The 144,179-nt window shown below is 42.5% G+C and overlaps 1 protein-coding gene across 1 annotated transcript; it reads left to right on the top strand.

Moving 5' to 3' along the window:
• The first annotated feature begins 36,088 nt into the window (after window positions 1-36,088).
• On the top strand, window positions 36,089-137,387 carry CD44 (CD44 molecule (Indian blood group)). Its single transcript, XM_056851018.1, has 20 exons — window positions 36,089-36,224; window positions 83,144-83,309; window positions 92,035-92,171; window positions 95,370-95,441; window positions 96,300-96,503; window positions 97,273-97,360; window positions 104,132-104,295; window positions 110,303-110,311; window positions 114,225-114,305; window positions 116,077-116,301; window positions 118,609-118,788; window positions 120,319-120,483; window positions 122,460-122,627; window positions 123,784-123,963; window positions 124,983-125,162; window positions 126,770-126,940; window positions 127,899-128,060; window positions 131,545-131,631; window positions 133,957-134,035; window positions 136,956-137,387. Exons 1-20 carry the CDS (start codon window positions 36,158-36,160, stop codon window positions 137,170-137,172), a joined length of 2,802 nt encoding a protein of 933 aa, XP_056706996.1. The 5' UTR covers window positions 36,089-36,157; the 3' UTR covers window positions 137,173-137,387.
• Window positions 137,388-144,179: the final 6,792 nt, after the last annotated feature.

The following is a 144,179-nucleotide window of genomic DNA, read 5'->3' as shown; positions in this document are numbered from 1 at the left end:
CTGCACTGAGCAAATAAACTCCCTGTTGAACACTAAGTTTGCAGCTGCTTGTTGGTCAGAAGCTGCTTCTTATTCACACTGCCCTTCTCAGCAAAATACTTACCCAGTGATGTTGCAAAAGGGAGCTCTTTTCATGCCTCCAAGCTGGAGAGCTTATTTCTCTCTTTTTCTCTACAGTCCAAGCCAACTGCTTGGGGTGAGGAGAAGGGAACATAAGAAAGGCCCTGCTGGATCAGACCAAGGCCCATCAAGTCCAGCAGCCTGTTCACACAATGGCCAACCAGATGCCTCTAGGAAGCCACTAAGAAGACGAGTGCAGCAGCACCATCCTGCCTGTGTTCCACCGCACCCAAAATAATAGGCATGCTCCTCTGATACTAGAGAGAATAGGTATGCAGCATGACTAGTATCCATTCTAACTAACAGCCATGAATACCCCTCTCCTCCATGAATATGTCCACTCCCCTCTTAAAGCCCTCCAAGCTGGCAGCCATCACCACATCCTGGGGCAGGGAGTTCAGCTCTCTCACCCCTTACCCCAAATGTATTGCGCCTCAGCAAATCTAGGAGACAGAAAAGTTTCTTGGACAGGAGATCAGAAGAACCTGACTTCCAGCTGATGCCCCCCCCCACAAACCCTTTGCTGGTTACCAATCACAATTTTCCCAGAAGGAGATGAGAAGTTGACTCCCAGCTGATCCCTCATCAGCTGGGGATAAGCTTTTAATGGCTGCAGGTACCCTGTTTTTGCAAATACACATAAACAGGTTGCAAACAGCTGAACAGCCCATTGAGTAATGAGCTGCCTGATCACCATTGATGAATGGGAAGGGAGCCTAACTGCAGGTTATTTGAGCATTCCTAGCAGAAAGTGAGGTAAGAAAGGAGGCCCTCTTTTGTTCCCCAGAATTCCAGCTGTAGAGTATCTGTCTTTCAGTCTATATACGTGACAGGTTTTGGCTCACTGTTTCCATGATATTGGCCACAGGGATTCATGCTCTGATGACATCCAGGTAGATTACTGCAATGCACTTTACATGGGGCTGCCTTGGAAAATGGTCTGGAAACTTCAGCTCATCCAAAATGCAGCAGTCAAGCTTTTGTCAGGGGGGGAATACAGGGATGGCTGAAGTGGGTCGTGCTGTTAAAGGGACAGGTTGTAAGAATGGACCACTTCCTGAGAAGTGATATGTTATCTCATTCAGCCAGTCACCTACTAAGCAGGACTCAACGACTGTACCTACTTTTAAAAAGCAAGTCTTTTTATTGATGTACTTACAGTAAAAATGTGTATATATGTGTAAATGCAAGTTTCAAAGTCTTTACATTCACTTACAATGTATTCAGTGACAATGTATGTTACAATGTATGCAATAAAGCAAGCAAGTCTTACATACTATTCAGTTTAAAAATCCAACTTCAAATTATAACAGTCAAATAAGTCTGATTTAGTATAAAGTATCTAATTCACATTCTAGAATAATATATTTTTAAAGCCATACATACCGACACCTTTTCTTTTGAGACACTCTGAATGAGGTCTGAAATTCTAGCCTTACTGTGCCTGTATTTATACTGTTTCAAACCCCTCAATAATGCTGATTCAGAGCAAAGGTTGGGCTGAAGAGTCCTCCTCCATTGGACTGAGGAGTCCTTCTCCGTTGCCTAATATGGGCTTCCTTTCCTTTTAGTCTACCTTACTAAACTATAAACAATCAGTTTTTGAGCTCTGTGATAACTTTATAGGCTTAACATTCTCATCTCCAGCACAATATGCATTCATTACATTCATTTATGAATCAATAGTATCATGGTTACATGTTTAAATAAAAAAACACAATTTCATTGCTTATATTGCATTAGTTAGCATTGAATAACCTTGGAGGGTGGAGAGCATCTCCATTCATGATGTCATTGGAAGGGTAGGAAGACCTTCTATAGTTAAAAACATATGAAAAGGGCTCTGCTCTCCTCCACTAAAAGGGTGGAGGAGCCTCTGACCCTACTTTATTTGTCAGTAGTTTTCAGAAACATAAGCCTTTGGTTTAATATTTCCAGGCTTTCTTTTCTTCTTAAAAGTAACTAAACCTTTAGTTATATAGTAGTTTAGTTGTTTGTATGTATAGTTTTAGTTTTATAGTGAATAATTTTGCATATGTACAACTCAATATCCTAGATCATGTGCTGTAAGATGTCAGAGACTGTGACATGGCCACTGGCTGCCCATTTGTTTCCAGTCACAATTCAAAGTGCTGGTTTTTACTTTTAAAATCCTAAATGGTTTGGGGTCAGGGCACTGGAAGGATCATCTCCTCCCCTATTGTTAAGCTCGCCAGTTAAGATCTGTCTTATGTGGCCAGTTCTCTATGCTTCTGCCTTCAAAGATAAGGCAGGTGGCAACCAGATACAGGGCTTCTTCAGTAGTGGCACCTTGCTTATGGAATGCTCTTCCTCTTGAGACTCACCTGGCACCTACACTGCTATATTTCAGGCACCAGGTCCAAACAGTTTTGTTCACCCAGGCATTTAATTAAGGGATTGATCTTTTAATACTTTTTTTGTCTGGAAACTATTATTTAAAGCTGTCAGTGATCTGTTTTTGTGGTCTACATTTTTATCCAGGGCTGGATTTTTAATGCTGAATTTTAATTAAAACCTTTTTATTTATTTTTTATTTTATTTTTTTTGTAACTCACCTCAGGCAGGTTCCTGGAGAAGCAGCATAAAATTTCAGAATAAATGAAATCAATATGAGTTGTCTGTGACGAGCTGGTCATTTGTTTGTCTCCATGCATCTCCAGATCATGATTCAGCATGCCTTTGCTCAACCAACTTTTAAGTGTTTGGAGTGGACATAGTGACTCATGATTTGGAAACTACCTTCTCCACTCCCTTTTCCCAGGGATGGCAAATTCCTAATAAGCATGGACTGTTTAATCCTGGAAAAAAATACACCAGGAATCATTGTTGCCAAATTTGATTACACCCCTCCCCAGCTGATACCTGGACATGAGTCCAGGAAGGTTTTCCTGCAGAGGCTACAGGACAAGAACCTGGGTTCAGAGTCAGAGCTAGGAGGGGATCAAGGAGTAACCAGAGCAAAATCTAATTGAGTGCATCCATGCAAAACTACCTGTTTAGACACCAGTATTTATTTGGCAACCCTAGATTCAGAGAGTAGTGTATGGGCGCTTTCACACATGCTCAAAAATGCACTCTCAGTTGACTTCCAATGCATTTTAGCAATCGTTTGCAAGTGGATTTTGCATTTTCACTCAGTAAAATCCAGTTGCAAAGTGTATTGAAAGTAGACTGAAAGTGCATTTTTCAGTGTGTATGAAAGTGCCTGTGTGTGTGTGGGGAGGGGAACCCTAGTTGGTTGTTATTTGCAGAGACAAGATCAAGAGATATCTCAAGCAAGGTAAAAGAAAGGTGCTGTGCTGCTGTTATTCTCAAGAAATTAGCAGACCAAGTTTCCCCAGGGTTCATTTGAGTCTTATGAAGAATATTTTTGTAACCACAGATCAAGCACCAATATGATATGACTTCTTGGTAATGAGGTATCGAAAGAACGATTCATCCATGCTCCAGGGGCTTCAAAGACTCCTTAAAGCATTCCAGACAGAATTGGTGGTTTTGACCTACAAAGCCCTGGCCGAATGGTTTTTAGACAACTTTATCCTTGGTCAGCCATTGTTACAAAGAATACCTTCCTGATTATACCATTTGGGTACTGAATCTGCACAATGACAACACTCTCCAAGGTTTATTGTTGGCTGCCCCACACTTTTGGTATCAATTTCTACAAACCAAAATAATAGCCTGATGATCTTCCAGGACCGCTGGTTTTAGCCAGTAGTGAAATTCAGGGTTACTATTTTATTATTCTAAATATTCATTGGATTCTTACCTGTTGTTTTATCTAGTGTTTTTAGAAGTCTTTTTTTTTTTTTAACATCCTGGACTATAGTACCACAGTGCCAAAAACAAAACTAAATAGATCTAGATCTCAGTTTAATTGTCTACCTTACTGACTAAAGTTGTTTAAACATAGAATAGTTATCTTAATTTGGTGAAAGTCGTGGGGAAAATGTGTTTCCTTTCCTCCAGTGGGCACTAAAATGGGGATAGTGGCTTGATGAATTACCTAGATAACATCCAATAATCCCTCGAGTGATCTTTACTGCTTGGCTTATTGAGTATTCCTCTTCCACAGTGCTGTGTAAATCGTCCATCAAAATTAATATAGATGATATCTCCAGTGTGCATTCAAATTATTACACACAAGCCAAGCTGTCTGCATATCAGTGATGGATACTGGTCTGAGTAAAAAAAAAAAAAGTTTCCAGAATTTATTTTCACATAAATATGCTTAGTTATTGTGTTTGAGACACTGCAAAGATTCTCCATCTAAGCATTGTATAACCCCAGTACCATGGGAGCAGAATAGATTAACTAGCAGAGGGTGATTTCAGGTAAACATAGCCATTAGTGATTCTGCCACAGATACTGTAATCTGCCCATGCTAGAACACTAGTGCCATGTAAAATAGTTATTGCTATCTATATAGGGTGGTGAAGATGAATTATGCCAGTTAAGCAGTTGGAACTTTACTCATTAAGATTCAGCCCAGACTTTGCCCATTTCTATGTATCAAAAGTAGACACCCTCTCTTTGCCAGTCCCTTTCCCCCCTACCAGGACCAAAAGCAGCCTGGGTTGGGGAAGGGTTATTTGATAAAAATTCGGGGGTGGGGGAGAGATAACTCTCCTTTCCTGGTGCTGCAGTTCTGGCCCATGTTATCCCAGTGGCCATCCTTATGGCTAAACTACCCAGTTATGGGCCCAAAACATCATGTGTTGTTTGGCCTGCAGACATAATACAAAGGTGCCTGGATGATACATCCCATCCCACTGATGGTTTCAGGGATGGTATATGAGTGCCAGAGGGAGGAGATTTTCAACAGCTTTCTGTGACTGGATTGCTAATCTAAATGCAAGTGACTATCATGATAACATCAGAAAATATATTGTGCAATAACAATTTCTGTATGAATTTCTTAAGTGTTAATCCGACCACATCATTTTCCTTCTGTTACACCATCCCCACTATTTATCACTCCTGATCTCTCCATGCATCCTTTGCCTTGTCTGTTTGCAGAGTTTGTAAACTTCTAGCATGGACTGTGTTGCTGTGTATGGTTCTTGACCTGTCGTCAACACTTTTATGCATGGCTGTATCACTCACCATCACCCTCTGACGACTTCAGTTCTTTGCTTTGATTATGCATGCTGTTTCTCACTGCCAGAGGTCACCTTGCTCTCCCCTTGCATTTTCCCGCATTTTGCCCATGTTTTCAAATTTGAGATAAAACAGGCCCCTGAAAACGCAAGCAAAACATGTGGAAACGCAGGGGGAGAGTGAGGCGACCTCTGACGGTCAGAAACGGCATGCATAATCAAAACAAAGACCTGAAGTCATTGGAAGGGTGACAGTGAGGGAAACAGCCATGCATAAAAGACCTCTATGTTGTAGAAGCTGTAGTGGTAACCTTAGGTTTAGAGTTTGCCTTAGGTTTAGAGTCTTTCAAAACCACAGAACTGAACTATTTTATAGCCTTTTAATTTTCTGTGTCTCTCTTTTTGATGCTGAAGATGGATGTACAGTACTTGTTTTAAAAAAGAAGATGGCTGCAACTTTTGGTAAAGATGAGTTATGTATTGATTCGGAAGCAGATGTTGAAATCTGAGAGCTACTTTAAAGTTTGAGTGCACTCCAAAGGAAAAAGCTATTCAGCTATAATGGGCTCTGAAATTCACCGTGGCTTTTCTGTGATTAAATGGAGCCATAAAAGTTAAACGTTGATCTGCTGACCTTCCAAGACTCTTTTTGTCTCTAAAACTTTAGTGAGTCAAAATTTTGCAGTTGACCCACTTAACCCAACCTCATGCTCCCTAACACACAATAACCCAGTGTTTTGTGGTGAAATTAAGAGGTAGTTCTCTCCTCAGAAAGCCCAAGTCTGAATATCTCCTGGAAGCAGAGATAAATGTTTAACTTTCAGTTATTTAGGCTTAATCTAACCATGCAGGGGAATAAAGTGGTGGAATGTACTCTACTATTTTTGCAAGTGGAGGGATATTATTTTACTGCCCTCCACAGACAACGATAATGCAACCTGCCATTGAAAACATAGCATAAGAAGGACATCTAGCCCGAGAGGACACTTTCCAGGACACTGCAGAACTCCTGCAATGCAAGGCACACAGAACAAAGACAAACGTGACACCAGTTGCTTTTGGGGGTCCAAGAATCAAACTGAAAGGTGCTATCATGGCTCACTGCAGGAGAGTGATCTTACCACACAAAATCTCGCATTCCATATTACAGACAAGGATCCACCATTATTAGGCAGGTCAGCCTGCACAGCTCTTGACTTGGTGAGGCGCATTCATAATTTAGCACTGCATTTCCTGACCACAATGGAGGGCCTTTTCAAATATTACCCCCAAGTTTTTGAAGGTCTTAGGTACTTTCCAGGAGCCCCGTGGCGCAGAGTGTTAAGCTGCAGTACTGCAGTCAAAAGCTCTGCTCACGACCTGAGTTCGATCCTGACAGAAGTCAGTTTCAGGTAGCCGGCTCAAGGTTGACTCAGCCTTCCATCCTTCCGAGGTCGGTCAAATGAGTACCCAGCTTGCTGGGGGTAAAGGGAAGATGACTGGGGAAGGCACTGGCAAACCACCCCGCAAAACAAAGTCTGCCTAGAAAACGTCGAGATGTGACGTCTCCCCATGGGTCAGGAATGACCCGGTGCTTGCACCGGGTAAAGGGGACCTTTACCTTTACCTTTTTAGGCACTTTCCAGGTGTGCATCATATTTATGTAGAGCCCGCAGTACCACCGGTGGTGCACAGATACAAAAAGATCCCATATGCTCTCCTTGCCCCCATCAAATCAGTCCTGGAAGATCGTGAGGTAAAAGGGGTCATTACAAGGGTGACCGAGCATGGGTAAACAGCCTGGTGATAACTCAAAAATAGAATGGATCACTCAGGTTATGCCTAGATCCCAGGGATCTCAACAAGGCAGTTCAGCAACAACATTTCTCAATTCCTATAGTAGAAGATATGCAGAGGAACCTGGCTGACAAAAAGCTATTCACCATCCGGGATGAAAAGGATGGGCTGGAGATGTGTCTGTTCCAGAAAAGGAGACCAACAGCATATGAACCTGGGTCCCTATCCAAAACAGAACAAAACTACACACAAATAGAAAAGGAGCTTCTGGCAGTTGTCTTTGCAATGTCCAAGTCCCACCAGTATGTATTCTACACCCAAGCGACAGTCTAATATGACCATAAGCCATCAGAAGCTATTTTTGCTAGGCCAACTGGGGCAGCCTCAGCAAGACTGTAGAGAATGTTATTACAGCTGCATAAGTATGACCTTCAGAACTAATACAAAAAAAAAAAGACAAAGGCATGTTTATAGTTGACATGCTTAGTCTGCAGTGGAGCTTGGACCCAGATTCTGTTTCCAGTGCACAGTGAACTAGCCCTATTCCTTCATCCTTCTGTATTGCCCAGGAGTCTTATGTGACCTCCTTTTTTGGGGGGTGGGGAACCTCAGCCTTAATGCATCTACTAATATCCAGATGGTATAAGCCTGGCTTGTACTGGCCAGCTATGTTAGGATCTGGACTGCACACTGTACTGTATTACTCAGTGTGTGAGTAATATTACTTGCTGCAATCAATTAACTAATGTGGGTCATGCTTCTATGGAAAGAAAATTACAGGAGAAAGACAGAAGCCTATATAGAGCAAATATTTGGGCTTGATTATCCCTCCCCCCTCCCCCTTAGCAATGCCTGTTTGTGAAGATATTGGTATTCAAGCAAACAAAAGGGACAAGGAGAGATTAGGGTTGCACATGGCCAGAGACACTAAGAGCAAGCAGAACTTCAGCAGTGTTGTGAGGACTTGAGAGGTTCACCTTTGACCTGACTTGCAAGTGTGAGGGTACTCTGAACACTAGTGCTAGGAAGCAGCATCAGGGGATGAATAGGGTTGCCAGGTCCCTCTTTGCCACCTGCGGGAGGTTTTCGGGGTGGAGCCTGAGGAGGGTGGGGTTTAGGGAAGGGAGGGGCTTCAGTGCCATAGAGTCCAATTGCCAAAGCGGCCATTTTCTCCAGGTGAACTGATCTCTATCGGCTGGAGCTCGGTTGTAATAGCAGGAGATCTCCAGCTAGTACCTGGAGGTTGGCAACCCTATGTATGAAACCATATGCTGAACTTCGAGGGATGACTGGTCTGATCCAGCCGGATTCTTTTTGTGTTCTTATGGGAGATGGTGATGGCACATGCCCACTTTCTCCCACACTGCCAGTTCCATGGCATTGATAGAACCTTGGAGGCTTGTTTTGGTAGTAAAATGGCCCTACATGCCAAGAAAAATGGTTCAGTGTGCCATTTTTTAAAACATCTTCTTGGGGGTTCCCTACCTGTATTCTAGAGAATCCGTTATTCTTATTTGGCAGAGACTGTGGTGCTTTCATTGTCACATAAGCTTAGAGTACCAGTTGGCTCCTTTTAATTTTAGTGCATTCATCAGTTGAAATTTTGACAAAAAAGCTGTTTATGATGATCAATAAAATATAAAACAATATCCATATAACATAATTGAAATGTATGTGACACTGTGCGCTTTTTGTTTTTACACAATACTTATCACCATGGTGATTTCTTTGGGTAATAAATGCAATATATTATTCATTACACTAAACCCCATCATTAGGAATCCCTTTGTGGCTTCCCGAAATAGCTGGGAGTTTAAATTGCACAATAGGGACTTGACTGAACAGAGATAGGAGCAAAGAACTGAATTAATTTTTAAAACTGAGCTAAGAGTCCTTTAAAGAAGCGATGAGTGATCCGTTTGGAACCTGGTGTGGTCCTAGTTGCCTGTTGGCCTGTTTGTTGCTTTTGTAATTCTATAGTAATTATACAATCCAAATGCAGATTTTGATACGGAATTCAGCATAATCATCTGCCTAGTGAAATCTCAGAAGCTGGGTGGGAAAGGGGAGAGGTGGCCTTTGCAAAGGGGCAGTTCGTGGTTAGGAGGAGCTTCAGCATTGCCCTGGTTTCTATTACTTTTTTTTTAAGATGATAAATCAGAGTAGGTTTTATTTCAAAGAAAAATGGCGTTTGCCATAATATAAAGTTAATATTCTTGTCCAACTGACTGATGATATTTCACCTTCTTTTGCTTGGAGCCTTTGCCCAGTACCAAATAATACCACACACAATAAACACTTACTACTACTACAAAATAATACAGTTATGTAAAACTCAGTAACATTTCCTCCAACATGATTAAACAATCTTAATAAAAGCATTTTTTAAAAAAACAAGTTCAATTTTATCACTTAAGCATGGAAAACAGACATACCAGCAACAGAAGCTAACAAATGATGAATTACCACTACTGAGCAGTGCTAATATTTCCCCCTGTTTAGACTCAAAGGCCAAGGGCTGAATATTCATTTGAGGCCCCATTCCTCTTCACCACATCCTGGGTATTTCTTTGTTGCATCTTGCAGAAACTAGCCCCTGAGGTAGGAAAAGAAGAAGAGTTGGTTTTTATATGCCAACTTTCTCTATCACCAGTACAATTAACTTTGCTACATTGTCAGGCCTATTCAGGATTTTACTGCTGTGTATTACTATGTGTTACCATTACGTAGCAGGATTTTACTGTTATGTTTTACTGTGTTACTACGTGTTACCGTTACTGCCATGCGTCACCAACTGAGGCTGAATGCAGACCTCAGTGGCTTGCCTTCAGCTACTCTGGTTAACTTACTGATTCACCACTAATTTAAGTGGGTTTTAAGTGCATTCAGTAAGGTAATTTCCTGCCTAATAGTCAGTCAGAAATACAAAGGTTTTTGTTAAAAGAGTGGTCAGAGGGATTTCTGAATTGAGTTGGCGACTAGGAGTACAATGTTTGTTCAGATGCCAAAGTCACAGCTGTTGGACATAAGAGTCCAAGCAGTACCTGAGCCAGTCAAAGTTAATGGATGCCTAGCATTCTAGCTTGTTTATTTTAGTACACTGATATCCCACAGATTCTTAGCCAGATGGCTTGTGAGGAGGCTTCTGGGTTAATTAGACAAACTAATCAGTAGTATCAAGTCAGGCATCATCGCACTGCATAAAAACTAGCACAAAAATCAAATACAGCCATCAGAAAGGGAGAAAATCAAGCAATGGAGCCTACTGCAAACAAGAACAAAATTGCAGAAAACAAATGCTGGCAAATTGAGCCAACCAGAATGAACAGAACAATTAGATAAGCTAAGAACATAAGAAAGGCCCTGCTGGATCAGACCAAGGCCCATCAACTCCAGCAGTCTGTTCACACAGTGGCCAACCAGGTGCCTCTAGAAGCCACAAACAGGACGACTGCAGCAGCATCATCCTGCCTGTGTTCCACAGCTCCTAGATGCAACAGCTGTGGGGCAGCTGTGGAATTCCAGGGCTGGGGTGTGTGCCAGAAAGGATCTGTACTGATTGTCTATCTAATTTTTGGAGGACACACAGAGCAGGGTCTCAGTGTTAACTGGTAGGCAAATTCATAAGGGACGAAGTGTTCCTTCAGGTAGCCTGCAACCAGTCTATTTTGCTTGCAAGTGCAAGATGGTTGTGGAATGACATTTCAGCCTGGCTAAAAAACCATATGGGGAAAGAGAGGGCCAAATACGATTTTTCTAGCTAAGGTGTAGGACTACCTGATTCTGCTTCCAAAACATGAAGCCTCCATTCACCAGCTATAATTGGTGTTTCTAAGGTAGTCCTGACCTCACCCTGACCTGGATGGCCCAGGCTAGCCCAATGTCAAACTAAGCAGGGTTGGCCCTGGTTAGTACCTTGGATGGGAGACCACCAAGGAAGTCCAGGGTTGTTACGCAGAGACAAGCAAAGGCAAACTATCTCAGAATGTCTGTTGGCTTGAAAACCTCATGAGGGATCGCCAAAGTCAACTGTGACTTGACATCACTTTACTCGCACACACAAAATGTGTTTAAATTAGTTACTTCAAAAGGACATTGCTTTCCTCAGAAGTATTTAGTGATCTCCCCTATTGTCTTAGTGGTTGTTGGGCTTATTTATTAATTTAAAACATTTTTGTGCCATATCGAAGAAGTAGCAAATTAGTGGGATCTTGAAAAAAATATTCCCTATATTGCCTGTCAGGAACTTATGATGGGTTTGTAAGTACTCCTCACTGCTATTGGAGGAATAATGGCTTCAACAACTTATATTCTGTGCGACATATCTGCAAAGAAATTGGTATGCCTGGAACGAAAAGGATTTAATAGGGTATATGTTGTTTAAACTTTTTGGGTCAAACAACAGGACAATAAGAACAGATTCCTCCAATGTAAAGGGTGGCTCAGCAAATGTAGTATGAGGGAAATCAAAGGTATTGAAATTACTCCAGCTCTTGGTCTTGATCAATGTTACTTCTTTGAAAAGAAAAGAATCTGATTATTTCAAACATAGCACTGTTGATCAACTTTATCAGGCCACTGTTTTGCTTATCCCTTAGTAACATCCAGATTAGTCTACTGTAATGTACTGTAATGTACTTTGGTTCTATTGGTTCAAAAAGCTGCTGCCAGAATATTAACTGGAGATCCCTGTATGGGGCAGATAACTCTGGTACTATTCTGCCTTCATTTGTTAATGGTTGCCAGCCTCTTTCAAAGCCCAATGCAAGGGCCCGAGAGGTCTGAAGGTGTGCCTCCTTCACCTACTCAAACTCTGAACAGATTTACACCCTTCATGGAAGTCAGTGGTCTTAAGGTGTAACTGTGCTTAGGACTGCCCCGTAAATCCCTGTTAGCACATACATACATATTTATCACTTGATTGCAAAATGCGGTGACTTGCATGTGTGAATGAGTCCACAGGATCAAATACCAGTCACAGACTTTTCCTTGCATTCTGTCACATCTCAAAAACAGCACTTTTCAATGGAGTCAATCTATATATTTAGCTTTGAGACATAAAGTGCAGGGTAATCAAGGAAAGAGGAAACAAGCACTGCACCTCCCAGTGTGAATTGGCCCTAAGGTTTGCTTCATCTATTGCGTGGGGACAAGAGTTGCCGCTGCTGAAAAATGCTTTCCTACCATGGAGGTTCTATGCTACATAGGTGGCTCTTCCTGTGAATCAGTAAATCTCTGTGCCAACATGGCATTAAACCTTTCTTCCTGAAAGGGGCCTATAATGTTTGGCTTGGATGAGAAACCCATTGGTTCAAAACTCCTGCTCAGCTGTGGAGTTCACTATCTCTCAGCCTAAGCATGGGGTAGCATCAAGTGAAACACTGCATGGAGCTGTTCCTAGGAAAGATGCGATACAAATGTAGCATAAACATATTGAGGTGGATGGTGTAATCTAGATGTGTGCAATTTGCCTAAGTGACTCTTCTAATTACGCTGAACATTCACTTCCGTAGCACTTTGCATGTTCCTCCTTATTTAAATTCTTAGTCAAGGTTCCAGCCTCATGCCTAAATACTGATGTGCCGTTTGTATGTCTGTGAACAAATATGATGAAGAATACCTTTGTAAATTAATTTTAAAGACAAAATCAGTTTCCCACTTCCCTTTCAAAGTAAAGAACCTGCACCCACATGTTACTAGTTGGACTGCACGTTCTGGTAACTTCTCTTCTAAACAAATGGTAGTTTATTTTGTCAGCCGACGATAGACATTCCTCTCAGTCTAGAAAGCTTTTATCTGAAGGATGGCTATCCGAAGTGTATGAAAGATGTATCTTATCACTGAACATACAGATGATGTGCATATATAATCTCATGTTTCTCTGTAATCTAACTTTATATAGATGCACACAGGAAAAGAAACCTAAGATAACTCACATTGTTGGCTTGAGAGTTTTCAAGCACTATCTAGAGGTGTTTTTTTTTTAAGTAGACCTGATTTTAGTCATTATTTAAAAAGAATTATTCTGAATATCATTTACTGCTTGTAGAAAACAGCAATGACCAACCAAAGTGTCTTAATTGTTTTCTCAAATGGCCAACAGTTCCCTAAGGGATGATTCATTGCAACCCAGCCTTATGGATGTTTACTTGAAAGTAAATCCCACTAATTTCAACTGGATTTATTTACAATAAATAGGATTGCAGCCTTAGGCTATTTCTGCAAGTAATTAAACTGGATTTTGGATATCCCACTTGCTCTATTTCAACCAAAAGGCAGCATTAGTTAAAGTATACATTTGACTTACAGCTCCTCTCCTTGTTTTCGTTCCTTCACTTACCATTCCAGATTAAAGAGAGACTCCACTTGTGAAAATACTGTTATCGAAGAAAAGAAAACCTTTTCTGAATAAGAAACCTAAAGCACGTACAAGACAAATTGTGTAGCCTCACACTCCTTTTGTTTCCATATAATTAAAGCTGTGCTGTTCTCATCTGCAATATGTTGACTACAATAGAACAGTCTGACTTCTAAACGTTTGGCAATGTTATTTATTTCCTTCCCTGACTTGTCATGTAATTACATGTATATAAAAGACAGGATTGGACTAGGAGATGTGAAAAGTGTGCTGTTCAGCTGAAAATGAGATTGCTTGTTATAAGCCCTGAAGCTAACTTTGTTTCAATTTAAATGCATATTATATGTAAATAGCTACTTCATACATAAGGCAAGTGAAGGCATGTAACATTTCACAAGAGTAGGGGCAGTTCCCAACTACTAGAAAGTTCAATTAGTGGTTCACTGTGGAGAAGGTTCAGGAATAATCTGGCCTTGACTATGTTCTGTCCAGGGATGCCCCATTACCACTTTGTTTGGATTGAAGTTCATTCCATTCACAAATGATGTGCAGGTCCCCTGGACCGAAAAAAAAAAGTTTATTTTTTGAATGTCTGAAGTTGGATCAAAAATTGTTCTGTGAATATTCCTTCTCACACTGTTATCCCCACCCCTCATCGGGAAACACTGAACATTTGAAAGATGTGATTTTATTGTTCACACGGAAGGCAATATTTTAGGAAATATGAATCAGGGAGAAGATTTTGTATTTTTTTTAAAGGGGGGGCACTTCCCCCCAAAAGTTTTTAAGCATTAAAAACTATTCCTATCCAAGCAAGGAAATCAAGACTGGTAGGCCATTTATGCACAGGTATTTAGCCTTGCTATCTTCGCCGGACTACTTCAGGGCTTCCAAAGTCACTTCGCTGCCACCTCATACTTTCCCCATGGTTCCAGGATGATGTTTTGCCATGAATTTAAAGTCAGCTTTGAGCCAAAGTCGAGGCAAATTGGTATATAGGCTTTACTTTTGGTTTCTCTCTTCATGCCCTTATTCTCACTTTCCCCTCCCACTCCTCCTCCAGCCAAGCCTTCAGCCAACCCCTCCCCCCGAAGCCCCTGGAACCGATCTCAGTGGAGACTGAAGAAATAAAAAGCCATGCTGCTGCTTATTCCTCCAGCAGCTTGACAATTACCATTCCCCAGCTGCTCACCCTGCCATTTTGTTTTGTTTTGTTTGCAAGGTATATTTTAGTGATAAAAGGCTATACATAGAAATTAAGACAAAAGCAGCTGAGGAGTAGTGTTCCCTTCCCCCCACCCCACCATTTGAGCAATTTATCACTGAGATACCGAAATGTGGGGTGGGGGTGAGGGGGCACTGGGGTTTCCCCATAGCTGCTCTTGTCTTCATATCTACTTAAATATTTAGCATTTTATCACTAAAACATACCTTGCACAAAAGAAGGCTTATGTCCTGAGTTTGGATGTGATTCTCTGCTTTGGTTGTTAAATGGCTACTTGGCTCAGTGAAAAAAAGAATCTCTCCTTTGGTCAATTTCACAGCAAGGGTTTACAGACATCAGGAATATTATTATGCCAATAAAGGTGTCCGAATCTGACATCAGGAATAAACACATCCTGGCTGATTGCCCACCCCCCTTTGATCAATTTCACAGTGAGGCTTTACAAATATTGGAAATGAACACATCAGGGCTGATCCCTCCCTTTGGTCAATTTTACAGCAAGGATTTTCAGACAGAAACAAATTGGTTGGGGAGGGGTGTTTTTCCATAGCCTTCTCTGATTTGACTGTAAAATGGCCACTCGGTTAATTACAAATGAAAGAATCCCACTGTGGGTCTGGTGATGTATTTAAAAAAATACACTACAGCCAATTACAAAGCAGTGTTGTCAGGGGTGTGGGACCCAGAAGCTCTGAATTTCTCTGGGTATGCATAATTTATCACAAGGTACTCCTGGAATTTCTTCAGGGCAAAAAGCCACCATACAGAGTTTTGAGAATTTGGATCAGAAAACTGTGCATCCGCAGAGTGGCAAACCCAACACAAACTTCCCATGCATAACTGGCCGTAATGCTTTTTTAAAAAAAGCAGCCACCCTATGAAAGCCTGCGTAGTGTAGTGGTTCAAGCTTCAGAATCAGGTCTGGGTGACCCAGGTTTGAATCCCCATCTTGCTGTGGAAGCTCACTGGGTGATTTTAGGTTAGCCGTATACTTTCGGCCTAGCCTACCTCACAGGGTCCTTGTGAGGATAAAAAGGAGAAGAGGGCATTGTAAGCTGCTTTGGTCCCCACTAGTGAGAAAGGTGGGGCATGAATGAAGTAAATAAATAATAAATATAGCTGAAGATGGGAGTGAGATAAAAGATAGGTTGGTGAATAGCTGAGAAGCAAAGAGAAAGGGGAGAGGATATGAGGGTTGTCAGTGGGAGGGAAAGAGGAAATAGTGTGGGGAGGGGAAAGACAGTGAGGCAGATAAACATAGGCTGGTTTGGCAGGAAGGAGAGAAGGAATAGGATAAGGCAGGGAGGCTGCATACGGCCCCCGAGAACATTTTCAGTGGCCCTCGGGAGCTCCAGGGCCCAGCCGCGGAGGCACAGCACAGCGCGGCCCTGCCCAAGAGTGTTCCTGGGGTGGCGGTGCCCTTTGGGACGCTTCCCCCAAGGCTGCCCCCTACAGTCGTGGCATGCAGGAACACCGTGGCACACTGTAAGCCCCTCTTGCTGCCTGTCAAGTGGCAAGGGGGGGGGAGAGGCCAGTGGCTCCCTGCGGTGGAACATGCGTCTGGGAGCTGATCGGGCTTGGAGGGTCTTTTGTGGACTCGGGGTGTGGGGGGTAAGAAGGCGTGGAGGCTGGGGCCCGGTCATGCGGGGCTGTGTGTGCTGCCATGTGTGTGTGTGTTGGGGGAGGCGGGGAGCCTGGGGCCCAGTTGTGTGGGGCCTGCGTGTGCGGGTGTGTGTGTGTGTGGGGGAAGGCTTTTCTTTCTTCCTCTTTTTCTGTCCCTCTTTCTCCTTTCTCCCCCTCTGTCCCTCATCTCTTTCTTTGTCTTTCTCCTTCCATCCTTTTCTCCCCCTCCATTTCTCTGTTTTCCTTCCTTCCTCCCTCCTTCCCTGAGGATCGGCTCTGTATGCGCTCCCCTGGCGCCTCGTTTGCTTGGGGCCCACTGCTGGCTGCCCTCCTGCCTGAGAGGGAGGGGGAGCAGGGGTGCCCTCCAGACCTTCTCTGCGTGGCCTCCCCTGTGGTTGCCAACCTCCAGGTGGTGGCTGGAGGCCTGGCAATCCTAGCCTCTCCCCCCTCCGCACCGGGAGATCTACGCCTGGTTATGGCCCCCGAATGATGTTATAAATGAGCAAATGGCCCTTGGCAGGAAAAAGGTTTCCCACCCCTGGGATAAGGGGAGAGGCTATGAGGGCTTTCAGGGAAGAGAATGAGGAATCAGTGGGGGAGGGAATCATCTGGTTCCTACTTGTTTAATCCTAATTCACATCATTCAAATTGAGGGACAATATTTTCCAGTTATTTATACTTTGTTACAATCATCTTGAGATTTATTGTTAAATATCAGAAACGGGTATTGTGCAAGGCTTTTTGGGGATACTTAGTAGCTGTCATGATAACTATTATTCATGCACGATAATTTGAGAAAATAAAGATGAAATTTGGTCACTAGCTAAAAAATGTTCAGCTGGCATGTAGATCCACCAGTGGCCTCCTTCCTTATTATCAATGAGAGGAGGAGAGTGGTGATTAACATGTACAACCACAGATTATGTAGTGCTGAACTAGTGAAGCTTATTTATTATGACAGTTTATGAAGATGCAAGCCAATGTAGCTCTAGTACAGGGGTGGGGAATGTCAGGCCCGGGGGCCGTATAAGGCCCGAAAAATCATTTGGTCTGGCCCTCCATGGGTCCTGGCTTATCTCTAGCTCAGAAGGATGCTGCCCTGCCTGAATCTCTTGGGTCCAGCTGGGGACAGCAGAGCTCAAAAGCAAGTCACTCTACGTGGCAGACACTTCGAGCCATCTCCGGTCGTGCCTCTTGGCTAAATGTTTGACCAAATATAGCAGGCTAATTTTTAAGTTGATAATTTTGTATGGCCCGTGAATGATGTCATAAATATCCAAATGGCCCTTGGCAGAAAAAAGGTTCCCCACCCCTGCTCTAGTAGACCAACAGGGCTCCTCTGCCGGCTAAAGGAAAGGATTTAGAGATATTCACAGTTCTCATAGTGCTTCGAGGTTCCACTCATATAATACCCTGTGTTTATCCCTTAGGTGAAAAGAGTCTCCACCCTCCTGAGTCATTTTCTTCTCCTCCAGCAGCAGCTATTATCCAATCATATTTCAAAGAAAGCACTCATCAGCTTTTTACAGTTTGGGGATAGTTTTGCAATTTCTGGAAGATTTTGGAATAATCTCTTTCGTCATTATGGCCTTGATCCTTAACAGTCACCTGCAGCTAGCCTGCTACTCTAGACGTCATCTCAGAAAGTATGTCAAGCAATTGGTTGCAACACTTCCAGAAAGCTGTCCCATCATGAGAAAAATAGGTTCTTTCATGAGATGGATCCTTTTGTTTAAATATGCCTAAGGGCTGGTGTAAGTTCCTGCAAACACAATAACAATTGATAACAGCCTAAAATGTTAATTTAAGTAATATGTTTCATATCCTGTGAAGTTGCCATATTCTCGTTCTTATTATCTATCTCTTCCTTGACCCAGTCTTTCCCCTTTCTTATCTTCCTAGCAGTCTTTCACTAACATCTTTGTGTGTTCTCTCATGGTTTACATTCTGAAGAACACTGATTTCAGCCTGGAGAGATCATATACCAGCTATTGAAATATAGTCTTTTTCTAAAGAAGAGTTTGGCAGCTTCTTGACATGATTCACTTTTACAACAAAAAGTTTCTAATTTCAAGCACAGAGTAAATGTTTGTTTAGCTAAAATTCAATTACCTGAATTGGAAGAGGGCCAGGATTGTAGCGTTAATAGTAACACCTACCTCATTCCTTCTAAATGTACCTATTTAAGAAGCAAAGTATTTATTCGATAGATGTGGCGCCAATTTTTAATGACATATACCTGCTGCTGGTGTTTACTCAGTTCGTGTACCAATAGAAAAGCAGATCTCGATTAGACAGCTAGGGAAAAAAGTGTTTTATCTCTTTAAGATACATTTCCTGATCCAACTGTGAAGTGTTTTGCAGCAACTAGGAATAAAAATGTGACTTCTATACTGCATGAAAGTCTATGCTGTTTATTTTGAAGATAACATTCCCAAAGTTTTTACAGTGTGAAAAGCATGCTGCTATTACTGTTTCCTGAAGTCTCCTAAGAGAATGGATGTGGTGAATCTATAGCTTAGTGGTACAACATCTGGTTTGCACAATCAATGTCCCAGGGCCCATTCCTGTTAAAAAGGATCCAGTTATGAGGCTCAGTTAGCAACACTAGGTAAATCCCCAGCTGAGAATGAGAGAATATGAATGAGAGTAGGTATAATAGATTCGATGGGCTAGAGGTCTGACAGAAAAATGATCAGTCTTAGCTGTACAAATATCAGCGCTTAGCTTCAAAAACTGGGAATTGAGGCTTGCTAAATGGACACTCTTTGCTTGAACATCCATTCTAAGTTACTGACCTCTCAAAATCTTTCTCAGATACTGAAACTGTCATGTGATCAGATGCAAAGGTGCTATTTCACCAGCATAATGACACTTACACTATGGCCTTTTATGCACTGGTTGTTTCCGTTGAATATGCTGCTGTCTTGATGCACAGTATTTGCAGTCGAATTCTGAAATCACTCTGCACAGGGGTCTGAAACTGACCAACTTACTGTGAAACTGGCCAAATAATCAGCTGCATGGGTTGTTTGTGATTTGTTCAGCGTACTGGCTAGTTGGAAGAAAAAAAAGCTGTTTGATCTGGCTGAGATCTGAAACTGACCAACACTTGCTGTGAAACTGACCAAATCAGCAGCCTCATAGTATTCCAGCTTTGAGGGGAGGTGTTGGATGAGGGGGAAAGACAAATTGGAGGGAGAAGTGGGAATAGGCATGGGGAGAAAAACTTGAATTGACAAGTATGCAGAGGACCAGCTTTCAATTTGGAATCGAGACAGACTTTAAAACAGCATCCAGAAAATGCAGGGCAAACACAAGGGGAGAGTGAGGTGACTTCTAAAGGTTGGAGAAAACGTGCATAATGAAAACAAAGTCCCCAAGTAGTCGGGGAGGGGGTGACCGTGATGGAAGCAGCCTGTGCATAAAAGGCCTATCAGAATGTCACTTCCATTGGGAGAAGAAGGAATGGAAGAAGAAGGATTTCCCCTCAGACCCTCAATATAGATCTTCCCTTTACCCTCCCCATGAAGTTCTTGAGAGTCCTCGATATCCAGGAGCAGAATTTTAAGGGGGGCATTGAGCTGAGTGAAGGCAGGGAAGTCCTGTTCCAGTTCAGTGGTTTTCAAACATCCTTCTAAGACCTTCAGGTTACTTGGAAGCTTAGGAGAAGTTCTTCACTAAGATCAGTAATAGCAGACAAAACTCCCTCCCGGGAACATGATGAAGCCTAACAGGCCAAGTAGTCTGGATTCCACACTGTGTGTATGTCCTAAAATTCTCTGCAAATGCACTGCAATCTGCTATAATTCATGTCGGACAAGTTGATGTTGCAAAGGTTCACTGAAAGAAGTTTGGAACCCACTAGAATGAACAATGTAGCTGTGTCATTTCTTCTACAGATCCTTACATACATTCTATTCTGTGCTTAGATTTGCATAAATGCTAGTCTAGACAAAGGGAGAGAATTCCGCTTCTGTTACCTTTCCGCATAGAGATAATGATGAAACACAGAATAATGTTGAAATAATGATGTAACACAGATAATGATGAAACACGGAATAGAGGGCATTCTTCACTTAATATACATCTTAGGCATTAAGGTAGAACCTATATACCATACTTTGTGTTCACTGTTTGTTATGGTTTCTGCCCGATTCTTGACATACTGCAATCCTGTGCCACTTGCCCTGGGACCAAGTGGGGCTTATTTTGGGATCATTATGCATAAGAGTCGCTTGCTCAGTTTGTTTTCTCTTTAACTGGACCCTGATCCTGCATGACTTCTTGACCCTGAATTATAGTTCTTGGTCTTAAGTTTAGCTTTGATTTATTTGCATAGATGCCTGCTCTGTTTTTCAGACACCTGGCATCGGCTCAGCATGACCTTTTAACCAGTCCTGTCTACACCATTTATACTGACATTATACATCCTGTTCCAGATGCAAAGGTTCAGAGTTTTGAGCAATATAACACAAACCTACATTTTCATGTATGTTTGCCAGTATCAGCCAAGCAACATTCACAAGAGTTTTGTCATGTTTCTGGGTATTCATGAGCATTTTATTGTGGTGAATAACAGACAAAAATTGGGCAGATCTTAGTTTGAGCTTCAATTCTGGTTTGTATTTATTTGTGTGTGTGTGTGTTAAGTGCCATCAAGTTGCTTCCAACTCATGGCGACCCTATGAATCAATGCCCTTCAAAACGTCCTATCCTTAACAGCCTTGATCAGATCTTGCATACTGAGGGCAGTGGCTTCCTTTACCGAGTCAATCCATCTCTTGTTGGATCTTCCTCTTTTCCTGCTGCCTTCAACTTTTCCTAGCATGATTGTCTTTTCCAGTGTTTATTTGTTTATGTTATTGTGACCGTTATTTGTTTATGTTTATTTGTTCATGTTTATTTGTTTATGTTATTGGAATGGTTATATAGCCTCCCTACCAATACCTACGTAGAAGAGATGCTTAGCACAAGCCTATGTTAATGATCTGGTCACAGCTTTTGGAAAAGCAGATCAGATGAGATGGAAATGTGAATATTAAACTCAAGATGCTAGGGACAAGATGAACTATATAGCAGACCAAGGGTGGACTGGCCATTTATGCCACCAGGAGTTTCTCCAGTGGGCTGGTGGCCTCCATCCTGACCTGAAATGGCCCAACCCAGTAGCAGAAGAGTGGTGGGTAGCCTGCCTGAGCCTCACACAGCACAGGGAAGGCCACATGCAGCCCTTCCAAGCCTTCTATAGCTTGTCTGAGCCTTGAGTGGCCCTTCTGCCTCTGGGCTGGCCAAACCTTGCACAGTGAGGGGGAGCTTGTGGGCAGTCCATTGGGGAAACAGGCTACCTCTTCTTCGTTTGGGTGGGCATGGCTGCTATGAGACCAGGAGTGGGGCAGGTAGTTACTCCCTCACTCCTTTTGGGTGGGGCCTCGGGTGGCCTGGGTTTTTTCCTCCTAGTCAACCTCTGTTGCAATCTAGGAAGGAAGAGTGGTGGTTTGGAGTGGTAGAGTCTAATCTGGAGAACCGGGTTTGATTCCCAGTTCCTCCACATGAGCAGCAGATGCTAATCTGGTGGACCAGGTTGGTTTCCTGACTTCTCCACATGAAGCCAGCTGGGTGACCTTGGGCAAGTCACCCTCTCTCAGCCCCACCTACCTCACAGGGTGTCTGTTGTGGGGAGGGGAAGGGAAGGTGATTGTAAGCTGGTTTAATTCTTCCTTAAGCAGTAGAGAAAGTTGGCATATAAAAATCAACTCTTTTTCATTTGGGAAAAAAACAACCTGGAAAAAATCCCAAATGTGTGCCTTTGGAGGGGGGCTTAAACAGTGGTTAAGAAACCGAGCAATTTCTCCTTGCTGATACGGAAAATCCACTCTCACCTCTTTGTACAGACCTCGTACACCAATTCATTAAAATAAAACAAAGGGAATCATTAAAAAGGATGATCAACTGACTGAAGAGTGTACTGCAGAAGAAAACCCTGTACCTTTTGAGTCCATCCAGTCTTTGAGGAGAAATTGCCAGGGAATTCTGGTGAATCTGATGTGACACAACTGGCAAAAGACAATATGCCCATAGCAGAGACTTTGGACCGAGCAAGAGGCCCTGGACCCCAAAGCCTCCATTATCAATTAGTTGTTTTGTGAATACAGAACTTAAGCAGAAAGATACACACAGAATCCTTTTTGGTTGACAAATTATGTGCTCTCCTAAACGTTATAGGTTTAATTTAGTGGGGGAGTTGTAATGGTTATATGAAGGAGGAGGAGGAAGTGGTTTTTATATGCCAATTTCTCTAAATTTGAAGGAGAATCAAACCAGCTTACCGTCTCTTTCCCTTCCTCTCCCCACAACAGACAGTTAGGTGGGGCTGAGAGATCTCCAAGAGCTGTGACTAGCCCAAGGTCACCCAACAAGCTTCATGTGGAGGAGCGAGAAAACCAACCCAGTTCACCAGATTAGCATCTGCCACTCATGTGGAGGAATGGGGAATCAAACCCAGTTCTCCAGATTAGGGTCCACCGTTCTTAATCACTACACCATACTCAGTGGGTGGTGATGTTAGACATCTGAGTGTTTGGGTTGGCTCTGTATTGGTTCTTCTTGTTCTGTGTTGTGAGGGAATCGGCTGCTAAGACTGTTTTAAGATCTGTGCTGGAGGCTGTGCCAGAGAACACTTGAAAACCTTTATTAAAAGTGGTTCCTTAAACAAGTGTATAACAATATATTTCATGGGGTCTTTTGCGTAGTGAAGGTGCAGCGTGCTCTCTCTTTTCTACTGGTTGCTCAGAAAACAGCATTCTTAGTTCTAAGCATGTTTCTAAAGAGTTATTTCTAAAGAGTTCATCCATGTTATATTGCTATTTCAGCACATGCCTTAACATTCAGGAGATTTCCCTTTCTATAAATTAGGATGTGATCCTGAATTTCTAGGTTTATTTATGGGGGGCTGTCAAACTTAAGGTGACAAATGATAAGAAATTTATTCCAGAAAGGTATGATCACAAGACAAGGCAAGTCCTGCTTGGCAAACAGCATCTTAAAGGATGTTTGTGAAGTAACATTTTTGTTTCAACTGTAAGCCCCCTTTCCAAGAAGTTTATAATATAAATTTCAACAGAAGAGGAGAGAAGGAAAGACAGAAACAAAAGTGACAACAGAGGAAAGTGTAAAAAAGCAGCTACATGTAATTATGCTTAGATTTAGTTTGTGGTGAGGATTATAGAGTTAAACCCAAGGCTTTATATAACAGGTGTGTTTTGAAGGAAGAGAGAGTTATTCTGGGAGGAAGTTTCTTCCATGTACATCATATTCAACTTTCACCTTTTCTCCAGGGAATTCATTGCAGTGTAGACAGAAATAAACCCCTTTCCCCTTAAAACAGCATCCCTGTAAGGTAGGTTAGGTGAAGAGATGGTGACTGGCATACAACTGCACAATGGCTAAGGGAGAGAACCATTCTCCCTATTCCAAGTCTTCAAGTCTCCAAGTTCGTCATCAAACATTCAATTGAGAAAAGGGACCAGTTGTTTTTCTTCAACGGACATTCTTTGTCTAAAATTAAATCCTGGAATTCTCTTTTTAACTCTTATTACGTCCATCAAATGAGTCATTTGTGTGTTTTTTGCCCAACACTGCACATAACTAGTTATTACCTGAGACACTGGAAACAGATGGATGCTTATTATTTGCTCTAAATATCATGCTTTTCATTCCCTCTCCTCCTACATTCAGGTCACATACTGAAGAACAGATATAGACACAGAGTCTGTTTATACTCAAACTATGTATGGCTTAGTGTGAAGTGTGATAATATAAACAAAAGACCCGAGTGTTCATTCTATCATTTTTATGACGTCAATAAATCTAAACATTGGCTTCAGTAAATTAAAAAAAAAATTCAGTTGGCAACTGTCTATTATTTGAACCACTGTTGTTTCTACCTTACTCTTAATTTACCATCTTAACTCACTCTCAACCCATCCTCACTCAGTTTTTGTTTGTCCAACTTAACTAAGCCATCCATTATCATATGTGATGTCTCTAACTCACATGGGACTGCCACTGTCAAGACAGACCTACCATATAATTTCTTTTCCATCTTTTCATTTTGCTCCGATCAGTCTCCTCTGAACAAACTTATTGGCAACTAGAAGTAAGGTAAACTTTGCAGAAGAAGAAGAGTTGGCTTTTATATGCCGACTTTCTCTACTGCTTAAGGGAGACTCAAACCGGCTTACAGTCACCCGCCCTTCCCCTCCCCACAACAGACACCCTGTGAGGTAGGTGTGGCTGAGAGAGCTCTAACAGAGCTGTAACTTGCCCAAGGTCACCCAGCTGGCTTTGTGTGTAGGAGAGGGGGAAACAAATCCAGTCCACCAGATTAGCCTCCGCTGCTCATGTGGAGGAGTGGGGAATCCAACCCGGTTCTCCAGATCAGAATCTACCACTCCAAACCACCGCTTTTAACCACTACACCATGCTGGCTCTCACTGTATTTTCCAAAAGCTCAGCTCTTCATAAGAGTAGATCAAAAAGAGTCTGTTGTATTAATTCTTTAGACTTTATTTAGTGTTTTTAAAATGCTCTTAAAGAGGTATTCTAAATTATTGTGATTAGTAAATTAGTGACTGGGTGATACCAAGGCCCTATTTGAATGAGGTGCTGGCGAGGCAAAAGAACTTCCCTGCACAACTTTGCAATGTCTTGTTTAAAATGGGCTGCTACTCATGCAGAGTAGCTATTTATGTGTTAAGAGCCATCAAGTTGCTTCCTACTCATGGTGACCCTATGAATCACTGTCCTCCAAAACTTCCTAGTAGCTACACATGGTTAATTGGCACGACACAGCAACTCCCATCCAGGCAATGGACTTTTGGTGTGTTAAGCACATGGAGCTGCATTGTCCCACAGGTAAGTGTTTTGCCTTCCCAACATCACATTTAAATTAGATCTGAGTAACAGAAGAAGAAGAATCTAGGTCACACTAAGCCATTTCCAAATCTACCTCTCTTGGATTTTGGCAAGTTGAGGCTCAAATGAGTTTTCAATATTAGTTGGTGCATGGTTATTATCCACACCCAGCATGGACCTGGCAATGGAGAAATGTTAGTGGAAATCTTTGGCCAGATGAAAATACTAGAAATGTTTTTCTCTAATTCTTTGCAAGTCCTTTTCTCTTGGTCACTGTAAATTTTGTTCAGTCCTCCAAATATATATCCTCAAAGAAAGAACAGCAGGTAATAAGTGAGGCAATCTAAAGTTTTTTTTTTAAAACACAACAACAAGGAAAGAAACTAGGAATAAAATTGAATAGGTAAGGAACGATGTAGAACAAAAATGAAGAATGTAAAGAAGGATTGATAATGTTAATTGAATGAGAGCGTTAATTTGGATGAAAGCTAAGGAAGTAAAGAGAAAGATGTAGGTGGAAAGAAGTATTATCTTTTTCCATGTATAAATTTAAGGTGTCAAATCTTTGGGGGCAAGGACTTGTATTTAGTTTATTTAAAAAAATTTTTTAAAAGTAAATGTATATTGGTGGAGTTGCACAAATATCAAACAAGTACTAAAGTGAAGTAACACAACAACTTCAGGTAATTATTGAATTTCCTAAAAAGTTAAACCAGATGTTGTTTCAAACTATCTATGGGACAAGCATGTTCTTTGTCCTCAAAAGGAGAGATATTTGGTTTAAACAACTACTACTACATGGAAGCCCAGGCATCTAGGCGCTGTGTGCTGTATATAGACTTGTTACTTTACATATTAAAAATTTGTAGCTGGGTTTTGTATCTGTATGCCAAAATACAGCTATAGTGTCATGTAGGAATGGTGTGGGATGTGGAATGGTATAGTGTAGCCCCTCATCAGATCTTGGAAGCTAAACTGGGTCAATACTTGGAAGAGACACCTCCAATGAAGTCTCTGCAGAGGAAGGCAATGGCAAACCACCTCTGCTTAATCATTTGTCTTGAAAACTGCACTAGGGGTATGTTGGCTGTGACTTGACTACACTTTACACACACACAGGAATGGTGACTATTTATCCATTGTATTTATCCATTTATCAAGGGCTCTCAGGAGGGGTTCTTAGGGAGGCTTGTTGTCTAGGTACTGTCCAGAGTAAGATGACATCAGCAAGTTTGTCTTGCCTTACAATACTGCCTTCCAACCATATTCCACTTTTTGTTTATAAAATGGCTGCAATGACATGTGGAAAGAATAAGGCCCTCTTACAGGAAAAGGCATCATTTTCTGCACATGGATACTTACAATATTTTGTACTTTGAAATAGTTTTGAGTATATGAAACCAATATGACCACTTTACACTTTCACTTACATAATGATTACCTTCCCATAAATTAGGGTTGCCAGTTCCAGGTTGGGAAATACCTAGGGTTGCCAGGTCCCTCTTTGCCACCAGTGGGAGGTTTTTGGGGCAGAGCCTGGGGAGGGTGTGGTTTGGTGAGGGGAGGGACTTCAGTGCCATAGAGTCCAATTGCCAAAGCAGCCATTTTCTCCAGGTAAACTGATCTCTGTCGGCTGGAGATCAGTTGTAATAGCAGGAGATCTCCAGCTAGTACCTGGAGTAGGGTTGCCAACTGCCAGGTAGTAGCAGGAGATCTCCTGCTAATTCAACTGATCTCCAGCCGATAGAAATCAGATCATGTGGAGAAAAATGGCCGCTTTGGCAATTAAACCCAATGGCATTGAAGTCCCTCCCCTCCCCAAACCCTGCCCTCTTCAGGCTCCGCCCCCAAAATCTCCTGCCAGTTGAGAAGAGGGACCTGGCTACCCTAACCTGGAGGTTGGCAACCCTAGAAATACCTGGAGATTTTGCGGGTGGAGACTGAGGAGGGGATGGTTTGGAGAGGGGAGGGACTTCAATGCCACAGAGTCCAATTGCCATAGCGATCATTTTCTCCAGGGGAACTGATCTCTGTTGCCTGGAGATCAGTTGTAATAGCAGGAGATCTCCAGCCACCACCTGGAGGTTGGCAACCATCCCATAAGTACTGGTTTCCTATGAATCATATGTGGAGATTTTCCCTCTCTTCTTTCCCTTTTGGTTGTATTGTTCTGAGCTCTTCTCATCTCCTGGCAGTGATAATTTGTTCCCACTTCTGTTTTGAAAGTTGAACTCTTTCCTTAATTCTCATCAACTTCTTTATACCCTCCTCTGATTTAAGGAGGTTTATACTACCTTTAAAGCAGAAAACAGGCTACTCACCCGGTAGATAAAGAATATTCCGTTTTAAACCCACATAGATCCAAAGCTTCCTATGCATCCTGTTCCAGAGAGGGTACACTAAGAGGGAATTAAATATCTGTGGATATTTTAACCACAGTTTAAACAATGACGCATCATGAAATAACATTTGTCCAAACAAGTGTGAAAATTAGCAGAAACTCAGATTAAAGTGAATGTGACTTGAAGTGGCTCTATGCAGAGATGTGACTTCAGGTTCAGTTGGTTAGGAGAGTAGCAATATGATTTTGCCTCTGTGCAGGCTAGTATCTGAACCTCTAGTACTGAAATAGTTTCCTGTTATCATTTGGGATTTTGGGATTCTAGAGAAAATCAGGTGGGAAGATAAGATTGTGTGACATTATTGATTGTTTCCTATTGTCAACAAAAAAACAACAGGGATTCTTTGTTCTCTACAAGACACAACCCATAAATTACACATGGGAAAAAAGGCTGGCAGTGCTAGAGATGGGTGCCTAGCTTCCCAACAGAGTTTTGCCCTCATGGCAACAGTACAGAATATCTGGCTCAAACCAGCACAGACCATCACTTTCCGTAAAACTTGGCGCCACAGAAAAACAGCATTTGTACAGCTTTGACAAAAAGGACATAAAGCTCTGCTCCTGGACAACATGAAACCTAGACTGAACTGTACCGATGAGACATCAGTCTGAGGGAACTTTCGGATGTAATTTTCAGGAAGCCTGCCAAACCCACATGCCCTGGACAAGGTTCGTCCACTGACATAATGAGCACAGGGAAGTGGGTTGCACAAAAATAACTTATCATGACAGTCTTGACTCTCTGAGAACCAAATTTAAACTGGCATAATGATCAGTCTAGGGTTGCCAGCTCCTGGTTGGGAAATTCATGGAGATTTTGGGGTGGAGTCTGAGAAGGGCAGGGTTTGGGGAGGGACCCCAATGGGGTATAATATCATTGAGACTGGCCTCCAACCAGCCATTTCCTTCAGAGGAGTTCATCTCTAAGAACATAAGAAAGGCCCTGCTGGATCAGACCAAGGCCCATCAAGTCCAGCAGTCTGCTCACACAGTGGCCAACCAGGTGTCTCCAGGGAGCCCACAAACAAGACGGCTGCAGCAGCACCATCCTGCCTGTGTTCCACCGCACCCAAAACAATAGGCATGCTCCTCTGATACTAAAGAGAATAGGTATGCAGCATGACCAGTATCCATTCTAACTAATAACCATCCCAATACCGCCCCCATCAAGTACTCCCAGCCACTGCTCAGCTGGCCAGTGGGGAAAGAAATGGCACCAAAATGAAGGGGGACATCAGCAGTGTCCCAACACACTGATGTCACTCCCTTTGTGGACATTGGCATATCTCCAGTGAGACCCCCCAGTAAGCCCCCTCACCCCCCCTCCCACACACACAACAGGTGTCAGGGGGACCTGGTCACCCTAGAGCTCTAGGATTTTCAAACACTCTATGGTTCAACTATAGAGTTTTTGGTAAACCCTAGAGCAGTTACATCAGCACACTAGTGTAATGCCAGCATGCACCCCCATTTCCCTCCCTTTGACATTGCATGCACACTAGGTAACAATTGGGTTTGCCAGGAGGTCTCCCACCATAGCAGAAAACCTGGCAACCCTACTTACAGATCAGCTCTTCCCTCACCCCATGCCCCATCACCAGCTTATGAGTCTACTGAAAGCCCTCTGTAGTCTGGAGGTCAGTTGTAATTCCAGGACTGGCCCCAGCTGGAGGTTGTCACCCTAGGTCAGTGGTGGCGAACCTACGGCACACGTGCCAGAGGGGGCACTCAGAGCCCTCTCTGTGGGCACGCGTGCCGTCACCCCAGCACAGAGTTCGCCTGAGTTTGTTACTAGAAAGTCAGAGGGATGCGGGGCCTGGCTGCTCCCCTCTCCCTCTCCACGTGCGCCTGAGGGCATTTCTCACATCACCCACCCCTCTGCCCAGCAGCCCAATGGGAACGCTTCCTCCCTCCCGTCACATGCGGCAGGGCGACTCACATGCCAAGCGGCTCACATGCGGCGTGAGGGTGCGGCGTGGATGGCAGCCTGTTGAGTCTGTGGCGAAGGTGATTCCCGTGGTGGGGTTGGAGAGGAGCTAGGTTGGAGGGGAGCATAGCTCACAGCGTGGCATAGCTGGAGGGGAGCAGAGCGCTCAGGCCACAGCGCTGGCTTTGCGGAGCCTCCCACCTTTCAGTGAAATCCCCTACTAAAAGAGGAACACCCTCTTACCCAGCATGTAATTAACCTGTGGAACTCCTTGCCATCTAATGCTTGTGAGCAGCTGTTTTCAGCTTTGAATTATATCAAATCTGACACCAGAAACAGACTAACAGATGACCTGAGTGCTGCATGTGTTGCTCTCAAACTTACAAAGTATGAGCCAAGGTTAGACAAATTATCAGCATGCATACAACAGCAAAAATCACATTAATTGTTCAAAAGCATGCCAAATGCAAACTTTTACCTTTCAATAAAAAGTTATTTGTATCATTGAAAGCTCTGTTATTGTGTTTTTCTTTTAAGACAAAAGATGTTAATGTATGAGTTGATTTTTCCTAAACTAAAACCTCAGTATTCAGGTTAAATTGCTGTGTTGGCACTTTGCGATAAATAAATGGGTTTGGGGTTGCTGTTTGGGCACTGGGTCTCTAAAAGGTTCGCCATCACTGCCCTAGGTCATTCCTTCTCACTGGGAAATATGGGAATAGCAGTTCTGTGAGTGGATCTAGTTATCTCAACAGGGAATTCTCAGTATCCCCTTCTACTTACAATACCTAGAATTCACTGGAGGAAGTAATGACAGTTGAACTGACATAAACCCGACCTAGGTGGTGGTTGTGTGTGTTTTGCTGTCAAGTCACCACTGACTTATGGTGACCCTGTAAGGGTTTTCAAGGCAAGAGGCATTCAGAGGAGGCTTGCCATTGCCTGCCTCCATGTAACACCCCTCCCATCCCAATACTTGTGAGGGCCGAGGCTGAGAGTATGTAACTGGCCCAGGGTCACCCAGAAAGTTTCCATGGCAGAGTGGGGATTTGAACTTGGGTTTTCCAGGTCCGACACCTTAACCACTACCCCATGTTGGCGCTCAAAACATAGATCAGTAGCGTAATGGTAATAGTTAAGGTTGCCAGGTCCCGCTTCACCACTGGCAGGAGGTTTTTGTGGTGGAGCCTGAGGAGGGTGGGGTTTGGGGAGGGGAGGGACTCCAATGCCATAGAGTCCCATTGCCAAAGCGGCCATTTTCTCCAGGGGAACTGATCCCTATCGGCTGGATAGCAGGAGATCTCAGTTACTACCTGGAAGTTGGCAACCCTAGTAATAATGAGAATAGAACTACATTTCCCAGCAGTGCCTGCTGCTTCACTGTGAACAGTTTGCCCTTTTCCCAGGGAAGGAGCGGCTGAAAAAAGGAGGGAAATACATCAAGAACTGCAGAAGCAGGCCTTGGAAAGCTGGTGAAACACTAGTGGGGATACCGAAGACTGGCGTGGAGGAACATTTTCAGCTGATTGCAATCAAAGGTAGATACAAACGGACGGGATTAGGAAAATTGTAGGGCGGAAGATTGCTTAGGAAGAATTTAAAAGAATTTAAAAATACGTGGATAAAGGCCACCACATATTGGGATAAACTGGCAAAAATGGATTTTACTAAGTTAATTAGTGAGTTATAGTAATTAGTTTTTTCTTAACATTTTTATATCTTACCGGAAATTTTCAAAACTGTCAGACACTTCTGCGGAAGTCGGGTGATGGGTCACAGTTGTGGGTGGGTGGAGGGTTTAAGGGGTATCATATTAGATTATATAATTGTATAATCAAGAATGCATTAATGAGTTTATCTAGATACTCATCAGGTTTTTTTCCTTTTTAGATATGTTTATTATTTTCTTTTTTTTACTTTTTATTATTGTTGTATTTGTTTAATTTGTTTTATGTTTTGCTCCAGCTGGGGTTGCCAGCTCTGGGTTGGGAAGTTCTTGGAGTCTTGGGAGGGCAGGGTTTGTGGAGGAGATGGGACTCTGTGAGATATAGTGCCACACAGCCCACCCTCCAAAGCAGCCATTTTCTTCAGGTGAACTGATCTCTGTAATCTGGAGATCAGTTATGATTCCAGCAGTTAATCAGAAGCATTGGGAACCTGAGGTGTGAAATCAGTGAGATCTAGTTACATCACCTGTATCTTTCTTTACCACAGAACCTACTTGCTGCTTCTAGCTTTTGAATCAGAAGCTGTTAGGAAAGATTTGTGTGGGCTAACTAATTCTTTAGCAATCCAAATCTTTGGACCTGCTGATCTGTGCAGCAGGTATTCTCAGTTTATTGTGAACAAATGTATATAAAACACTAGGAGAAAATATCCTTTATATTTTTCCCATGTAAGGATGTTTTTATACATGTTAAACGATTATTCACAACACATTTAAACCTAAACAAAAACGAAATGTTCAATTTGAAATGTACAAAAGGTGGATATTAGTTGTATATTGGTGGTCAAATTTTGAGCTGAAATGCTGGCAATTATACTAACACTTCAATAGCTACAGCCCATACTTTTATAATCAGATCAACAACAAGTTAATCAGTGGGAAGGTTTACCTCTCCACTGCGATCTGTTAGCTGAGCTTTTAGAGAATTGTAAAATGTTTCATTATTAAATGCTCTGGCAAAAACAAGTATAAACCTTATGGTTATTTTTTATTATTATTATTCGTTTTTGAAGGGTTCAGAAAGGAAAAGGAAGGAAAAGCATATAGGGAAAAATAACATTCCATTCCGTGTCCATGCCCATAATAGCGCACTTTTGCATTGTTACCCCCAAATATCATCGCCCTCGGAAGTACAAAGCAAGAGTAAAAGGGGAGAAGACTTAACTCACAATACTTCATTGCTATTCCATACATATCACAGATCGGCCTACTTTACTTAAGGACTAATATATACTTAATAACTATTATATGTTTAATATATTTAAACTTTAGCTGAAATCTGTGTTCTAAAATCACCCCCAATACTGGACATAAATCTTATGGTTATTAATGTCCTTTTTTGGTTGTGGCGAAACTGTTTTACTCATACCTAAAAGTTGCCCTGTAAACTAGCTTGCATGTAAGCAACCCAAGGGGACAACAATATATTTGTTATACTAAAGAGTGCAGTCCTGAAGGGGGGGTAGATCCACAGTGGCCGGGAGTGGCAGAGACACCCCACCTCCTCAGAGCTTTCCTGGCCACTACGGAGACAAAAAAAGCATTTTTTTAAATAAAAAAGGGAATAATGCCCCATAGCACAAAGCAAGGCTACACCACCAAAAAAGGTGGTGCAGTCCTGCCACCACTCAAGGGGGCGTTGCCAGGGCAAAAGGGCTGTGGAAGCTGCCTAAAGGCAGCTCCACCCCCAGGAACGCCCCCCCCCCAAGCCGGTGTGGGCTTTCCTTTCTGGGAAAGCCCTGCCGGCATGGCTGCACTGGTGATGGGAGCTGACGGCACCTGGACACCAGCGTGTTTGCCCCGGCACCTACGTAGATTCCACCTTAAGGTGGCACCTATGCCGGCACATGATCACGCCGGCTCCTAACAAGCTTTGTCCCCCCCTTCAGGAATGGGCTGCCCTTTGCCCTTAACAACCCACAAGTATCGTTAAAAGGGGTGTTTTACTCAATGCTTTCAAGCTAGGTACAAATTAGATTTTGACCTTTCAAATTCTTATTTTCCTGTGTCCTCATGGGCATGGGTCATTGGAATGTATGTCCTAAAATTAGATGCCAGGATTGGCTCTTCTGCCTTCTGATGTCATGGTGATTCAAACATTTCTGATTAGCCAGTCACAGGGAGTAGGAGGACATTCTTTCCACAAGCCTTACGTATGCTCCTTTGTAAAATTTCAGCAACTCTCTTTTATATTTGCTTTGAATGTCCATAGGGCAATACTGATGAAACTGATGTATTTTCATTATTTCTTATTTTATTTATAAAATGTATATACCATCTCTCCAAACACCTGCTTGATGCAGATCACAAAGTAAAAGTACAATTAAATATATATATATACAAACACAGATCACAAAGTCAAAGTACAATTTTATACATACAGCACCCTAAAATAGTATTCATAAAACAGTTATTTGATTAGAAGCAGGCCATAAAAACAGCTATAGTGAAAGATGGAACCCTTCAGCTAAAAGCCTAGGTTTAAAAAATTGTTTCAGCTGGCACCTAAAGTAAAGGTGAGCATAAAGAAGGAGGGCAGTCCAAAGGTGAGGTGCCATCACACCACTGGAAAAGCCCGGTCTCTGGTTACCACCTGCCTCACCTCCACAGGTAGGGCACAAAAAGCTTGAGAAGAGAATCCAGTTGTGAGCTGGAAAATACAGGAGAACACACACATGAAGCTGCCTTATACTGATTCAGACCCTTGGTCCATCAAGGTCAGTATTGTCTACTCAAATTGGCAGCTGCTTTCCAGGGTCTCAGGCAGAGGTCTTTCACATCACCTACTACTTGGTCCTTTTAAATGGAGGTGCTGGGAACTGAACCTAGAACCTGCTGCATGCAATGCAGAGCCACAGCCCCTCTGAGCCACAGCCCCTCCCCCTTAAGCAACTTGTGGGTGTTTAAGGTAGTCCTTCAAGCACCTCAACTTCAAGTGGCATAGGGCCTTAAAAGCAAGAAGCAGCACTGTGTTGTTCCTGGAAAGAATAACTTATTGACTATTGTTGCCATTATTTTTTAAACAATAACTAGGGATGTAGGTGAGAAACACAATCCCACCACTCAGGTAAATAGTCTAGTACTAGGAGGAAGTGGAAGTATGGAAAAAGGAAAGGAGGTGGATTACTTCAAGATAGTACAGGTATATTTTAAATTTCACTACAGTAAATAAAAGGACCAGATGGATATCAACGTCTTAACTGCACAATCCTATGCAAAGTTACATCCTTCTGAGATAATTTATTTCAGTGGACTTAGAAGGGTGTAAATATGTTTAGAGTTGCACTGAAAAAGTTCCAGTGATAGAGAACAACAAAGGACAAAAGATGCAGGCCAAGAATGGAAAATATAAATTTTGGTTTGTGAAGGGGGAGCATGTCAGAGGAAGAAGGACCTGGAGAGAGGGAGGAAAGGAGAAGAAAGCAAGAACGACGAAGCAAGGAAGTGAAGACATCTGATAATCAGTACTTTAAATGGAATAAGAGATCAAGACATAACCATAGGATTGCCAGCTCCCTCTTTGCCACCGGCGGGAGATTTTGGAGGCGGATCCTGAGGAGGGTGGGGTTTGGGGAGGGAAGGGACTTCAATGCCATAGAGCCCAATTGCCAAAGCAGCCATTTTCTCCAGGGGAACTGATCTCTATCAGCTGGAGTTGAAATAGGAGATTTCCAGCTATTAGCTGGAGGTTAGCCACCCTGCATAACCAACACAATGAGCAGAAGAGAGAACAAATAGGGTTGAAGATCTGCTATTACAACTGGTCTCCAGTCAATACAGATCAGCTGCTTTGGGAATTGGAATTGATGGCATTGAAGTCCCTCCCCAAACCCTGCCTTCCTCAGGCTCTGCCCCCAAAATCTTCAGGTATTTCCCAACCCGGAGCTGGCAACCCTACCTCTCTATCTCGGATGTCCGAGTTTCCATTTAAAGTTGGGACTGAAAACATCAAATGACAAATATAAATTGGTAGCATTTCCACTCTCTCTTCCTGCTTCTGTGGTCTGTGCAAAGCAGCCCTTGGCGGACATAATACCAAATAGAAATGGAAGCTGGTTTATTTATTAAAATGCTTACACCCTGCTTTTCAGTCATGAAGACCTAAAGTGGCTGACATTAATAAAACCAATTTAAACACAGAAACAAATAATAGCTGCCTGGAAAATCACAAATATTAAAACTAGCAAAATGGAAACCAGCAAGCTTAGTCCATAAAACTAACACACAGATCAGCAGGATTAAAAACATGAGGTCAGATATTAACTGAAAGCCGATTAAAGACCCACTTAGACTGAACAGTCTTAACCACTTACAGAAAACAACAAGCACTGTGCTAAACAAGTCTTAGGCAAGATGCTCTTATATCTACTTCTGATCCAGTCAGTTCGTAACAGGTTGACTGGAAGACACACAGAAATGTAGCTCTGGGTACTCTCTTTCACCTACGCTCATACAGTGAGATCCCAAGAAGAATGAATATTGGAAAAGAGTAAACTTGTATAATCCTATTGGAAACCTAATGCCTTTTTACAGCTGTGCTATTCTCGATGTCTGAGCATATCTCACAGACACATTTTTCTTAGCTAAGCACGAGAAGTTGCAAAGAGTGATCGGCTCAAATGCCCCACTAAGACTTCTGACTTTCCTGGGATGAGTAAAAAATGTTTGGAGGCTCGGAGAATGACTGCTGAACTGCTTACTCATAAGTAGTAGCCTTCTCTCCTCCCCTTTTGCTCAGTCACTTTTGTTTCAACATGGGTGTGACTTTTGATTCCGCTCCCCTCCCCGGTGTGTCACTGCTTCAGTCTCTTTGAATTGGAATAAAAACTGCAGCAAACTTCAGAGGCTCCTTTTCAGTGCAGATTTAACAAGACCTGGGATCTTTTTTTCCCCCTCCAGCCTTTCCTTTGTGCAGCCTGAGAGAGGAACTCCTTGCCTTGTGCTCATTTTCTCCAAGAGGAAACAATGGCCAAGTTCTGGTTGTGTGCAGCTGTTGGATTGTACTTGTTGCAGCTTTGTCTAGCCCAGATAAGTAAGTGCCTTATGAATGAAATCTCTGATGCTTGACTGATTAGCTTAATGTCTCAAGTAGCAAAATGTGCCCAGTTTGCCAGGTATCACCTTGAATTACTATAATGTTTCATTTCACTGTTCATTGTTACTTTTCTTGAGTGATGCTACTGAAAGAGAACCTGTGCATGTTGTACAAATTCTGCGTGTGTGTGTGTGTGCTGCAAAGGTGAGAGGAGTACAGAAGCTAGTCAAACAAAGTGGATGGTTTGAGTTTAAAGTTGTACTTTTCTGGAGTGTGACATAGAAGTGAGATTCAGCACATCTGGTCTATATTCAGTAGTTGAAACGGCAGTTACTTATTTTTTTGTACTTCGTTTTGTGGACCAGACAGTTCGGGGCGGGCGGGCAGGCGGGGAGGGGGGAAATGTGCCTTTGCTTACAGTAGCTGTATTCTTGAGTTCACGCGTGCTGCAGGAGAAGCTCTTGTATTCTTTCACACAGAGCAGTGATGCAGGATCCAGCCCGCACAACTTTCCTCCTCCCAGCTAGAAACAAAGTCTGGAGAGTTTAAGGACAAAAAGTAAATGGTGCTAGCTGGTGCTAAAAGCTTTACTTGAGCATAACTGACCAGCTTTAGAGGCAAACTTTAACCCCGGTGTGCCTGGAACTAGCAACTCGTTTTCCTTTTGTTCCCATGATTCCCCCCCCCCCCGCCAGATTTCTGAAGTCTGTCTGCAAATACAATTCTTGTTTGGGAACAAAAGTGGTTCATGAGTTTAAGAAAATCACATGCTCAAAATGACAAAAGACTCTTAAGGTTTGCTGTGATACAGAATGAGCAGTACTTGCAAGGAAATAGTAGAAAAGGGCAAGAGTCCAGGAGCACCTTAAAGACTAACAAAAATATTTTCTGGTAGGGAAATGACTGCCTTCAACAGAGACCCATTGTAGTAGAAATTGCCTTGAGCTGCTTTGAAGGGAATCTATTATCCTTTCACCCTTATTTTTTCCGCCATAAACCAGTTCCTGGGAGGCTAACAAAACACTTTTTCATAAACATTGTCTCCTCTGTGCTTTTATATTTATGTGAATATCAAGAAATACTTGAAGTTACCCAGTTCTGTTAATGGGTGTGTCAGAGTGCACAACTCCAAACATGTTTAGGAATCCTCAGAAACCTTTCCTAGCATTTGGAATATTTCTCCAGTCATTTCTTAATGATTCTGTGTTCGTTGAAGAAAACCAAGTACCTGGGCATACATTTATTCAAACATACAGAGTTGTTCTTCCTCTGTGTGAGATGTTTGAGGTGTGACTAAAATTTTGTCCCAGACTTAAAGCATGTATGTACATACGTATATTGTAGGATAATAATGCTGCTTATTAGTTACCCTTGCTCAGCTAATATCTCCTTTTATGAACTGCCAAATATTCTATAAATAAGCACAGCCCGCAATTACTCTAGGCATAATGTTTTCCTCGTGTGAAAGGAAAGGAAAACCCCCATAATCTAGTCTTCTGTGTGGTGAGGGAAAACATGTCAGACTTCACGTCTGCCTCACAGAAAAGTTTCATTAGGAGCTTAGTAGGGAATTAGACGATGGCTACAGTATATTTCAGTGGGTATGCAGCACATTCCTGTCAGGCTTTGGAGCCACAGATGGCTTTGCAACTGCACTTCATTTCCGCCTCCCTAACAGCCTCTTTAATTCAGACTGCAAACAATTAATAGTTTTTCCAGAGAGAATCTTGCACAGGGGTTGTTACTTGTGGTAGGCACACATCTCACTTCAATTTCTAGTAAAGAGGTTTTGCAGGTTTTTAGGTGTTTCAGAAACCTGCAGATCTCTGACCAAAAGTGACAGTGGGGCGGCAAATGAAGGTTCTTTGTACACCATCCGTCTTAGATAGGGCTGCCAGATCTGGCTTGGGAAATACCTGTAGATTTTGGGGGTGGAGCATGGTGTTTGGGGAGGGGACCTCAGTAGGGTATAATGTCGTGCCATACAGCCCACCTTCCAAAGCAGCCATTTTCTCCAGGGGAACTGGTCTCTGTCCTCTAGAGACCAGTTCTAATTCTGGGAGATCTCCAGCCAGCACCTGGAGTTTGGCAACTCTCTCTGATCACTTTCACCTCTCTTCAAGCTCATCTACTTCCAGCTCTGTATATACAGGCAACCAGGAATTTCTACAAACAGTAGATATGATTATACTTGACCAATTATATAACCTGTAGTCTACCCAGCATGCTGGGATATAGAATTCTAGTTAATAGAATGTTGGACTTGGATCTGGTACAAATGCCTCCTCGGTTTACAGGGCGGCCATGGGGACAGTCACTTTTGGTCTTCATAACTTGTTTCCGAGGATGTGGCCAGGATAAAATGGAGAAGGAGAAAAGCCACGTTTGCCATCCCAAGGTCTAGGAAGGAAGGAAAAAATCTGACATAAAATGGGATCATTCCATGAGCTCCATAGTAGAGCCAGTGTGGTGTAGTGGTTAAGAGCGGCGGACTCTGATCTGGAGAACAGGGTTTGATTCCCCACTCCTACACATGAAGCCAGCTGGGTGACCTAGGGGTAGTCACAGTTCTCTCAGAACTCTCTCAGCCCCACCTACTTCACAAGGTGTCTGTGTGGGGAGAGGAAGGGAAGGTGATTGTAAGCCAGTTTGATTCTGCTTAAAAGGTAAAGTCAGCATGTAAAAACCAACTCTTCTTCTTCAGTGTGATTCAAATAGAACAAATAAATAAGGAACAAAATACTTTATTCTTCCGGTAGCCAAGTGATGTAGGGCACTATACTTCCCATTTTGCAAATGGTAACATATTGTTAGAGGTAACAGTTTAGAGGCAACCGATTGTACAAAGCCATGCAGAAAGCAATGGCCAGGCAATGGTTTTACCATCTGTCTCTCAAATGCCTACTATTCCATCATATCTTTTTGAGATGCAGCAGATAAATCCAGACCTGGGCAGATAACTGAGTTGTCAATAAAAAAGCATCCTGTCTAATAAATATTGTTTCTTAGAAGCCATTCATATGTTACTGGAAGTGGTATGGGAGGGGCTATAGCATGGCTACTCCCGTGATGCTCCTAGTAATGTTTGTAGGAACCCAATTATGTAGGCATGGCTGGCAATATCATTACTTCCCAAAACATTATTACTTTGCCTTGGGGACCAGTGACATCTTTGGGAGTAGCAACCACGTCATTTGGCCTGTCTCATTGATCCCCTTCCTTCAGATAGTTTTGGAGTTCTGCCTTGGGGCTACTACACTGCTGCCAGTAATATATGGACTGAATTTTATTTTATATCTCCTGCAAATGTCTTGCCACATTGAGTACTGGGAAGTAATATCCTAATTTATGTGTGTAACTCCAAGTATGTCTAAGGGATATATTACTGGGAGAGATGAGAATGCCAAAGAAACAGAAAGAGATGGAGCCAAAGCCTCTAATGCTAAAGAAGTAGTTAATATTTGAATAATTTATGTTTGAAGATTTATGTTTGAGCCAGAGTTTAACAAAAATCCACATTTCTTTGGGGACTCTCATGTGTCATGTTAGGAGGGTGGGCAGTGGGAAATTTGACCTAGCTTGTGTTGGAATCATTTGGTGGGCTGTTCACTTCCACTCAGTTCAAGAGGTCAATGGAGGGGGATGAGTGGTATAATCACTAATTGTTTTTTTGCAAGGTTAGAGGGTATCACCTTAACTATTCAATTGACCTCCTTTCCAGTATGCAAAGCTCTGTGTGTGTGTGTGTGTGTGGGAGGGAGGACATTTTCCTAAATTATAATATGAATATTATAGAACATCACAGTTGTAGCAAAGGAAGGACTGAAGAGCAGATCTTTTATTATATCAGCATTTTAATTAGTATTATCTGTTATAGAGAGGGGTAGAACTATCGGCTAAATAATTGTGAATGAAAAAACACAGAAGTTCAGAGGTTATTGTGGGGAATAAAATAAAGGCAGGTGATATTCAGCGGGTCCTTTGCTAGCAGATATAGAATAAGTAGAGCCAGCGCTGTTAGCTGGGAAGGCCAGCTCTATGGGTCAAAGATAATGGCATCTCTGACCCTGTTCCATGAAGGGGGTCCTGACCCTGTTCCATGAAGCCCCAGAGGGGCCAGGCCTTTGGTCTGAGGCTTTCACCCTACTGATGCCTAAGGTTGCCAACCTCCAGGTGGTGGCTGGAGATCTGCTATTACAACATCTCCAGCCGCTAGAGATCACTTCACCTGGAGAAAATGGCTGCTTTGGCAATTGGACTCTATGGCATTGAAGTCACTCCCCTCTCCAAACCTCGCCCTCCTCAGGCTCCGCCCCCCAAATCTGCAGGTATTTCCCAACCCAGAGCTGGCAAACCTACTGATGCCTCAGGCTGCTCACCAAAGTTTTACTGCACATCAGTACCGCTCAATCAAGATTCCTGCACTGCCACCGTCACAAGGAGGTACAAGACCTCAACCCTGGCACTCCTGAGACTTTCCTGGGGGTTTTTCAGAGTACAGCAAGCAAAACAAAACAAAACCCCTCAGCTTAGGCCCATTGAGTCAAAGTGGGTGGGGGATTCCCACTCAGCACCAAACTGGCAACCTGCTTGCACCTACTCTGAAATCAGGGAAGGGTGGGGGGTGGGGGCCAGCTTCATCTGCTGAACAAAGGGGTGAGGTGGAGGCAGACCGTGGATCCTTAAGTGTGCTTCCTCCACCCCACCCCCAGTGCTGCATGCCAAGGACCGCCAGGTTGGCTGGCTTTCCCTTTCCACAGGCCGCAGCAGACCCTACCACTTCCCCATCACCACTACGAGGGATTGGGTCCAGCACAGCCTTGCTGGCAGATGTGGAATAAAAAGAGCTGCAACTTTTAGCTTGGATAATAAAAGGGCCAACTGTATTTAATTTGACAACAAGGGATCTGCAACAGTGTGCCAAGCCCTTCTGTACCTAGTTGATGGGATGTAGAAGAGTCAGGCCTCCTGTGTCTGTGCCTTCCAAACTTTACAGATGAGGTCACTCTGGCTCCAAGCTCTGAGCTTTCAACTGTGTATGGCTCCGTCTCCTTGCACAGCATTTTATCGCTCCAGGGAGATGTGCCATGTCTTTTCCCCTCAGCTGTGAGAGCTATGAGTCAAGGATAATGGCATCCCTCAAGGGGTCCCTGTCCCAGTTCCATGATGGCCAAGAGTGAACAAAGAGGCGGGTGGAGGAGGACAGAGCACCCTTAAGTGTGCCTCTTCTGCCCCGCCCCGACACTGCATGCCAAGGACTTAGGGTTGTCAACCTCCAGGTAGTGGCTGGAGATCTCCCGCTATTACAACTGATCTCCAGCCGATAAAGATCAGTTCACCTGGAGAAAATGGCCGCTTTGGCAATTGGACTCTATGACATTGAAGCCCTTCCCTCCCCAAACCCCACCCTCCTCAGGCTCTGCCCCAAAAACCTCCTACCGGTGGCAAAGATGGACCTGGCAACCCTACAAGGACTGCCCCATCAGGTTGGCTGATTCTCCCTTTCTGCAGGCCGCTCTGCCCCATCACCTCTGCGAGGGAGTGGGTCTGGAACAGCCTTTTAGGAAAAAGGCATTTAAAGCAGTGGCAATGTGTAGATGTTATAGCTATTGAAAATGGGGTTACCGGTAAGAAGAAAAGTTAGCGATGGAGAACAGGAACAAGGAATATTGTTTTTTTAACAACTTGCAGGGACATTGTAGAAATGTGATTTTTTTTTTTTAACGGCCTAAATGCAATTGGCTCAAATTCAAGATGTTCAGTATTGCAATTGAATGAAGAAAATGGAAAATTACTTATTTGGTTGAGTAACAGTACATTTCAGATTAGACCTGACAAATGTTAGAGACATTAGGAAAAGAAAATAAGGATCAGGAAGGGGTGGAACTTAATATGAGTTTTGCTTTCAAAGTCCTTTTCAGTTCCAGTGAACTAAAAAGCCACTTTGGCTTTTTAGACATTTTGATGGTCCACCATAGGATGCTTCCTGGACTGATAAGACATCAAAAGTTTTCAAAGTAGCAGCCTGATCACATAATATGGGTATGCCATGGTACCAAGACATCAACCCTGATTGCTTTATTTATAATTGAATTTGCATAATTTTTTATTCCAAAATGAAATTTTATTATTAGGGTTGGCAGGTCACCTCTCTCCTCTTCCGCAGGAGATTTTTGAGGCAGGGATCGCATACGCGTGGCTGAGAGTGACACGATCCTGTCACTTCCGGTTTACTTCTGGACCCACCACAGTGCAACGGAATGATTTACCACTCAAAACCCCATTTGAGTGGTAAATCGTCCCTTTGCGCTGTGGCACTTATGGAAATAAACCTGAAGTGATGGGATCACGTTGCTTGTGGTAGTGTGTGCGCAATCCTTGCTGTAAGCCGGCCGATGGATTGGCGGGCAATTGCCCACCATTTCAAGCCACATGGCAACCCTATTTATGATGGATTATCATGAATTGAGTCAGTTTCCTGCTACACCCCTTTTCTTCATAAATGTCTGAAAAAGACTTTGGAGGTGGTCAAAGTTCAAAGTAGCTCATTGTGACGCAGCTGTATCTGACATACAGTTTTTTACTGAAAAATGGAAGCACAGACAACTTGCAAAAGCAAGTGCTGAACATCAGAAATTAAAATAAAGTTGTTTGGGACTTTTAGAAACATAAAGATCATGTGACTCTTCAACCCATTAAGAAACAAAACTGACATTGGTACTGTGAGCAAAAGAGGGTCACATTTTATTGTGAAAGAAGGGAAATTAAAATCTGGGGTTTGAAAAATAAGCAGTTCTGCTAGACAGGTCCAGCAGTTTCAAATGATTTCCATGGAAGTTGTTAAGAACTTAAAAAAAATTAAAGCAGGTATCTGCCTTAAAGCTATTTTGTTTTCTTACTACACAGTGATTATTTTAATTAGCTCCTGCATTTTTGATGTTCACATTCTAGATACATAAGGGGCTTCAGTGTGTACTAGTCCCCTACCCTGCATATATACACACATTTGGCCACATGGCTAAAGTAGGACAGAATGGGAACAGTGTAGAATATGCTACATCCTAGGTTGGTTTCACTAGTGAATGCAGGGATCAGGTAGGGAAAGCACAGTTTGGCTTTTTCTGAGATTTATACACTCCGGGTCTAGTGCAATAGTGCTTCATTCCTAATATAGTATGACTTTGATCATCTGGATTGATCAGAAGATGTTATGCTCTCAGAGTGGATTTGGCACAACATTTTCCCATGCCTTTAAGTTTTTTTCTTTCTACCCAGCAGCACACTGCAGGATCTAAGCCATTCAGTAGCTGTGACTTCCATTGTGCATTATGGAAGAAGCTCACAGTGCAATTAACTGCACAACTGGACGTTTTTAGTTTGTCTCCCTATTTTCCTTGGTAGCAGTATCCAAGAAGGAAAAGTGGGTATTTTACAGGATTTGCATTTAATAATTGAGCTGACATATCCCGCCCTTGCCCCCATTGGTATAGTTGACATTTTTAGCCTGGAGAAGAGAAGACTAAGAGGAAACAAGGTCTTGTTGTCTGCTGCCCTAGGGGTCAGGCCTACATGTATAATGGGCTTAAGTTACAGAAAAGTAGATTTCAGTTGAATATTAAGAGAAACTTCCTAATGCTAAGAGTGGTCAGACAATGAAACCAATTACCTAAGGATGGAGGTTGGGCGGGGGTGGGGGGAAGAGTTGGCTCTATTTCTGTGGAGATTTTCAAGCTCAGACTGGACAGCCAAGGGTCAGATATGGACCCTAGCTTTGGATTTCCTGCAATGACCAGGAGAATGGACTAGATGGCTTATAATAACAACTCATTCTTAAAAATGTTACAGAAGCAAAAATATTAAGAAACATTGTCGTATTTGTGAACTGCAAAGTTTACTATGCTTTGCTTATATTAACCTGAATAGCAGTTGCGCTTTGCTCTACTTTGGGTAGGCTCCTAAAGGAGCACAGAACAGATTACAGTAATGGCGCTGTATGCTTTTGAATGCTTGGGAATTGCTGTACAGGGTGGAGCCAAGGGGAAATGAATACTTGATGCTGATGTCTCCCTTTCAGAATTTTTTTGTTTGTTTGCTACTGGGTGGGTGCCCTTTAAGCAAAAGGGTGTGGCATGCATGGGTAGATATGCTAAGCACGGCAACTTCATCTTTCATGCTTCATCTTCCCATGCGAAAATGATGCTTTACTTTCAGGAGCCTGGAGGTTCTTTGTGTGTGCTCAACAAGAAGGGCTGCTGTGGTTGGGCAAGGCAATCTTTCCCTGGGACAGTCAGCCTCTAATGTTGCCGTTCAGGTTTATTCTTCAGTCTCTGCATCTGCAGACATACATATGCATTCTGGTGATTGGTTCTGTATGTGGAATCTCCATGGGTCCTGAAAGAATAATTATGGTAATCGCAAATGAAGCTGAAAAGTGTTATGTACATAGTGTAAGTATCTGAAAGTGTCTTCCAACTGTCAGTGACCATATATTTTAATAGGATTTAGGAGGGTGGGGGGAGACTATATGGTTCCTCTGATCCAGCAGTAAGTACAATATTCTGTTCCCATAGCATGGCTTGGTATTGGAGTAAGCTTGACACAGGAGGCAGAGTCTTATTTAAAGGGAAAAGCTTGTTTACTGTTGCTGATTTTATAAGCAGAAAGAAATTGTAAGTGATAAGCTTTTCCGCAGGGGAAGGAATAATCACAGCTTTTTAAAAAAACTGTGACTGGGTTTTTTTTTAAAGAAAATGCGTACATTAGCATTTCCTGCTTCAGTGGAATAATGGGAAAGAACTCATCCCGTATAGAAGAAACAGATGGAATGAACGAAACTTTTAATAGAACACAGTGTGGCTCAAGCAGGTGTGGAACTTGTATTACTCATCAGTCATGACATTACAGCTATCATCCAGTCAATGCCGGTGATGCTCATGCAGCCATATTTCTCAAAGCATTTCAAAGAGCAATGGATAATCTAGACAGAATTCATGTGTGCCTCTGCCACTTAAGGCTCTTTTCTCCTCCTCTTTTCCTGTCGGTGCCCATGCATGTGAAACAGAAAGCAGGTCTAAATGCACAAGGGTGAAGTTTCGGATGCATGAAAAAACCAGATGGTTAGAGAGACAGGATTTTTTCAGTTGTGGCCCCTGGCCTGTGGGATACCCTTCCCTTTGAAGCTAGTGTGGCACCTGCTCCAAGCTCTTTTAGGAGCCAGGCCAGACCTTTTTTTTAAATCAGGTTTTTAACTTAAGGGTAGCTTTAAATTGTTTCACAGCCTGCTTCTAGCCTGAGGACAGTTTGTGGGAACCATTTTAGGCTGCTAAATGTTTTATGCTGTTCCAGCTGGATTTTTAATAGTCATAATTTTAATAATTTTTATGCTATTTTATGATGTGGCCGTGTTTTACTTTGTATGCTGCTACAAGCAGGTTAATTTTCTAAATGTACAAACACAATTTTAAATGTACTTGAATCTGGTTTCTACATTGATTGGCAGCCTTACAAGCAGGTTGATTTACATTTCAACCTTCCTGCACTTTATGATGCATGTACTTTATTTGATCATAGCTTGGAGGGGAAACTATATTTTCCTAGTCACGAAATAGTGACTAGCAATATCCGTTACCTCAGCAACAAAAACACTTTCTTGAGAGAAGCGGTGTGGACTTGTCCACGACAAATAGGTACCATCAAGCATGTTTTACAATCAATAGACTAACAGAATAGCATAAATGGAAGTGAGGAGAACAATGTAAGCCACTTTGGGTCCCCCACTGGGAAGAAAGCGGGGTATAAATGAAATAATAACAATAGCTCCTGTGGCTGAAGAAAGGTAGCATACATTGTAAAAAAAATAAAATAAGTAAAAAGCAAATATCACTTTTTCTGCGCTAGAAGAATCTGCTGTGTAAAGGATGTATATTCATTTCCAAACTAAACTTGTAATTCTTCTTAGGATTGCACTGTTTGACTCCTCCCTTTATTTTTCTGTGCGGTCATAGCTGTTTTCCAAATCTCCATTTGCTATAGGGTTCCCAGGTCCCTCTTCACCACCGGTGGGAGGTGGAGCCTGAGGAGGGCGGGGTTTGGAGAGGGGAGGGACTTCAAGGCCATAGAGTCCAATGGCCAGAGCGGCCATTTTTGCCAGGTAAACTGATCTGTATCGGCTGGAGATCAGTTGTAATAGCAGGAGATCTCCATCTAGTACCTGGGGGTTGGCAACCCTAATTTGCTATCTTAATGTAACAAAAACAAATAGGATTAGTAGTGATTGAATTAATGTTATTTATTTAAGTCATTTCCCTGTGCTTTACATTAAATCGTCTATAAAACTAGGACCATCATTCTTATCTGTATGCCATTTGGCATGAAGGATCTCTGTGACGAGATATGGAGTTCCTTAAATTTCCATACAAACTATGTGGAAATAACTTACAACCAAAATTATTTCCCTCTGAACTAGGATTGCCAGCTCTGGGTTGGGTAATACCTGGAGATTTTAGGGGGGAAGCCTGAGGATGGTGTGGTTTGGGGAAGGGTGGGGTTTTAATGGGATATAATGCCACGGAGGACACTTTCCAGAGCTGGTATTTTCTCCCAAGTGAACAGATCTCTGTTGCCTGGAAAGCAGTTGTAATAGCAGGAGATCTCCAGCTACCACCTGGAGGTTGGCAACCCTACTCTGAATCCAAGAGAAACAAAATAAAATGAATATTTGTCACAGAAAATACAATAAACATTTTTCAAAGGTTTGTCTACCCTGCTGTGCAGAGTATAGTGGTCCTTCTGGTTCCACCATCTGGGATGAACAGGGATAGACGAGGAGCAGCATGTTTCCATGGGATTGCCAATAGTCACGTGTGCAATGCATGCACACTTATATCTTTACTAATTCACTGTGCCAGAAGCATTCTCATACATAATTCCAGGGAGTGCGATTTTTTTTTTTTGTTATGACCCAGGAAGGATTTCCATGACGTTATCGGTGACACTTTGAACTTCAGATGGAGACACAGAGAACGGGAAGAGTGAAAGAGTCAAATGTTACTTTGAAAGTTTTGACAGCCACTAGAGAAAAACCTGTGGTTGCTTTACTTTAAACTCTTTCTTCATCTTTATCTCTGAAACTTCCTCAGCAGCTTTATAGTAACCATTCTGTACTTGACCTTCCCCTGGCCTTTCAATTACAGCAACTTTGTCCAATTGTCATGGCAATACTGAGGCTTTGACTGAGTAGGAATAACCAAATATAGACCTGTTGGGTATGTTCTCCCTTTCAGAGCTTCTGAGGTCAGTAGCTTGACCCAGAGGACTTAAAAAGGCAGAATACAAAACTACAGAGATCAGTTCCCCTGGAGACAATGGCAGTTTCAGAGGGTGGAGTCAATGGCATCACATCCCTCCTGTCCCCCAGCTCCCAGGCTGTGCCCCCAAATTTCAAGGAGCCCAAATACCACCTTGGAGTTGGCAATACTAGTCTTAGTAGACATAGGCCATGGTAGTATATAGTGTTGCCAGGTCCCCCTTCACCACCGGTGGGAGGTTTTTGGGGTGGAGTCTGAGGAGGGCAGAGTTTGGGAAGGGGAGGGACTTCAATGCCATAGAGTCCAATTGGCAAAGCAGCCATTTTCTCCAGGTGAACTGATCTCTATCAGCTGCAAGTCAGTTGTAATAGCAGGAGATTTCCTGCTGGTACCTGAAGGTTGGCAGCCCTAGTAGTATAACAGATTAAGCATAAAACTAAAACTCATATTTGAAACCTGAGGGATGGGGGGAACTGATTTGAGGGAACTGATTTTGGGGGAAAGGAAGCCTCTCAAGAGGGCATCTGCAGCATCAAGACCATCTTGGGGTGGTGAGAAGAGTACTGTTACACATATTGTCATGTAATCTGTAGTTAGCTCCTCCATTTCCGGTTTACTTTTAGGCCTACTTTTGATTTTAGGCCTATTTTGATTTCATTGTTGTGACAGCTTCTATGGAAGTTTAGTGAAATGTCCAAGGATATGATATGTATGTATTGGTGTTCTAGAGTTGACATCTATATAACTTAAAATCTCAGTAGAGGTTAAATTTCTATGAACATCATATTTTTGTCTTATGCTTTTCATTTTGTGCTCTCAGCCTCATAAATCATTCCAGAATCTTCAAGTTAAAATCATATTTCCTTTACCCTCATGATCTTGATACTTTCCCATTCTGTTCCTGACTGCAGTTCCATCCTTTTATGACCTCTACTTCTAGTTATGTTTTGCCTTGGCATTTTTAAATATCCCCTCCCCTTATTATCTTTTTGCCTCCAGATGAGAAAATTTGCTATCAGTCCTGTCCTGTTCTCTTTACCAACTCTTTATCAAAGCCTTTTCGTATTAACAGCCCATTCCTGAGGGGAGGGGCTGCGCTGGTGGCTGGAGGCAGCACAGCAGCGCTGCCTCCAAAGGAGGATTCAGCCCCCCCCCCCTTGAAGGCAGAAAGCTGCCCTTACTTGCAAGTCCTGTGGAAACGCTTCATAGCGTTCCATGGGGCTATGCCACCTAAAAAGGTGGCGTAAGTGCAAGTAAGAGCAAGGGGGACATTCCCTGCCTGAAAGGAGGCCTGCTAAAGGTGACGCCATCCCTGGAACATCCCAGGAATGCCCCCGGGACAACCGCATGGATGTGCACTGTCAGGACGCTAGCAGGAGGCTGAGCCAGTGTCCCAGGGCTGGGCTGCCTTGGCAGCACTGGAAAGCTGGAGTCTGCACCCCAACACCAGCGTCTGTGCCGGTCGCAGTGGCACAAGTGGCCTGGGTGCCGGCACAAGTGGTGTGGACGCCGGCGGTGGCCCTTGTGCACCTCCAAACGACTTTTGCCCACTCAGCTCAGGAATGGGCTGTTAGCTAGTTATGGGAATTAGGGTTGCTAATCTCTAGGGATGGAAACCTCCCAGAATTACAGTTTTTCTCCAAAATTCAGAGATCAGCTCTCCTGGAGAAAATGCTTGCCTTGCAGAGTGGACTCTATGTTGGGTTCACAGCTGGAGATGGAGGAGTTGGGGCATCAGAAGGTCTGTCAGAGGCATAGTGGTTGTCACTTTCAGGGAAAACGTGGAAGTGACGCTGGTCCTTTGTAGAAACCACTGGCAACCATGGAGTTTTTGTTGATTCTTAGAGAGGACTGATGTCACATCCAGGATTTCTATGGAAGTGACATCACTCTGTTGATTTGGCAGCAATTTAAAAAACAATTTCTACTGCCACTGCTCAGAGCAACAGTGGGAAACAGAAGCTGGGATGGGGAAACCTCCCACCCCCACCTGGGGCATGGCAGTTCTGTCACTTTATCCTCCACTGAGGTTCCTTCCCTCCCCAAACTCTGCCTTCCCAAGGCTCCACCCCCAATTTCCCAACCCAGAGCTGCCAACCCTGCTTGGAGTAGGCTTTGCCCCCTTTATCACCATGCTGTCTTCCTTTTCTCTTTGATCCCTCTCTAAAAAAATTGTCTTGGATTATCACAGCCTTGTATTAGACTTTCCCCTGCCTTTTTAAACAGCTTTTTGTTTTATGTTAATTTACAGTATCTTCATTATTTTTTTCTGTTCTTATGGAGAGGTATTTTTAAAAGATATTTTGTACTCAGGTGGTTCATATAAATAGCACAGGAAATGTTATCAGTTATGAAAGGCCTACACATATCAGTTGAAGCTTCCCTCTTCATATGTGTCTGAAGAAGGACTCACTTCCTTCTCATTTGCCACTTAATAATTGTAGCAAAGTGCATTTATTTTGTTTGTTGATATTACAATTCAAGCACAAAATGTCTGCAAACTCTCTGGAACAGAACAATGTCATCTTTGTATTTGATACAGCACTATGTTGTATTTGACATTTTAAAACCAACTTGCCAAACCACTTGAAAGGGGATTACAAGAATTTAAAAACAACAGAAATGTAAGTTACTATAATATGTAATGTAAAAACCCACAAAAATCCAAAGAAAAACAGTAAGACCATATCTGTCAAGGTAAACATACTAAAATCCCTGGCAGATTTTTTTAAAAGCTGGCATCTAGAGGTATAAACTAATATCGTCTGGAGCTTCTGAGTCTGGGAAAGGGATCCAGAACCATAGAATATGTCCTGTTTCACAATCTCACAGGTTTAATTTTTCACAGAGTAGGATCCAGATGGGGTAGATTAATTTGCATTGGGGCCAGGACATTTGGGGATTTAAAGATAATGATGGACACCTTGAATTGAATCCAGAAGGAAACTGGCAGCCGGTGAGATGACACATATGAACCTGTCCAATTAACTTCCACCTGATGAATAGTTTGTTCATCATCCAAAAAGAGAAGAAGAAAAAAAACACAATATCATTAGCTTCACCAGGGCTTACAAAAGGCTGGCGCTGCAGTTTTGTAACATTGTCCAACACTATAGTCAGCATTGGGGTGTTTCCTTCAGTTAATGCAATTTGGTTGGTTTGGTCTGTGACAGGTCTGCATCATTTTAGCTTTAATGGAAGTTGTGACTCAATAGATATATTGGAGACATCTAGTAGGTAGGTGTATTCTTCTAGCATGTAGACATCTGGGAATTCAGAATTTCATAATCTTCCAAGTGTAGGAGTATTATTATGTAACTCAAGTGGTGTGTGTTTCGCTAATAGTAAGGCAGTTCTCTGACACTAATGGATAGAACACATCTCTATTCCTTAGACAGGCAATATTAATATATTTACATTCTAGGTGTTACAGTGTAAAACAATAGGGTGACATCACAATTTTGTTCTAGAAATTTATAGTATCATACCCACTGAGCATTGCTTGGAAAGAGGATCTTGCAAAACTGAAAAACTAACAGCGAATTTGGGAAAGCAATTCAAGTATGATAAATGGATTACGCATTAGATAATGAGTCTAATATGATGCAACAATTTACTTCAGTCAGAGATATTCCTAATATTGCCAGTATGAGGCTTTGCTCATTTCTGCTGCATGAAGTAGTGTTGTTGGGACAGCTGGAGGAGGAAAGATGTGATATGGTTAATTTTAACAGAGTCACACCGGGATTAGTGGAAGAAAAAAAACTACTTACCTGTTTTTGTTTCCTTGCTTGGTAAGGACCTTAAAATGCTTAGACGTGGATTTTTAAAGAACAGGCTGCTTGATATTTCATTAACAACCATCCAGCCTAGTTTCTTAGCAATGTCCAGCAATTGAATTGTTATCTGCCTTTAGGGCTGCCTTTATTAATATTTCTATGGATTCCATCTGGCTATTCATTGAAGGCTGGTTTTTGCAAAGATTTTCGTGAGATACTGTAGCCAGGAGGCATTCAGGTACTTGTCAGATTTCTAAAAGTTAAATAGACATATGTCAGAATTCACTAGATACCAAGATGCTTATCATCTGGCATCCTCCCAACACAAACTCACCTGTGCCAGTTCCTGTTTGACAGTGAAATGTCTCCTTAGTTGGTGAAATCTGTTAGCGATTTGATAGGACTTGTCCCAGTTTGAATCCATTATTTCTAAGGTTGCTAAAGAGATGTTACCCAGTTTTACTAAAGAACTAGTTGTTGTAAAAAGCGCCATCTTTCTCATTCAAAAGCATCGTTGAGGTTTTTACCCTTTCATCATCCGCCTTTAATTTTTATTTCTTGCAGTGTTTCTGCCTAAAATCTTCTCACCTGTTGAAATCCCTTTAGATCAGGAATACCTTAAACTGACTTCCTTTTTGTTTTGGTATACAATTCTGCGTTAAACTCCATATTTTGAGAATGTTTCCATCTTCCTGGGACATTTTGTCATCATCCCTGTCTCACCTAAAAGCACAGATTGTTTAGCAGAGTTTAAAACTATAAAAGTCTTAAGCTATACAATTGTAACTTAACAGGTTTCTTTTCTCAATTTTTTTTAAACTTTCCTCCAAAAGCTGTTTTAACATCAATACCAAATTAATTTTGTTTCTCATTGATTGTTATAGCATATTATATCGATGACATCCATTGAAAAGCTTTGTGAACTACCTAGGATTTTGCACTTTGTTTTATTTTAAATTTTCTTCATTCATACCTTGACATTCTTCCCAATAGGGTCCTAAAGCTGCCTACGTCGTTCTCCTCTCCTCCATTTTATCCTCACAACAACCCTGTGATGTAGTGTAGGCTGAGAGTAAGTGACTTGAGTGCCCAAGTTCACTCAGCAAGCTTCCACGACAGAGTGGAGGTTCAAGCCTGGGTGTCCCAGATCCTATTCTGACACTCTAACCACTACACAACACCGGCTGTTGTGGATCACACATCATGTAGTAGGACAGTACAGGGGGAACACGCAGCCTATTTTCTTGCACTGTTCTTTCCTTCTCTAATACTAATAGACAGTGTGCATGGGTGCTCACCTACCTCTAAAAATACGTGTTAGCAGATGAGTGTGCTGTGTATGCCAGAACTGTGAGGGACCTTGGAATATGGACATATATTGAAATCTTGGATACTGCATAGGGGTTTGTGTTCTTCAGCCATGTGCATACACTTTCCAGTGGGAAAAGTGAAGAGTGGCTTCTTTTTGTCACCCTTATGGCATGCTTGCGCACTGTTTCTTTTGGCGTTAAGTCATAGATCCCAATTTGCATTAACACTTCCCTTAATGAAGGCTTGTTATTCCTGATTTAGCTGGTTCTGGGTGTGAACTTGGCTTGAATTCATCTTGCTCGGGGCACTGAACTATAAACGACTGTCACTTCATATACGTATGCTGTTCAAACGTTAACTGTTATAGTACTGCTGTCAGTTTTTCAGCAGACATTTGTCAGCTTAATAAAGGGTAAAGTCAGCAACCACCACACACACACACACACACACACACACACACACACACACACACACAAAACCCTTTAGTTTAAAGGATACTAGGAAATCCTCCAACGACATCTTTGTTTCCTCACTAGTGCATATGGACTGTAAATGTAATGGCTGCAGTGTTTCTTGTCTCAGAGGGTAATGAAGAGGTATGCTTCCCTTGGGCTCTGGGTTGTATCTATATGTTTAATGTATTTTCACAAATGATGGAATGGAATACACAGGTTCTTTTGTGGTATACCTCTTTAAAGGCCTATTCCCACATTATAGAAAAGACAGGCTGGGTGCCGGGGTCCTGCATAACAGTCACATGTAGGGTTGCCAGGTCCCTCTCCGCCACTGGCGGGAGGTTTTTGGGGCGGAGCCTGAGGAAGGGGGGTTTGGGGAGGGGAGGGACTTCAATGCCATAGAGTCCAATTGCCAAAGTGGCCATTTTCTCCAGCTGAACAGATCTCTATCGACTGGAGATCAGTTGTAAAAGCAGGAGATCTCCAGCTACGGCCTGGAGGTTGGCAACCCTAGTCACATGAGTTGAACATTTTCTTCAGTCCTTAAGGGTGTAGCTCCTGATTCAGTTTGTGACTGTGGCACAAATAGAGAAAGGAGCTTGGCCTTCTCCCCTTCACAGTTTTCTCAAACGGAAACTGTCTGGAGGGGGGAGTGCTATTTGGCTGCCTGGGGAAACTCACTTGTATCGGTTTTGTGTATAAACCAAATAGCTTATCTCTGGGACTGTTTCAGGTCAGAAAAATGTTGGGGGGGGGGAAGACTGAGGCCCCTTCTCCGCACATGCCAAAGTTGCGATTTGAATCAGGTATTGCACATGTAGGGACAAAGCAGAACCCAAAACACATGTGTGACTGTTACCAAAACACATAGTAGAGACCCTGGACCCAACCTGTGTTCTCCATAATGTATGAATTGGCTTTTATTGATTCAGCAGAGCAGTTTAGAATAATTAAAACTAATAACACCTTCTGGTCCTATGGGGTTCAGCTCTGAACAGCCTTTTTTATTATAATTATTGATGGGTAACCTTGTGAGTCTGTTGCGGCAAAGTAAAATAAGTCCAGTGGCATTTCAGAGACTAAAAACATTTATTCTAGCATAAGCTTTTGTGGTCAGAGTTTATTTAATCTTATACATGAAGTGTCCATTCCTAAAGTTGATATATTTATATAAAAGTCTGCAAACAACAGAAGGGCATGGGGAGATGTTACAGAGAGGCCAGTTTAAAACAAGATCCGATCAAAGGCTTAATCAATTCATTCAGAGTGGGTGAGGACCATTCCTAAGTGTAGATAGATAGGCAAAGTAGGATTACCGTAAAATCTGATCTAAGTAAGTACAGAATGAAGCGCGAAAAGCCAATCTCATTATAAAGTTATAGAGTCATAGCTAAACTAGTTAACATCGGTAAGCTGTCAGATATTCAAGATATTAGAACCTGTCGTGAGAAATCCCAAGTGTTTGCTAAGACCAGATGGGAAGATAGTGTTAAAGTTCATCACTGAATTCTGTCTTCACATAATGTTGGAACTGTACAAGTGAGGACTTTTAGGGGAAGGGACATCTCATTTGCCTGTCCTCTCTTGGCCTCTGTAGTTCCTACCGTGAAAAGCAGCAGGATTGTTTTTCTGTGTGTGAAAGGATGCATGCTGTGTTTTCTGCTCCATGCTTCCTCTGCCTGCTGGGGAGGTGATGGGGGGCGGGGGCTGGGCTTGAAGCTGAAAGTATGGATTATGTGGTTTCTGCTTCAGGCTCCCAGCCACTGCTGGCCAGCTGCTGGGGGTCTGGGTCTGGAGCAGGAAGAAGTGTGTCACATGTGCTTTCTGTCCCCCCAAATCAGCCTTCCACATCAGCTGGCAGGCAATGGTTCAGGGCATGCTTTCCAGTACAAGGAAAGGACAGCCAGCATGGTGTAGTGGTTAAGAGCGGCGGACTCTAATCTGGAGAACCGCGTTTGATTCCCCTCTCCTCCACATGAGCGGCGGACTGTAATCTGGTGAACTGGGTTGGTCTCCCCACTCCTACACACAAAGCCTGCTGAGCAACCCTGGGCTAGTCACAGTTTTCTTAGAGCTCTCCGCCTCACCTACTTTACAAGGTGTCTGTTGTGGGGAGAGGAAGGGGAGGAGATTGTAAGCCAGTTTGATTCTCCTTAAAAGGTAGAGAAAATAGGCGTATAAAAATCAACTCTTCTTCTACAAGGCACGACTGGCCAGCTGATCAGGGATTTGGGCATGGAGCTGAAAGCAGGTCTTGTGTGTACCACTGACCAGCTAATGACAGATGGGGTGAGGAATTGGAACAGAATGTTCTTTTATCTCTTTCAGCCAGGTTGTTGCTGACCTGTTGTGATACTTGTGAGATATCATTTCTCATTTTTTTGGTTTGAGTTGCTTTATGGTTAGAGCAAATAGGCTTAACCCTCTTGGTTTTTAAAAAAGTTTCAGGATTTTCTGCACACCTGTGGTTTTTTCCAGATTTGGAGAAACATCTCCCTTTTTGCACCTAGGTCCATTGTGTTCATTTTTTTGATTCAGACTTAGATACAATAAAAGCTTTGTTATCTGGCTCTCTTGGGAAATGGCAGTTGCCAGATTATCAAATGTGCTGTGTACACAAGCTTATTGATCTACCCTGCCCCCTATGCAGAAAAACCTGCAGCAACCAAACTCCACCCCTTTGGGAATGCCATGGTGTTAGCCATCATGTCTGGCAGGACCTTAGCCCTTCCCCTGAAGCCATGGCGCTGTCCTATATAACAGGTAGACAAGTAGGCCAGCTGCCTGGGAGACCTTTGGCAGAGCTGGCTCCCTAAACTCAAGGCATGCTGAGGGGAAAGGAGGCGCCCAAGGATTATGTCAGCTGGCATTGCTGGCTGTCAGAACCCCAGCAAATGGTCTGAGGTCAGCTGGAGAAGTGGGAACGGGACACATGCATGACCTCAGCAGGGGCCGAGGGGGAGGAGATCCCAGAACTGAACATTCTGGATAATCTTGTGCCAGATATCAAAGCTTTTATTGTACACAGATATGAAGAACAACTTGCACTGAACTAGAATCTAAGTCATTGGCACGCATTATGGGTGAATCCAGTCATTATGAACAAACTACAGTTTATGACTTGAATGAGACAGGAAATCCTCTTTCCTTCTTTCTCTTCACACTCAGCTAGAAAACTGAGCACTTCCTGGTTTCGTTGAAACTAGTTTGTCATAATGTGGTAACTGGGTACAAATGATAAAGTGCAGTCTTTTCTTTTGCCAACACACTAGGTTCTGAACTCAGGATTAAACCATGTGTGGAAAGTGTACCATATTGCTTCCCCCACTCCCAGAAAGTGATGTGCTATTCAAGAGAGCAGAATGCTGTCTAACTGTGAGATAGTCTGTAATTGTGTTTATGTATATATTTATTAGCCAGTAAGGACCCTAAAAATTTGTGCAACTTTAAAGCTTTTTGGCAGCAGTTATTATTATATCAACACGAGTTGGCTGTTAAAATCATATTTAACTTTTAATTTCTGGTCACTCTTCCTGCTTTTCCTCTCAGAGCACTGAGCCACCCCCCACACCCCCAGATAATCATAAAAACTATATAATGGATTGTGCCTCATAAGCGGTGAAATAGTCCTTTAAGAGCACACGTGTGTGGATTGGATTACCTGTGGGGATATAACCTAGTAATGTATTGAAGTACGAGTTCCGCAAAGACGAACAGGACCCCCCAATACCTTTTCAGTCTTTTTTTTTTAAGACTGGAGGATATCCCTTCTCCCCCTCCCCTTTCCCTCTCTCTCCCCCTCCTATTTATTTTATTACATTTCTACCCCACTCTCCCAACCCAAAGGTCGGGCTCTCCTTCCTTCTCCCCCTCACCTGCTGACTGGCCAGGTCAACATGGAACTCCACTGTCGCTACCTCTGGGCTCCACATGGGGCACCAACACTGGACTCAAGGTAAGCTGGTTCCCAGGAGACGGGGAAGGGGGCAAAATTCAGATTTGGTAATTTTTTGGGGAATCCAGATATTCCCAATATGGGGATTTGGGAATATTCGGGTTTCCTGAAACGTTTCAGGATCATTAGACCCGAATCTGAATTTTACCATTATTTTTTGCACACCCCTAGTAACATAGCCTTGATTAGAAGTAGTTTTTCACTTACAGTGTAAACCAAAAAGGTGGAAGCCCTGTATGATGCAGTCTGTTGCTGGGCTGTTTCATGTTAGACTTCAGGTGTGGGGACTAGGAATAAAATTCATAAACACATAAAATACTCTTTACATGTGAAAAACTGATGTGCACAAGAAAGGCTAGTTTTTTGAATGCGTAGGAAGCATTCTGTGTAGGAGAGCATTCAAATTTTTGATTCCTTACCCGTGATGTGAAAGAGTACACCCTAGAAACTGGTACTTGAGATGGGACTTTTGCTCATCTGTTTTAGTTTTTACTGTTCTTTCTCCACTTTGACTAATATAATTACTGTTGTGTTTTGCTTTGTCTGTTTTCCTATTTATAAGAGTAATGAGAGAGCCATGTGTTACTGCCGATTGAGAAATGCAGCCTTACAGACTGTTATTACATTAGTTTTGCAGTGTTTTTACTGCCTTGTTGGTGGTGATGTATACAATCCAAAGCCCATAAATTGCTCTAGAGTATCCACAATCTCACCAGTATAGCTTCTGTTCAAGCCTTTCTTCTTTATTATGGACAGCACTGGACTCAACCAGGTTGCTGACAGCTCTCAGTATCTGTGTGTCCAAAATGTGTGCCTCAAAACCTTGCTTCCTGTATGGGCAACTTCAGTCTTATCTCCATTTGGTTTGTGTGCCTTGCTTTGTGTGACAGATGACACAGCTGTCAAATAGGACCAACAGGTTCAGTGGTACAGGTTGGTCGCTTTCGTGAAAGCTCTGATGAAACAGAGTAATTGTGGACCATGTCTTTGATATGGAAGTGAATGGATCTGACGAAGTATACTTCCTTTTCATTTGTGAAGGCTCAAAGCTTATGGAAATGAATATAGCCCCTTCTGTTGAAATCAGCTGGCTGTAATTTGTTTGCCTTGATTTTTTCTTGTATCTTTAGCTGAGATTATTTTCTCTGCCATTTTTGGTATCTCCCTCCAAGTGAAATTAATCCTTACTATGGACGTCAATAAAGTTTTGTAACAATCCTAAATGCTTCTGTAGGCATCCTTATCCTTAATTCTAAATGCTTCTGTAGGCATGATTGCCTTCCCCAGGAGAAGAGCCCCGTGGCGCAGAGTGGTAAGCTGCAGTACTGCAGTCAAAAGCTCTTCTCACGACCTGAGTTCAATCCCAACAGAAGTTGGTTTCAGGTAGCTGGCTCAAGGTTGACTCAGCCTTCCATCCTTCCGAGGTCAGTAAAATGAGTACCCAGCTTGCTGGGGGTAAAGGGAAGATGACTGGGGAAGGCACTGACAAACCACCCCGTAAACAAAGTCTGCCTTGGAAACGTTGGGATGTGACGTCACCCCATGGGTCAGGAATGACCCGGTGCTTGCACAGGGGACCTTTACCTTTACCTTAGACATCCTTAAAGCAGCACCTAAACATGTATTATTATTTTGATTTGAGAATCAACAACCCTTTGGTGACTTGAATGAAAGAAAGGAGAAGTTGCCATTCCTCTTCTGCATACTAATGTTTCTCAGGTTGGTTGTAATGGCTCCATAGGAGCTGCATGTATGGATACTGACTGCACCAATTTTACACATCGATATTTTTGTGTACAAATTGTGCAACAGGAGCCTTTGCCAGTTGGGGCTAATGTATGCAGGTACATGTACAATGTATAATGAATGGTTGTCATGTAACAAAGGGGAGAAGCCTGGCACTGTAATTGTGATCCTCATCTCCATACATTTATTCAATGTCTACATGGAATAGTATGTTTCAGGGTTGCCTAAAACAATTGCTGTCCCAGAACTGGACATTTGTCATACTTCAAATATCTTGGCCCACTGCCCCGAGAAAGCAAATTGTTTTAGCCTGTTTTCCATCTCTGTTATTTTAGTGGCTCCTACGTATACCTGGAAATGTCATTTACATTTTTCCCGGGCTTTTTGATCAGTATAGTGTGACTCATAAACTTTGAAAGCCCACCTCATAAATCTAGAACATATGAAATAGTTTCTGTACCTGATGTATCGAATTGCCGGAACAAATTTTTTTTTAAGATCTGGTGCTTTAGAATGGATGGGAGGAGCAGCTTTTACAAATAGTTTCCAACTTAATCAGACAGCTTTGTGGGAGACCTAACAGACAGTTAAAGGAGGATTTATCTTCATGAATGGCAATCATGTTTGTTGAAGCATTGGTGTTTGCTATAGAAAACACATAATGTTCTGATTTTTACTCTCCCCCCACTTTGGACATAGACTCAATTCAACAAGAGAGAAGGCAGCCATGATTTTCCTGATCAGTCACTCCCTGTCTGTGTTCTCCTCACTGACCTAATGCGGCAAGCAAGTCTCTGGAACCGCCATGTAGCCTATGAGTGGGTGACAGAACTAGGCAAGGAACAGTCAGGAGGAACTACTGCTGCTTTCTCTCCCACTGATTTGGAGATTTGAATGTTTGTGCCTGGTGCCCAGGTGTGGGGTATCAGTGCTGTAAGCACATGATGTATGAAAATGAGGCACACAGTACCTTCCATGGGGTGGCATCCCATCACGGCGTTTTTCGAAGCAGTCGATGTTTTACGGGGTGGTTTGCCATTGCCTTCCCCAGTCGTCTGCACTTTACCCCCAGAAAGCTGGGTACACATTTTACTGAGTCAACCTTGAACTGCCTGCCTGAAACTGACTTCCATTGGGATCGAACTCAGGTTATGAGCAGAGCTTTGACTGCAGTTCTTCAGCCTACCACTCTGCGCCACATGGCAGTGAACATACCATATAAACTGAGAGAGGTTATATTAGACAGTCAAGGGAGAGATGGGTACTGTGAAATGATCTGCATTCAGGCACTATGGATTCTCCCATGCGTTTGTTTGATCCAGTTTTATTTTTAAATGGTATCCTAATGCTACTTCTACTGAGCTTGGCTTTGTCTTTCCGTTTTCAGGCTGAAGCCTGCTCTGTTAAGTTCCTTTTGTCAAAGTTGCTAGTGAACATTTTGGGCAGTTGTGTTAACTCACTATTTGTCAAACACATCTTATGCACTTTTCTTTGTTGCTTTTTCTGATAAAAAACATGTGGTGACTTGGAAGTAAACAGATGGTTCATCATTCAGCTTGGCTTTCCATTTTTGGCTGTTGTTTCTTCCTTTTCCTAATGAACTTTCCATTAAGAGAGTTTAAAAGCCAAACAAGTAGTATTAGGTGGTTTTGTGTTATATTATTTGAATCCCAGTATGCCCTGACCTGGATGGCCCAGGCTAGCGTGATCTCATCAGATCTCAGAAGCTAAGCAAGGTCAGCCCTGGTTAGTATTTGGATGGGAGACCACCAAGGAATACCAGGGTTGCTGTGCAGAGGAAGGCACTGGCAAACCACCTCTGTTAGTCTCTTGCCATGAAAATCCCAAAAGGGGTCGCCATAAGTCGGCTGCGACTTGACAGCACTTCACACACACATGAAGTTATATATGAATATTAATGAAGCATTGCCTTATTTCAGTTAAAAGTTGCTTGTAATTAGAGACATTTTAAATCTTTTATTCAAAATGCAGTTGGTTAATAGTGTATGAGCAACAGTTGCATCATGGGCATTTTGAATTTAAAAGAAACTGTTTTAGTTGGTCACATGGGTAGCATGATATAGTCTTTTTGGCTGGAGAATATATTGTGGCTTAATATGGTTATTTATAGAGACGTGAAGGCCTGGGGTGGGGGAAATGAAAAAAAATCCAGAAAACACATTTTCCCACCGAGGAGTACTGAAAAAATTCCTAAGAAATATTCTCTTTCAGAATGAGTGAAATGCTTTTAAAAACAAGGTGGGCATGCTGTAGACAGATATAACTCTTAAATCCAAGATGCATTTCTGCACCTAGAACATACTCTGCTTTTATTCCTTCCCCTCAGTTTCATGCCTACAGTTGCCCTTTTGACTTGATGTGATGGACCCTTTCACCTCTCCTTCAAACCACCGAGAAACATTTACCCACACACTGGTCAAAAAGTGGCTTATTGCACCACCTTGCAGGAGGGAGAAAAAAAGATCAGAAGGAGGTGGGGGAGAAACTGCACCAGAGCCTCAAAAGGGAAACTGAAAGTTTCATTGAGAACTTAGTTCTTAACCAGATAGCAAAAATTTACATGTGCTAAGATAGGATCATCTTGCAGTTTTCTCTCAAGTATTGAGTATATTTACAATTTTGCTTATATAAAGGCATTTATATGTCAAATATTACAATTTTATATGCTAAGTAAGTTATATATGATGCCCCTTACGTAGTTAAAGCAGTAAACCTAGTTTAGATTTTACTGTTTCCCAAGTGTGCCCCCTGATACCAACATCTGCAGACTGGGGCCATACTTACCCCCAAAAATATTTTTCTACAAACTTGGGAGTCCCCTAGGTTTGCAGGAAAAATCTAAAATGTCATAAAAATGCATTTGGGAGGTAAAATTCCCCCCAAATTAAATAAAGTGTTGTACTTGCACAGACAACGCATTTACCTTTGAGGGTCCTGCTGCAGCAGCACCCAGGAGCCCGGTGGCTGCTTCGGTGGTGGTGGGGGAAGTCTTGGCGGGGGGGGGGGGATAGACAGAGGAAGAGAGAGTGCTGGGGTGGGAAGGTAGAAAGAGAGAGAGGAAGAGAGTGCTAGGTTAGGGGGGAAGAAAGAGAGAAAGAAATTGATGGGGTAGGGGGCAGAAAGAATGACAGGCATGGGTCAGAGAGTAAGAGAAGGGGTAGCAGGATGGAGAAAGACTTATAGGCAGAGAAGTATGAGGAGAGGGGAGAAAACAAAGGTGGGGGAATGCCCCCTCCCCACAACTTTCTTGTGGGTTGGTTCTTGTAGGTTATCCGGGCTGTGTAACCGTGGTCTTGGAATTTTCTTTCCTGACGTTTCGCCAGCAACTGTGGGAAGTCCACTCAGTCCAGTAATAGCAAACTTTTACATGGAATATTTTGAAAAGACAGCATTAGAATCAGCACCTTACAAACCTACAGTCTGGTTCAGGTTCGTAGATGATACATTTACCATTTGGAGCCATGGTGAAGAAAAATTAATGGACTTTCTAAACCATCTTAATAATATCCATCCAAACATTCAGTTTACCATGGAAAAGGAAATTGAGGGTAAACTCCCATTTCTTGATACCCTTGTCATCCGTAAATCAAACCTTCAGTTAGGTCACAAGGTCTACCGGAAACCAACTCACACAGATCGCTACTTACACAAAAACTCCAACCACCACCCCCGACAGAAAAGAGGAATAATCAAAACATTAATGGACCGTGCAAGACGGATCTGTGAACCACAGTTTCTCAAGGAAGAAACTAACCATCTAAATCACGCACTGCTAGCAAACGGCTACTCCAAGAATGAAATCAGAAGGGCCATTGAACCAAACAAAAATCAGAAAACTCAAGAAAAACAGTCTCCCATAGGAAAGGTATTCTTGCCATTTATTAAAGGAGTCACTGATAGGATGGAGAAACTTTTGAAAAAACATAACCTACAAACAGTGTTTAAACCCACCAAGAAAATACAACAAATGCTACGATCAGCAAAAGACAAAAGAGACCCCCTCACCTCTGCAGGAGTATATCGTATACCTTGCAGCTGTGGAGAAGTTTACATCGGGACCACAAAACGCAGCATACAAACAAGGATAAAAGAACATGAAAGATACTGCAGACTTGGCCAACCTGAGAAATCAGCAGTGGCTGAACATGGACTGACACAAACAGGACACAGGGTCTTATTCCAAGACACTGAAAGACTGGACAATTCTACCAACTATTTTGTCAGATTGCACAGAGAAGCCATTGAAATTCACAAACATCAGCACAACTTTAACAGAAAAGAGGAGAGTTTAAGAATGAATAAGGCTTGGCTTCCTGCCCTGAAACACCTCCAGACAAAGACAACATTCAACAATAGCCATACAGATTAGTTTTGGATTACACACATTAACAGATCACTTCAGGATACAATGGTTCCATATTAACATACCATACCCTCATTAGCACATTATCTTGATACTTACAGGACAATACTTTTGCAGGACAATACTCAGCTCAAACCCAACCCCTTTCTGACTATATATTACTCTTTCTACACCCTTGACACTGAGAGACACTGTCCTTCAGTGTTACTACTCTGAAGATGCCTGCCACAGTTGCTGGCGAAACGTCAGGAAAGAAAATTCCAAGACCACGGTTACACAGCCCGGATAACCTACAAGAACCAATGAACTCTGACCGTGAAAGCCTTCGACAATATTTCTTGTGGGTCCCTGCTTATTGCATATATTTTAATTTTATCCAAGATTTCCCTTTTTGTCCTGGAAAAAAGGGGAAAACCCCATTCCTCCACCCCCCGAGGCTTCAAAATTTCAGGAAATTTTACATCTCTAGTTATTCATGGGACTTGACCTGGATGGCCCAGGCTAGCCTGATCTCGTCAGATCTCACAAGCTAAGCAGGGTCAGCCCTGGTTAGTATTTGGATGGGAGACCACCAAGGAATACCAGGGTTGCTGTGCAGAGGAAGGCACTGGCAAACCACCTCTGTTAGTCTCTTGCCATGAAAACCCCAAAAATGGTCGCCATAAGTCGGCTGCAACTTGACGGCACTTTACACAAACACAAACAGTTATTCATGGAGCTTCTCCTTCCCTAATAGCCCAAGAAAAGCATGTTGTTGTTTTTTTTAAAAGCCAAATCAAATTTTAACATATAAACCTCATTACTTACTTAGGTCACATTTCCCACATCAACACCATAGAAAGGATGCCAAAGAAGGTTAGAATTCATAAATTCTCTTAAATATTAACTTTGGAATTCCACCAAAAATGGATGCTTTGAGCTACTTTCCAGTAAGGACATTGTAGGCCAGGCTTCTTATGATCTCTGCTTCTCCAGGGACCATGTTTGATCATTGTCTAAAATGACAACGATGACTTCACTGCCTAAACTCTTTTAGTTTTCCATTTTAGTGTCTGCCTCAACTGTACAGCTGCACCATATTCTCATGTGGCCTGAAAACTCTTGTTCTATTTTTGGCTGAAACTATCGTAAATAGCATAATATTTAACATAGCAAGGAAGAAAGTTTAGCAAGCATCTTGACATTGTATAGACTATCTCATTGTGTTTACTAGAGCAACGGTTGTCAAACAGATAAAGCTTTCTTAGAACTCCTGTTAGCAACATTTTCTTGCCCTTTTTTTTTTAAGCAGGCAGCAGCTGTTGAGGAATGAAAGAAATATCTTGTCCTTACTTGTACCTTCACAATGTGCCTACGTTTGCTTGGCGTAACATTATTCATTTCAAATTCACATTTAATAAAGCTGATTTAATGTGTGCTTAAAAATGCCAGAATAGCAGAGAATAGTTGTCTACACCCTTGAAAAAACTACTAGGCACAGGGCATTTGCTTTCATGGCATAGTTGAGCTTTCCCTTACAAGTTAAGTTGTTTTATGTGGAACTTTTATTTTAACCGTTTATCATAAAATGGGCACAGCCAGCACTGGCTGAGATAGAAAAGTCAATTGTCACTTCCTCTCAATGGACTATAGGGTTGCTAGGTCCCTCTTTGCCACCAGCGGGAGGTTTTTGGGGCAGAGCCTGAGGAGGGCAGGGTTCGGGGAGGACTTCAATGCCATAGAGTCCAATTGCCAAAGCGGCCATTTTCTCTAGGGGAACGGATTTCTATTGACTGGAAATCAGTTGTAATAGCAGGAGATCTCCAGCCACCACCTGGATGTTGGCAATCCTAATGGGATTCTTTACCATGCCTGGGGTTGCCAGCTCCGGGTTGCAAAATACCTGGAGATTTTAGCAGTGGAGTCGGGGGAGGGGGGGATTGGGGAGGGACTTCAATGGGGTATAATGCCATAGAGTCCACCCTTTCAAGCAGCCATTTTCTCCAGGGAAACTCATCTCTGTTGCATGGAGGTCAGTTGTAATCCCAAGAGATCTCCAGCCTGGAGGTCTATCAAAAGCAAACAGCAACTAACACTCTAATAAAAAGTAAATATTTCTAAAAGAACCATGCTTTAACCAGCTATAAATCTACATCTTTTAACATTTCACAAAATTCCAATATGCAAAATACATTCACAAATGGTGCTAGTAACTTATCTAACCATAAACCCCAAACCTACAAATGTCAACTCCAATTTAGCTCTTCATATCCACAGTTCCATTCCGACTTTGCTTATAGTTCCTAAAAAGCCAAGAAGATTCTTTTCTTTGTCAGTCCTAAACACTGAAAGGCTTATCACTGTATAAATCTATGACAAGTCCAAATAACAAATTGTATTACGAGATAGGAGTCTGGTAGTTCCTAATTCAAAAGAGATTTCTTCAGTTGCAATCCAAATGAAATTGACAAATCCATTAGTCACAAGCGAAGATTCATTGTGTCCTTGTTTCCAACCCTTTAAAATAACTCCATGAGTTTATGATTCTTTAACGTACTCCGGAGGTGCATGTTAGCAACCTTCCATGATTGGGCACAAAAGCTTTTGTGCGCCTCTGGAGTACGTTAAAGAGTACGTTAATAGAGTGTAGAAGCAATTCATAATAAGTCAAAGCTGACCAGTACATGTTTAAACAGGCAGTGCTTTTGAATACTAAATATGTTTTCTGCAAAATGAAGGTAGTGTAGTAAAAAGCTTGAACTAGTTCAAGTACTATTTCCTTTTGGATGTCAAATCCCCTTTTGTTCACCCAAAAAGGACAGGAGGGGCTAATTTCCCTAATTCTTCCTGCAGCCCTTGTGCTTCATGGCATTTTCTTCAGGAGGGTCTGTCTCTCAAACCTTAACACCACCTTTTCTGTGGGCAAAGTGTGTTATATTCCCTTTTGTGAACTCCTTCTTTTTGCAAGAGTTTGGATCAAATTAATAGATACTTCATAAACAGATGGCAATATAAAAGGAAGACAGACCTTGCATTCCTGAGGGGAATGCCTGCGCAGGGCTTAGGAGGCAATGCAGCGGCGCTGCCTCCTAAGGAGGTTTTGGCCTTGCCGAAACCTCCGCCTGGCGCCAAAAATTCGTGCAACCCTCATAGGGTTGCACAGGAGACACGCCATTTAAAAGGTAGTGTATCTTGGCCTAAAAAAGGGGGGGTATTCCCAAGCTGTAATGGCTGAGGAGGCCGCCTAACGGTGGCCCCGCCCCCAGGCCAGTGCCATGATGCCCTGGGAACGTCTCCCGGGATCCCGCTGAGGCCTTTGCCAGCGTCCAGATGCTGGCAGACGGCTCCGTCGTCAGCCCAGCCCAGCGTACGCTGGCCGGATTCTGGCGCTGGGGGCCTTTGCGCTGGCGCAGGCCTTCACCTGCCTCCAGAAGACTTTCGTCCTGGCTGCCGCCGTGGCTCAGGAATGCGCAGAGAGAGTATGTGCAATTGTATCTTAATAAGTCCTTTGAGATCAGTGGTTCTTAACTTGGTCATGGACCCCTTTGAGAATTTGTTAAAAGTTACAAACCCCCCACCCAAATGCATATAAACACAAAATTCACGGTGACCTGATGCAAACAAACACAGATGTCCATAATCATAATGGCAGCATATGTTTTATTTAACCCCTATCAGTGGAAAACTATTTTAAACATTATTACATCATGATGATGATTGTATGATGATTGTACCTGATCATGTACAGTAGCATTCCATGCCACCCTACGCTTTTTTGAAGAGAAACAATACCGTAATAACATAATTTGACATAAAGATTGTTTTCACAAAGGCAATTTTCAAATTAACAAGAAGGAAATTGAATTTTAAAAAAAACATTATTGCACCCAGTTCACAGGCCCCCTTGAAGCCCATCCGTGGACCCCCCAAGGGGACCACAGATTAAGAACTCCTGTATTAGATGCTAGGATGAAACTCGTGGCTTTACATCAGGGGTGGGGAACCTTTTTCCTGCCAAGGGCCATTTGCACATTTATAGCATCATTCAGGGGCCATACCAGGTATAGATCTCCCGGGGGGGAGAGGCTAGGGTTGCCAGGTCTCCAGCCACCACCTGGAGGTTGGCAACCCCAGGGGAGGCCACACAAAGAAGGCCTGCAGGGCGCCTCCGCTCCCCCTGCCCAGGCGGGAGGGCAGCCAGTGGTGGGCCCGAGCAAACGAGGTGCCAGGGGGGCCCAGCCCACAGTTGATCGGCAAGGGAGGAAGGAAAACAGAGAAAGAGGAAAAGGGAGGGAGGGAGAAAGAGAGAGAAAGGGAGAAAGAAACGGAGAGAGGGGGAGAAAGAAAGAAAAGGACGGAGGGAGATAAAGAAAAAGACAGAAAAAGGGAGAAAGAGAGGGAGAGAAAGGAGAAAGAGTGACAGAAAAAGAGGAAGAAAAGAGAGAAAAGCCTTCCCCCCACACACACACCCGCGCCCGCCGGCCCTGTGTGACCGGGCCCCAGCCTCCCCGCCCACACACACGCATGGCAGCGCACGGAGTCCCGCAACCAGGCCCCAGTCTCCATGCCCTCCCCCCCCAGAGTCCACAAAAGGCCCCCCTGAAGCTCGATCAGCTCCCGCATACATGCTTTGCCGCCGGGAGCCGCTGGCCTCTTCCCCCCCGCCTCCCTCTCACTGCTCAACAGCCGACAGTCAGTGAGAGGCGCTTACAATGTGCCGCGGTGTTCCTGCACGCCGCGGCTGTAGGGGGCAGCCTTGGGGGATGCGTCCCTCCCCCTCCCCTTTCCTCTCGCTGACCAACAGCCGACAGTCGGCGAAAGGAGGTCCAAAGGGCGCCGCAACGCCCCTGTAAGTCATTGCCCCAGGAACACTCTTGGGAAGGGCCACCCTGCGCCCCGCCTCCACTGTAGGGCCCCGGAGCTCCCGAGGGCCACAAAAAATGTCCTCGGGGGCCGCATACGGCCCCCAGGCCTGAGGTTCCCCATCCTGCTTTACATCAAGAATAGCCAGCTTGTGGTCTGTGAAGCAGACCAGCCCCTGCAATAGTTTTAGCTGTCCCCTAAAAGCATTATCAAAATTTAAAGCCATATTAGAACATTTGTCTAAAATTTCACGAATAAGATTTTTTTCAGAAATAGCAAGAGATTAAGAACACTATCTTATGCAGATTTACCCCCATTTTATCCCATAGAAATCAATGAGTTTAGACAGGAATAACTCTGCATAGGACTTGCACTTTAAGAGAGGTTTTACACCTTAATGTTACACTTTTCTTTATGTGTAAAGCTTTAGCTACGGATGAATGCACATGTTCCAAAAAGACAAAATTTGGCCACCCCTATTTTATAGTATAATGTGGTGAAGCAGCAAGTACTGATACAAACTTTATTGTAACCTATGACATAGAGGTGAAAGCCTCTATAATCTGTTGCCAGTTAAGTCATCTATGTATTCCTTTAACAAATAAAGTTGCTAATGCACTAGAAAAAGTTTTGTGTTGCTTGTGCTAACATTTAAGGATGTAAAATGGAGGTCTTTCTGAGTTGTGTAGTGTGACTGCTGGCACCAGAGAGACCTCCTGTGTAATTCTATGCAGCATTGTACTCATCCATGCACATTGACTTTAATGGACTTAGAAGGGTGCAACTCTATTTAGGATTAGAATCATAGAATCATAGAGTTGGAAGGGACCACCAGGGTCATCTAGTCCAACCCCCTGCACAATGCAGGAAATTCACAACTACCTCCCCCCCACACTCCCAGTGACCCTTACTCCATTCCCAGAAGATGGACAAGATGCCCTCCTTCTCATGAACTGCCTAAGGATTGTGCTGCTAAGCATCTAGTTAAGTCGTTTAGTCCAACTAATATTATATCCCAAGTGTTTCTTTCAATGGGATTTAGACATGTAACCTTTCTTGAGGTTGCACCCAATGGCTTGTCTTGGTTAAATCAAGCCATCTGGTATGCAGAGTCAGTAAAAGGAAAACAAATGAAAGAAAAATGTAAATACTAGACAGAGATGGATTTGAGCTAAATTTCATACAGGTTTGGCTTGTGTGTTGTGTGTGTGCTGAGAAATGACAAGTCCTCTGACGAAGCTCTTTGGATCCAAAGCCACACACTGTAGCTTGGATTGATCTGTTGCATCAGGAAATCACAAAGAAAGAAACATAATTATTGTGTCTAATATGATTCATAATGGGCATACACTTGTGGTGTAGCTGAACCAGGTTTCAAGGTCAAGGTTCCTGTGGAAGGATGTTGTGTGGGCACGATAAATGCTTGCTCATCATGGGGTGGCTGCTCTACTGCACTTCATAAATTTAGTCTAATGGGGATAGGTTCTTGGGAAAGGGTTATTTGACTGAAAGCCTGGGAAGATTATTTCAAGTGTTGATGCCAATCCCCCCCCCCACACACACACACACTAGAAAGGCATGCATTTCACTAACAGGTACAATGTAGCTGAGCGAGGAGAATAATGTTGCGGCAAATATTTGGCAGCCTGAATAGTCCTGACTAGCCTGATCTTGTCAGAGCTTGGAAGCTAAGTAGGGTTGGCCATGGTTAGTACTTGGATGGGAGACCACCAAGGAAGTTCAGCATTGCTACGCAGAGGCAGGCAATGGCAAACCACCTCTGTTCGTCTCTTGTGTTGAAATACCTATGGGGTCACCATAAGTTGGCTGTGACTTGATGGCACATAAATACAATTATCTGTCTGAAAAACAATTAGTTGCTAGGCGATGTTTCCTGTAGGTACCTAGAAAAGTCCACAGATTCTCAACGTCATGACAACTGAAAATGCAACTAAAAATACAAATTGGCCATGTGCTCAATAAGAAAACAACTTCTGGGGACCCATGTCAAGCTATTTGTGGTCCCAAGTGTATACAGAACCAGAAAGATATATACACTGCAAGCATTTATTACAACAATGTATAAATGGCTTAGAATTTGTAAGACTAAAAGAGAAAATCCTGATATATGCTTGGCAATGTAGAACAGAAAAAGCTGTATGAAATAGCCTAATCAATAAATGACTTGTTTATCTCAAGGTGCAAGTAAAAAATGCTTTAGCCACCTTATTTTAAATATGTAGAAAGGGGATCTTTTGAACTGTTACATTAATAACTTCGATCTTATCGGAGCATGCAGGCTTTTTTCTCACATCCTGCTTACATCTCAGCCATTCTGCTTTACCACAAACCAGAAAGGAAAATCCCAAAGAGAACAGCTTGATGAGCACTTCCTTGTTCCCTTGGCAACAAACGGCAGTTTTGCTTTTCTAAATACTGGTTCTGTCTGCATTTTTTCCATGAAGCAAAGCAATATTTCTGCAAACTTTAATGTGTCTCAGAGTCTCCTAATTATATGGCACAATACGTTCTGTAGTACCACACTGTTGGTACTAAACTTACAAAAAATGCTGAGGATAAAACATTCCATGATATCATTAACATGCAACATTCCTCATGGAGAAGCAACTCCAGCAAGAATGCTTGCATATAGTTATTGCAGGTAACAGATGCAGGACCAGTCTGCTATGAATGATTAGTTCTGCAGGGTTATGTTGACAGGAGAAAAAAAATACTTTTGGGCTCTTCACATATGACAGTTTCCTAAAGTTCTGTATAAGAAAGTTCTGGTCAACATAGAAGTATTTATTTCCCCATCCATAATGCATTGACTAGGCTCATTCAATATAGCTTCCTACCTTCTGTATGCATGATAAATTAGAAATAGTGCATGTGATGGTGCACAACTTGCTTTCCTACATGGACTTATATTCGAGTAGGACATCAGCACATAGGAAGTGTCTTGAAAAACAAGAGGCAGAAGCACTCTAAAGGGAAACAGCCTATCACAAACGGAATGTTATACACAAATATGTGCAGGATTCAAGCGGAAAACATTTTATATGAAAGATCTCGATTCTTTGGCCTTTTAGAGGAAAGAAACTTAAGTCGACAAATTAAAAACCATAATGTTTAGAATTGAATATAGATAGAAGAAATATTCAGAGTATGTAAAGTACAATAGTATAATGACTAGAGGATGTGATAGAGAACTTAAAAAATGATAAAGTATCGTTTCCTTGGGGCAGATGTAGGATGCCTGTATGTAATGTTTTAAACCACTAGGACTCAGATATCAAATGCTATTATTATTTTCCCCTCCTTTTCCCTAATTTTCTTTCTGGACCCTTATAAGAAAAATTAAAAAAAATTAAAAAAGAGGAAAACATTTTGAATCACAGTTGGAAAGCTTAACTCTTTCCCTACCAGCCACTTTATACCACAACTTGCCCATCAAACCTGCTTCCTTCCCCCCCTGTGAAATTGCAAGGACATATTTTCCCACATAGGAAACTTCATGGTTAAGAAATACTTGGATGTGATGGGCAGCCCAATCCTAACAGCAAGGGGTGTGGGTGCTTAAGATGGGCTTGAGGATGGTGTAGCTGCGCTGCCTCCTGAGTGGCTTGCAGTGGCACAGAGGCTAAAATAAAATGACCCCCCCCAAGCCCTGTGAAACTCCTCCATAGCGTTTCAGGGGCTATGCCTGCCTTTTTGCAGGCGTAACTCAGAGCCTGCAAAAAAGGGCGTTCCTGGGCCAAAAGGACTTTGGGAGCTGGCCAGCTCTGCCCCCAGGAAATGCCCCCTTTGGAGTGAGCCCTTGTGCCAGGAAAACACTTCTGGGGAGGATGCTGTGCTGCTCTCTGGAGCTGTCATGCCCTGTGCCAACATTAGTGCTAGTTTAGCTGGGGCAAGGGGCACTAACGCCGGTGCAGGGGTCACGCCAGCTCCTATCCCATTACACACACACACCTGGTTAGGATTGCGCAGTTAGAGTGGAAAATGGCTATCAGAGAAAGAGTTAGGCATCCCTCCTCACTCGCTACTTCTTTAGCAGGTCCATCCTGAAATTGCTCTTCTGACTATTAGGGCTATGTCACATGCCTTTACATATAGTTTGCCTCTCAACAGTTTAAAATGAGAGGAAGGAGTTTGGAAAGATGTTAGACTTTGTGCAAGAGTCGTGCCTTTGGATGTTTATGGGAGAAAAGGCTTTCTAATTTGAGTCTGTCATAGCTGTGGGAAGGGGGCTTGAAATGAAGGGAAATCCTTCAGCTTCCTTTAATGTTTTAATACAGAAATGTGTGGTCAAAACCAAATGGCATTGGTAACTCTATTAATTTTAATCCTACTGAATTTTCTCTGAGTCTAGGAGGGGGTACTGTTTGTACCAAATTGATGATACCATAATTTTCAGCAATTGCTGTTTCGCCTGATGCTGTTCCCCATGTCAAAATAGAGCTGTGAAGTCATGTGAAAATATCCACCACTGGTTTTGTGGGCTGTATAGTGGTTTTTAGTAGACATCAGAAAGAGGAATACAAAGTAATAAGAACGATTTCTCCAGGTTAATGAAGGATTGAGAGAAAAATTAAAATTAGGTTTGCTCCCAAGATGCCAGCAGTAACAAAAGAAACAGAAGTTGTCACTGCCAAGTCTTGAGTCAAACTTTGAAAAAAACACCACTTACCTAACAAAGAATTAATAAACATGTTAGCTGATTGTATGTGGTTGCTGAAAACAGGATTGTAGCTATTGTCTGCAGAGACTTGTGCTCTAGATTGAGGAATTCAATTTGAATCTTATTTGAACTGCAGATAAAATCATTTGTATCCCACAGAACCTGAATGCCACCGATTTTATTGTTCAATCTCAGATTGTTATCACATTAATCATATTTGCTTGGATGAGTTCCATTGGAGATAAGCTATAGTTGCTTGGATGGCCCATTCTATCGAACGCTTAACACTTGCCCATTCTGGCTTGTTACACCTGGATGAAGAGGATGGCCATGTGGGTGGTCGTGCCCAGAGGTAAAGGAGGGCCTTCTTGAAAAAAATCTTTGTGAAATCCCTAAAACTGAATAATTTGAACAGCTGTTGCCAGTGGCAAATACTGGTATCCTGTTTTGGCGCAAAGTGCTTGAATGTTTGGGTTGTGTTGCCTCAGACATATTATCTAGTCCTATTTCAGTGTGTATTTATTTATTTATTTAAAATATTATAATGCCATATTTCCACCCGATCAGGGTCTACAAGGTGGTGACCACAACAAAAATTAAAACAATTAAAAATAAAGTTAAAAATTATAAAATGATTCAATTAAAACACATAAACAAAAACACTAGAAGAACCAACAAGGCCTTTCTCGGATTGCCACCATTCTAGCTTCAGGTGGTGGGGGCAACTGAAGCATGGCCTCTGAAGTGTATGAGTAGGTTCATATGGCAGGAGGCAGTCCTTAAGGTATGTTGATCCCTTGCTGTACAGGGCTTTAAAGGTCAATACTATTTTGAATTGAGCTCAGAAGCAAATTTAAAGCCAGTATAGATGGAACAAGACCGGAGTGATATGGTCCCTATGACCCATTCCAGTCAACACTCTGGCTGCAGCATTCTGTACCAACTGTAGCTTCCAGACAGTCTTCAAGGGCAGCCCCACATAGAGAGCATTGCAGGGGTTGTGGGGAGGTGGGCTTTTGGAAGTGGGTGATTCAGTTATTAGGAATATAGAGAGAGGGGTCTATGACAGACGTTTTGCCTGCATGGTGACTTGCCTGCCTGGAGTGAAGGTTGTCTACGTCACATGCTGTCTATATAGTTTGATAGTGCTGGGGAGCAATCAGCAGTCATAGTGCATTTTGGTACAAATGACATTGGGAAATGTAGTTGTGTGGTCATGGAGGAACAAATTAGGTTACTAGGCAGAAGGTTAAAGGTCAGGACCTCAAAGGTAACATTCTCAGAAGTGCTACCAGTTCTATGCGCAGGGCCAGCTAGACAGTCACAGATCAGAGGTCTCAGTGAGTGGATGAGAAAGTGGTACCTGGAGGAAGGGGTTAGATTTGTTAGGCACTGGAACCTTTCTCGGACAAGCCGAACCTGTACAAAAGAGATGGGTTTCACTTGAACCAAAAAGGAACTAGGCTGCTGGCAATTAATATAAAAAGGTGGTGTAGCATCTTTTAAACTAATCCCAGGGGGAAAGCTGAGGAGCCTCTGGTTCAGGACAATTCAGCCCAAAGGGAACATTGCGTAAACACTCAGGGTAATATTGATAGAAGCATAATGGGAGTGAGGGTAGGATGACAAAGGAGGGCCATGGGTGACGACAGAGGGGCTGAGGGAGGCGAGGGTTGCTGGAGATGGAAACACATTATATGCATCAATATGCCAATGCTAGAAGTCTCCGAGCCAAAATGGGGGAGCTGGAGTGCTTGTTGCTCAGTGACAATTTAGATATAGTAGGTATCTCAGAAACATGGGGAAATGTGGAAAATCAATGGGATACAGTCATCCGGGGGTATAAAATCTATAGGCAGGACAGGGAGGGACGGTTGGAGGAGGTGTTGCATTGTACATCAAAGAGGTCATAGAATCAAATAAGGTAGAATTAACTCTCCAGCAAAAGCTATATGGGTGGAAATACTGGACCATAAGGATTATTTAAAAGTGGGGGTGTACTATCACCCACCTGAACAAACCCTTGAGGCTGATCTTGAGATGGAGAAGGAAATAAGAGATGTGACTAAAGCCGATAATGTTATGATACTGGGAGACTTCAACTACCCTTACATTGACTGGGCAAACATGTGCTCAAGGAACTTTACAAAATGAGGGGAATAATTAAAAGGAAGCTGAAAGGGAAACACAAGCGAGTCATATCCATAGAGGATGCAAGGAAGCTATTTGAAACCACACTAACTGAAGCCCAGATAGAAAGTATTCCCCAGGTTAGGAAAGTCACTGCCAAGCCTAGAAGAATGCCTGCATGGTTAACAATGCAAGTCAAGAGAAAGCTATAAAAATAAAGATACTTCTTTTAAAAAGTGGAAGGTTTGGCCCAATGAATTGAAAAGAAGGGACCACAGGCTCTGGCAAAAGAAATGTAAGTCAATAACTAGGCATGCAAAAAGAGAATTTGAGGAGCAGGTTGCTAAAAGCACCAAGCCAAACAATAAACATTTCTTTAAATATATCTAAAGCAGGAAACCAGCTAGAGATGTAGTTGGGCCTTTGAATGACCAAGGAATAAAGCAAGTAGTACTTCAAAGACTAACAAAATGTCTGGCAGGGTATGAACTTTCGTGAGTCACAGCTCGCTTTTTCAGATACAGCTAGAATGTGAGTCCATCAATCCTTAAGTAGAGAAGAGTGAATTCAGAAACCCAATGGCAATAGCATGTAAATGTCAATACCAGGTAAATTACATTAGCAGGTGTGATTGGGTCAGATGTGATATGCAGCGGAGTAGTAGGCATGGAGAAATCAGCATTGGTAATCAGCCAGGAATCTCAGGTCCCTATTCAATCCAGGCGAATCATAAATAAAACATTCACTACAAGGTGTAACAGGTTGTTTCCTCCAAATTGCCAGCATGGTGGTAGCCCTAATTATGTTTGGCAGGGATGTGGAACCTGGATTTAGTTTGGCTCTTTTTCATCTCCACCTAACTAGCATTATGGTCTACATCTAAGCAACATTGGTCTTACAAAAGGTTCCTCTCCAGGAGCTACTGGATGAGAAGCAGGCAATAAAAGAAAACAGCAGCTAATCCCAGGAAAGGCCAGCATAAGATAGGCTTGTGCTTGTGGGTTAAATATTTCCATGCTCATTAAAATCTGAAACATGCTCAAGGGCTTTTCATGACTCCACGTTGAATCACTGAAGTCTCATGGTCTGGGTTAGATTAATGATTAGGACAATTACAGTAGGTTGTGCAAGTTTTGCCTCTCTTATGAGCCATTATTAAACAATATCGGCTTTCAGCTGTGGAACATCACATGGGTGTCAGGAAAATAACATTACCATGCAAGTGCCTGCCAGCTGTGAAGGGCAGAGCAAAAGGAAAATTGCTGAGGCCCATTTCTAATCTTAGCATACAGTAGCTGGGACAGAACCAGAACTTTGGGGACACCAGCTATGCTGAAAGTATCAGTAAGAGAAACACCACTTGAGGATGGGAGAGGAAGAAGCAATCGTCCCCTGCCATGTTTCAGACTCCATATGACTGTTATTCAATAAGCGCTATATTTCAGTTTATTATGAGGTATAGAAAAAGTAACTGCAATTAATGCTTTTAAAATGTTGTGGTTTTTTTTGCAATATAATCTTGAATATATCTGACAGTAGGCTACTGATCCTTACTGTGATTCTTGTCACATAGCACTGAATTCCCCCCTCCCCTGTCTCCCACTGAATCCTAAAATGGTGTCCCTGGTTAGTACTAATAAATGACACATTATTCTAGCTCAGGTGGAGAGCCTGGACTCGTGTGTGTCTGATATAGTGCAGCTTCTGCTACCAAGAATACCATCTCAAATGATCCCAAGAATTCTTGGTCTTGAGTGCATGTATATTTATTCCCAGATGAGCCCAGCAGAAGACAAAAAGGCTCTCTGGGGGGAGGCATTCTTCTCCCCTTTGCCTAATTGTTGGTCAGATTACCTGCTCAAGATTTTGTGAATGCGGTACTGAGGGGCATTAGTGGGGTAGAAGTAGTCCTAGATGGCAAGAAATCCTTTCTCCTTTTGGATTCCTCCCAAATTCAATGCATATTTACTTTCAAATAAGCCCCACTGAATATGAAAGGTTGTAATGATCAGAAATGAACAGTTAGGAATTGCAGTCCATGCATTTAGAAATTAGTGATCTCAGATACTCAGGAGAGAACCGATTTAGAGTTAAGAACTCTAGCAAAGGGACTGTTTACAAATAGTTTTCCCCGTACACACATCAATATATATTGAACCACTCTAGTACACGTACTGTCCCTACCTGTATTCATGGTTTGTCTGTGTTTTGTCAATCAATTATTTTTCCCACAAATGCACAAGGGTGAGATTGGACCAAGCACAACTGGAATGTCTTGAAAGTCTTCTGTTCCTGTGCTTTTCTCTTTTGCTTCCTATATCGTCAAGCTCATTACGCAAGTGGATGTTGTGACACTTAAGTGATTCAAGTTCTAATGCATTTATTTATTTATTCAAAAACCTGCCTTATTTGCTTTGATTCATGATTCATGATGCCTAACAATGCAAAAGCAAGTTGCAACAATACAAAAACATAAGAGCATCAGTATATCCCATCTGTGGATACTTAAATCTGGAGATTGGAGCCATGGACAGACAAGACAGATGTTTCTACAAACCTGGGAAAAGCTCCACGTTTGCTGAAAATCTGAAATCCCAAACTGGTAAAAGGAGCACCTGTAGCTTTAAGAAATGGATGCCCTCGCTGGCCTTTTCTAGGCAACTAGAAGAGTATTGCGAGTCTTGGTTTCTGTTAGTAAAAGTCAGAGGTGACAGGTGCAGGGCCATGACCAGGGCTGTTTGGGCCTCTGAGGGAGGACTCTTTGGGGCCAGGCCTGGCAGCAACAACTGGCCAACTTGCTACCACACAATTTGCATGAATCACGTAGGCCTGGCTGCTTGCTAGTGTTGAACAGGAACTACCCCATAATAGCCAGCTTGGACTAGTGGTTAGAGTTTTAGATTAGTATCTGGGAGACCCGGGTTCACATCACCACTATGCTATGGAAGCTCACTGGGTGACCTTGGGACAGTTAGAAGAAGAAGAAGGGTTGGATTTATACCCCACTTTTCTCTACCTTTTGATGTCTCTTTTTTTCCTTTAAAAATACTTTTAAGGAATCTCAAAGCAGCTTACCATTTTCTTCCCTTCCTCTCCCCATAACAGACATCTTGTCAGGTAGGTTAGGCTTAGACAGTTCGGAGAAAACAGTGGCTAGCCCAAGGTCAGCTAGCAGGCTTCATGTGGAGGAGTGGGGAAACAAACCTGGTTCACCAGATTAGTCCGCCGCTCTTAACCACGATGCCACTCTGGCTTTGAGCTTAACCTACCTCACAGGCTTGCTGTGAAGATAAAATAGAGGAGAGGAGAATAATGTAAACTGCTTTAGGTCCCCACAGTGGAGAAAGGCGGGATATAAATGAAGTAAATAAATATTAAATATCGCTGAAGATAGGGGGCAGATAAAAAGTAGTTTGGTCGGAGGGGTAGGAAGGAGAGAAGGAAGCAGGGTAAAGTGAGGATATAGTGGCTGTCAGGAGGAAGAAAAGGAATAGTGTTGGGAGGGGAATACAGGAAAAGTGACTTGCCCTCTTTCACAAGTCCTTGCAGGTTCCCCACTATGCAACTGAGCCTGGCTGGACCAGAGTTTCAGCTGAACCAGAGTTTTCCTGGGGAGAGAGAGGTTGCCAAGGGGAGGGAAAGCTGATGGGGGAGGCATATGAAAGTAGGTTGGCTAGTGGGTGGGAAGGAGAGAAAGAAGCAGTAAAAGGGGAGAGGCTATGGGTCTTTCAGGGAAGAGAAAGAGGAAATAGTGGGGGAGGGAAAATTAGAACTGGGGGGTGGTTACTAGTCTGTGGTCTGGGAGATAAACAGTTGAATCCCCCTGCTATGAAAAGTTTCACCTGCTGGTTTTCTTTGACTGAAACTGAGAGTAACAGCACATGAACAGGCTTGGCAGCCCCCTCCCCCCACCAGTGAGGCATCAACCCTTGCTTCCCTTTTCCTCCTCGTATTCAGTGTAACACACCACCGCCTCCTGCTTTGTCCCCTGGTGTGGAAGGAGAGTATTCAAAATGCTGCTGGATGCCTAGAATAGCCTCTTTCCCCGTATAGAATAGCCTCTGTTTCCCAGTCTAAAGAGACACTTAAAATCCAGTTAAAAGATTTATCAACAAAAGTTACACACTAAGTGTTCTTGTTCTGGGCTCAAATGCATCTTGTAGACTGTGGGTTTTACCATCACGTGCCCAGGGAGGCAGGACTAAAAACTTCACTTCCTGTCTTCCTGGGCGGGAAAACCTCCCATATCCAGTTTCTGTCCTGCCTTGTAGAGGGAGGCAGCTTCGCCAGTTGGCTCCATTGTAGGACAGCTTTCTAAGAGATTTTCCTTCTGCTTTTCAATTCACCTTCTTTCTCGCTTGTTCCCCCTTTCAAAAAACAAAACAAAAACCTTTTCTCCCCCCCGATCCTCCCCCCCTTCGCTCCGGAGAGCAAGATGGTGGGTGAACGAGACGAGTCGGAAGAGGAGCTCCTCTCCGAGGGAGATAACGATCGAGCCCTCGTTGCCTCGACAGGGCAGAGTCGCAAGGAAGGTTCCAACGGCCGCCTTTGCGGTTCTGCTGAACTTGGTGCCGTTGGCCCCAGCGGTCCAAAGAGAGTGCGCGCCGCCGGAACGTCTGGAAATGGTGCCAAAAGGGCCGTGCGCTGCAGTGAGACGGGTGAAGTCGGATGTGGAACTGACAGAGCAGCTAGCCCAGTCTCGGATCCCGGGAGCAATTCAGAGTCCCCCTTATCCCGCCGGGAAGCCTTTGAATTATTTAATGGGGTTTTGGACAGGCAATCACAAATGTTTCAAGCCTTTAGTGAATCTATTTCGCCCCTTCTTAAAAATATAGGGCTTAGCCCACAAAGCAACCCCCTTCTCCAGGGCCAGGCTGACCTTCAGGTTAGGAGTAAGGAGGAAGCTACCAGAGGCTCGTGGCCCACTAAAGCAGCTAGAAAGGCTACTTCCCAGAGTCAGCCCCAGCTCACTCTGGAGGATGACCCTTCCATTAATGATGGTTCTGAAGGGGAAAGTAGAGAGGATGGGGAGTATGAATCCGATGAGGACACTCCTATAATTTTAGAAGAACAACAACCTCACCTTTTTGGGGCCGAGGACTTCCAGAACCTATTAAGCAAGGTTTTAATAGCTCTAGATCTAGATGAGGAACCTGACCCAGCACCAGAAACTAAGAAATCAAAAAAGAAGGGAGCAAAGGAATTTTTTCCGAGATCTCAATTTCTACACGACGGTGCGGAACAAGGTCCCAGGGCAGCCACCTTGCGTAGACAGGTGGCGGCCATATCCATCTATTGAAGGCTTCACACTCTCTAGACATCCTCACATACAGACCTTTCTGAAGGGCGTGATCCAGAACACACACCCCTCCCATCCATCGTTTCCCTACGTGGCGCCTTAATGTAGTCCTATCAGCGTTGACATGCCCACCATTCGAGCCCATTAGGGAGATCCCGCTTAAAATGCTAAGGATGAAGACTGTTTTCCTGATGGCTGTTACTTCCGCTAGGAGGGTCTCCGAGCTAGGGGCGCTTTCTGGGATTGTGTGTGTTTCACAAAGACAAAGTGGTCCTTCGCCCCGATCCCACCTTCATCCCAAAAGTGAACTCCACATTCCACAGAAAACCGGAAATTCACCTGCCATCCTTTTGCCCCAACCCCAGCCACCCAAAAGAGAAAGATTGGCATAAACTGGATCTTCATAGGACCCTCAGAGTATACATTAAGTGTACCACACACATTAGACACTCAGAATCACTGTTTATTTCCATAAACAACCCAAATCTAGGACTTAAAATGTCTAGGGTGGCCATAAGTTATGCCATTAGGCAATGCATTGCAGAGGCCTACCGAGCTAGTAAACTTCAGGTTCCAGCAGGTATTACAGCTCATTCTGTAAGAAGCGCAGCCACCTCGGCAGTGTTCGATCGACAGGCCTCAGTGGAGGAAATTTGCCGGGCGGCCACATGGGCCTCAGTTTCCACCTTTACTAGGCATTATAAAATAGACTCCATGGCATCCGCGGATGCAGCCTTCGGCAGAAGGGTACTGCAGCACGTCCTGGAGCAATCTTAACCCACCGAGACTAACTAGCTCTTGGAGATCCCACAGTTTACAAGATGCCTGGAGACCCCAGAACGAGAACGGAGCCTTGTTTACTTACGTGAGGGCTCCTTCTGTTCTGGGATCAAAGGCATCTTGTCCTCCCGAGAGTTTGTTTATTTTCCACGACGTTATAAGTTTTCTGTAGGTTCATTCAGGGCAACTCAAATCTAACCCTTTTCAGGTCACATACTATTGTTCTCCTTTGGCCGCCATCTCGCTTCCTACAAGGAGCTCTCCCCTTGTTTGTTATATGGTTCTCAAAAATTTTTACCTTATAGATTATATTAATACTACTTGTTTCTGTAGTGTTTGTTGTTCTTGCACTTACCTGTCTCATTTAGCTCGGCGAGTCCGAAAACTGGATATGGGAGGTTTTCCCACCCAGGAAGACAGGAAGTGAAGTTTTTAGTCCTGCTTCCCTGGGCACGTGATGGTAAAACCCACAGTCTACAAGATGCCTTTGATCCCAGAAGGAGCCCTCTCATAAGTAAACAAGGCTCTGTTTTTTAGTGCTGTGGCCACCATCTGGCCCCTAGTAAAGCAGAAATGATGATTTATGTGTTCCTATTCTTGTGTGTTCTGGACAAGTAAAGCTGGTGTTGCTGGGTAAAGCAGAAGTAGAAAAATAAACTTAAATATGTAGGGCAAGAAATTACTTGCTTCCATGTTGGAATCGAAGCAAAACTGTCTTCTGCTTCCAAATGGTTTAATTTTTGCAAGCTTGAACTCAGCTGTTCTTTGTCATTGAGCTTCTTGTGTCTCCTAAACACTATTGACCAACCTCATCTTGTTTTCCAAAATACTTGCCTGTTTCAAACTGTCCTCCTGATAAGTCTTTTCTGTTTTCTATTTGAAAACATAGAACCAAAGCCAGTGCTTGACTGGACAATTCTTACAGCCCTTTTTTTTCAGTGCAGCCCATAGAATATTCTTAGAGGTCATTTTTTAAAAAGTTTGTGTTAAAATTAGGATCTTTTTAATTTTTGCAAAAAAAGAAGAGTTGGTTTTTGTATGCTGACTTTCTTTACCAGTTAAGGAAGAAGCAGACTGGCTTACAGTCACCTTCCTTTCCCCTCCCCACAACAGACACCCAGTATGAGGTAGGTGGGGCTGAGAGACGTCTAAGAGAGCTGTGACTAGCCCAAGGTCACCCAGACCTATTTTGGCCTTGAGGGTGGACTCATCAGGGTCAGGTGTGGCAGCAACGAGTGGTGACTTGATAACACATGACTGCATGACTCATGTATAGGGTTGCCAACTGCCAGGTAGTAGCAGGAGATCTCCTGCTAATTCAACTGACCTCCAGCCGATAGAGATCAGATCACCTGGAGAAAAATGGCCGCTTTGGCAATTGAACTCTATACCATTGAAGTCCCTCCCCCCAAACCCCGCCCTCCTCAGGCTCCGCCCCAAAAATCTCCCGCCGGTGGCAAAGAGGGACCTGGCAACCCTACTCATGTATGCCAGGCTGCTTGTTACTGTTCAACAGCAGCCCCGCCTCCCATGAAAGCCAGTGTGGTGTAATGGTTAGAGTTTCAGAGTAGGGTCTGGGAGACCCAGGTTTAAATTGCCAGTCTGCCGTGGATGCTCACTAGGCGATGTTGTGCCGGTCACATGCTTTCAGCCTAACCACCCTCACAGGATTGTTGTGAGGATAAAAAGGAGGGGAGGAGATTGATGTAAGGTGCTTTGGTCCCACTAAGAGAAAGCTTGGGTATAAATGAAGTAAATTAATGATAAATATAGCTGAAGATGGGAGACAGAGAATAGGTAGGTTGTTGAATGGCTGAGAATGAGGCAAAGAAAGGAAAGAGCATATGGGGGTTGCAGGCAGAGGAAAAGAAGAAATAGTGTGAGGAGGGGGATACAGGGGAAAGTGAGGTGCCATTCTACGTGTCCTTGTGGGTTTCCTACCATGCAGAGGGGTCTAGTCCAGTAGCTGGCACCACACTACTATAGTTTTCCTAGGTAGACACTGTTGGAGGGGGGGGGAGCTTAATCAGAGGGGCGGGTAAAAGTACATTGGCTGTTGGGTAGGAAGGGGAAAAGGGAATAGTAGAAGAGAAGCTATGGGGGCTTTCATGGCAGGCAAGAGCAAATAGTGGGAGAGGGGAAATGGCAGAAATGGCAAATCCTTGCAGGTTCCCACTGGTAATTCCCCTGAGAGATTTTGAGGTAGTCAAACATCTGAAACAGCTCATATTTTGTTTTTCTTCATTAGGTTTAAATATAAGTTGCAGATATGCAGGAGTTTTCCATGTTGAGAAAGATCGGCGCTACAGCCTCACCAGAGAAGAGGCCGTTGAACTTTGCAAGGCCCTCAACAGTACTCTGCCAACATGGGAGCAGATGGAGCAAGCTTTCAATCTGGGATTGGAAACCTGCAGGTAGGAACTCTAAAGGAAAGACAGTGTGTTTTATTTCTTTTGCCCGCCAGGTGAAGATACAAAAGTACTGGTTTGGGGAAAACTGGGAGGACAAAATGGCACTGGAAAAGGCTCTCACTCCTTCCCTGCCATCGCCTCTTCCCCATCATTCCCCCAATGGAGGAAGAACTGTAGGGTTGCCAGCTCCAGATTGGGAAATACCTGGAGATTTTTGGGGCGGAGCCTGAGAAGGGTGGGGTGTGGGGAGGGGAAGGATTTCAATGCCATAGAGTCCAATTACCAAAGTGGCCATTTTCTCCAGGTGAACTGATCTCTATTGGCTGGAGATCAGTTGTAATAGCAGGAGATCTCCAGCTAGTACCTGGAGGTTGGCAACCCTCCAGAACTGGCTGAAGGAAAGGAGGTACTTCGATGTTCCTCACCAGCAAAACTGGGTGCTGGCTCCAGTGGGTCCTGGACCTTTTTTTGGCAGCCCTGGGAAATGTATTCCTTGCCTGTCTGAGTGGTCCAAAGGGTGTGATTCCATACATTCAATGACTCTAGTTATGTATCTGAATAGGATCCTGAAAGTTACATAGGTATAGGATTGCCAGCCTCCCGGTGGGGCCTTGAGTTCTCCTGGAAAAACAACTGATCTCCATACTGCAGAGATCAGTTCCCTGGAGGACGTGGCAGCTTTAGTGCGTGGACACTATGGAATCAAATCCTTGCTGAGCTACCTGTCCTCCCAAAACATCTTCCTTGTCATGCTCCACCTGCATATCTTGAACTTCCAGGAGGGAGTTGGCAACCCTATTTGTGCCTCACTTTCTTAGAATTTTGGATCAGTTAGTAGATATTAATACTAATTGTGGGAAAATTAATTATGATTATTGTAAAAAACCTTTATAGTGCTTGACTTCTGTTGGCAGTTCCTTTCAGACTGGACCCCGCACTTTAAATCAGCACGCAAACTGAGGGGGTTACTGCATTATGTATTTCCAGCGATGTATTAAGAGTTTGAAAATGTTATAAAAAACATTGCTTTAAAAGTTTTTTTGGATGCCACGGCTAAAAAATGGTTGGAAGACGTCTTCACAGCTAAAGGGGCCAAACAAAGCGCGAACAGTATTTTTTATAACAGTTTCAAACTCTTAATACATCGGTGGGAATACATAGAAAGTGTGAACAGTATTTTTTATAGCATTTCCAAACTCTTGATACATCTCTGGGAATACCTAGTGCGGTAACAGCCTGAGCCCCCGTTTAATATGGTTTATTTTATATCTCCATTTCCTTTTCCTTTTGCTGTTTTTGTTTGTCTTTTTCTATTGCAATGTTTATTGTACGTATCATCTCTCTTTTTATTGCAATGTCCTCTACTTCTGTAAACTCCTTTCTTCATTATGGTATGTCATGCCTTAGTCATAGGGTTGCCAACCTCCAGGTACCAGTAGGAGAAAAAGACACCACTGTACTACTATCAGGAGATTAGGAAATCAGTACAGGGGCGACAAAATTGTACAATAACAATTACTGTTAAGTGCAACCAATATTTATCCTATGGTGTCTAAATACAACTATACATATAAACATACAGTGTTATGTACAAGCATACAAAAATAACAAGCACAACCAAACAAGTCCACATGGATGGTGACACAGACACTAACAAAATTCACAAAAATGCAAGGTCTTTGGCAAGATGCTGCATTCTTCTATAAGTCCCATGCAGGAAAGTATGCAATTCTAGCAGAAATACCAATTTTAGAGGAGTAACTTGATGGAGGATACGGCCGTTTCAAATTCTTATGGGTAGAATTCTTCATCAGTCCTTCATATAGATTCCTCTAATATTGCACATCTTAAAGATTAAATTTCAAAATACTGGATGCATGTTAGTTCCCACGAAGGGTAGTTATCCTTCGTGGGAACTAACATGCATCCAGTATTTTGAAATTTAATCTTTAAGATGTGCAATATTAGAGGAATCTATATGAAGGACTGATGAAGAATTCTACCCATAAGAATTTGAAACGGCCGTATCCTCCATCAAGTTACTCCTCTAAAATTGGTATTTCTGCTAGAATTGCACACTTACCTGCATGGGACTTATAGAAGAATGCAGCATCTTGCCAAAGACCTTGCATTTTTGTGAATTTTGTTAGTGTCTGTGTCACCATCCATGTGGACTTGTTTGGTTGTGCTTGTTATTTTTGTATGCTTGTACATAACACTGTATGTTTATATGTATAGTTGTATTTAGACACCAAAGGATAAATATTGGTTGCACTTAACAGTAATTGTTATTGTACAATTTTGTCGCCCCTGTACTGATTTCCTAACCTCAAGGTACTAGCTGGAGATCTCCTGCTATTGCAACTGATCTCCAGACGATAGAGATCAGTTCCCCTGGAGAAAATGGCTGCTTTGGCAATTGGACGCTATGTAAGGTTGCCAACCTCCAGGTAATAGCTGGAGATCTCCTGCTATTACAACTGATCTCCAGACGATAGAGATCAGATAACCTGAAGAAAATGGCCGCTTTGGCAATTGGACTCTATGGTATTGAAGTCCCTCCCCTCCCCAAACCCCACCCTCCTCAGGCTCCGCCCCCAAAACCTCCCACAGGTTTTGAAGAGGGACCTGGAAACCCTGATGCTATGGTATTGAAGTCCCTCCCCTCCCCAAACCCTGCCCTCCTCAGGCTCCGCTCCAAAAAACTCCAGGCATTTCCCAACCCAGAGCGGGCAAGCCTACTTAGACAGTTTTGGTTGATTTAGGAAGCTTTTGTTTTCCAGTTCTGTAATCCTAGCCATCTTGCACTGTTTAGCAGAGGTCTTTGATGTCTGGTTGAATTGCTTCACATATTTTGTAATCCGCCTTGAGTCTCAGTGAGAAAGGCAGGCTGTAAATTAATACGACAATGATAATTTTTCTCTCTTAAAAAATCCAAAATGAAACTGGCAAAGTGTCTGGTATAACTTCTGGTATGGTTAATGTTACAGGTCACAACCCACAAGATGAAGCAAAGCACTTTTAATAAATTTACTCCCAAATACCGTGGGCCTCTCATCTATGTGTTTGTGGAGCTGCAGTTCCAGAGGACCCATTGCACTATATTTTATCCTGTCCTCTTTATAGACCCCAGAACTAAATTTCTTACACCACTTTTAAATGATTTAAATCTCTTTTCAGAATTAGGGAAGCTGCTCTTTCTCCTCTTAGATGTCGATCCATTTGTTTCCTATAGAGTGTCACTCTTTGCCTTAGCAGCCAAGAAAATTTGTGCTAAAGCGGTATTTAATGAGGGCGTTTAATGTATTTAACAACTAGCATTTTATCCTGCTATATACACGTCATGAGACAACAAGAGTCACTGGAAAAGACAGTCATGGTAGGAAAAGAGGAAGACCCAACAAGAGATGGATTGACTCAATAAAGGAAGCCACAGCCTTCAATTTGCAAGATCTGAGCAAGGCTGTCAAAGATAGGACATTTTGGAGGACTTTCATTCATAGGGTCGCCATGAGTCGGAAGTGACTTGACGGCTGGATTACTGTATCTCGTTCTAGGTAGAGCTGCCCTTGAGACTGATCCGAAGGCTCCAGCTGGTTTAGAATGTGGCGGCGAGGCTCCTTATGGGGGCCTCACTCCGAGAACATATACAGCCAGTGCTCCGACAACTGCACTGGCTCCAGCTGGAGTATCAGATCAGGTTTAAGGTGCTGTTTTTGACCTTTAAAGCCTCACATGGTCTGGGACCCTCGTTCCTTCGGGTACACCCCCCAAAGGACACTGTGTTCATTGGTTAATAACCTGTTGGTGAGCCCCAGCCCTAAGAGTGTGCGGCTGACCTCGACAAGAGCCATGGCCTTTTTAGCCCTGGCGCCAGCCTGGTGGAATGCCCTGCCTAGTAATATCAGGGACCTGAAAGAGTTCTGCAGGGCCTGTAAGGCAGAGCTATTCCACCAGGCCTACAATTGAGGGCAGCCTCAGGTGGTAATAATGCTGGGCTCCCTACTCCCCCCTTTTTTTCCTTCTTTTACAACTTACATTATAGGGGAGCGACCTGCCTACTTGACTCTGGCACTTATTATGCCGCAGCGGGCACTGTATGAATTGGTACACCATCTGTTTTAATAATCTAGGAGATTGTGTTCTATGGTTTTAGTTGTTTTATTGTTATATTTATATATTGTGATTTTAATATTGTTACTAGCCCTGAGCCTGGTTTTGGCCGGGGTGGGTGGGTTAGAAATTCAAATAATAATAATTTAAAAATAGTAATATATGTGCCACAGGGCTGCTTGACCATTTGTCTGACAACTTTGTTTTCTGGAAGAAATTGCTACTTGCTGTGTATGCAGCCTGAACAAGTGTTTTGCAGCCTAAACAAGGGATTTAGAGTTACATCCTTGTAGCCTGTTGACTTCAGTGGATTTAGAAAGGTATAGCTCTGCTTAGGATTGCAGTCAGCCTGTTAAATGAGGCATATAATTTTTTTTCTTGATGTTCATATGTGGGAGCATTTATAATATTAATATTTGGCTGATCTACCTACTACTAAAGAAAAACAAAACACTAAAATTTTACCTCCATATATATGGGAATAAGTGCTTCCACCTCACATCCTTACAAAAGGTTGAAATGTTGTCTTATTTGAATCTTTACTCTGTCATAGAATCATAGAGCTGGAAGGGACCACCAGGGTCATCAAGTCCAACCCCCTGCACAATGCAGGAAATTCACAACTACCTCCCCACCACCACACACCCCTAGTGACCAGAAGATGGCCAAGAAGCCCTCCCTCTGTATGGATTTCCTTCTTCTTTGACATGCACACTGTTCTTGGATGTATGAAAGTACATAATTATAGTACAGCTAAATTCATTGATATGGAAAGTAATTAACTTAATTAGCATGAAAATATTAGCTAGTTGCTGTTGATGAGATACTTTGAAAATGTCTAACTATGTACAACCTAAATGCCGAGCACAGTTATTATTAGTTCTATAGTCTCCAGAAGGCATTCTTGGTTTCCTACAGCAACATTTGCCCTTATGGCAACCTTTCATCCTTTTTTTCTGAGTGATATACAAAATTATGGGAGAAGGAAAACGAAAGAGCTCTATTGTCAAAAAACATGAGGTCCAAATGCTAGTCAGAAAAGTTATAGTAGTTGCAGTCTCAGTGGTTTATTTCTTTAAACCAATGAAAGAGTGGACATTTATTATACAGCTATTTTTTTTAATTTACAGTTTTCTCTTTCCTATGGGCTGAGAAAAGATCTTTTCAGTTACTTGTAGAAGAGATGTCATAAAAATCCTTTCAGGGAGAGTTACTGATCAATCCAGTGGGCTTTTCATCATTTTATTCTTACTATTTGAAGAGAACACATATTGAATAAGGTGTAATCTGCTGCACAAAGGATGAAATTGAACTTAAAAGATCACGTTAAATGTCAAAAATAAGACGACGGGCATATTACACAATGGAGGGTTTATTTTTTTAAAAACTTTTAGTACTTCTTTTCTCCTTTATATACAGGTTTCTCTAAATTGTTATGGTGCCTGCGGTTGTTATAAAAGCTTTGAATTTGAGATATTGAATCAGTTGCTTCACTTTGCTTGTTTGTGAGAGCATAATAACAGGACACGACACTTCAACAGCAATGGAGAATGGGGAGTCCCTGGACTCCCCCTCATCACTGCCACATCCTATGCTGTGGTGCATTTTTTTTATGAGGATTGCCTGACATTCAGGGACAGGTTTTGGGACCTGCAGTAAGCTGGTAGAGGCAGGGAAAGTTTCCCCTATGAAGTCTTTTATTAGATCCAATCTAATAAGCTTAGGACAATGTAAGTGGTTCCCCCTCTTTAAGAAGTTTTTTGCTGTCTGAAGTGTTCTACCATTGAAAGGGTATGATTGATTAAAACTTTAGTTGTTGCCTTTGGAATTGTGATCCTATAAAATTCAGTTCCCCTCTAAGACCTGAACTTGTAGGCTATGTACAGACAATAAAAACATTTCCCTTAAACTTAGGGTTGCCAGGTCCCTCTTCACCATCGGCGGGAGGTTTTGGGGGCGGAGCCTGAGGAGGGCAGGGTTTAGGGAGGGGAGGGACTTCAATGCCATAGAGTCCAATTGCCACAACGGCCATTTTCTCCAGGGGAACTGATCTCTATCAGCTGGAGATCAGTTGTAATAGCAGGAGATCAGTTGTAATAGCAGGAGATCTCCAGCTACTACTTGGAGGTTGGCAACCCTACTTAAACTTGCTTTCAAAGTGTAGCTAGTAACGTTGTCCCTGTCTTTTCGGAAGACAAAAAAATGGAAGCGTCCTTGGGGCATACTCAGTTTGCTGCATACACTGTAAGAAGGGGCTATCTGGCATGTGGAATGTGCTGGCAAGGGGGGAGGGAGTTTTTAAATCAAAATGCAGGGAGCTTGGGGTGTTCATGCTGAGAACTGCTGACCTGTATTTTTTTAAGTATAGGTTGAACCTTGACTTGATGTGTGCAGAGCATACACTGCACCACTGAACTATGGACTCTTCCATGTACTCTCTCTGTGTGTATGTGCCGTCAAGTCACAGCTGACTTATGGCAACCCCATAGGGTTTTCAAGGCAGGAGATGTTCGGAGGTGGTTTGTCATTGCCTGCCTTCGCATGGGCTGAGAGAGTCCTGAGAGAACTGTGACTAGCCCGAGTTCACCCAGCAGGCTTCGTGTGGAGGAGTGGGGAATTGAAACTGATTGTCCAGATTAGAGTCCACTGCTCTTAACCACCACGCCACACTGGCCCTCATGTACTACTTTTTGAAGATACCCACTGTGGATTATGCATTTACCACATTCTAATGGAGAGTCATCTTTTAATTTTCTAATTTATAAAGTGACAAGTGAAGATATGTCACTGATGTGGGGGGACAAATCCTATTGGAGCAGTGGACTCTAATGTGGAGAACTGGGTTTGATTCCCCACACCTCCACATGAGTGGCAGACTCTAATCTGGTGAAACAGGTTGGTCTCCCCACTCCTACACACAAAGCCAGCTGGGTGACCTTGAGCTAGTCACAGTTCTCTTAGAGCTCTCTCAGCCCCGTGTTAGCCGAAATGCACCTTGATTGGGGAAATTAGCTGCGCATACGGTAACTATAATATTTATATAGCGGGAAGCAACCAACTATACCAGAGTCCGTATTTTGTGACCTTGGAATAACGACAGAGGCAAGGGATTCCAAATTAAGAGAGTTTATGTTTTTCAAGCATTCAATGTAGCAATACATACATACACAGAGAATCTAGGAATCAAAAGGAGGAGAGAGAGAAACAATTGCCAGTGTGGCAGGAATTCGTTGACAGGCTATACGGTACATGTCCTGAGTTCCGTAGGCTAAGAGGAATAAGCAAAAATGGCGGTGGGGGGGATAAAGAGGGGGCAGGGGCGGTCCCCTGCATGTTCGAGCATGGCTGCCCACACTGACAGAGTGACAGTCAGTATGAAGGGGAAGACCTAAGGGAGACAGGTATGGACTTTCAGGAGACCTCAGATAAACTGTTTTCTGGGGGTGGGGGAAGGTGATGGGATTATCCTTGTAGTTCCCAAGCTAAAACAAAAGGTGACAAAGACCCTGATGGTTGGCTGCCAGGGTGGGGCGAAGGCAATTTAGAGAAATCTATTCTGATTCCAGTGACTTGTGCAACCCCGGGAGAAACCGGGAGGCTCACTGATTGGCTTTAACGATCTAACACAAAGGTGCGATATTGCTGTGTCCGGGATTTGTCAATCTGCATTGCTGGAGGAATGATTCATCGTTGTTATCTCAATGTCTCTTGATAGCTCGCTACTCAGGCCGATGATGCAAGAGAGGGGGGGGTGTTGGAGAAGGCTATGTGCTTGTCCGCTTGCTTCGAAATGGCGTTGGCTGGAATGGAGGCACACAGGAATGTGAAGTCTCTCTGGTTCACTGGAGAGGTTGACCTGGCCTCTGTTTCTCAGCTGCTGGCTCCGTGGGATACATAGGAGCGTTCATGTCAGTTTCACTCGCGCGCAAGTGCCTTCCCCATAGCATTTGGGGCTAGGCGCGCGGCGGGAACAGCGTGCACACTTATGCCTGGGGTTGTTATGACCAGTCCGGGAGTTTGATAACTCATTAGCCAACACCCAGCTACCTCACAGGGCGTCCGTTGTGGGGAGGTGAAGGGAAGGTGATTGTAAGCGGTTTGATTCTTCCTTAAGTGGCATAGAAAGTCGGCATATTAAAACCAACTCTTCTTCTTCTTCCATACCTCCTCTCTGCTCTGTCTCTGTGTTCTGTTCCTGCTGATTCCTGCTCCATCACCATTCTTAGCTGCTTAATTCCTCTTCCTACAGCAGCATCAAAAATGCCACACAAGTTTGGAGAGCGGAAAGGCATTTTTTTTTTACCTCCAATGTTTTTTCTTGAAAAACAAACATTTTCTGCAAACTTAAGAGTTCCCCTGGGTTTGCTAAAACCTGTATCCTAGCCCTGGGTGGTCCCTGACTGTTAGATATAAGGATGCTATAAACCCAATGAGCTGTAGGATGGAATTACAGTAGAACAGGAAGAGAAACTGCTTCCATGGATAGAAGCAGAATTTAGTGAGTAAGATGTGGTTCTGTCACAGATATTTATTTGGTAATATTCAGTTCTATGAAGTCTATACTGGTTAGATGTTTAGATTCCCTAACATGATAATATCCTTCTCTTTTTCTTAGATATGGTTACATTGAAGAAAAAATAGTGGTTCCACGACATACCCCTTATCCTCTCTGTGCTGCAAATACCACTGGGATTTATGTACTTCAGTCAAATATATCTGACCGTTATGATACGTATTGCTTCAATTCATCAGGTATGTTTTTGGTTTCTCCACATACTTCCTTGGAGACATTTGTGTTCACTCATGCATTGTCCCATTTTTTTCCTGAAAGACGTTTCCATGCTATATGTGATAAGAAGGGAAGAAAAAAGATGAAAGTAGATCAAAAGTTCTAAGGAAGCTTTCCATTTGCTTGATACCTACCTTGATGTGCATTTTCAGGTTTCTCAACAAAACCACAGGTTTATCAGCCCCCTGTAATCAACTAGATTTCTTTTGAATGAGTTGCAAACATGATTAGTATATTGCAAAAGGTGGCATTCTTAACATTCTGCTTTATTACAGAAGCATAAAGTTGCACTGTCAAGTATCACAAGCACTGTCATCTGAAAGATACACCATTAATGAACGTAGTGATTTCCTGTTCTCATCAATTTTATGTATTTATGTATTTATTTATTTTAAAGTTTTAAGGCAAAATCAGATTTGCCCTTAGAAATACTTGTGTGTCAAGATGTCCATGTTTTTTAAAATGTTAAATTTGTAGCTCTAAGCAGCTGCTTTGAAGATCAGGGGTCACTGGGAGAGAGGGCACTTAACCCTTCCTGCTATGCTGCTTCTATGATTTAAAATTCCTCTCTGAAACAGCATTTGGGTGTTGCAAGAAAACACAGGTTTCAGGGCCTGAATCCATGTATGTTCCCATAAGAGCCAATTGTCACTTGGGAGAGGTTTTTCAGTTGTGGAAGAGGCATGGAAGGAAAGGATTAAACACCTGTCTGTCGGTGATCCTTCTATGATCTTCAAAGGAGCCACCTGGGGGCTGCATATAAGCATTTTAAAAAACATAGAGGTCTTGATGTCGGTTTTTTGCATCAAGTCTGATTTGATTATACACAAGGCTCAAGGTGGCTTTCAACAAAATATTAAAAATACGTCACAACAGTCCAAAAAGACCCACTATTCGCATAGGTAAAACTTGCCCAAATAGCCCTAACAAATACAAAACTGATGTCAGTCAAAAAACAAGCAGCACAATCAACAAAACAGTATTAGACGGTATCCTAAAGGTCAACTAGGCTTAGCATTGGGCCCTGCCTGGCCACCAGACTGGTGGGCAGGCAGGTTTAGGGTTAGTATAAGGAAGAGACATGGGAGGGCAGCCATTTCTGGTGATTCCTGGAGAGGACTGATGTCACTTCCTGGTTTCCCCTGGAAGTGACATTGCACCTTTGGCCTGACAGCCATTTGTTTTTCTCACACCACTGCTGTGAGGAGTGGCAGGAAACGAGCTAGGAGTGGGGCATCCCCCATCCCACAGAGGGACTGGTAACCCTGCTTGGTGTACGTTCTGTGGAAGGTCATTCCAAAATGCTTAAGCAATTGCAGAAAACTCCCAGTTTCTAACAGGCAAATCAGCTGTGAAAAAAGGGATAGCCAGAAGAGAACACTGGCCAGATCTAAAATGCACACATACGCTTACACTAGGAGAGACAGTCCATTACGTTTCAAACAGCGCATTCCTGGGAGGAATGTCTGCGCCGGGCTTAGGAGGCAACCCAGCGGGCTTAGGAGGCAACCCAGCGCCCCGTTCAAAAAAACCATGCAACCCTCATAGGGTTGCATGGGAAATACGCCACCTAAAAGGTGGCATATCTCGGGTGGGGAAAGGGGGCGTTCCCGAGCTGAAAGGTCTCAGGAGGCCGCCTTATGGCGGCCCCGCCCCTCAGCCGGCGCCATTACGCCCCGGGAATGCCTCCCAGGGGGCCAGAACGCCTCCCGGGGCACCGCTGCGGCCTGTGCCGGCAGGAGGCTCCTGCGGCGTGCAGGCCCAGCTCTACTGCGGCGGCGGCCGGGAACCAGTGGCTGGGCCTGCAAGCCGGTGCTGGGGCTACTAACGCTGGCGTGCGCCTTTCAGGCGCTGGCGTTTTGGGCCATTGCGCTGGCGGAGGCCTTTGTCGGCCTCCAAAGGCCTTTGGGTTGGGCCGCTGGCGCTGCTCAGGAATGGGCTGAAAGAAACAGCTGAATTCTGCAAATCATGTCTTAATATTCAAGCTTTTGGGATTGATATTGTGGACCAAGCATCTGAAATTACAAGCTCAAGGTATCCAATGAATCCTGTAGTAATATTATGATATCTGAAAAACGGAGTGCCTTATGTAGATTTGGTATGGTTATACGTCTGCTGCTATGGCAAAAAATGTATTGCAATAAACTGGAAAAATAAAAAAGCTCCAAAAAGATAAGTATGGTTTAATAAGATGTGAAAAATGGCTTTAATTATCAAGTTAACATGCTGTGTGTGTATGCAAAGACTGTCATATTTTGGGGTGAACAAATTCTATGAATGATAGACTGTCTTTTTAATGTATTGGAACTCCAAATTACAAGATGGAATCTGCCTATATGTATTCTTTGGTATGCTGTAACCGATGATACACAATCAATTTGTAAAATGGATTTGGTTATACTAGCTTGTGTAGCCAGTTAATAAATACTAGATATATTGGAATTCTGCAAATCCACAGAAAACTTTATGCTTTCTAAGCTTATGTGACAAATATAAATACTTTGGACAAATGTAAACGAATGTTGCTGCGTCATTATATATGTCTCAAGGCAGAGCGTTTGATGTACTGAGTTAACTTGTCCCTTAGATTCAAGTTTTATAAACACCAGGCAGTTAGGCCTGTACCTAAACCCATTGGTTTCAATATGTCAAGAATGGTATTGAGGCTAGTCCTAGACTAGGAGTCTGATGAGCAATTAAATGTGATGATAGCAACCTGTTTATTAGGGTTGCCTATAGGCCTGGAGAAAAATGTCCCATTCCTTTAACAGAGGCTTAATGTGTGGAAATGGGCAGCTGAAGCTTTTCATGTCATGGAGGTAAATAACACCACCTACTATACAACATCCCATTAAGCCTTTGATAAAGAGACAGAACTTTTTTCCAGGAAGTTAGCAGTGCTACTGCTAATTGAAATTTGGGTCTGCCCAAATCACTTAAAAATAGAACCAGCTTCTAATTTTGAAAGCAAAAGTGGTAAGCAGGTAGAAGGGGGTGCCAAACTCACTTGCAGGTTTGATTTCCAATTGGAAATGAGCATAACCGTAAAATATAAATTTACATGTTCTTTGGACTCAAATTGTGGATGCAATCCTCAATTTTAGTTTGATTTACTGCTTTTTACTGAAATTACCAGATACTACTTTTTTTCTCCCTTTTAGAAACAAGAGACAAAGATTGCGATTCAGTGACAGAGTTATATTCGTCTTGGCCAGATGATCAGAGCATCGTAGGTATGTACTGAATGTAATACATATTATGTTGCTTATTTTGTACAAGGGGATGTGGAATAGGATAGTATAGCCAATATCATTGCATCTTGGAGACCACCAAGGAAGACTCTGCGGAGGAAGACAATGGCAAACTTTTAAATAACTTGCCTAGAAAACCCCATGGGGTTGCCAAAAGTTAGCTGTGACTTGATGGAATTTTACACACGCATTTTGTACAAGACTTTTTAGAAATGTTTAATGTGTTAAATGAAGTTTGTTGCTTGCAGTACTAGATAGATAGTTTATTTGCGGCCCTTGGCCAGATAAAACAAGTACCACATGCACTGATTGCTCTACATAAATCAGTAATGTGTGCATCTTCCTTGCTTGTTCCCATGGGATTCATATGCTTGTTCTTCATTTGCACATTAAAAAAAACACCAGAAAGCAAAAGTATGGGTGTACCTCCACATCTGCTTTTCTGACTCTTTTCATAACATGCAAGACTGTCCTTAAAGAAAGCAAGAGTTGTATCTGCATATGTAGAGACCTCCATCATGCTGTCTATTGGAAAACTTTTTCCTTTCTTTGTGGCCATGTTTATTACATATTGGATACATTCCACAGTTCTTGGGTCACAAAACTTACTACATACACAGAATACTTTGTGTAGTCCAGAGAGACTGTAGTCCAAAGAGAGCCATTTACCAAGTTGTATCCTCCCACAATGTATATTTAACCACCTTGTGTGCCAGCCGTTGTAATATTCTGTTAAGTAATTAGGAGAACTTTACCTCTGCACACCTTGGTCATTTACCACTGGCAAATGATCATCCACATTTAACCAATGTAAAATGGCACGTTCCCTCTTTCTGACAGAAATTTCCAATGCTGATGGAACCCGCTACATTGGGGGAAGGTCAGTCACAGATCCGCCACCAGTTACTGATGATGACAGTAGCATGGGCAGTGGCTCGGCAAATGACAGAGGAACAACCGATCCCAATGTTATCAAACCTGACGTCTTCTCCACCAGCTTCAATGAAGATGAGGCTGAATTTCCATATGATGTTCATCCAACAGGTATAACCAAGATTTTATTTATTTATTTATTTGCTTCATTTATACCCTGCATTTCTCCCCAGTGGCGACCCAGAGTGGCTGACTTCATCCCTCCATTTTATCCCCACAGTAATCCTTCAAGGTAGGTTAGGCTGAGGCTGTGTGACTGGCCCAAGGTCACCCAGCAAGCTTCAATAGCAGAGTGGGGAATTAAAATCTGGGTTTCCCATCTCCTAATCTCATACACTAACCACTACACCACACAATTAGTTAACAAAATCTCCAGGTATTTCCCAACCCAGAGCTGGCAACCCTAGTGGAGGGAGAAGAGGCTACCACAAGGGTAGGGGAAACGGCTGCTGTGGGGGTGGGTCCAGGAAAAAACTTTCATACCCATACAGCAACCATCCAGGCTTCACTGTTACCTTTTGCAAAGCTTCTCAGTAAAACAGGTTTGAAAAAGAAAAGCTGGGGGAAAGCCAGGAGGAACATGAATGCACCATGATAATGTGGCAGAACAGGAAAGGAATCCCACTGCTCATTGAATCAGAAGCAAATAACCCATATAGAAAGTTCCTGGGTGGGTGAATAGCAGCAGTAAGGCAGTGAATTCACTAATTCTTGATCCTGAGTATAGAAAAGATGGCAACAGCAGACAAACAGCTCTGAAACATAGTTTTGTTGCTGTACTTTGAGCTTAAATCATGGGTTTTTTTTCTAAATTACGTTTAGCACAAAGTATCATGTATAAATTGAACATTGATTTTCATTTCTCTCCTTTATCACACAGATGACGTTATCTCACCAAGACCTGATGATCCAGAGGACCACAATTCAAAACATGGTTACGAAGGCCCGCATCACAAAAACACTAGTAACGGTACTACATTACACTTTCAGTATCTTACTAAAACATCTTTTCAGTGTTTGGCAGATATTTAGGGATGCTGTGAATGGATGCGTGAACACATGCCAGTCCAGCTTGTGTCCTGTTAGCTGGTTGGAAACAGGGAGTTGACTTTTTAGTGATCGGTTCAACCGTTTGTTGACCTGTTCGTAGCTGTTCAGAGTTTGCTTCACTATATTCCTTCCTAACAGTACATTATAACGCAATCAGCTTTTCACACATGCAACCCCCCCCCCTTCCTTGCTGTGTGACTGCTTTTTAAAAGTTCGGTAATGGTTATACATTATAAGGGCCCCGTGGCACAGAGTGTTAAGCTGCAGTACTGCAGTCAAAAGCTCCGCTCACGACCTGAGTTCGATCCCGATGAAAGTCGGTTTCAGGTAGCCAGCTCAAGGTTGACTCAGCCTTCCATCCTTCTGAGGTCGGTCAAATGAGTACCCAGCTTGCTGGGGTAAAGGGAAGATGACTGGGGAAGGCTCTGGCAAACCACCCTGCAAACAAAGTCTACCTTGGAAACGTCGGGATGTGACGTCACCCCATGAGTCAGGAATGACCCGGTGCTTGCACAGGGGACCTTTACCTTTAATGGTTATTGCAAATGTGCAAACTGTTATTATGACAATCTGTTGTATGTTCTGCTAATTCCTCAGATCTAAGCTTCCATTGTTTTAAAAAAGTAACTGTGTAGCCATTTCACCTATAGTGATATACAGGAAAAGACACACCCTTTATATCTCTTCAATCAAAAGGGCTGAGGTAGTACTTTTTTTGGTGGCTGGAAATTCTGTTGGTGAACCAATGAAAAAAGTCGGAAAATAGTGGCTGATTGAAGAGAGTGCACATAAGACTAAGTGCCATGTTTGGCTGTTTTTTTAAAAATGACCCTTTAGTGCGTGTCTAAGCAGGGTCAGCCCTGGTTAGTATTTGGATGGGAGACCACCAAGGAATACCAGGGTTGCTGTGCAGAGGAAGGCGCTGGCAAACCACCTCTGTTAGTCTCTTGCCATGAAAACCCCCAAAAGGGGTCGCCATAAGTTGGCTGCAACTTGATGGCACTTTACACATACACACACAAGTAATTCTTAGCAACATTAATGGTTGTCAGTCTGTTTGAATTGGCAGCATATTTGTGCATAGTTATGCAAAAACCTGATGCAAACCTGTTCGACAACTGTTTGCAGTCGTTCGGCATGAACCGAACAGACCAGCTGATCGGCTCACATCTGATCGACTCCTTTGAACCCAGTAAGTTCAACAGTCGAACATGTTTGTGGCAAAATTCTTGGCATCCATACTCCTGTGTTCAGAAATGATATTGTTTCTAATTGTTCAAATACGCAATCTTGTGTCTTTTTGGAATGGTAAAACTAGAAGTGAATCCCAGGGACGATCACCTGGTGATGTATATGTACAATATTCACCCATCCCACCAGCATATCAAGTCATCTGTGATTAGCCCATATTTATGACAAGTCTGCCTAAAAAGGGGAAAGGGGAAATCTCATGGGCATGATGTTTATGCTGTGATAATTTAGATATGGTGGTGATAGGGTGCGTGTATGCCTGAGACTGACTCCGTAAAACTGCCCTAAGTAAACAATAATTTCTTATCAAAGTCTGGATAATCATTTACACTCTATTGTCTGAATTTGTTTAGAATATTTTTTGTTTGAAATGTGTTTCTGTTTATCCCTTGCATTGCTTGGTTAGGATTGTTCCTTTCCTGATAAACCTGCTTTGGGATTATATATAGACTTCCTTATAGAAGGCATATGTAGACTTCCTTATAGAAGGTATTGTTAATGGAATCTATTCTTTGTCTTACCTCCATGGAAATTTATTTGAATGGTCTCACAAACTAAGACGGCTTGCCCTACTTCTTAAACTTATGAAAATATAATTTCATTGTGAGCTAATTACGTGATATGATGATGAGGAGGAGAAATTGTAATTAGAAGCAGAAAATCCGATGGTGGTCACATTCCTTTATGTGGTCAGTATCTACCATGGAAATAATATAGTGAGAGATGCCATCAGGACAGCTGTGTCTCCTTAAGAGTATACAAATGTGCAAAATCACTTTTATTCCTTATATGGACATTTCTGCCTTCATATGCACTTTATATGTTTTGAGACAGCAAATAGGCAGTTTTTGCAAAGTGATTCTGAACAACTGTTGTATGTTGCATGTTTATTATCTACAATTGCGTTACTGAATATCTCAAAGACAGATAGCAGTTCATATTGGTATCATCATTGCATGTTGTATGCATCATTATGGGTTTAACTGCATACAAAAATGTGTCAATCTGTGGGGAGGGAGATTCTAGAAACCAAACATGAAAATTCATGGCATCTGTAATTTTTATTCTTGACTTGCTCTGTTTTTGCAAATACAGGAACTATACAAGTCAGGTATTCAAATGAGATTTTTGAGGAAGAATGGCAAACTCATAAACTAGCTATGTCAAACATATATGATTACATGAAAAGGGCAATATAATAGTAAATAGTAGAGGGTTAATTGGCAAAACCACTTACATGAATCTAATTTGTATCCTGAACCTTAGCTGATCCTTAACTGTAGGCAATGAATTATTCATTATAAATTGTATGGATCATTGCAGCTTCTTTAAATAGCAAATGCTACAACTACGGTTGCCAACTCTGGCTTGAAAAATTCCTTAAGATAAATTCTGCCCTCTGCAGCTGCCATTTCCTCCAAGGAAACGATCTCTGTAGTAATCTGGGGAGAACGCTGGGTCCCATTTTGAGGTTGGTAACCCAAACTGCAGCTACACCCTTGGACTTTTCATCTCAAATCTGTTCATTACCTACGTAGATCCAAGGTCTTCATGATCCTGTGGATCAGTGCTAATGTGGTGCACCAATGCGCTTGTCTCCCTCTAAGTCTTGTTCTGCTTTTTGTGCACTCCTGTTGCTTTTGGGTTGGTCTAACATGCTTGGATAGTAGGATGTACTTCTCATGCTTAATATTTCCCTCTTGGTTGGTAATTGCTGCTTTACCAATTACCTAGTTTTCAACCAAGCATTCAATACGTTCTGTAGTATATTTTATGTTCAGTTTCTGTACCTTTACCTTTCTTTCATGTTGACTTTTTCACTAGGCTTAACTAGACTTTGAGGCTAAGACTTAAGTTGGCAAGGAATTTTTATGATCCACTCCACTATGCTGATGTTGCTTTCCAGGGAATGAATGTACCTGCACTTTACCTCATAGTTTACAGTTGATATCAGAAAATAATGAAGATGATTGTATTGGAGAACATCCATAGAATTTTGTTAATGTTTCATTCTAGGTGCAGGATACATTTAATTCCTTATGCATGTTTTTGGGATTCAAATCTGACAACTAAGAATTACTTTTCTTAGGATAAAACTATGGCAAATAGTTTGTAATTTCAGAAGAACACATGCTGAATTTTCTAGCATGAATTTCTTATCCCACTTCACCGCCTTTCATTCTATTGTGTTAAAATAGAAAGTTTCATTTCTCTTTCCCCCCCCCTCAATGAGATCTTCTTCTCATTGAAGTGTCCCTCTTCTCAACAGCTTCCTCTCTTTGGATTGCTGCTTCTTTTCCTGTTATCATTTAGATTCTTTCCATCAGGTTTACATCTACTCATCTTTTAGTGATGTAAATGAATGGATGAAAAAATGACCGGTGACAGCACTAGATGTTTTCTCTGTGCTGCCACAAGGAAAAGACCAAGACCCATCACTGGAAACAGATGCCAATAGAAAATGTGGAAAATTCCCAGTAAACAGTTCCTCAATGCAGAAGAGAGAGAAATCCCATTGTGGGGCATATTTATCAGAAGATCTCAAATTCCGGTTTCTTTATAGAATTATGGAAAAAAGCAATAATCCTTTAACTTAACCATGACAGATTTAGACTCATATGAGAAGCAAAAAGATTCATCCCAAGAACATGAAGAACCTGGAATTGAAGGGGACAAATATGATGGCCGGGAACAACTTTCTCCTAGTTCTAGTAAGCATAATTCTTTTTACTGAGGTAATCCTGAAAGTGGCTATATCTCTAGTTGATATCTTGTTTGCTGTTTACTTACTTATATTCCCAAAACCTGCTCAGCCTTCAAATATTCATTTGCACTTACATTGTGCACTTACTTTCGTGAGTTCTTCCTGATTTTACTGCAGGAACTGTTTCATCTCTCTCTCTCTCCCCCCCCCCCATCTTGGGATAGCCCAGTTTTCAGGCTATATTGAATAAAAACAAGAGCACTGGTTCCATTCCGGAACAATGAGTGTTTTATTGTTTATTGTTGTTACAGCCAATGGCCAGCATAAGAACAATGAGTGTGATCCTTGGCTGTGCACTGAGAGAGAGTCTTGGTGACAGAAGCGAATTGATTGACATTGGTTGCACAACATATATTCAATGCCATCCTTATAGCTGGTGAGGTATCAAGATATGGGGTTAATAATAAAAACTCTACACAAGTTCATCAAGTTTCTGGAGATTCCCTTTTGTGGTGGCAGTCGGAAGAACATCAGGGAGTGCACAGCACAACATCTCTGTTGAGATGATGAGGGAAACATAAAATTATGCAAGGTATGGAGAGAATGGACAGGGAGAAGCTTTTCCCCCTCTCTCATAATACCAGAACATGGAGTCATCTGCTGAAGCTGGAGGGTGAGAGATTCAAAACAGATAAAAGGAAGTATTTCTTCACACAATGCATAGTTAAATTGTGGAACTCCCTGCCCCAGGATGTGGCGATGGCTGCCAACTTGGAAAGCTTTAAGAGGGGAGTGGACATGTTCATGGAGGATAGGGTTATCCATGGCTACTAGTCAAAATTAATACTAGTCATGATGCATACCTATTCTCTCCAGTATCAGAGGAGCATGCCTATTATATTAGTTGCTGTGAAACACAGGCAAGACAATGCTGCTGCAGTTGTCTTGTTTGTGGGCTTCCTAGAGGCACCTGGTTGGCCACTGTGTGAACAGACTCCTGGACTTGATGGACCTTGGTCTGATCCAGCAAGTCTTTTCTTATGTTCCTATCCAGCAAGGGTAATACATTACCTATATTCTAGTCAGTACTTTTTTCTGTTGTTTGATATATCTGGGCCAAGAGACCAGTTGTCTTAGTGATCAGAAGTTTCCTAGATGGGCTTAGACTGGAGTAATTCTGCATAGGATTGCACTGTGATTCATCCAACCATTTTCAACAAGACATCTTGCACTGGTAGCAAGAATTGAGGCTGATGTTTGTCTGTCAGTATCACACAAAATACCAACACATGCCAACCAGTAAGACCTTTCAAGCACTTGCAGTAATAAAGTATTCTGCGAGTTCTGATGTTTGTGCATATGCACAGCAGGTATACTGCACTGGAAGGGGCCAAGCAGCTTGGCTAAAGTATTTCACTGCCATTCTATAGTTTTAGTTTAATATAACAGTGCCTCTGATCCAGAAGGCCTTGATTTGCTTGGTTTCTGATAGTTGCTTCTGGAAAAGGTGTACCTGCATAAGGCACAAACTTTTATGCTTCCTTTCCATTTGCCGCTATGGGAAGCTATGGAATTCAAGGATAGTGATCAATCCAAATGCTTTAAAAAAATTAGGCTGTGGCTGATCATCTTTTCTTAAAAAATTGTCAGTGTGGAGCCTTTCGTATAAAAACTGCATGTGGAATGGATAACTGATTGCACTACTAAAATAAAATCTTTATTATAGAATCCAGTTTCATTAAGTATTTCTTAATGATTTCCCCCCAGAAAACAAAGAGAAAACACTTCTATACAGTGACTTTCCTTGCATTGTGCTTCCTTGCTTTTGCTTTGTCATTGATTTCAATAGTTATGTTTTAGTCATGGCTCTTTTTCCATTCTAGTTCTGTGCCTCTCCTTCTTCCTTAGTCTGCAATGAAATCTTCATAGCTTTATATATATGAGAAGTGACACAAAAGCTTGTTGACATGAAATCATTATCTTGTCAAACATTCATCATTGCAATTCCCAGGCATTATTGAATCCAGAATGGTGTTGTTTTTTCTTTCTCCATTACTCAAATAATTTTATTCCTCTGTGGCCTGGTTCAGTAGTGTTCTGATCATTTCCTGTCACGTAGTAACTGCTGAACAAAAACTGAAATCGGTGGATGGCTTCTGAAGGCATCCTTTAGTCTTTAATTCCCTTTAGTATTCTTCCATTAAAAGATCAAATCCAATTTATTTTGGAACTAGAAAACAATGTTAATATCAGACTATTTGCAAACTACCACACAGACTCAAATCTTTTATTTAATTCTCCCTCTTCCAGGCTCTACCAGCTGTACAATCTTACTAAAACAAATCCAAACTCTAATCAGGAAAAGTAGCTGCCAACAAAATAGTTACCTTACAGTGCTTAATTAATAGGAAAAAGGAGAGAGACAGAAATGGAGAAAAATTCCTTGATTGGACAAAATTTGTTGGTTATCCTTATAGGTATACTTTTGTCAAGAGAAGATCATCCTTTGTCATAGGCCCATAATAAAGAGGGAGGTTCTGTTGATAAAAGTCATCAACCTTTTGACAAACCTTTCGACACAGTTGTATCATCAGCCTTTTGGCAAATGATCACATGGTTAGTAAGATAGTTTAAGAGGATTATATCTGTTTATAAGCCTACAAGTCTAAACAATCTACCTAGATCACTGTCAATAAAGGTGATTGTAAGCCTAAGGAATAGATGAAAATGTTGTGGGTGGTGGTGGAAATTTTCATGGGAAACTTAACATGGTGACAACAGATTTGATTTTACAAGATGGCAATGCAGAAGAGGTCTCCACATCAGCAATTCTCAAACAAGTCACAGCTCCAGGATGGGACACAAATGAAATTGAGGAACAATATGCTTCAACAACTAGTAAGGAAACAGCTAGTATTAATTTTCTTTAATTTTTTCCCACCTTGCATCTTTCCTCAGAAAACATGTAGGCTCCTTAGTAACCTATTAGAAGATATAAAATGATTTCTAAAACACAGAACTTCCATTACTGAATAAATAATTTGCAATATGACAAGCAAAACTGGTGCAAGATGGCATGAATTTATAAGGGCTGCAGGGACTTAAAAGCTAATTTCATGCCCAGCGTACTAAAAAAAAAAATTCCAAAGATGGATAACGGTTTTGCCAGAGTTTTTAACCTTTCCTTAGTGACAAAACATCTAATGTGGGGGACGTTCAGTCCTACATGTGCTAAGGTAAAATTATTCATATTTGATGTACCTCTTGGGTGTCTGCATATAAATACAAAAAGGATTATAGGAACCAATAAAGTTACCAGAATTTAAGCAAAGAAAAAAAAAAACTTCAACCTTTCCAGCTTTACCTCTCCTTACTGTTTATTTTGCATTCCTAAGTTGTTATTGGCTTTATGTTGCTCATTTCAGTGCATGCTCCTTTTCCATGCACTAAGATGCCTTTGCTTTTAGATTTTAAAAAAGTTCCTCTGTAGATTTTTGGTAAATTCTCCAGTGTTTCCAAAATAACAGATCAGATTCCTGTGAGAAGTTGTTGCCAGTGAGTGCTCTTGGAACGAATCCTGCTTCCTTGAATTAGGAGTCAAACTCATGGATGTTAAAGCTCTTTCTCCTTTCCTCATATTGTTGACATACCAGCTGGTTTATGCAGGAAGTTGTTAATGGACAGTCGTTTAGTTAGGAAACGTTAGCTCAACAAATTAAAAAAAAAAGATCGCAACTCATTCAGCCATTGTCTGAACAGCCGCCAGCCCTCATGACAGTTCACACGAGGAAACTTCCACCCAGCGTCACTGGATTTACTCCGTGCAGTGGCCCAGTATTGGTTACAAGCAGGCGCAGCAGCCCACTGAAGCAACTCGGGGTAAAACATTTAAGTGTTAATTATTATATCTTATAAAAATGCTGCGTGAATAATAAGACCGAAATAAAAAACTTCACAGTGACACCAGAAGTAGCAAAGTAACTGTGAAAAGCATCAGCCCACCTCAGCAGAAGCATTATATGTATTTTTTTTAAAAAAAGGAAAAACTTGCTCTGCTCACAAAACACATTTAGACCTCTTGGTGGTAGCTCTCTGATTAATTTTAAATTGATACATCTTCTATCACTACACATTTCTTTCTTTGTATTCTTCACAAATGGCCAATCGACACTTTGCCAGGATTTGACAGATGCCTACTTTTGCTACCCGTAGAACCAACCCGTCCACATCTCTGTGGGAGTTAGGGCTGCCAGCTCCAGGAGGAGGGCAAGCTTTGGTGAGGGGAGAGAATTTAATGGGGTATAATGCCATAGAGTCCACCTTCCAAAGTGGCCATTTTCTCCAGGTGAACTGATATTTGTCTCCTGGAGATCAGTTGTAATAGCAGGAGATCTCCAGCCACCACCTGGAGGCTGGCAACCCTTGTGAGAGGACAAAGCATGCCATTTCTACCACATGATCAAGTGACTTGAAATGGGAATACAGCTGCTCCATTCTCCTTCCTACTCGGTCAGGCCCTGTTCAGATAATAACACTTTCTCCAATGGAATTCATTTTGGGGATGCTTCCCAGAAAAGATCTCATGAAATCCTGGGTATCTCAGAACTTGGTTTTTTTTTTTTTGCCCCTCCCACTGTCACTTATAAGGCTTTGCATGGCATCAGTGTGTTACAATGACCAGGCTGCAAAAATACACCATGATTCCCTAGCCCAATTACCTACTGTTTCCTTTGAAGACAGTATAGGCCATTGAAAAGGCCAGGAGAAAAAGAGATGGTATTTATTTCAGTGATAGGGTAGTAGATATGGAGATTAAAAGTTTACAATAGGTTTGCGTCATCAAATTATCAAATGAGACTCCTGAAGAAAATCCAGAGGAAGAAATCTCTGGACATTTAAATCCTCCAGGATTTCTTGAGTGGAACAACAGTCATGATGAGGAGCACCACCCATCTAATCCTAGTGAGGAGAACTAATTCCAGACCTTTATGGACTATTATAGCGGAAGCCTGCAGATGTGTCTCAGTAAAAAGTGGCTTCTAGATGTTACATGTACAGGTTACGGGCTATAGGAAGTAATTTTTGTAAGGTACCATGCAATTGAAAAATATTAACATCTAAAATATATTTATAGTGTGGTGATATAGTTCTGCATACAGTGCAAGATTAAGGCTTGATAAGGGTCACACAAGACACAAGCAAATGAGCATTAATTGCATCCTGGGTTGTTGTTTTTTGGCTTTATCAGTATTTCTCAGTACATTCTACAGTGGAGACAGGTACTTGCTTTTGCGTTGGAGAAGATCAGATTCTAGAGGGACTTGCTGGAAATGGAAAGATGCTCACAAATAGTAAATGTGCCTTATGTTTTAACTCAGCTTAAATGCATGGTGGCTAAATCCTGCCTGGCCTATCATACCACTGGACGATGTCAGGCATTTCAGTTTACTTGATATATATCTTTTGTTCTACTTCAGCTCCTTTTGCATGAGGTGCAGGTGTTTCAGGCCGTATTTTACCTCTATGAGAAGTACAGTGTCTATGATAGTATTGTGGCTAGAAATAGAAACTGTATTTAACATCTTTCAGTTAATCATGTCAAGTGTACATTAGCATGACATCGTTTGAGGTCAGACTTAGTTATGTTATGACCACAGAGGGATGGTGGTTAGTCGTGTGTTTTTGTGGTGGTGGTGTAAGATTATCCTTTTGGTTCAGCAAGAGGCATTTACACTGTCTGTTGTTGAAACTGTGATTTTTTTCTGCATGACTATTTGATTGATTTTTCTCTCATAAAGGTAATGTGAGAGATCCCCTCTCTCTGAGTTTACTTCTCCAAATCAAATGTTCAGACGTTGATAAAGAAACAAAGGATTTATTGAAGACATCAGGAGATGAGACAGGCACAGATAGCAAGTTGCAAGTGAGGGGCTAATCGGGTTTACAGAATATATTGACACCAGGGCTCTGGGGCACTGGGGTTCACACTTATTGTTATGGGAAGTTACAAGCTTGGCATAATACAAAACATCAGACGAGTCCCAGGAAGTCTGGTGAAGCTATCACACTTCCAAGGCCGCATCGGCCTGAGGGAGTACTGACAGGAAGAACAGCAGGGGGGAAGATACTTGGGCAATCAGGCCTGGCGCCTGAGACCAGAAGGTGTGAACTGCTTTTACGAGTTCAGCGATAAGCAGGTGATGGGAAGCAGAGACACATAGACAGAGACCCTCACATTCTGCCCCCCTTAAGGCCCCCCTCCGGGGTCCTCGAGAGGACGAGGCTTATCGGGATAAGCGAGGTGGAAGTCTCGGACTAGGCGAGGGGCCGCCATGTGGGGTGCGGCCACCCATTCATCATGAGCGGACCCAAGGTTTTTCCAACGAACAAAGTAAAACAGTTTTCCTTTCTTCCATTTGGAGTCTAAAACCTTGGAGATTTCCAGATGGGTATCCCCTCCTACCACAGTAGGAATTTCAGGTTCGGGAGGGGGGTGGAACTGAGGTGCCGCTACATAAGGTTTGAGGAGACTTATATGAAAGACGGGATGGACCCCCTTGAGGGTCTTCGGGAGTTTCAGTTCCACCGTAACCTCGTTGATCACTCTGGTAATGGGGAAAGGTCCTACATAACGGTCGCTCAGTTTTTTGCAGGGGCGAAGAGAGCGGAGGTTTTTGGTGGACAGATAGACTTGCTCCCCCACCTTTAGTTCCCACCCCGGAGACCGGTGTTTGTCTGCCTGTTCCTTGTACTTGCCTTTTGCCTTCTCAAGATTCTTGAGCAGCCACGGCCAGGTGGATTTAACTACCTGAACCCACTCCTGAAGATCAGGGGTGGCTTGGAGTTCTGGCGTGACGGGGGCGGAACCGAAAGGACCGAATTCCGTCCCGTATATCACTTGGAAGGGACTAAAGCCAGTAGAGGAATGAGGCGCATTATTGTACGCATATTCGGCGAATGGCAACAGGTCGACCCAGTTGTCCTGGTGGAAATTCACATAGCAACGCAAATAACATTCTACCACCGCGTTTACTCGTTCTGTTTGACCATCCGTTTGGGGGTGATAGGCGGAAGACAGGCCCTGCTCCTCCACCCCCATGAGTTTTAGGAAAGCTCGCCAGAATTTGGCAACAAACTGGACCCCCCGGTCGGAGAGGACCTTCCTCGGGATCGAGTGTAGCCGGAGGACATGCGTGACAAATAGTTTAGCCAAGCCCTGGGCTGAGGGAAGGCCCGCACATGGAACGAAATGGACCTGTTTGGAAAAAAGGTCCGTGATTACCCAAAGAACCGTTTTTCCCCGGCTGGGAGGTAGGTCGGTGATAAAATCCATGGCTATGATTTCCCAGGGACGGGAGGGGTTCTCGAGCGGTTTGAGGAGCCCTGGGGGTTTTCCCATCCGTTTCTTGGCTGTGGCGCAAGTGGGGCAGCTGCGCACATACAGCTCCACGTCAGCTCTCATACCGGGCCACCAGAATTGCCTCCGTACCAGGTGGAGCGTTTTTATGAAACCAAAATGACCCGCCAACCTGGCACCATGTACAAGTCCCAAAACCTCTTTGCGAAGGGAAGATGGGACATAGAGTTTTCCCCCCTGCACCCACCAAGCGTTGGTTCGTTCCAGGCCAGGGGGGAGAAGATGATGCTCCTCCTCCTGTAAGGAGGCGTCCCGGAGCCGCTGTTGGAAGGCTTCCGGAACACCCTTGAGCGTAGGGGGGGCCTCCGGTCGATGGGCTTGGGACCGGGTAGTGACGGCTAAGCTTGGGACCTCCCCACGCTGCTCGGGGGTGAACAGGGAATCAACAGGGCGATCGAAATCGTTGCGGTACTGGGGGAGTCGTGACAAAGCGTCGGCCAGAGCATTTTCCTTCCCAGGGACATGCTTGAGAGTGAACCGGAATTTAGCAAAAAATTGGGCCCACCGAATTTGTTTGGCGTTGAGCTTTCTAGCCCCCTTGAGAGCTTCGAGATTCTTGTGGTCGGTACATACTTCAAACGGTAGTTCGGCACCTTCCAAAAAGTGTCTCCATATGGTGAGGGCATGCTTGACCGCCGCCGCCTCCTTCTCCCAAATGGCCCAGTTGATTTCGGACTGGGAAAACTTTTTGGAGAAGTAGGCGCACGGCCTCAACTGCCCCCCTTCATCCCTCTGCAAAAGGGCCCCGCCCATGGCCACATCCGAGGCATCTACTTGCACCACGAAAGGCTTGGTGCAATCTGGGTGAGCCAAAACGGGTTCGGATGAAAAAAGCAGTTTTAAACAATCGAAAGCTTGCTGGCACTGGGGGGACCATTGCAGACGGGCCGAGGGCAACGAGGCGCTAGCCCCCTTGTCCTTCGTACGCAACAAGGCAGTGAGGGGAAGCGCAACCTGGGCAAAGTTAGGAATGAAGTTCCGATAAAAGTTGGCGAACCCCAAAAACTGCTGGAGCTGGCGGCGAGTAGTGGGGGGTTCCCAATCCCGCACCGCCTGGACCTTTGCGGGGTCCATTTCTAACCCTTGATGGGAAATCACATACCCAAGAAAAGTAATGGAGGGTTGGTGGAATTCACACTTGGACACCTTAGCGTATAATTTGTGCTCCCGCAGCCGCTGGAGCACTGCTCGCACAAGGCGCACATGTTCTTCCATGGTTTCAGAGTAAATGAGAATGTCATCGAGAAATACCACCACCCCCCGAAACAGCAAATCATGCAAAACCTCATTAATTAATTGCATAAACACACTGGGAGCCCCCGAAAGTCCGAACGGCATGACAAGGTACTCAAACATTCCAAAGCAGCTGGAAAAGGCTGTTTTGGACTCGTCCCCTTCTTTAATACGAATGCGGTGGTATGCTTCCACTAAGTCCAGTTTGGTGAAGATTCGGCCCTCCTTTAATTGTGCTAGAAGGTCGGGAATAAGAGGGAGAGGGTAAGCGTTAGACTGGGTAACGGCGTTCAGCCTACGAAAGTCAATACACAGTCTTAAATCTCCCGTCTTTTTCTTCACAAAGAAGGCCGGGGCCGAATAAGGAGCCTTGGAGGGGCGTATGAAACCTCTCGCCAAGTTGGCATCCAGATAGTCCCGTAACACCGCCTTTTCACTAGGGCTCATGGGGTAGACCTTCCCCTTAGACAGTTTGCCTTCCCCCACTATTTCAATGGCACAGTCCGTTTCTCTGTGGGGGGGTAACTCGTCACATTCTCTAACATCAAAGACGTCCGCAAACTGCGAGTATTCGGTGGGCAGTTGAGGAGGAACGGCGGCTGGGGGGGGGAACCCTACAATCGCGGCGGCCGAAGTCCGGGCCACCCGTTCCTTATCGTGTAACCCACAGGGGCTGTCAGGGAACGAGAGCACCCGTTTAACCCAGTCGATGGAGGGGTTATGTCCCCGTAGCCAGTTCATCCCTAACACCACTGGGGTTACAATAGGGGCAATGGTAAAATACAAGCGTTCCCAATGTTCTCCCACGGCCATGATCACGGCTGCCGTTCTGTGGGTAACTGGCCCCCTTTTAAAGTCACTCCCGTCCATTTGGGAAAAGCGAAGAGGTCCCGGAAGCCGTTTGCGCCGGACCCCCAGCTTCTTGGCAGTTTCCTCGCTAATCATGGTGCGGGCACACCCCGAGTCAACTAAGGCGGGGAATTCTAAACTGGGACCCCCTTTTGGCAGGGACAGGTGAACACGCACATACACATTGTCCTCTTGGGCGCTTACCATCGGTGGAGCTCCTTGCACAACGACAGGGGCGGTCTGCTGCGGAGCCCCCTTTACAGCAGACCGACGGCGTTTTTTGCCGGTTGTTCCCACTCCTCCTCCTCGCTGGAAGAGGGAGAAGGAGTGGTGGCTGTCGGGGACCCGTCCGAATCAAAAGTGGTATTTGTAATCCGAGACCCCGTCGGGCCAGTAGAGGTGGAGGCCCCGTCCTGGGGGCGCGCGTGGAGAGCGGAGGGTGCGCCGGAGCGTCGGCCTAGTAGTCCGCTCCTGCGCCGGGACTGGTCTTCGGCAGCCGCCTTCTGCGGTCCGGTCGGGGCTTGGCGCGGGGGGTTGGGGCGGTCTGCCCGAGAGGGGCATTGCGATGCAAAGTGGCCCTTACCTCCGCAGGTCAGGCAGACACCGGTCTCAAACCGCTTGCGGCGTTCCGCGGCCGAGAGGCCCCCGCTGCCCCCCGGTCGGAAGTCTCGGCCCCGGTCGCTTCGGGGCCTCGGGTCTCGTCCAACGCGCTGTTTGGACAAGGTCAGGAGTTGTTTGCGATTCTCTATGTCGGCAGCGTGACGAACCCAACCTTCCACGTCCGGGGGGTTCCCTTGCATGAAGGCCCAATGTTGGAGGTCTGGGTTGAGACCCTCTCTGAAACACTGTACCAAAGTGGCCTCACTCCAGTCTAGGATTCGGCTGGCCATTGACTGGAACTCACTTGCATACTGCGCCACTGACTTGGTCCCTTGGCGCAGTTGCATCAGGGAGGCTTTAGCCCGCTTACCTAGAGTCGGGTCCTCAAAGCGGTTGCGGAGCGCTACCATAAACTCGTCGAGAGTTCGCAGCACCGGTGAGCGAAGCTCATACTGCAACACCATCCAGGCGGCCGCCTCCCCTTGCAGTAAGGACGCCACGTACTGCACTCGGGACTCCTCAGAAGTGAAGGTCCGGCCCTGTTCCCGCATAAAAATGTCCACTTGGACCATGAAAAAGGTCAACTGGTCCCCGGAACCGTCGTACGTGACTTTCAGGTCCCGACGGGACGGGAGGCTAGGAGGCGCAGGAGGGGCTGCCGGTGCTCCGTCCGGGGGGTTACCGGCGGGCGGTTGCACTTTCAGCGCGTCCAGGGCCGCCGCCATCTCACCCATCACCCGTTGCATGGTCTCCATCTGCTCCTGCATGGCTTGGCGATCCTCCTGCCACTGCCTGCGTTCCTCCTCCATCAGGGCCTCCTTGCGCGCCGGGTCCCCTTCGAGTCCCGTGCTGGGGAAGGCCAGACGGCGATCCTTCGCCGCGGTTCGTGAGAGAGACCAACCCTTGGGGGAGTCCAGCCAGTTGTTAAAAAGTCCTCGGGGACGTCCGTCCCGGCCTTGGTCGGGAATGGGATCCTTAGGCTTCTTTGGCTTGGCACCCTCCTCCTTGGGGTCCGGTTTCTCCGGTACCACCGGCTCGTCCGGTGCGTCAGGGGTAGTGGGGGTGTTTTCCTCGTCGCCTGGCATTCTGTCCCAAAAGGTACAGCAGCAGTCCGAGAGGCAAAGACTTGCAACTTAATGTGAGAGATCCCCTCTCTCTGAGTTTACTTCTCCAAATCAAATGTTCAGACGTTGATAAAGAAACAAAGGATTTATTGAAGACATCAGGAGATGAGACAGGCACAGATAGCAAGTTGCAAGTGAGGGGCTAATCGGGTTTACAGAATATATTGACACCAGGGCTCTGGGGCACTGGGGTTCACACTTATTGTTATGGGAAGTTACAAGCTTGGCATAATACAAAACATCAGACGAGTCCCAGGAAGTCTGGTGAAGCTATCACACTTCCAAGGCCGCATCGGCCTGAGGGAGTACTGACAGGAAGAACAGCAGGGGGGAAGATACTTGGGCAATCAGGCCTGGCGCCTGAGACCAGAAGGTGTGAACTGCTTTTACGAGTTCAGCGATAAGCAGGTGATGGGAAGCAGAGACACATAGACAGAGACCCTCACAGGTAAAAACACAATTCACTGGTATCAGTCAGGGTACTTGTACTCATTTGGCACTGTTTGTGCTCCGGTAGTTCTTACTATACCTGCTGCTATTGGGCAAGCATGGTAACCGTGGATGCGGGGGGGTTAGTGATGTTGCTCTATGAATAATAAAGTTCACTATGGGTGAAAACACGTGGTCGCTTTAGACTCCAGGGAATAAAGGCTAAAGCGGCCATGCGTTTTCGCCTTGTAACTCTGCTATAGTGATACACATCAAACCATTAGTCAAACTACATATTGCAAACAAAAGTGCATATGTTAGCCAAGGCTTGTATTTTCCTATACAGCAGTTGGAAATGTATATTTCTACTAAGATAGTATTTATTGGTCTCACTCCAGTATCTTTAAGAACAGGCCGACACAGACTAATTTACGAGACAAAGTATTTTACACCAATATCTCCCTATGCTAGGAAAAACTTTACCTGCCTAGTTTTTAGCTTGCTGTTTAAGGCACTATAGTAGTGCCCACAAAAATGTTTATAGTTTATAGGTACAACTATCGGCATACTTAGTATTGGATGGATGCTCTATTTTATTGGCTGGGATTTGGATCATTCTGACCATCTCTGACATTCACTCATGGTCATGATCAAATTTTGATAGGTAAGTTATGAATGGCATTTCTGGCATTGTCTTTTCTGAGCCTATGCAGTGTCTGAATGTGATACTGTCATTTTTACTTGGGGTTCATATGTTCATGTCTGCTTCTGCAAAACATTTCTCCTGTCCCCCTGAGTCCCCCACTTAATCCCACACCGTTCTCAGGAGGTTTTCCAGTCCTCAGGAGTGCCTGAGGGGGGATATGAAAGGGCAGACATGAAAGGAGAAGATCTCTGCTCGTGGTTCCTGAATTGAACTCACTAGAGATAAACATGTATGTGTGAACTGCCCATTAAAATATCAGTACAATATAGGGGCTTTCTCTCCTCTTTCTGGTAAATTCTTGAAATAAATTTATGGGCAATGTCAATGATGGTGACGGTATCCCAATTATTCGTCAATATAAATCCAATCATTATTACAACAGCTGTGGTCTCCAGCAGTGAAGTCAAACATGAAGACTCAACCCGTGATTCATTGATACATGTTGTACACTCTGGATGGGACAATGAAGTCAGATATTCAGCCAATGACACAAGAGATGATACGCTACCTGGAACTGTTCCTCCAGGTGATGGTGAACATGATTCTACAGGTACCAGTATGAGCAATTTAGCAGGGCCTTGAAAGTTCTTCCTGCTTCAGAGTAGTATAAAATAGAGTATGTGTTTTTAAAGTATTGAGTTCTAAAACTTAAGCATTGGAAGGACTGTCTAGTCCAGAGGTGTCGAACACATTTTGTTACAAGGGCCAGATATGAAATAAATGTCATTTGGCCTGGCCGGGCCATGTCTTGCCATCCCAGATTGGGCTGGTTAACAGGGGTTTGACACCCCTGGTCTAGTCTTTATTGGTACTCCATCTGCAATTAATATACTTGATTTTTAAAAAGGAAAGCAGATGCTGAACCACACATTTGAAGGCATTTTTCCAAGATGCATTCTGTTTCATTTATCAAAACCATGAAACCAAAAGCTCCAGTATTTTGCTTTGACTAAGCAAGAGTGACTCACAAAGTGCCAGCCTGAATTTATTTTGGTCACAGAACTGTTGAGGGCTGTAGAAATTCCAAACCAGCATGTCATCTGTGCCCAACCATATCTTAAAACAAATTTTTAAAAATGCTTTCAAATGTTACAAGATCAGTCTTCTTGCTAAACTCATAGCCACTCTGGCCAGTTTTAAATGAGACCTGAAATATATGTGCTGGATACACATGAAACAGCAGTTGGAAGTAACTTGGTGTGGGGGGGGATGATGAGTATTTTCTTGGAGCCAATTACCATTCTGTGTTTTTACATAAAGCAAATGCTTTCAGTCAAATGTAAATTGGTACTACTCTGCTCCATATTTAGAAAGTAGAGAGCCTGTGTGATATCATTTTGTGATACCTTTCCATATGTTTTAAAAAACAACCATTTAAATTACTGTGTGAAAGCATCAGCACATAGATTTATTGAATGCATGGGCATTGGTTTAGAGTTAAGATTAGAATTCAGATTACAATATGATAGATTAATAAATTCCACTTCCTCATAATACTTTCCTTTACATTTTCTGTTTTCTTTATGCATGGTGGCTTATTAGCATTTTCTTTTATGGATGGAGAACTACCTTACTTTCCTTGTGTTCTTGGTGTTTTATGTTGGGGTGTTGGTTACAATTTTTCTCTATCTAAGGCATCTTCTCTTGGACTTCTTTGACAATCATAATGTTTAATGCATTATGTTCTCTGCTGAATATTGGGAAAGGATTTGACTCTGAAGGATATATCTGGTGCTAAGGTGGTGGTACCTCAAGATCTTTCTGTCTTAATTTCCTTGGTAAACAGCAGCACCTTTAAAACTGAACAAGGCTACACCTATTTAAATGGTTCCACTCCAACTGTAGCGCAAAATGCCAATCAAAATATGATTTTGAGTTGAAAAAGGAAATCTGGATTAACTATCCAAAACTTGTGGCCTAGTGCCCCAAACAAAAGCCATGAAGTAAAAGAAGAAGAAAAGGAAGATAAAAGAAAAGTTACGCACTTTCAGATGCATCTGTGAATCTGAATTCTGCACAGCCTTGCCACCTATCAGATTCTTTGATAGGCGAATTAGGGGTGTAAGCTGTTGACACTTGTTTTATGCCTGTGTTACCTTTACATTCACTTCGGCTGTTGCTACTGATCTCTGGGCACTGTTGGGAAAATCAGCAGCTTCTGGAAACTGAGGTGATGATAATGAGACACTGTGGGATTCAATAATGCTTTCCGAAATATTATCTACATTCACCTTCCTTTCCCTATGAACGTAAATGAAAGAGGAACCCAGGTATACTTTTACAAGACAAGAAAAAGAACTATTAGGGTGATTGTTCTGCAGGCACAATATTGGAATTGATTAAAAACATCATCATAACAGCTGTGTCGTCCAGTGGTAATTTCTTCAAGCAGGAAGTATCAACGCCACATCCACTAGAGGGTGCTCATTCTGGATTGGATGCTGAAGCTGCATTTCCTGCAAACACGACATCGGATAATTTGCCTCTGGGACTTGTCCCCTCAGATGAAAAAGAAAACAGTCTGGACGAAGAAGCTTTTCATGCAGGTATCATTATACATAATGGATTACAACACTATGATTAGAAATAAATATCCATTTCAGTTGTCTACTTTTATATTCTGATTCAGATGTCAGGTGCCAAGGTGTCCTAGAACACCTGTTTACTTAAAAGTGAATCTTTAGCCCTTGGGGAGATTGGGAGTTTTCTTTTCCCCAGTGAGTCTTACTTATGCTGAAGGTGTACGTTCCAAATAAACGGTGAGAGTTGCTTTTATTCGGTTTGTAATATTTATTTTAAGATGGTGTTAAAGTGAAACCCAACTTCACCACTTTGTTTACAATCAGTTGGAGGGGGGAGACAAGAAATGGGGTTAAAATGGTCTGCCCAATTGCCACCTGTTTACACAGTCCTTGGCCATGGCAGCAATCATATTTTTTTCTACTGCCAGGTGCAATTTGTGGGCGAAGGATGGGGATGCCTTGTTTTCCTCCTTCGCTATAATGAGACTTTTTAGGATCTATACGGACAATGCGATTTGGCTAGATGACGACTTATGAAGCCTTAGTACTCTGGTGTCTTCCGGGTAAAAACAGAATAGTAAAAAAAGTCTGGTGCCCAGCATAGAGGAACATTATTTCCCTCACAGCCATGTCCATGCAAACAGGCTGCCATAACAAGAAAGTGAGGAAGGGGTGTGTGTTTCACTAAGGCTCCCTCCCCCTAGTTCTGAGGTAAAAAAAAGAACGAAGAGCTTTCAGCTCAGCTCTAGTTTAATATATTCCCCAGTGAGTAATTTACATTATATTTTAAAATAACATCACCACAACATGATGTGAAGTGAGGGGAGTAGTAGGTTATGCTGTTTGTCTTACAAAGCTGCCATAATCAGGAATGATTTTGGGTCACAGAAATATTCCTGTTTCCTGTCAGTTTAATTTGCAACAAAAATGATAGTATCAATGTGATTTATACCCTTTTCTTTTGTGAGTCAGACATGGATATACCAGCAGTTTTGGAGGAGCTTGGCAAACAGTGCCTGACTTTGTAGATTTAGTAACAAAAATAAATTTTAGTGATTAACCACTGGGTAGGTGATCAGTGCTAATAATAAGCCCGAATGATATTTTTGCTTGTAAATCTCTATAATTCCTCAGTAGCTTGTTTGTCAAGTGTCTGATCTGGAAAAAAAAAACCCTGGAATACTGGTGATTTATCTTCCAATTTTAAAACCACTTATTCATAACTCAGCATGTAGGACTTTACTAGAGCTTCCATTGCATCCAAATTGTTCCATTTTGGCATCTTAAATTTACAAAGATTCTGAATTTGCTGTGGTTGTTCATTAGTTAATAAAGAGGTTAATGGAAAAGATACGGGTTTAAGGAATATTTAACTTTATACCTTTATAAATATTTTGCTTTTAAACTGGATTAATCAATTCTGATATTCTTCTTTAACCAAATTAGATCCTTTAATCGAAAAGATCTAGGAATGAGGGGCTCTAAAATGAACACATCTTTATCACAAAAATAACATTATTTCATATTCACCAATCTTGTAGCTGTATAATACAATTTTATGTTTGGAATCCCAAGTCCTCCCTTATTGGTTGGTCAACCAAGTGTACTCATAGTAACCCTCGGATGATTGTCCAATCATATAAAATTCATAATTAATTGTTCCCAAGATGAAAAGATATGTACAGTCCCTTTAAGTGGTATATTAATAAGTGGTATATTAATTCATACAAATATTTTGGCAAGGCAGATACTAGTGATTGTGCCAATGCATGATAAAGACATTACAATCCAATAGCTCAATTCTTCAGTTTTCAAAAATAATTAATTATTATTATATCCCAGGACTCTAAATCGTGCTGGATCCAAATTGCAAGATACTTAACTGCAAGATATGTCAGATATGTTAAAGCCTAACCATTCATACTTAGCTTAATTGATTTATGAAATAATCATTCTGTCTGGTTCCTCAAGATGAAAATTGTGTATCTTTTGTTGGGCAGATAAGTGTTTAATGCCAACAATCTTTTGAACTATGTGGAATGACACAGTCCCCCTAAACCAGCAGCTTCTTCTTTATGCTGGAGCTCAGTTGTGCACAAGGACTTCCTTTCCCCCACTCACTTCATTAGAGTTAGCAACTCTATGCATGCAAAGGAATGCATGCTTAGAACTCCCCTCAGTTGAAGTGAATGGGGAAGCCTGTATACATGATACCCTGTAAGCACCTAAGAGTACCCAAAGATTTCTGGATAAGAGCTATTATCTCCTGGACATCTGAAAAGTCCAAGGATGAAGGTATTTATTTGAGCTTTATCTGCCATGGTTTAACAGCAATGTTCGTCAATGGAAGTGCCAAAGATGAAGAATTATATCAAGATCAGTTATTACCGGTTGGTAAACCTGGAGGGAGGAGAGGAAAAGGTTCTTCCACAAATAGAACAAGCCATGGTGTGGTACAAATACTTATTCCTCCAAGTGGGAGTGATCATGAAAACGAATCTGCTGAAACAGGTACTGGTAGTAGGACTCAGTAACTCATGTAATCTTACTATGTCTCACTGCAAAAGCAAATTCTATTTCTCTGTGTTGGTAATGAGGACTTGAAACCAAGTTTTTAATGAACTGTAGCCTGTAATTTCTTTAATATTTTGTGAAATACCTTTGAAATTTAAATGTTAGGGTCATAGATCACCTTGAGTTCATAAGATAACATGACCCAAACCTCTTAATAATATGAACAAGGGGAACTGGTCTTCTAAATAGGAACATGCTTTTGCTGTAACAGGAGTAATGATAGTTATGGAGCTCATTAGTACCAAAGTTATTAAAACACTTCTCTAAATAGCTTTGTTTTTTATCAAGGGCAAGCAATCTTCTATTTGTAGGGCCAGCAAAGTTCTCTCAAGCAGCTTTATGCTGCCCGATTGTCTTCTGTGTGTTTTCCCCTGCAATATGAGCAGCCATACCTTGCCCCGGGTTCAGTCAGTTTAAGTGTATTGGGGCTTTGTTCTGTTGGGTTAGAAATATGTGCTTTTTAAAAGCAGACAACTTTTGAGACATTTCATTCAGGCAGCTAAGTCATTTATGGAAAAAACTTTTTTCACAGGTGTTTCATATGTGAATGTGAGATAATTAAAAAACTCATTTGCAACCAATGCTTAAAACCTAGTTGTCTGCAAATGACAGACGTATGAAATATGTTATCACTCTATTATAGTTAAAATTTGCTCTCTTTTCATAACATTTAATAGTTTAATGTGGTTTTTAAAGGGCTCATATAACATATTAGCAGAAAGAAGAGTCTTGATGAAAAAAAAGTTCTAGCAGTTGTTCTATAAACATTTAGATGTCATCAGTAGTCATCACTAGTCAAGTTGATATTGAATTGCCTTTTATTTAAAAATGCGTTTCAGGAAAATTAATTTAAGGAGTAGTTACGTTAGTCTGTTGTGACAAAAATTAATAGGGGACCAGTGCCTCCTGACAAACTAGCTAGGAGCCTAGGGAGGAGTCACTAGCTAGGAGCCAAGGGGGCCCTAGTCAACACAAGTTTAGGCTGCAAGAAAATCTTGATAGATTTCGAAGTACCACGAGTTTGTTTATTTATCTAATATTTATACATATAGCAGTGGTCCTGCATATAGAAAGTTATCAAAATGCTTCATCATCAAAGCAGATGAGCTCTCTGGTGTGATGAAACATGAAGAATCCACTCAGATCCCACTAACACATGGAGTTCATCCTGATTCTGAATGGGACAGTGAAGGACAGTATTCTACAAACATCTCTGTTGAAGAAACTCTACCTGGAATTATTCTTCCAAGTGAGACTGAACATAAAAATACATCAGGTTCGTCTTCCCTCCCCCAGTAAATATGTTGCCATCCTTTATAAGAAGTGCAATCCAGATTACACTGAATTGGGATTGTAGTCTGATATGCATACTGATACGGCCCATAGAAAAAGTTGACACTAATTAACATAGAAATGTGGTTGAGAAAAGCGTGCTGTTAAGAATTGACTTAGTTATCACTGTAACAGTTGTACTGTCTACTGATGGCACTAGCCAAGAAGACAGTGATCATGATCATTTTGGCTGTGACAGTGAAAACAGTTATCCTAAAAATGCATCTAGAGATGTCATACCTGCTTTTATTTATGTAAATGAAAGCAAGAATGAAAAGGATTTGGAAACAGATCACACAAGTACCGCGGGGGAGGGGGGGTGGAGAATTCCACATCTTTCATCTTTTCTTTGTTAATAACCAACTTGGATTACTTTACTTTCACAATGCATTTCATATAAAGCACTCCCTTCCTTAACAGAATATTTAAGATCTCCCTAATTGCAATGGAAAGATAGTACTAATAAAACTAAATAAAATAGGACTTGGGGAATTATTGGGGGGGCTGTGCAAATGTAGTCTTTAAAACAGATTTAGCCATCATTATAACAGCTGCTGATGGTCCCAATGACAACTGTTCCGCTCATAATCTGTGGAGTTTACCCACCCTGGGACAGTGAAGGCAAATTTCCCCAAATTCACCTAGGTACGATTGTCTACCCGAGATGGTTCCTCAGCCTGAAAATTAATATCAAAAATGTAAAAAGGTATAGTTCTCTTTGCTAAGTAGTTATCATTACTCTTCCAAAATAATTAGTTTACTATCACAATCCATATAAGATGTAATCATGTCTTCACAGAAGTGAGTAGAGTGGTTAAAGTGAAATTTGGATTAGAAAATTTAATAAAACTAGGTAAAATGAGTACAATATCTGAGGTGTGTCCATGTTAGTGAATTGCATGGTATCTTAAGGGTTGATTATTTTATGGTGATGTGTGATTTCCTAGATAAGAACTAGATGCATGTAGCGAAATACAGTGGAAGGTAATCATGTTAACATCACAAACAAAATCATTGTAGTAGCTGTGATCCCCAGTGGTGGCACTCACCATGAAGATTCTGTCCACGATCCACTGATGGATGGGAAACATCCTGGCTGGGACAATGACAACCAACATCATGCAAATAATTCTGGAGATGATTTACTACCAGGAATCATTCCTCAAGCTGAAAAAGAGCAGGAAAAAGAATTATCACATACAGGTATCAGGAATTAAAAGAAAATTCAATTATTTATTAATTCTGTTAGTTGGGTGTTATCTCTGTAGATCAGGGGTCCCCAACCTCATTGAGCTTGTGGGCACCTTTGGAAGTCTGACACAGGGTGGTGGACACAACCACAAAATGTCTTCCAGAGGAAGGAAGCCACACATACAGAGGAAGCCTAATTTCAGGGGACAAGAGGAGCAATTTTTAAAAATGCGCTAGGAAAGAGGGGTGAGAGAGAATAAAACATACATTAGGATGACAGCTGCTGCTGAAACATTATTCTGCTCAGCCAATCAGATCTCCAGTGCATGGCTCGGCCTCACCCACTTTCTGAAAACATTTGGTAGGCACAAGGAAAGGTGTCAGAGAGCACCATGGTACCCACAGGCCCACACTGGGGACCCCTGCTGTAGATTATACAGAATACTGTCATATCCCACACAGTGTACAACTCGGTCTCTGTTAAAGTTAATAGCTGATATGTTATTAACTTCTGGTTCTTTAACTAATTCTGTTAGTTGGGTGTTATCTCTGTAGATCAGGGGTCCCCAACCTCATTGAGCTTGTGGGCACCTTTGGAAGTCTGACACAGGGTGGTGGACACAACCACAAAATGTCTTCCAGAGGAAGGAAGCCACACATACAGAGGAAGCCTAATTTCAGGGGACAAGAGGAGCAATTTTTAAAAATGCGCTAGGAAAGAGGGGTGAGAGAGAATAAAACATACATTAGGATGACAGCTGCTGCTGAAACATTATTCTGCTCAGCCAATCAGATCTCCAGTGCATGGCTCGGCCTCACCCACTTTCTGAAAACATTTGGTAGGCACAAGGAAAGGTGTCAGAGAGCACCATGGTACCCACAGGCCCACACTGGGGACCCCTGCTGTAGATTATACAGAATACTGTCATATCCCACACAGTGTACAACTCGGTCTCTGTTAAAGTTAATAGCTGATATGTTATTAACTTCTGGTTCTTGTACAAAGTAAAATAACATTTAGCAAATTACATAGAAAGTGGCTATGAAACCAGCATTTAAAATTGACCCAGATATCTTCATAACAGCTGTACCCTCCGGTGGTGACACTAACTTTGAAGACTCTACTCGTGACATAATATTGCATAGGGAACACTCAGACTGGGATAGTGAAGATAAATATCCCACAAACACATCTAGAAATCGTTCAGTGCCTTCAGTCAAAAGTGAACAGGAAAATGAACCAACACATACAGGTATCAGCTTGTAAGAATTTAAATACTTGTTTTGTTTTCTGCCATCTTTATAGTTGATGTAGGTTCCTATTTCAACTCCACTGAGATCAGTGTGCTAAATTACCATTGCCTTTTCTTAAAACATGAAAAAAACCATATTGTATATACACTATATAGTTTTAATCTGATGAATCATCTTGGAGTTCATTTGATGAAAAGGGTGGGGTATTAGCCTTTCTCAAGTAATAAAATGTATATATAAAATTCACATACATGCACCCTAAGTAATGTGGGAGGTTGACCATGCAAACATAGCATTTAAAATAGATCTAAGCATCTTTGTAATAGTTTTAACCAGGATGACACTATCCAAGAACACCTACTCATAATCTTCTCATGTAGTGTGTCCTGGCCTGGCATTCATTCCCAATATTTTATTACCACTTTTGGTAATCATAATGATTATCAAAGTGGATCTTACAACTATATCTAAAAAAGATTTGCTCCTGGGAATAATTCTTCCAAAACCAAAGCAATCCTGAAAATATTTAGCCAACATAAAGAAATTCCACAAGTAACATCTCATCAAATGAAATGGATGTTAAAGTTACAACCCTGCTGTATTCATGTACTTCCAACAACATATAGTACTCAGTTAAAAACCGAGGCAATATATTATGTAAGTATAGATCACTGCAACAGCTGTTGCCTCAGTGATAATGGCAAGCAGGAAGACTTCACAGAAGATCCATTAGTACATAGCACACACCCTGGATGGAGCAATGAAGGTGAATATTAATTCAACAGATGGCATGGACCTTGGAATTATTCCTCCAAGTAAAACTAAGCATGGAAGGAAAACGCTCCATACATGTACCTGCATTGGAGTTAATGGCTGCTATCAATAGTCCTACAAGAAAGGCCCAACTCGTAGAGCATAAGTTTCATTCTCTCCCCAATCATGGCATCTCTGCCTCCGCATGCTGCATAACCAAAGTACTTTTAAAACCTCCGTGTTCGTTGTGCAGGGCTAGAGAACAGTGTTAAAATGAAGAGACTTGAAAGCTTCTGCTGTATGTACTTGGTAAACAAGGTTAGGTAATATGCTGTTTAGTAAATAACATGAGAAAAGATTGTTCAAACAGCAAAAAAAAGTTATACAACTGTAATTTAACAGTTGTGATCTCCAGTGATGGGGCTGAGCATGAAGTCTCTATTCAAGATTCAGCGAACCACAGACCAGATCCTGGCTGGGATGGTGGAGAAAGGCATCAAGCAAATGAATCTACAGATAATGTGGTACTTGGAATCACCTTGCCAGCTGAACATGCACATGAAAAGGAAACCTTACATACAGGTACCAGCTGGGAAAGGACAACATACACCTTTGAAAATGATCTTTTCCCCCTTTGCTTTTGGTCCACATAAATTAAGCTACTGTAGTACTGTAGAAGAGAGCCCCGTGGCGCAGAGTGGTAAGCTGCAGTACTGCAGTCAAAAGCTCTGCTCACGACCTGAGTTCGATCCCGACAGAAGTCGGTTTCAGGTAGCCGGCTCAAGGTTGACTCAGCCTTCCATCCTTCCGAGGTCAGTAAAATGAGTACCCAGCTTGCTGGGGGTAAAGGTAAGATGACTGGGGAAGGCAATGGCAAACCACCCCATAAACATAGTGTGCCTAGTAAACTTCGGGATGTGATGTCACCCCATGGGTCAGTAATGGCCCGGTGCTTTCACAGGGGACTGTCTTTACCTTTAGTACTGTAGATGTTAGGTTGCTGTATTAACTATACTGAAATCAATGGCTGAAAGCATTGACCAGGCATGGAATGTGGCCGTGTTATGGTTGGATAAAATGGATGTTAGCAAATGAAAACTGGACATGAAAATGTAACATTTATATTCGATCCCACCATCCTTGCAATAGCAGCAGTCTCTAACAGCAGTGGTCTGTAACGTGACATCAGACATGAAGATCTAGTTCTGGTCCATTCATGCACGGGATACAACTTATATGGAGTGGTGAATACAAATAGCATAAAGTCATATCTAAAAATCATTTGCTCATGATACTAACCCCACAAGAAAAAGCAAGCATAAGAAAAGATACACAGTACTGGTGCCAGGTCTGAACAGGAATTCAATTATTTTTTCCACTGCTAGATGAGGTTTTATTATTTCGGCAGCCAAATTAGATTTCCTTCATGTCCTATTTACTATGCAGTCTTGACACAGATAAAGACTAGGTTCTTGTCAATATCCACTGGCTATCAATAAGGAATATTAATATTAATAAAGCTCAGTAAAATAATAGTCAGGGATGTGGAAAACACTATGCAAATGTAACATTAGAAATTCATCAGATCATCATTATGACAGTTGTGGATTCCATTGATGAAACCAAACATGAAGAGGTCACTGATCATCTCGCAGTGCATGATGTGCAGCATGAATGGGGTAGAGAAGATGAGTATACAACAAACAGTACAAAGAATGAAGAAGGATTTGCAATTTTTCCTCCACCAGAGAACAATAATGAAGAGAAAGTCTTTCATACAGGTACTTTTTTTTTTTGCTGTCAAGTCACATTTGACTTATGGCAACCCCTGGTGGGGTTTTCAGGCAAGAGACATTCAGATGTAGTTTGTCATTACCTGCCTCCGCATCATAACCCTGGTATTCCTTGGAGGTCTCCCATCCAAATATTTGCCAGGGTCACCCCTGCTTAGCTTCTGAGATCTGACGAGATCAGGCTAGTCTGGGCTATCCAGGTCAGGGCACTACTAGCAAATAATTACAGGTAGGATTTATGGGGTTACTTAGCTTTGTTCTGCCCATGTTCATCACTGGCTGCTTACTTTCATTCAGTGAACAGACAATCATTACTATTTGGTATGTTATGTATCATGGTGTTTACATGAACACTTGATAAGCAGGTTGTCTGAATCATTCTATGATATGATAAGGGGAATTCTTCTGCTTCCCTGGGCTTTTTCTTTTCTGCTTCCCTGGACTTCTGACCAGAATCTTGGCATTACTTGTTGGTAAATCATTCTCTGTAGTATAATACATTGAGAAAAACTGGCATGCTTATTTCATTGCACCAGACTTTCCTGTCCCACCACTACTGTAGCCAAAAATACCCCCCCCCCCAAAGCTGCTCCCGGGGGAAAGGGGACTCCCCAGAACATCATGAGGGATCAAAGATCTCCAGCAAGAAGGTGAAACTGGCAAAATTCTCTCCCTCCCAAGCCAAGTAGAAGAGGTACTTTGGAGTCTTAATTAGATTCAACTCTGCTAATTGAAAAGGGAATTCAGATTGCACCTAATGCTACTGGGACACACACACAAAAAAGCAATGTCTGGCCCTTCAAAATATAATACATAAAAATATTGTACACAGTACAAATAATAAACTCCCTACCTCATGTTCCTGGGATCCTGATTCCCAGTTAACCATTTCCTTGTTTCTCTATACCAAACGTGTGGTGATTGGCTCCCAAAGCTCTATACTATCAAGAGAAAAACAGAAATGCCTGGTGCCTTTAATATCATTACAAACTCTTTTCAGACAAACACTGTTTCTTGTTTCAAAATGGGAAGGTGTCCATTATATCAATGTTTGAAATCTGCGCAATTTCAAATTGCAGCAGCTCTAGTAATATGGTGTTCTGCAGAATCGTGTGTCAGTATTTATAAGATTTCTTAATGGCTGTGGGAGATTTAGGTGTGCATTATCCTTCTCAGTCATTCTAACAGAGTCTATGAGAACCGAGGCAGGAAACTCTGGACTAAGGTGATTGTCACTTTGGAAGTTTGTTTTCCTCTCAAACAGTTAGTTCCTCAACGTCAAGAGACTAGAGTAATAATATAGATCCAAAAGAGGCTTACACTTCTGTTCTTGGACATTTAACAGTGTAATGTTAAGAATTGCACGGTATAGGCTCACATGTATCAATGTGCTTAATTTAAAAAGGGCTACTGCTGGAGGATAGTTTTGATGGGAAACATTCAGAACTATTTACAGCTTCCATTAGGAAAACCCATAGTTGCATTTGAAGTATGAATGAAACTGAAAATATTGGATGAGGGAACCTGGGAATAGATTGGAGTGGAAAAGGAACTTTAAGTATCAAATCTTAGTTCACAATTGATTAATCAAACAGCTGTCATCCATAACAATGATGCTCATAATGAAGATGCAACGCAAGAGCCATTACTTCCTGTTCATCAGCCAGGTTGGGACACAGAAGAATATTCCACTAGTACTTCTAGCGACGATATACCGATGGGAGTTAGTGCAAACAGTGGAAGTGAACATGATCCCCTACACACAGGTATTACTCTGAATCCTACATTATGTTCATGTGATCATGATGTAAGAAATAAGATTTGGTTTCTTTTAGTATATGTTGTTGTCATATCTTGATGAAAGTCTGCATTCTCAGATTAAAATAACATATTTCATACCATTATCAGAATGCCTTCTACCATTTGACTGAATATTCCACACTGGGAATTTATCTTTTTCTCTTGCTGATACATAATGTGAATTATTGTAGCTTTTAGTTTCTGATCATGTGTAAATCTTTTAGAACATAAAGAAACAAGCTTTGTACAGTTTTCAGTCTGTCTTCAATTTTTTTCTTCATATTCGCATCTCATTCATTGTGATGATTCTGTGAATGGGCCAGTGGCCTAGCGTCAATATATTGGATCCTGACAACTTTCCAATGGCAGAAGAGGGAGGAAAATGTGCTCTTGTCTAATTCCTGAGCATAGCTTTTCCAGGGGTCAAACGGGCCTGCGGGGGGAGGGGGAAATGGTCCCTTTCCACCAGTAAATAGCTAGTAGGATTGGGCTTGTAATTGTGATTAGTATGGTGGTTGTTTGGTAACTGTAGAGCTTGAAATGGGCACAAGTTAAAGCTTGTCAAAATTGTGACTGAAGGATGAAAATTGTGCCTGGAGGATGAAGTTAAAGGACTACATGTGATGTCAAAGATCAACACAATGAGCTCAGATATTGGGCAAGGAGAAAAATGTTAGGAGGTGGTGGTGTGGAGCACAGAGAATTAAGTGCCCATGTTAACCAGATTTGTGTTTTATAAAATTCTCAAGTTGTAGCAAATCTCAAGGCAGAAGCTGGCTATAAACATACAGTTCAGTCTGTTCTTTGGATAAGAAATACACACAATGGAATTCCCAGCAGAGAAACAAGATCAGTAAAAGAGTGAAATACAGTTAATAGTTTTGCGAAATGTTTACATTCTCAATTACTTTACTGTTGGCATAGATGTGGTCTCCCATGATGGGACCAAAGATGAAGATTCAACCCCAGAACCAGTGAAGCATGATAGTGAAGACAAGTATTCTACAAATTCCACAGAGGGTGTTTTGCTTCCTGGAATTGTTCCTCGGAGAGGGACAAGTCACAAAAATAATACTTACTATACAGGTATCCGGTAGTATTTAATGGTGGTGGGATTTTAAACTCTATATTAGTTAAGATAATAATTTTATTATTAACTTCTATGTCTACTGTAAATGTGTAAAAGGTTTCATGCGTTGCTAGGGTAGTGTGTGATGTATGCAATTGTTCATTCCATTTGAGCAAGAAGACACCACTCAGTTTGTTAATCTGTCAAAGTTATGCTATGAGTCCATGGCTCTGAATTGAACCCATCTCCACACCCAAAACTTCATCATAGCGACACACTGATCCTTTTGACTAAAACAAGAAAATCAGGAGTTAAAATAATCTCATGGTGTCTTCATGAGAACATAATATCAATTCCAGTGATTACAGAACTATGGTACAAAAATGTCTTTAAACTTAGATTTTGGGATTATTCAGATAAAAGTTATAGATTAATATTCTGTAGTTGACTTAACACACACACACACAGTCTTATATATGTCTATATAATTATTCTTTCTCTGAGGGTTTTTGCCTGTAGCTGTGTAAAAGAAGTAGAAACATGTGAACAGGAGATCCATGCATACCTGTCTACATGTGATTGGTGCAGTCGATGTAGTTATGAGTCATCTGTGTTGGGCATTCAATAGCAGTACAATATGGATGAACTTGCTCTAGGAATGATAACCTGAGTCACTATTCAGTTGGCTATTTTTGAATGTTCCTGATATATTCATATATTTCAAAAATTCCTGCTTGATAGATAAAAATGGCCAATTCTGAGTAATGGTTTGTGATTTGTGTTGTATGTGTTTGAATTTAGGGTCTGATGTAGAAATTTGTCTTTTTTTAATCATTTACTTTGTATCATGTGTTTCAGTATGTGTTTAATTTCTTGGATCCCACCAAGAATTCCCATAGATGCAAGGGTGTTACCCCAAGCTATTTCTGGGTGGCCCTATACCCCAGAAGTTACATTTGGGGGTTGTTGGGCTGGCACAGGAGGGAGGAATTAGCAAAAAAAATTGCCCATCCTCCTGGTATCCAAGGAAAGTTTAGACAGCATCCAAGCTATCATGTTGTATATGTTTATTTTGCATTACTCGTTTTGCATTTATGTTTCCATGCATGTCATTATCATCTTCAGAAGCATATAAACAAGGTATTTTCATGATTTTGGCTGCATTATTTTGAAGAGTGCAGTAGAGTAATATAGTTAGGTGTTTGCATGTGTGTACGTGCATAGACCAGTTTGCTTTATGCTGTCACTAGACAATTAGAGCATCTATAATTTCTGTAATAATAGCAGCTTGGGATAGTAAGCCTTCCTTTTCTTAATTCCTGGCATATGTTTTGGACTCTTTATACTTCTGGTGGATGTTGTTATAGAGCGTGAATCTTGAAGGAGAAAATCAGAATTATTGAATCGCACTTGTATGGACCAATGAGGAAGAACATCTTGTAAATGAATTCAGGATGATGGGATATGTGGAGTTTTCCCTAAAACAGAGCGTAGTTCTGACCAACATCTATTTCCTACTACCGCCAACAAAAGTTACAAATTCCAGGAGCGCTATCTTGCTCTATCCCCTTTTCATATATTAAAATGCTAGGGAAATATGAGCTGGGATCCCATCTAGATTTCTGTGAGAGCCCTCTGATTCCCGTCCCCCAGGAGCAGCATTTCAGGGGGAGTTTGGGATGCGGGAGTTTGGGATGCTGCAGAAGGAAGGAATTGGTGAAAATCCCTCTCTTGTACCCATGGAAACCTAGGTGGGATCCAAGTCAACATATGGAAACTAGTAAATTTTACAAGATTACCTTAAAATATGTCCATCCAGTGTCTATACCTAGCTGGAATGTTATTTTACTGAATGCTTTTGCCTAGGAGGTATGCAGTCATTTCTGAACTGTCCTCTCTCCAGCTTTTCAGAACATATTAAGGCAGTTATTGCTATTTTTCCTAAGATACTGTAGATTATATTTTGCCATGAAAATTCTTTCCTTCCAAATCTTATATTCTGCTTGAGTGTTCTCCCTCTAAACTTTGGAATCATATATTGATGGACAGGTCTGGCCTATTTTGATTTGCTGGCCAGGCTTTAGCAGTGAAGATCTACAGGTAGTGGGCTGTGTATTTGTGGAACACACAGTGACACCTAGGAATTCATGTGACAGAAACTTGCGGAAATCCAAGCTATGTAGTGTTGCACTCTGAAACTAATAACAAATATATATTCTTATACTTTGATTGGGGTTTATTGCTTCATTCTCAAGCAAAATTTGGTGTTAACTTAATCTAGTGTAGCTTGGTGTGTTTTATTTGTGAGTTTGGGATTGCAAAATGTATTTTGGATTGGGGTCATGGTTTATAGATATTTTTTAATTGAACTTGTGCCTGGAAACAGATGGGTAACTACTGCAGATCTTTCAACACAGGAGGGATATGATCCCTGTAACCAACCCCTGACAATAATCTGGCCGCCACATTTTGAACTGATTGAAGTTTCCAACCCATTTTCAAAGGCAGCCCCACATAGAGCGCTTAACAGTAATCTAACTTGGATGTGATCAGAGCATGGATCACTGTTGCCAGGTCATACTTTTTGAGGAACATCTGTTGCTGGCCAACCTGCCAGAGCTGATAAAAGGTGCTATGTGCCACAGATGAGACCTGAGCTTCCAACCATAGACCAGGATCCAGAAGCACCCCCAAAGCTACAAACTTGTTCCTTCAGGTACAGTGCAACTTCCTCCAGGACAGGCTGACTTCAGTCTCCGAGCAACTTTTCATTTGACGAACAGCACCTCAGTCTTGTCTGGACTGAACTTTAGTTTACTGGCCCTCACCCATCCCATTACCTTCTCCAGGACTTCCAGAGTCTCGCTTGGCTTAGCTGAAATAGAGTTTAGGAGAAATAGAGCTGGGTGTCATCTGCATATTTGTAACACCTCACTCCAAATCCCTGGCAGCCTCTCCCAGCAGTTTCATGTAGATGTTAAATAGCAATGGGGGGGGGGGACACACGTAAACCTGCAGGACCTCATGTGTGAGCAGTGGACTAGACCACCAGGCTGTCATTGCTGCAAAAAGAGTGAGACAGGGATGAGTCCCAGAGATTATTGCTGTGTAGCAAGGGAGGTGTTGAGAAGATGAGAAATGCAGTGATACGGTCACTGCGAGCATCTCCAGAGAGCAATCTAGCTTCCTTGCCTGACATCATTGCCCTGAACCAGCCTGTGTGATATCCACACCCTTTTCAGTGATGCCCTCTCGCAGCTTAGTGATGTTATCCTATCAGTGCAGTCCACGCTGCAAAAGCTATGACTAATGTGGATTCCGGTATTCCTGTACCTCTGTACTTTCTAATCTTCATGTGGGGGATCATGGTCTTGTCATGAAATTCCACACACTCACCTCCTGGATTTCTCTTAACAATATTAAGTCTTGTACTGTGGAAAAAAGAAGCAGCATCGATTGACATTATGCAGGTGTGAGAATAATACATATTTTTTCATCTAGGCGTTGACCCCAATCAACCTGAAAACAAAGGGTCACAGCAGGAAGGTTCAACACCAAAATCCCAGCCTCGAGCTGCTCAGCTTCCAGGTTGGTTCCTGTACAAAACTGTATTTTAATATAGACTTTTATTTTCAGTATTTTTGTACTGCTTTTTTAAAATGTCAGTGTCACAGACAATGCTTTATTATTCTTCAAAATAAAACTATTTAAAACAAATTCAGATTAACAACAGTCATTTGATATCTACCATAGTTAATTTTGAAAGTCCTGGTGGAATGCAAACGTTTTTACTTAAAAAAAAAGAAGTCAAAAAGAAACATCAGTGAAACCTATTGAGGGATAGGTTTCCAGAGCTGTAGAGCCAAAATTGAAAAGACCCTGCTTCTGTTAGAAACCAATGTCAGCTTGAGAGAGAGACAGAGAGAGAGAGAGAGACAGAGAGAGAGAGAGAGAGAAACAACTGGCTGATTTTAATAGAGCACAACCTCATTTGCTCAGTAGTGTTCATATGGGAGAAGGCGCTTGTCAGGATACTCAGGGTTGGCGCTTGCTTCCCAAGTAAAAGAACAACCAATTTCTCTTCCAATCCAAACAACTGTATTCTTTAATTTTTAACACCAACTTGATAACAATAGAAAAATGCAGAACTGGATACAGGACAGTTGTTTTTGTTCTTATTCAATATTAATTCTAATTTATAATCTGAGGCCATTTCTGCCAGTGTACTCATGAGAAGGGGAATCTCTCTTCCCAGAACTTCAGTGTAGCAGCTCCATTTGTTTACTTGGCCTTAAGACTGGCTGTAGCCAGGCTGCTGGGTCCTAGTTCTCTCCCCAGCTATTTGCCCTCCAGTTTCCTCAGCTCTCTGGCACCTTCCACCTCCTGAGGGAATTTTCTGCAACAAGAATCTAGACTTCAGCTCTGTTCCTGTCTTCTGAAGTCCTTTAGAGTTCTTCCTCTGTCTGACTTCTTGCTGACCAAGCTAGTTCTACTTATAGTTTGAAGGGGGATTGAAAACTCTGACTAGTGATTGGCTTTTATCAAAGTTTGCTAAAGGGGCAATAAGATTGTTACGTTGTCTCAGCTGTCTGATTGGTTCTTCTCTAACCAGGCTAAGGGACCAATACTACAGCTCTATTTTCCCCCTTCTCTAATTGGTTAGCTTTACAAACCCTGAATTTGCATGATTGTTCAGCTTTCCAATACACACGAAGATCTTAAATTTATTCTAATACATATACTTTCTGCTTACAATTATATATATACACACACACATATACAAATGTATACATGGTTTTTTTATTTCTTCACAGTTCTTCTTGAGACAGTGAAATCGGAGACTATTTTCAAAAGCAGCCCCATGTAGAGCACATTTAATTGATGGTCACCAAAAGCATTCTGATTAAAATATTGAAGGTCTTCTGGGTAGAGTTGAAAGTACTGGTTGAGATGGACAAATAGTCTTGAATCGGAATAAGGCACTTTTATGTTTCCATATATTCCTAGATTTGGTGCATCAGGAACTGCAGAAGTCTTGAGGAACTTTGTAATTCAGACACATTAATTTTAAGACTGTGCAAATCAGTAAACCCAAAACATATCCTAACTTCAAGGGTTTCCTTAAATTGCATAACTTTCTCATCATATCTACAATTTACTTTGTCTGTCAGAAATGAATAATGATGTAACATAATGTAATAATGATGATTGAAGGCTAGTTTATATCATAATTTATCATTCATGATCATTTATGAGGTGTAAAGGTCATGTTGAGATACATTTCTCAGTATTCAAATAGTGAAATACTCTTGTGTAAATTCATTTGCTGGTGTAAGGTTTGCCCCTCTCTGTACTGGTTTCAGTGCCCAAGGAACTTAACCTTCACTTACTTTTTTTTGCTGGGGAGGGAAGGTGTGCAGTTGACACAGGATCATAATGTAGTTATATTCATGTAACTATCAGATATTACAGTCATTTCTCTATGCAGTTACATTCCCTTGTACACAATTGTAGGGCAAAATAAAAGTAATTGTGTGAAACAGCAGGAAAAGGAGATGCCAGTTTTTCATACAACGAACAAAAATAGAAAAAACCACATATTGTGAGGGAGTATACATGAACACATATGAAGCTGCCTTATACTGAATCAGACCATTGGTCCATGAAGGTCAGTACTGTCTACTCAGACTGGCAGTGACTTTGTAAGGTTAAGGTCTTTCACATACCTAATGCCTGGTCCTTTTAACTGGAGGTGCCAGAGATTGAACCTAGAACCTTCTGCACACTGAGCAAAGGCTCTTCCACCAAGCCACAGACCCTCTGTAAAGTAAAATGAGATATTATGCCATATTTCTCTTGTTGATGACAAGTAAAACAAAAGCTTCCATGATTTCCTTCTACTTCCATTCACAGAATGGCTGATCGTAGTTGCTTCTCTCTTGGCCCTGGCCTTGATACTTGGTGTTTGCATTGCTGTGAACAGCCGAAGAAGGTAAGGAACCTTTTTTGTAGTTTTCCATTTCTTGGTGCCAGAACACAATTCGAAGAGTGTTTTAATGACAACTTTAAAAAATGCAGAGCAGAGGGAGCCACGACAACAACAACAAAAATTACCAGAAACATGCTGTAAGACACACAAGTGATAAAACCGATGCCTGCTCTTAACCTTCATGCGTATAAAAATATTCTTCCCCCTTCAGTGCTCGATGCAGAATAGATATGGCCTGATATGGGAAATGTAATAAGTGGCCTTCATTTCCTTGTGTATTCAGTTATTGTACTGATGTCCCAATTTTCCTACAAGTGTCTCCAAAAGTAGCTTACATCACTAGAGATAAAGGCCCTGACCTCAGGCTTACAATCTAAAATAGACAAGACATATAAGAGATAGGAATTGGAGAGGACAGGAAGGTGGAGCAAGATGAGTTTGACAGATTTATACACAATTCCTTTGCTTGGATAACACAGTGATACTATCCTTTGCTCCTTATTCCCCTGGCCATGTACACTGATGGTAGATAGGTACAGCCTTCATTGCCTCATGTTGGATATGCTTGTGCTTTTAGCAGATTCAGTCTAATTTCTGCACTGACAGGCAGGAGTAATTCCACCAACTCTGAAGGGAAGAATTCTACAGGGTGGATAATCTCAGCATTGAAGTTCTTCACCAATATTCTGTATGGTCAATAAATTCTTGATCATTTGGGTCAGGATGTGGCACTTCTATAAAATGATTATCTGTAAGTGTGACTATAGTTAGTAGGATTTATCCAGGCTTATTTCACTGAGTGTAGGCTGAGAACAACTACTCTGGTCACAATCTGCATCCCATTTATTCCAGTTGTATCAAAGGCACAAATATATGGCAAATAGGTCAAAAGCCCACAAAGTGTATTTGGAATATATTTACCTGCCAACCCAATTCCAAACTCTGACTCTCACCAAGAAAATCCATGTTTGTGGAAGCAGAAGTACCTCTCAATACCCAAATATTGAACAAAGATGTCAGAAAATGGACATAAATTGTGAAGGAAAATATCTATTATTATTGATCACTAATTCTGTTGATATTACTTTTGTTCCCTGAATAAATATAAGACTCCACTTCAGTGCTTTCCTGGATCAATATTCCTTTGCAAAACCTCATGCGATGTTTTTGATTCTAATATGTTACGTTGGCTGGGACAGAAAAGCAACCCAGTGCCAAAAATCGGTTGTTCTTTGAAGGGTTGTTTTATGACCCAAGCAGGGTTTTTTGTGTACAGAATGAAAACCATAAATGATAAGTGGCTGTACTTTGGGGGACACTGTTTACTAATGTGCAGGTCACAATGTCCTAAAAGAACAATATTGTTAAGCCACTTCAGTTAACATTCTGCCAGAACAAGTGCAAATGTGGAAGAATTTTATCCCAGAATATTCTTAAGGGATTTAAATGGATTAATTTATCCATGTTTTCCACACAAACTGTGGTTTCCTGCAGAGTAATTGCTAGCTTTATAGTTAAGGCCCGACATATAGCGTGATTCATGAACTAGAGCATGAACATTACGGTTTGCTCATTTATGTCACTATGTGATCTTTCGGAATTTATTCCCCAAAGCAGCCTGATTCACTCATTATCTACCTTTGCTGTTTAGTCATCAAAGAAGCAGATGAGCAGAACCCAAGCCTGATCAAATACAGATTCCATCTTCATTCACATGGTCCAATGTGGAAGCTGTAAATCATGAACGATGGCTTTCTTATTAAAAACAAATTTCATATCATGTCGTCTGTAGCTGGGAGGCTAACAGCCCAATCCTCAGGAAAGTGTAGTGGAGGTGGCATCACCCCACTGCCAGTGTGAGTGCCCTCATATCATGGAATAAGAGGCACTGACTCTGGCAGCAGGGGCAGTTCCGTTGGCACTTGGGCGCCGCAGAGCTCCACGGTGCTCCTTCGACACCACAGCCTCTCTGAGACCTACATCCCGGAAGAGAAATGCAGCGCCAGCATGGGGGGGGGGGAGGGCGTTCCCAGGGGTGGGGCTGCCTGTAAGCTTCCTAAGCCCCTCCAGCCCAGGAACGCCCCCTCCAGCAACAGCGTTTTTCTTCGCATGGCATTGCTGTTTTCAATGGGGCTATTTTCCCCATTTTCAATTTTTTTTTGTTAAAAGGCCTTTTTTAGACTTGCAGTGGCCGGGAAACACCTTTGGAGATGCCGCAGTGGTGCCTCACCCCTGGCTGCTGCAAGGCTCAGGAATGAGCTGAGGAAACAATGAGCAACAAATGAGAGCATTGTTCAAAATCCTGGTTCAGTCAGCAGTAGATTAGGCATTATTCCTACGGTCCTCCTTTGAAACTTTAATATGAGATTTGGTAAGTGGCATTTAACTTCCTAAAATTTTAAAATGCATGTTATTAGGAAAACACACATATGCATTTATCTTAAATTCTAGAGCTTTGAGTACATCCCAAACAATTTTTGGTGATGTTAACAAAATGTCAATATGGCTGCTTTTTTAAAAGAAATTGATGAAAAGTGCAAGATAAATGCAGCAGCTTTTGATTATTAAGTTGTTACCTGAGTCTCACTGATTTGACTGGGAGACAGATAAGCACGTGCTTAACTTGCCCATTTAAATCAGTGGGGTTTACATGCTTCCCTTGGGCTGGATCTTGCCCTCAGTTAGAAGTAAAGGTTATCTTCGCATTACACTAATGCACCAAAAGATAAAAATAGCCTGAAAAAATAAGTCAGTTCTACTGTTCAAAAATTTTCCCTCAGCAATTAAAATTTACTCCTGCCAGTTAACCAGCTCATGCTTTAATTGAAGCTAATAGCCCTAATTAAACCTAGCGGGATTTATTCTTCTTTTCAGAATGTCACAGTGTATTTTGACTTTCCATTATTTTTCTTCTTTCCATTAGATGTGGGCAGAAACAAAAGCTTGTGATCAACAACGGCAAAGGGGTGGTGGATAACAAAAACACTGGCGGACTGAATGGAGAAGCCAGTAAATCTCAAGAAATGGTACATTTGGTACATAAAGAGCACCCAGAGGACCAAACAGGGCCACACGACGAATTCCTGCAAATTGATGAAACAAACAACCTACAAGACGTGGACTTGAAGAGTGGTGTGTAAGCTGCCCATGTTATTCCAGCTGAACCAGAGTTGGCAAAATAAAAATTTGCATGGAACTGGGACTAGAACTCACAAATGCAATGTGCTACTGATGTCTTTTAAGCATAATTAAGCATACATTTTTTCGCTCTCTCTCTCTGTTTTGATGGTCAGGTACAAGACGAATATGTCATTTTTCTCTGCCCTGCATTGCATAATTTTGCCCAGTCCTAATTGGTGACTCATGTCATTGCCATCACCTATCTGCTTATCTCGGCCTCTTATTTCATAAGGAACAATAGTAACTTTGATAAGGAGAAATATCCCTCGCCCAACACATGACCACTTTCCATCACCACCTTACCATCTTGCTATTAAGATATTTAAGGTACTAAGTGTGTCTATGACTACACAATATGTTGTAGAGAGCTACAAAAAAGTGCTACACAGAGGAGTCAACATATCAAGAGTGGAACACAATTCCTTGGCATCGCCACTTAGCCCTGAAGACTTTGTCAGATGTGTTTCGTCTCAATCATAGATATGTAAAAATGATATGCTACGGTTATTGGATCCTTAAAAACCTTTTTTGTCCAAAACTTCCTCAGATGTCCCACAATATTTTTAAATAAAAAGGGTGGACAGACAAGAAAGAATAAACTTGATTTTATAGCAAATAAAATTTTATTCTCTATAATCTAAATAACCTGTGCTGTTATCTTTTAGTTTTCTGTCTTTACTGTATTGTTCATTAGCTGGGGTAGTTGTTAGAATGATAAATCAATTCAGTGGTTTCCATTCAACATTCAAACTGAGTAGATTGCCCTTGTACTGCTTGCATATCTTTGCAACAGATGGGAAATCTGAATCTACAGTGAGGGAAAAAAGTATTTGATCCCCTGCTAAATTTGCCCGTTTGCCCTCTGACGAAGAAATGACCAGTCCTTAATTTTAATGGTAGGATTGTTGTAGCTGTGAGAGAGAATAACAACAGGAAAACCCCCAGAAGACAAAAGTCAGAGATTGATATGTGTTATAATGAGTGAAATAAGTATTTGATCCCCCATCAACCAGCCAGATCCTAACCCTAGCCCTCAACCTCCCTCGATCTGAGGCTCCATGCAAGATCTCATCTTGTGGAGTTGCAATGATCATGAGAACGGTGATGAAGCAGTCCAGAACTACACGGGGGGAACTTGTCAATGATCTCAGGGCAGCTGGGACCATAGTCACCATGAAAACAGTTGGTAACACACTACGCTGTGAAGGACTGAGATTTTGCAGAGCCCACAAGGTCCCCTTGCTCAAGACAGCACATGTACAGGCCCGTCTGCAGTTTGCCAATGCACATCTGAATGACCCAGAGGAGAACTGGGTGATTCAGATGTGCATTGGCAAACTGCAGACGGGCCTGTACATGTGCTGTCTTGAGCAAGGGGACCTTGCGGGCTCTGCTAGATCTCAGTCCTTCACGGCGTAGTGTGTTACCAATTGTTTTCATGGTGACTATGGTCCCAGCTGCCCTGAGATCATTGACAAGTTCCCCCCGTGTAGTTCTGGGCTGCTTCATCACCGTTCTTATGATCATTGCAACTCCACGAGATGAGATCTTGCATGCAGCCCCAGACCGAGGGAGGTTGAGGGTTAGGGTTAGGATCTGGCTGGTTGATGGGGGATCAAATACTTATTTTCCTCATTATAATGCACATCAATCTCTGACTTTTGTCTTCTGGGTTTCTGGGGGGTTTCCTGTTGTTATTCTGTCTCTCACAGCTACAACAAACCTACCATTAAAATTAAGGACTGGTCATTTCTTCGTCAGAGGGCAAACGGGCAAATTTAGCAGGGGATCAAATATTTTTTCCCCTCACTGTAGGAGTCCCCTGGGTCCAGCTGGGTTTCTCAGACAACTGTTTTGTGCATGGTTTAAATCCAGTGTTGGGAACTGCGCATGAAGTCCTGAGTGCTGGATTTGGAAGAGCCGAGAATCACACCATTTACAAGCACAATTCTCATCCTAGCAGAGATTATGCATGCCCAAAGCTTGCTTCTGTTTTAATTAGGCCTATGGCGGTAATTTTACTGCCCTTAAAGCAAGACATCTCCTCTTGCAAGAAAAGTTACATGTAAAATTCCAATTCTTACCTAACCCTGATTCTTAATAATTTTATCACATTTTGCTATGGCATATTATTTGGAATATGTTGCTGAAGTCAGATTTTCATGACACCTTATTACCCTCCCTTGGGAGGGGGTCTGTTTTATCTGATTTCTGTTGTTTTGTTTCTAGTCTGCTGAATACAGTGGTACACATTAATTTTACCCACGGAGACAGAAGGCCAATTGAGGGAGTAGCCATCTCTCAGTCAATACCATCAGCAGGGAGCGATCACCACTTTGTACCCGGCAATAGGTTCTGTTCCAATACTGGAGCTCACCTCCAAGAAATGGCCATTATAGACACATATTTAAAATGCTACTAGAAACACATCTGCTTTGTCAGACAAGCAAAATAGATTTTACAAACACTGGGAAAGTAAAAGGTCAATATTGTGATGCTGAACAATGTAAAATTGCTGCAATTGTATTGCCATATTTCCTTTTCTTCTTTTGTGTGTCAAAGTTGTTTAAGATGTTTTTGTATATAACTTTTAAAAAAGTGTTTTGCCACCACAATACATTATTAGCAAGAATTCCTAATTACTTACTCTCAACATATGGTGTTGTGCTGCCCCAGTCCAAAAATGGAAATGTGCTTATGAAATAAAAAGTGCTGGAGGGGCAGCCGTGGTGCAGCTGGATGAGGATCCAATAGGGTGTGCATTCATAATATAACCAGTCAAAATCCAGGCTGAGCACAATGTTTGTTAACCTCAGAAAGTAACTCCTTTAACTTTTGGATACCAACTGACTTGGCTAGATTGAGCCACTTTCCAGGTGGGCTGTGAACATAGCACGCTGCTTTCAGATTCTTTAAGTTTCTATCAAATGGGAGGGAAAGAGGGGCAGCAATGGGAAAAGAATAGGGCAGTGTGTATTCATTTATTTACTTCATATGTCCCACCTTTCTTCCCAAAAGGGAACCAAAAGCAACTTACATCATTCTCGTCTCCTCCATTTTATCCTGAGGATAACCCTGGGAGGCAGGTTAAGGCCGAGCGTGTGTGAATAACCCTAGGTCATCCAGCCAGCTTCCACGGCAGAGCAGAGATTCGAATATGGGTCTCCCATATCCTAGTCCAGGGATGGGGAACCTCAGGCCCGGGGGCCGTATGCGGCCCCCGAGGACATTTTCTGTGGCCCTCGGTAGCTCCAGGGCCGGGTGTGTGTGTGGGGGGGAGGCGTGGAGGCTGGGGCCTGGTCGCGTGGGGCCGGCATGCACGGGTGTGTGTGTGTGGGGGAAGGCTTTTCTTTCTTTTTTTGTCACTCCTTTCTCTCCCTCTCTCCCCTTTTCTGTCTCTTTGTCTGTCTCCCTCCGTCCTTTTCTTTCTTTCTTACCCTCCCTCCATTTCTTACTCCGTTTCTCCCTCTTTTTCCCTCCCTCCCTTTTCCTCTTTCTCTGTTTTCTTTCCTTCCTCTCTTCCTTCCTTGCGGATCGGCTGCGGGCTGCGCCCCCCTGGTGCCTCGTTTGCTCGGGCAACCGCTGGCTGCCCTCCCGCCGGGGGGGGAGGATGACGGGAGTGGGGGTGCCCTCCAGGCCTTCTCTGCATGGCCTCCCCTGGGGTTGCCAACCTCCAGGTGGTGGCTGGAGACCTGGCAACCCTAGCCTCCCCCCCCCACTGGGAGATCTACACCTGGTTATGGCCCCCGAATGATGTTATAAATGTGCAAATGGCCCTTGGCAGGAAAAAGGTTCCCCACCCCTGTCCTGGTCTGATACTCTAAATAATACACAACACTGCCATGATCACTGTCACATAGCATTGTCCCTGGTTGCTTTCCAGAACACCTTGACGGATCACTGGCTTGGGGAAGAATCTTATTCTGTATAAACTAGGGCATACATTGTTGGAGCCTTTCTACTGAACATACGTTAGTCTGAGCAACAGACAAATGGAGAGCCAGCGTGATGTAGTGGTTAAGAGTGGTGGTTTGGAGTGGTGGACTCCTATCTGGAGAACCGTGTTTGATTCCCCACTCCTCCATATGAAGCCTGCTGGGTGACCTTGGGCTAGTCACAGCTCTCTTAGAGCTCTCTCAGCTCCACCTACCTCACAGGGTGTCTGTTGTGGGGAGGGGAATGGAAGGTGATTGTAAGCTGGTTTGATTCTTCCTTAGGTGGTAGAGAAAGTTGGCATATAAAAACCAGATTTTACATGGGTTTCAAATAATAGACCACTGAGGAAAGCCATATAGGCTGAAATGTGTCTGGCACATGGTTATAGGTATCAACTTTAGGAAATGCCATTATATTTTCATCATTTATATATTTTTTCATCCCACCCAACCTTGGGTACCCAGCTTTCACTTTAAAGGTTTAGAGTTTTATTTTATGAGCTTTCATATGTTTCATTAGCAAGGTGGGAAAACTGCAGAACTTCATTAGCATGATGAGGAAATTTCTAGCACACCAGAACATAAACTGATTTGTAAAGCTACCTATGATTTCAGTTTGGGATGTGTGTGTATGAGTTGGTTCTATTTAGTGTGAAGTTATCTCTTCCTTTTCCCTAGTCTTTGCTGGCTTCACCTAGAAAATACTTAGATAATTTCTGGCTACCATGTTTTCTATTTAAGCAATGCAATATAAATAGTCTTCTTGGTATTTTCTTTCTTTCTATAGGAGCTGTTTTTGCTTTCATTGTCTTTTCCTGGTGCATACTGTCCTAACTTTCACTCAGTGATGCTTCTTCTGACTGCCAGAAACATTTAGTATTTGAACATTTTACTTTGGAAAGTCTCTGTTCTCTTGTTATGGATTTCCCCCCTAATTGTGCTAGGTTTTTGTGTGTGAAAGAGACACATCCAAACAAATAGAATGCCATTCCTTCATCCAGAATCCACGGCACAGTGATCTTGCAAGATGTTTGCTAGGAGATCTTGAGTCATAGTGGAAGACAGATTGTTCTAGTCAACTCCTCCAAAACAGATGCAATCCTGTGGAACATTCGGCATTTCTTTTTTATCCCAAACATCCTTTACCACACACTGGGTCTATACAAAAGCTATGCATATGTTTCCAGTTTAAAAAAGATTATTTTAAAAAAATGAACATGGGGTTTCTTTCACAGAAAGAATGTACTCAAAGTTAAAAAACACTCAAAGTCCATGGTCCACACATGAATAAAATGGATGTGTTCCTACCTTTTCATACACAACTCCCTTTTCTGATCTTTAATGTCTGAAGCATCATAAATAAAAATTGGTTGCGAGGACTGAAGACAGGAATTTTTAAAGACGAAAGGCTAGTTTCGACTGCCATCCTCCGCCTCTTCTGCTGTCAGGCAGAAGCAGCAGTACTACAAGAGAATTTGTGGTCGAAGTGTTCTGTTCTTAGATGCCAATAGTTCAGTTGCTCTGACGTTAGAGCATGAGAGGTCACAGAGCACTAGCCCAGAAATATAGCTGTATTGAGACAAATGGTGAAACCTTTGACTCTGTGTCATGAACTTGATAGGCAATTTTTACCAAATTAAACTTTGAAAGTTGCATAGCTTTGGCAAGTGGTTTCCAACATCTTCTTGGTGCCTATCATTTAAGTGACCACTATGCATTTTGCCAGAAAGGGACAAACTTTCAAAAACCCTTTATAGTTAGGATGGATGTGGAAAACCAGGTTTGGTATCACATCTGTTACATCAGCAGCTGGCATTTGCCGAACAATGGGTTGAATCCAAAGCTGTCTCCTGTGGGTGGAAGGTGGGCAATTTTTGCCAGTTGGATAGTCCCACTGCAGACTGTCAAAGCACAACCTGTGCTGTTCCTGAAAGTCCCAAACTCCCAAGAACAGCATTTGGAGGAATTCAATGGGCTGCAGCAGGAGAGGGTAAGAGAGGAAACCTCTATTCTGTAAATGATGCTTGTTGTCCTTTGAAGCCAACCCATTAAGCGGTGACTGACTTTATTCCATCCCTTGGGACCATGCAGCTTTCAGAGAATTCCATCTAAAACTTTTCACCTGTTTTTGAGAGAATAAGCATTTGCACACGCATACTGTATTTCCGTTTTAGTGATAGACTCAAACACAGTTGCTAACCATGAAAATTATGAATCCACATTTATTGATGATATGTACATAAAAAGTACAACACTTAGTGAAATATTGTCTTTGCTGATTATTTCCAGTATAGAAAGAATATCCAGTTTTATTTTATACATAAGTTACAGATATCAGTTCAAACAGTAAGAAAGAATTAAAAGAAAAACATTAAAGATACAGATAAATAGACTGGAAGGAGAATTACAACTACCAAATAAGCTTAATAAATGAGGCATTCCTAGTATAGTGTACAAGAAGGTAACCAGAGTTAATAGGAAGTTTTGTCACCTGCATTAATTAGTCTTTATACAAATGTGGTACAGTACTGTACAATACATCATTTCAAGTCCCAGATGAGTATTTTCAGTTAAGGTCGAAGACCAAACTTGTGTTTTCTTTCATTTCTATAAAATATCTTATATGAATCCATCTAATGAATGGATCCATCTTGACAGAAACCATGTGATGGCTAAGGCCAGGCAAGAATCGCAAAGATGGTACAGTGATGCAGGCTGAGGGGGCATATTTGCATTGGCCAACAGCATAAGATTTTCCTATGGTGAGATATGGAAATAGACACGTATGCATTCCTTGGAATTATGTGGATCTTCCCCTTTCCCTAGTTAACTATGGGAGACCCCCTGTGTTTGCAGTACTCAGGGTCACTGAGCTCTGCAAAACCTATGCTTTGTAACAGCTAGAGGAAATTCACAAATGAAAAGCCAGAATTGACCAAGGGATAATTGCAGCCTAGGACAGAAGATAGTCACCCAAGAGAAAAAGGATAGTGACCCGAGAGGATAGTTACCCAAGAGAAAAAAGTATTGTA

This window comes from Euleptes europaea, chromosome 6 (assembly GCF_029931775.1).
Source record: "Euleptes europaea isolate rEulEur1 chromosome 6, rEulEur1.hap1, whole genome shotgun sequence".
Classification (NCBI taxonomy): Eukaryota; Metazoa; Chordata; class Lepidosauria; order Squamata; family Sphaerodactylidae; genus Euleptes; species Euleptes europaea.
Note: the sequence above shows the minus strand (reverse complement) of the source record. Positions and strands in the feature narration are given on the sequence as shown.

What these genes read in the sequence shown, in the direction of transcription:
- CD44 (XM_056851018.1), top strand. Translation starts at nt 36,158, where the DNA reads ATGGCCAAGTTCTGGTTGTGTGCAGCTGTTGGATTGTACTTGTTGCAG. An exon ending in AAATAATACTTACTATACAG is followed by an intron (nt 128,061 to 131,544) that starts GTATCCGGTAGT and finishes TTTTTCATCTAG; the next exon opens with GCGTTGACCCCAATCAACCT. An exon ending in GCTGTGAACAGCCGAAGAAG is followed by an intron (nt 134,036 to 136,955) that starts GTAAGGAACCTT and finishes TCTTTCCATTAG; the next exon opens with ATGTGGGCAGAAACAAAAGC.